The 144,179-nt window shown below is 39.6% G+C and overlaps 2 protein-coding genes and 1 long non-coding RNA gene across 6 annotated transcripts; 1 reads left to right on the forward strand and 2 right to left on the reverse strand.

Annotated features, from left to right (window-relative positions):
* Positions 1 to 14,081: 14,081 nt before the first annotated feature.
* Positions 14,082 to 48,412, reverse strand: BLOC1S5 (biogenesis of lysosomal organelles complex 1 subunit 5). Its single transcript, XM_079147538.1, has 5 exons — positions 48,283 to 48,412; positions 44,269 to 44,351; positions 32,610 to 32,739; positions 23,360 to 23,418; positions 14,082 to 15,607 (listed from the first exon to the last, which is right to left on the reverse strand). Exons 1-5 carry the CDS (start codon positions 48,392 to 48,394, stop codon positions 15,428 to 15,430), a joined length of 564 nt encoding a protein of 187 aa, XP_079003664.1. The 5' UTR covers positions 48,395 to 48,412; the 3' UTR covers positions 14,082 to 15,427.
* A 103-nt stretch (positions 48,413 to 48,515) lies between these two features.
* On the forward strand, positions 48,516 to 51,954 carry LOC306665889. Its single transcript, XR_013765132.1, has 3 exons — positions 48,516 to 48,632; positions 49,767 to 49,846; positions 51,828 to 51,954. It is a non-coding gene; the product is annotated as an uncharacterized lncRNA (long non-coding RNA).
* EEF1E1 (eukaryotic translation elongation factor 1 epsilon 1) lies at positions 51,938 to 76,920 on the reverse strand. 4 transcript variants are annotated; one of them, XM_079147542.1, is made up of 4 exons: positions 76,746 to 76,902; positions 72,742 to 72,942; positions 68,039 to 68,134; positions 51,938 to 52,074 (listed from the first exon to the last, which is right to left on the reverse strand). In XM_079147542.1, the coding sequence occupies exons 1-4, from the start codon at positions 76,830 to 76,832 to the stop codon at positions 52,051 to 52,053; spliced, it is 408 nt and encodes a 135-aa protein (XP_079003668.1). In that variant the 5' UTR covers positions 76,833 to 76,902; the 3' UTR covers positions 51,938 to 52,050. The 4 variants fall into 4 exon arrangements, with proteins under 4 accessions (XP_079003668.1, XP_079003665.1, XP_079003666.1 ...); XM_079147539.1 differs by lacking the exon at positions 51,938 to 52,074 and adding an exon at positions 59,164 to 59,802 and having other exon boundaries at positions 76,746 to 76,903; XM_079147540.1 differs by lacking the exon at positions 51,938 to 52,074 and adding an exon at positions 61,000 to 63,261 and having other exon boundaries at positions 76,746 to 76,920.
* Between the last annotated feature and the right edge of the window lie 67,259 nt (positions 76,921 to 144,179).

Consider the following 144,179-nt stretch of genomic DNA (forward strand, 5'->3'; position numbering starts at 1 on the left):
AACTCGGCCTAGGACTTATGGGAACTGCTATGTTTCTTATATAATAAAAAAGAAGAAATTTTAAATGCAAATTTCATACTACAATTACTCATTTCATTTGAGAAAATGTCAGACAAGTTGATTCTGATGCATCAGAAGACAAAATCAATAGGCCAAGCTTCCTAAAAGGGAGATTATGAATACCTAAATAAACCAGATGGAGAACGGCCTTTGGCAAAGCTTCTGGAGCCAGCCCTAAGGAACCGGCAGGGTCTCACTTTTCTCTTCATCCGGGAGGCGGTCCCTCCCTGTGACACTTAGCTATTATTTTGGTGGTGGGGGAGGCTCTCTCAACACAGAGTCCAACATTCAGATGAAAGATGAAGGGGGCCATCCTCTGAAAGTTTCCAAATAGCTTTACAGTTGGCAGTGAACAGGCCCAACGACCAGGTGACTGTCCCCACAGCTTTTCTCAAGATATTAAGAATGGATGAAATATCGCCTGTGCCAGCGTAACCTTCAGATGGAATTTCAGAAGACAATGTCTAAATATTACCAAACCTCTTCCTGTTTTTCACCATGACTACCATAAAGCTGCCTTGGTGATGTTGATGGTGAGACTGGAGAGAAGACAGCCATGAAGAACATCTACTGATCCACATCCAAGATGAAGGAGCCAGGGCTCCACAGGTTCTCCCACCATGAGGAAACATGCTTTGCTGCAGTGGATATTCATTCTTTCTAGAAAGTATACATTTCTTATCTGGGGAGTCTGAAACAGAAGTCCTGAATTCCCTTTAGGGTTAAAGGAAAACAATGTCATAAAATAAACGACAAGTAATAATGAACCACAAGTAATCCCTGGGAACCTAGACCCTGACCCCACAGGAGCCATAGGCAGTACCTTGTTCACAGACCAGAGTCCTTCTCAGTAACTCCGAGTGGTTAGTAATTTATTATCTCTGGTCACTGGGTCCTAGTGAAGGAAACTGGAATCTCATACCTTCATTCACAACACCGTCTCATGGAATTATTTTTTCCGGATTCCTTGGGAAGTTAAAGTATTTGAGAAGAATATCAGGAACTGTTGTTTCAGCCTGTTTTGTGAGCAGATAATTGCCTTCCAACTCCATTATTTCAGGAAATGATGTGTGCGGCATTGTTCCTAGGTTGGGGGGGCACTGTGCTGTAGCAGGACCCATACATGCATGTTAAAGCAAAACAAAACAAAGCATGCCATCTAAGTCACTTCGCTGAACTCAGACTTTTTGAATCTGGTCTCCAGATAAGAGGCTGGCCCCAGACAACATACCCACATACCAATCACATTCTTTTGAAAGAGTGTAAGCACAATTTGTTTTGAGAAATGAGAAATTATCACCAAAATTACTAAATGTGGCCATGAATAGCTTTGGTCAATTAAATGCTATCAGAATGGGTTCAGCAGAGATCTGGAAAGGCTAAACTTTTCTCCATATTGGGTCCAAATCAAAAGCCAGCCTGGGAACTAGAAGTAAAACTCATTTCATCCTGAGAAGTACCTTTGATTCCATGGAATATATTAGCCGATCTTCCTGAAATGTGACATCATTTGTGGTACCAGCTGGATGGGTGTGCCATCTAAGGATTTACAAAACTAGTACTTCTTTGCCTTTAATGGGTATTTTAAGACCATAGAAAGCAGTCTAATCCAGCTAAGTGCTCCAAGGGGAACCATTACAGACTTCAATTTAAGAAGCTTAAACTTCTTATGATCATAACCTATCAACCTTTTTATGGCTGATCATGCAGAGTTATTCCCCAGTGGACATTTCAAATCAATGATGATGATGTGATGATGATGATGATGAAATTGCTATAAAGCACACATTAAATGCAGTCCTTTCATGTCAGGTTCTTTTAAACATTATATACATTAACTCCTTTAATTCTCAAAACAAATCTGTGAGGTAAGTATTGGTATATTTCTGTCCTTTACAGAGGAGGAAACTGAGGCATAGAGATGTTAAATAAACTGCCCATGGTCACTTAGCTGGCAAGGAGCAGAGCTGGAATTTGAACTCTGGTGACCCTTGCATCCCTTCTGCTATACCACTTCCCATGATTTGAAGACAATTTTATTTGGCTCAGTTATGAGGCAATGGTTAAGTCTTTGGGGTGGGCAGTACTGGGGACTGAACTCAGGGGCGCTTGACCACTGAGCCACATCCCCAGCCCTATTTTGTATTTTATTTAGAGACAGGGTCTCCCTGAGTTGCTTAGTGCCTCTCTTTTGCTGAGGCTGGCTTTGAACTCTTGATCCTCCTGCCTCAGCCTTCTGAGCTGCTGGGATTACAGGCGTGCACCACTGCACCCAGCAACAATGGTTATATCTTGGCAGAGGGATTAATTGGATATTTTGTCAGTGTGAAATGACAAGTACTAACATTTTCTAGTTATGATCTAAATATTTTCAATATCAAGTGTGAAGAAATCCAGGTGAAAAGTGCCAGACTGTAGCATATTCTTCTAACCACACACCCGTCCATCCAATCAGTAAATTCCATATTCCAGACACTGGGAATACAGGATGGATGAGATGAACAAGGTTCCTGTTCTCACAGAGCTTATATTTTAGTGGGGGAACAATAAATAAAAATGGAAAGGCACTATTTAGACTAGGTGACCAGGGCAGGCCTCTCTGAGGAGCTGACGTCTGAAGAGAGCTAGCGGAAGTGAGAGGAGGTCTTGAGAGGAGCTGAGGAAAGAACACAAGAGGCAGAGGCCCCCAGGTGGTCTGAGCCTGGCATGTCTGGAGATCAGCAAGACAGCCAGCACAACTCGAGACTGAGCAAATGCCAAGGCATGGGAGACAAGACATGCGACAGCCAGGACGTCAGAGGCCATGGTGGGGACTGTGGATTTCATTGTGTGGGAAAGTCAGTGGCGTCCTAAGGAAGAAAAGGACATGATGTGGCTGGTGTTTTGTAAGAGACGTGGCTGTTGTGTGAAAATGGTTAGTGGGAGCAAGCGTGAAAGCTGACTGGTCGAGAGGCTAGGCTAGAACTGGAGCAGGGGAGATGGCAGGACTTGGCGGTTTGATCTGGGAAGTATTATGAAGGCAGGGTCAACTTGACCAGCCGATGAGTTGGATATGGAGGGGAAGGTAGACTCAAGCACGATGCTTCCACACTGACCCAAGCAACTGAGTAAACAGTGGTGCTACATACCGAAATGGGGAAAGGCATCAAGAGTTCTGGGTAGATCCTGAAGCTGGAGATGCTGATTAGCTACCTAAGTGAGATGTTAACCAGGCAGCTGAGTGTGCGGAGGGGAAAGTCAGGCTAGACATGTCCACTGGGAGTCGACAGTCTGGGGACCGGCTCTAGGGAATCTAGGGAATGACCTGTAGGGAAGAGCAAAGCCAGAGGCCTGTCCTTGAGCCGAATCGGCCATTGGAGGTTGGAAAGAGGAGGAGCACTCCGAGGCAGAAGGCAAGCCAGGACGTGGCAAAGCCAAGTGAAGACGGCGTTCTCAGAAGAGGGCTAACCAAGGTTGCCAAGAGCTGAGGGGGACACCATGCGAACCAGGACCAAGGCAGCCTTGGATTTGGCTCCAAGGAGGATGCCGGTGACCTCGATAAGAATGGTTTCAGGGAGGGGTGATGTTGAAAGTGGGTTGAAAGGGTGTTAGGGGAGAATACGGAGTCAGGCGAGTTGGGACAGCAGGAAACACTGGCAGCTCTTCCCAGGAATTTTGGCATAAACATGAACAGGTAATGGGGCCCTAACTGCTGGACAGATGTGGAGACTCGGGGGTGCTTCTTGGGCTTGGGTGGCAGTTAGAACACATCTGTGATATGTTAGTGATTTTTTTAATGATTTTTTAAAATTTTTTTTTAGAAATTGATCTCTTCATCTCTTAAAAAAGTGAAAATAAAAAAATTAGTTTGACAACTGTTTAGTATTTATTTTTCTTCTGTAAACATTTAATCTGTGTGCAGAGCAGTATGACTTTTTGAGATACGAGGTAGCATACAAATGGTTGGGCAGACTTGGCTCAGCCAGTCAGCGGGCCACGGCAACCTTGAGTTTCCCACTTACTTTTCAGTGGCTGGGTGGAGTTTTGCTTTCTCCAACACTTAATACGGGAACTTGACCTCTTCTTTACTGAGATCCAGAGCAGTTGCCTCTTGGTAGGTGAGGGAGATGAGTCCACCACGGAGAGCAGTCACGACCTCCCAGGCCCGACACCCACCTACTCCTCAGAGGTCACTCCCAGCCATCACGCCCCGTGACTCCGATGCAGAGGGAAAGCTCCTTTCTTAATTCCCTCTACACAGCTGAGATCATGTTGGAACAGTTAAGCATGGTTTCATTGAGGACTTGGGGGTTACAAAATGGAAACAGTCACAAATAAAACGAGAGAATCTGGTTTACAAAGCATAAATCCCGCCTCCTTGGCTCAGGCACTCCTACGAAGACGACTGGCCGATGGAGTCAACCTCCAGGTGGGAGAGGTCATCCGAAACCCCACCTCAGTGGAAGGAGGAGGAGAGAGAGAAAGAAAGGTGGGGAGACTGAGAGGAGGTGAGCGAGGCAGGTCCTCACACCTACCTGGTCCTCTCTCAGAACTCACCATTTTCTCAGGCCATTTACATTAGTCATGTCTCCTCCGTTCAGGACTCAATATGGTCTTACTCTGTGGCCTTAACAAAACACCTTCATGAAATTCTGGGACAGTAATATGAATACAAGAGACACACGTAGGCACAAGTATCAGACACAGAAGAGAGGAAGGTGTGATGTCATCCTCTCATGGTTGTAGACACTGAGGGACTCAGACCTCCAACAGCCCCTGACCCACTCACATTGCCCCAGGTCTGTAAGGACAGGCACAGTTGTGTAGACAAGGGAAGAGAAGTGAAATTCTTGGGGGCTGCTCTCCTTTATCCAGCCCCAGTGTTAGCCTGTAGGCAGCAATCTCATGCCAACGTGAGCACCTCAGAGTATCAGAGAACCAGGTTGGAATGTTATGGAAGCTCAGCGAATCTGCAAATGGAGGTGCCTTTACCTCGTGATGGGTTTGGAAAACCATCTCTGTCACCTGAGCACACTTAAAAATGTGTGTATTTGTATTGGGGGGAGAAGAGGGGTGCTTCTCATCTACTTTTTAAGAAATCACATCATGAACCTCGTAAACCTCTTCAGCACCACTTAAGGGGGAAGCTGAGCCTTTTTTTGTTCATTTGTTTTAAGAGCTATGGAGAACTTACTGCCTCGAGGCAGTATGGCGGCAACAGGAAGGGAAGAGTACAGTGGGAGGCCGTGCTGGGGCCAAAGAGGACTTGGCCTCAACAGCAGAAGCCTCCCTCGGTGACCAGGACTTAAGAGATTCTGCGTCCCCTGATCCCACCTGACAGGGTGGCTTTCAGAGCTGCAGCAAAAGCCTACTACATCCAGCTCCTATTATGTAAGACTGTGGATAATTTTTTTAAATCATCAAATGTAGTGGCTGATTATGAGCTTATAGCTTTACAGACTGCTACTGGTACTATAATATTTTGAGACATGATTGACTTTGAGGGCCAGCTAAGTGCCTAATCACCATGGACATTATTGTTTCTATTAGGAGACTCAGTCTGAGTTCCAAACAGATGACCTAAGTGAAGTTTTAGAAAAATAAACTATTTATTAATTGGGGGTAACTGTGTTTTTTTCCCAAAGTAGTAAGATTTCAAGTTTCTACTTTTGCTATATATAATTTACCTTAAAAACCTTCCATGGGCTGGGGAGGTAGCCCAGTTTAGGTATAGTGCTTGCCTTGCATGCACAAGGCCCTGGGTTCAATCCCTAGTACTGCAAAACCAAACCAAAATAAAACAAGACAAACAAACAAAAATCCTTCCAGACTTCCAGATGTAGAACTGAAGGAACTGGAATTAAATAAATCCTCAATCATTTGGCTAGGAAGTGGGCAGATCCAGGAATTGGTCACAACTTTCCTACTTTAATAAACTAACCATTATTCTATAGCATAGCCTATCTAGAAAACATTTGGCCCTACGAATCCAGAGCCTTAAATAAACAAACAACAACAACAACAAAACTAAACTTCCATGTATTTAAATCCAGAAATTCCCTTCTGGAGTACTTATGTTGGAGACAATTATATGCTAAGACAATCAGCTAAGAGATGCACTTGGCATAAATCCGATGGCTGAAGTAGAACTTAGGAATAGCATCATACAGCTTTTAAGATGGAAGGTGGTCGTAATGATCACACAGCCAACCTGTTCACTATAGTATAGTAATAGTCATTCAAAATAAAAAACACATTAAAAACAACAGAAAAAAACCTTTCCAGAAATACGCCAGGTGCAATGGAGCAAGCCTGTAATCCCAGCTACTTGGGAGGGTGAGGTAGGAAGGTGGCAAGATTGAGGTCAGCCTAGGCAAACTCAGCAAGACCCTGTCTCAAAAAAAAAAAAAAACAAAAAAAAAACGATGTGGCTCAATAGTAGAGCAGCCTGGTTCGACTCAATTAGTGATCGAAGACTTAACGATTATTTAGAAACCTGACAGTTTAGATAAAAAATAATGAAATACATCTAATCTTTATATATTTCTTCATATTCCACATAAATGTAAATAGCAAGGATAATTCAAATCTTCTTTGACCAAACTCGTGATGGGCCTTATAATGAATGTGGAGAACTTCCCTTTTTAAAAATACACAGTCACACACTAACAAAGAGAAGACGAGAGAAAACCCAAATCACTAAAATTCGGAATGAACAAGGAAATATCACAACAGACAGGATTGAAATACAAAACATAATTAGAAGCTATTTTGAAAATCTATACTCCAACAAAATAGAAAATTTCGAAGACATCAACAGGTTTCTAGAGACATATGAATTGCCTAAACTGAACGAGGAGGACATAAACAATTTAAATAGACCAATTTAAAAAAGAAAAAAAAAATACACAGTCAATGCATGTCCTAAGCATGGGATATTAAAAAAAAAAAAAAAAAAAAAAACCTCATAAAATATTCTTTGTCTTTGAACAATTTAGTCTTCTGGGAAAGGAAATGGGAAATCCTTAAATAGGAGTAGCTGCTTAATAAAACCTCATAGTATTTCCTCACTAATTAGATAAAAGCAAAACATTTCTTTGAAAGACATACAGAAATAGCTTTAATAACTTTCTTGAGTTTCCTAATTTGTAGTGGTAGTGTTCTCAAAAGCAAACATTCAGTCATGGGGGCTAACAATTACAAATATACATAAAAGGAAGATAGGGCAGATTATCTGAATCCAAAGCTGTGCCAGTAATTGTAAGGAATATAAATAGTACATAGACATATCTAAATATGGATGTTAGAATTCCCATAATCTTACATTCTGAACCAAGATCTTCACCTCTAACCCTGCCTGTCTAGGAAATCTATTTTGAGCTACATTCTGAAAAATCCCGAGCGGGCTGGCAAATTCTTTGATCCATGGGTCATTCATCTGAATCCCCAGAGTAACCTTCCTCTAACACTTCTGTGGTGCCTTTACTTTAATAGTCTCATTACCTGAAGGATAAGCACACACTATGGAAGTGGGGAACAATGTGGGAACCGTTCAAGAGATGTCTTTAAAGTCCCTTTAAGAATTTAGAGATGTAAACATGGCTAAGATGCAAGGCTGACTCAACCCGGTGTGCTTTACAGTTTCTGGTCTTATCTACCACTATTTTAGCATCCAAAAAAATCTACGAATTATTTTTTGGATTTGCCAGGAGCATCTCCAGTTGTGTTTTTGACAAATAAGGGCAGAAAATAAGCCCAAGGCACCCTTCAGCCCTAATATCTTCTAGGAGTATGACGTGCCAGGAATAGAGGTGATCCATAAATGCTCACTGAACTAAACCAATTGGGAAATACTCTGCCAGCTCTCCATTACCCAAATCCTAATGAATTCTTTGTTTTTATTACAAACAAATTTCCTAATCATGAGTCACAAAGATGGCTCCTACTGGAATTCACTTATTTTAATCATGTACTGTTCGCTTGGAATAGTATGGTCTTCAATATAGTATTAAAAACTTTTTTGGTCTTGGTTGTCAATTTTATTATGGTATGTGCACAACTGGATTGTAAGGTCTTTTAGGATAGAGTGTCATATTGCCTGGATTTCTTTTAGAACACTGACACAGCACAGTGCTCCAATGAAAAAGGCAATTCTACTTTTCACTCCCATACCAGGTAAGAAAAATTACCTAACAACTAGCTTTATATTTCTATTGCTATTTTCCACCAATTATTCTGTCTTTATGTCTCTACATGCAGATTTAGAATTCTGACTCTATCTTAATTTGGAGGAAAGGAATAAGGGAGTTGTTTTCAGATTCCATATAAAAACATTATTGGAAATATTTCTTGATTCGGTTTTGGTTATCCAAACTGTAACCTTGTGATTTGTGTACTATTCTGTACTTCCATATAAAGTCCAAAAAATTACTTGTGCTTTTAAACTGTTGTTATTCCTAATAAACCCATCACATTAATTACATAACAAAGGAATCTATATGTTTGAAACATGAAGAAAGTCAGGAAAAAATACAATTATCAAAAGCACTTCTAACCATCTGGGGATACTGTGCGTGGTTTCCTAAATTTTGTTATTTTCACTCAGTTATGTAATTTGGATTTTTATACATCTTTGTCCATTAATGTAATATGCCCATCTACACAAAATTGCTTAGAAAGTAGGAGAGAAAAAAAAATGTTATCATAGTGACACCTGCTGGTAAGTATTCAGCTACAAATTTTAGGTTCCAAGTGAAGGGTAAATTCCTTCATGTAAAATTTTTTTCTTAGTAAAATAAACATTGTTTTCTATTTTAATAAATTATTTGATGTGTAATTAATCTTAAAAACAAATTTGTATAGTATACAACTTACCAGATCATTTTTTTCTTTGTGACAATGATCTTACTGAAATTTTATGAATTCTTTTCTTAAAAATAAATACACTTTCAAAAAAGCTAGTTGTTTCTGAAGATATGAAACTTTACAAAAGTGAATTAACTTGAGATTTTCTTTTCAAGCTCGTCACCACTTCTGTTTTAAGAAAAGAATGATATTAAATCTTAACACTTATAGCATCTTTTCTGTAAATGGGCAACTTGGTAAGTATCAAGAGGCAGATTCATGTGGAGCATACTGAAGCCCTCTCTAGCCAACTTACACAATCTTCTCCCACGGTCAAACTTAACACTCTTAGATGGTGCTCTGTAGGGTGACTTTGATTCCTGTCTGGTCTTACCACCTTTTCCTTTTGAAATTTAAGGGGGAAAACGATTACTCCAGGGAACTGAGAAGGCACTACCTTCATTCCCCTCAGTACTGATGGGGCTGCAGAGTGGATCCGCTGGCCATGGGAGACCTTGGTGCTGCCCCACCCTGGATCTCCTGCACACTCCCTTCTCTTGCTGTCAGTAAGCACTGCCCCATGCTACTTCACCTGGGAGTGGTTGGTTCTGAGAATCCTTGAGTCACTCACTGGTCTCTGCAGGGTGGCACTTAACTGCTTTTTCACCCAGCCATTCTTATTATATCTTTCCTTTAAATTGCCAAACCATAATTGCACATATTTATGGTGTTCAATGCAATATTTCAATTCACATTTACCCTGTGGAAAGACCAGATCAGGCTCATTACCATATCCACCACTTCACATTTTATCACATCAGGCTCTGAATAATGAAACAACAGTAAGTACCTTTAATAATTCAGAGTATTTTAGAAAAACAGGATTTCATTTATTGACTTATCAATGTTTGAAGTACAGGAAACTTTCTTTTTAGAAAGTTATGTAACTATAAGGAAAATGTTTTGATCCATCTGTACTATGGATTTTCATGATATCACTTATGAAATTTTAAAAAAGGCATAAAAGTACTGTTTCATCTAGGTTGATGATGTATTGTTGGTAGAGCAAGAGCAGGCCCTAAAAGCAACTCAGTGGTTAAGCAACCTTGGGTTCAATCCTTGGTACCATAACAAATAAATAAAATTTTTAAATGAGCAGAATGAGGAAGAGCAGACAGAAAGTAATTTGATTTCTATTCCCCATTCACTGAATAACTGGGAGCTGTACCAAGTCATAAAATATTAACATTAACATTTTATGAGAGTTGAAATTAGTGAAATAATTATAAAACCTTACTGAAAGATGAAGAGCACACTACTAGAAAATATATTTTCTATAATGGTAGTTTCAAATATTTTGACTGAATTTATGTTTAAAATACTTTTCTGGTATTTTTCATCCTGAGACACAGACTAACAGCCCTAAATGGCAAAAAAGAGCCCCTAGGGTACAATTTTGGGAAAAGGCAGACAGTATGCTAAATTCCAAGCAATAAAACTCTCCACTTTTAATTTGTGTGGCAACCAGAACCCAATACATCTAAATGCTTGTATATCAGAACACAGTTCAGAAAGTAAATGGAAATGTTCACATAGAAAGCCCAGGTATTAAAGGGGCAAAGAGAGGGAGAACATGTGATCTCTGCTTTTCTTCTAAGACATCAGTCCATAGGATTAGGGTCCCACCTACCACCTGATTTAACCTTCATTACCCTCCTTTAAGGTCCTATGTCCAAATACTGTCACAATGGCATTGGCGCTTCAGCTAATGAATTCTGGGGAGTCCACAATTCAATCCATAACGAGCTGAGCTGAGTGAGTAGCAGGACCGGGAGACCAAAAGGGGCACCATCTTCTGCAGATGAGGGAAGAAAACAGCTACACCCACCCTGCTTCTTTACTCAAGCAGAGATACAAAGGGGCACGAGAGAGTCCCCTGGGAAAGCCTTGTCACAGTCACATGCGTTTAGAGCTCAATTCACACACAGCACTCGGGGGCAGGAACTGGAGAGGCAGGGCACCCAAGGAGAAAACTGACTTTGAAGTGGCCGAGGGTTTGCAGTGTCCTGAGAAACACATTGGCGGTACCAGTAAAGGTTCAGAGGACTATGTACTCACAATCAAGAATCATCAGTCACACTAAGAGACTAATCACCAAAGGCTTGTTTCAGCCACAGCAACAAACTACAGTTTCAGACACACACCCACATACGCACACACCCCACACAAATACTGCAATTTAACACACAGAACACAAAGTAAGGATTTAGAATTTTTGAATAAGAAAAAATGGACTAACGAAACTACCCTTAATAAGGAAAGTTTGAAAAAGTATAAAGCAACACTTGTAAAAATGAAAAAAACACAGTAACTATAAAAAAATAGCAAAAGATAAGTTAAATAGGTAAGGGGGTGGAGAGAAGAGGGAGAGAGAAGACAAAAGTGAACTGGACAACAGAGCTAAAGAAATTACCCAGAATTCAAGAAATAGAGAAAAATATGAAACCAAGATTTAGAGATCTGGAGAAGAGAGTGAGAAGGTGAAACAGGAGGCTAATTTGATTTCCTGAAGGACAAAACAGAACACGGGAGATAAAAATTCAAAGAGATAATAGCTAAGAATCTTCCAGAATTCACACAAGGCCCTAATCAAGCATGAATTTGGGATAATGACAAGAAATCGAATAGCTAAACACATTGTAACACAATGACATAAGTCTGGAGAACACCAAAGACAAAAATTTTAAACATGATGTGGGAGAGAAGACAGAGTAGCTACAAGAATATTGATCACACAGAATGCTGTTACTTGAGAAGCAATGGAACAATGGAAGAAAGAAGTGGAGTAATACCTAACAGAGAGAAGACAGCTGTCAACCTAGAAGTATACACCCAGCTAGCTTTTTTGAGAACAAAAAAATGGTAAACTTGTAGGTAAGTCTAAACAAACACTGACTCTACAAAATAATTATATTTGGAGTTAAACCAAGACAGATATAAAATTCTAGACGATCATTTATTTTGAAGTTTAGGGGAGAATATCAGACAGCTCCAATGTCTCTGATGTTTAATAAGAGTAAAAATGCTAACTTTAGATTTTGTTAGATATGCAAGTTAAATTCCCTGATAAGCACTAAAAGATAAAATTTGAATGTTTAACGTCTAAGCTATTAGAAGTTAACATAACAAAAGTCAATCTAAAAGAAGGCAAGAAAACAAGGGCTTTGAAAAAACAGAAAGGGCAGGACAGAAACCACAAAATAAAATGACATAAATAAATCTCTAAAATTGGTAATTTGAACGAATGTAAATAGATTAAACTCGCCAATTAAAAAAGTAATCAAAAAGAAAAGTTTCATTTTTAAGTAGCTTGACTGCAGAGCTGTATTCACTCAATGAAGTGATGGAAAATACTAAGTTTATCACGAGTTTTGGTGTGAGGAAGCTACGACTTGATATTTTAGTGAAATTCCCTGTGACTTCCACAGGGCCCAGTGAGGTAACCTGGAATCTCAGCTACCTCTGAGGGTCACTATAAAGAAGACCTAAGTGTGCCCATGGTGGAGCACCTTATTCAGGAACCTCAGGGTTTATCTCAGAAAAGTACCTTGAAGCTCTCCAGTGCTCTCTGGCACCATCAGTCATGGAACAGCTCAAATTCTACTGGTCAGGGGACCACCATACTGACAAGTATGTAAGGGGCATTCTAATCCAGACACTCTCTCCCCAGGCTTCAGTGTTGCAGAATAAAATGGAAAATGAGAGGGAAAGATACAGAGCCATTTCGTTTTGAAGAGACCTACTTAAAACCTAACAGAAAAGTTCAACCAAAGGATAAAAATCCCATAAATACTAAACTAACTTATATTTTAAAACTCTATAGATTTTAAGGCAATACAAAATGAAGCATCACCAGAAATAGATGCTATGATGTTAAGATTCGATTCTAAACTTGGAAGATAAACAACTCTAAACTTGTATGTACTTAATAACAAAACTTCAAAACGCAAAAAACAAACAATGGAGAGAATTATAAGGGAGAATTTAGTAAATCCGATAGAAAATTCTCACATGTTTTAGAATATGAGAGATCAAGTAGTAGGAAAAAAATAACAGTAAAATATAGCATTTGAGCAATACAAAAAACAAACTTGGTCTAATGGACAAGCAACAACTGGAAAATATGTACACTTTTCAAGAAATATTTATGTAAGTTGAGCACATTCCAGGTCATAAAGCAGTTTCAACAAATTTCAGCATATCAGTCTTCTATGTTCCTATGCTCTAACTATAATTCCATTAAAAGAAGAATCAAAAATAAAACCAGAATTTAAAAATCTATGTTAGGAAATGAAGAGAAAAAGCCTCCTCTAGTCAGAACAGAAATCATAATAAAAATTAAAAAATACTTAGAACTCAAAATAATTCTACAGGGCTTTAAAAATCACACAACATTACTTCATTTGATCTTATCATAATCCTGTGAGCTTCAGAGGACCTCTGTTCAACACAGCAGAAATGTAAATTATGAAATCATTAAAATTAACTTTTACATAAAATAAATACGTAACAAAAGTGGTTTGGAAAACTGGGAAACAGAAGCAAAAGTGTTCACCACTAAAAATATCCAAAGGAGGGTAAACAAACCAGCCCTTTTAGAAGTCAGGTTGGATAGCTAACAAAATTACAAAGGAAGAACTGATGAGTATCTTACTGTTTAAAGCCAAGAAGCCCATGAATTCATTTGGTCTAGAAGCCTCTTAGGTACTTGTGTAAGATATACAAACTTACAAGGTACAGTACTTATTATTCATGTGAGATGAACAAAAACTATCAGAGACGTTTCCTGCGCCAGTTGAGCGACCGCAGAACACATTCCCACTCACACATATAATCCCGAGTTCTTGGCTACGGCATCTGTTCAATGGTGTGTTGGCGATGAATGGCATTCCGTAAAGTGCCTATGATACAAAGGGAATTTTCATTTAAGTCTCCCCTCCCTTTTCATGTGTGGGATATTTTTGGAAGTATTTTTTTTCCCCATCTACTGAAAAGAGAATTAAGAGAATTCCAGCATGCCTTAGTGTCAGCAAGTGCTCTTTTTAGTCCAGGTACCAGAGGATGATTGATGAACCTGTCAAGCCTACAGTAGCAGACAAAGAAAATTGGCAGAAGTTCAGTGTTATTGAAAGAAATCTCAAATACTTATTTCATCTCCTCTATTAACTTTAATCACATTTTCAACATGCAGCCAAGAATGAAGCTTTAACAGTAAGCCATAATTTTACACAGTCAAGCATTGTCAATTTTCTGCAGTCATAACACTGAGATAACATGAGAGTTAGAGATTTTCTTCCTTGTACCTTTCCTTAATAAAAAGCAATCAAAACTACTAGAAAGATCCAGCCATGCCTCAAATTCATTTGCCATAAATCTCTTGAACTTATTGCATTTACTTTTGCTTGGTTTATGGCAAACAGAATCAACTTAGTTCTTCAATCTGATTGTTAAATGCAGAATTTTAAGGATCACAGTGATGACAAAATTGGTACAAGTTTCATCCTAATACACCTGCTTATGAGAACAGACGTGAACATTAAAAAGGATTTACATTTAACACGGATCATTTGCCATGTGGGCAAACACTTCTGATTCATTCAGAGCCAGAATGCTTATATGGTTCCAGAGGGACTCCTTGGCAGATTGTGCTGATTACTCATTAAACAGCTGAAACATGTATAGACGTTATTTATCTTATAAAGCTTACCCACAGAAAAACAGACACAAAAATGAGGTAAATACTATGGGCAAGACTGTGGTTCTTGGAAAGGCTAAAAGCCAAAATATATTTTTGGTAAGCTTTTCCTCCTAAGCATGTTTCGAAAGATAAAAATATTAAGAGCTGGAAGGCCACAAAGCTTAACACACACGTCTTGTCATCCAGGGAAATGCAGGCATTATTCTGCACTGCAAAATCTGTGATCTTTCCCAGCAGGCAGGGCCAGGACCACTGTGGCCATCTTTGTGATAGTGGAGACGATATTTTGATCATTACCTCTCTTAAATGTGATCTTTGTTCCAAGGCCAGCTGTTTGCTTATATCACTCATGGAATGACGCTGTATGCATTCTTATATCTCTCACAGCCAGGGAAGCTGTGATAGGCAGCTATTCTACCTGCCTTGTCAGCCATGGTGATAAACTAACCAACCCTGTGTGAGAATGAGTTCCTTCTAAGAAGTCTGTACTTACTTCTCAGCTAATGATCAGAAAACAAGTCAAATCTGACAATGAGTAAATTCGTCCCATTTTCCTCCTCTTCTTCCCCATTCAAATGATCATATATAGGCACTTAAAACGGGAATGGTGTAGCACTCTTCCTCTACTGAACATTCAATCAGGCTCGAGCTGAAGTTTCCTTTTGGACCTAAGAGTGCCACTGAAAGTATTGCTAAGCTTGAAGCAGAGGCTAAATGTGGGTGGGAGCATTTTGTGGGGGAAGTCAATGTCTTCTCCTTTGTCTGTCAATGTTGTAGTTCAAGTTCTTAAAAAGTTGAAAATTTGGCTAGGTCCTTCTCCATCTCAGCATACTGCTCTTTAAGCCTCTCCATGGCTCTCCTGTGCTCTTCATCCACCTCAGCCTGACGGCGGGGTTGTTCTTTCATGAAATCCTCCCACTGGAGTTGACGCTGCTTCTCACTAGCTAATAAGTGGTCATTATACACCTGAGAAAAGAAAGCATCAAAGTCCCGTAAGATCTCCCTGACAGTTACTTCTATATGCAGAAGAGACAAACATAACTTTATCTCTTGATATTTGGTTATTGTAGCAATCAACTGTAAATCATGATGAAAAAAATCCCATTATCATTTCAACATCCAAGTAGAGGAGATATTAGAAAAACTGAATGCTTTTCTTATTACAAATGAACATGAATACTCACATTTTTGAAAATTCATAGGTGTCTAGTATCCTTAAATGACAAAAATCCAAGTAATTTTTAATACCTCTATTTCTTCTCAAGTTCCAAACTACATATACTTATCAAGTTTAAAGAACATATGTTAAGAGAATATTATAAGAAATTAAAATGTCTCACATAATATATTTTGAGTACATTAGAAAGAATCAGATTATTAGTGGAGGAGAACGAGAAATCTCTTCAGTTCTAGTTCTTTAAGCAAATCAACATCTAAAACATGCAAATGAATGTTTTCTCAAATATTTAAGATTGGACAAGTCAAATATCTAAATTCTTTTTGAGATGATCCGTAACATTTCTATAAAGATAAAAGGGATTTTCTTTGGAGCACCACAACACAAAGGGAATACCACAGCATTGGGAAAAAAAAGCTTGATTTTTTAACCTGAGAGAAAAACTTCAATTGCTATCTTTGAACGCACACAACAAAGAATTAAATAGAAATAGTATGAAAAGTAAATTTCGATCTTTTCTTCAAGTATTCTACATACATGTCATCAGAGGTTTTGATTCATGCCATGTTTTTTTAAACAAACCAAGGGAAACTGTGACAGATGCAAACCATAGAAGCCTCAGTGCATCGGAAGTCACAAGGGACTCCTGTGTATTAATTCTAGAGCTCTAATGAAAAAGGGGTACCTGGTGTGCTCGGAGACAAGGCTGGTGATTCAGATGCTAGAGTCTGAAGTTTGTCTATTAGTCAACTTTTCTTCCCTTGGGATCTGGATAAGTACTAGAGTGTTTGGGGAAAGGGTTAATAGGCTGAGGGAAAGGTAAACAAACATCAGCACACTCCTTTTTAACTTCTTGGCCTTATGAATTTCGACTCCAAAAAAAATGGATAACACATGAAGAGTTTAGTAATTTTTTGGTAGAACTTTTGCCAAAACTATTAACAGTCTCAAAGAAAAGTCAGTCAGATAAAAAACAAAAACAAAAACAAAAACAAAACTTCACTTCATCAAAAATGGTTATCTTGCTTTGACTTACTTTCTTATTTATTTACTTATTTATTTATAGTTCTGGAGATTTAACCCAGGGACACTTAAACACTGAGTTACATACCCAGCCCTTTTTGTTTTTTTATTTTGAGACAGCCTGAGTTGCTGAGACTGGCCTTGAACTTGCAATCCTCCGGTCCCAACCTCCTATGCTGCTGCTGGAATTATTGGCTTGTGACACTATACTTGGCTTAACCTTATTTTTAATAGATGAACATACCAAATATGCACCTTCAGGTGTTATTTTATTTTTTTTACTTCTTTTTATTTGAAAAGACGTCACTGGCTTAGCTGATCTTTAAATCTGGTTGATAAGGCAACAGCCTGAGCTCCCATTCCTATCTGGCAGCACTTTTCATCCAGTGCAGGTCGGTGGAGAAAAATGCAGGCTTCAGAACCAAATAAAACTCACTTCAAGTTCCAGCTCACCCACTGCCAGTTGTATGACAATGCTAAGCAAGTTAAAGTTTAACCTAAAAATGAGAAAAAATATTCCTTTGTTCATAAGTAATATTTATGAAGACTGAAGGTAATATACCTCACATTCCTAGCCCAGTGCCTGAGGTGCTTAAGAAAAGTTAAATATCATTACAGAAATCAAAGGCAATGCATCTATAAGGCAGATCACTCCACTTTTCATCCCCTGGCAGTTAAGTTTTGTTCTTTAATTTCAGTAATTTTAACAATGGATTCTAATAATAAATTAAATATTACAGGTAATGCAAATAAAATGTTTGCCCCTCCCATTTTTCATATTCAATTCATTCATTCCTCCTTGATACAGTCACTGCCAAGGATTCGGCTCCAATGATCAGTGTTTCACTGTGTGTTACAGACGTTATAACTGAAGATATATACACCCACACAGCATGTCCACATCAGGTATATCACTTCTTTCCCTCAAAGTTCAAGGGACAAGTTGAAAGCTGACAACTCCCCAATCCAAATGAAAACCCAGTCTTGCTTTCTTATCCTGATGTTCCTGAGGTCAGTCCATTTGATCTTTCTTTGTCTCCCACCTTTAATAATAGTGATCGCTATGCATTCTTCACAAAAACTAGTGCAGAAAAAATGGGGGGGGGGTTGATTGTATGTTCCCCTATCAACAACGCTGCAGTTTTCACATATGCAAAACTCATCTACCTGGGAAGAACATCCATGAGACTTAGTTGAGAACTACGTGGCAGAGTCTGAGCTTATCAAAAGAAAAAAAAAATAAATAAAAAATAAAAAATGACGTTACAAAGTCATGGGCAAGAACTGCTGTTTTCAGAAGATTCTAAACGTATTTGGTCTATGTGACACACAATTCTAACTAGTTAAATGGGTTTCAGGACTACACCATATTAAAAATCACAAATAAGAAAAAGAGCTGATAAATGAGATGTGAAGAAATGACAGTCATCAGCCTATGGCAAAGGAGAAGACAGACAGAAAAACGTAAAGCACAGTCAGGGGCATCTGGCATAGAAATACAACTCTCTCTGTCTCTCCATGATGTAAAATGTTATTTTCAATAATACTAAATACAGAAAACTAATGGGTAACATTAATAAATTCATAAAGCACAGAAGAATACAGATTTCCATCCAAAACAGTTTAAAAAAGTCCTAAAAGCTCTGTGCTTAAGGAAGATAAAAACTTGGGCTGTGTGGTAAACCTAGCTATGTAATACTACGGAGGCTCTTCAAAACATTAAATATAGAATCACACTTGATCCAGTAATTCCACTTTGGGGTACATACCTAAACGAATAGAGAATGGGGATGTGAACAGATATGTGCACACCCATGCTCACAGCAGTATTATTCGTAACAGCCCAAAGGTGGAGGCAACCCAAGCACCCAGACAGATGGACAGCTGCACAAAATGTGTTGTACACATCTAATGGAAGAGCTCTTCAGACTTAAAATGGAACTTAAGTCTGTCACGTGCTACAAACACAAGATGAGCCTTGAGGACATAATACTAAAGAAATAAACATCACAAAAACTCCGAATACTGTATATGATGCACTTACACGAGGTACCTAGAGTAGCCAAATTCAGAGACAGAAAGTAGAACAGTGATTTGGAGTGCAGGCAAAGGGGAGTGGAGGTAACGTGCTTAATGGGTAGAGTGTCATTTTGCGAGATCAAAGAGTTCTATGGAGAGATGGTAGTGATGTTGCAGCTGCGCAACGGTGTGAATGATTTAAAGTCACTGAAATGTACACTTTAAAAAATGATTAGGAAGGAAAATTGTATGCTATATATATTTTACCACAATAAGAAAATTGAAATAAAGTTTCAGATTAATTCAGTTGCATTCTTAAATGGATACATTTGCTTTCTTTGGAGGATATTTAGAAAATTTTAACTTTAAACGAAAATGAAGAGGAAGTTTATTAGTGAGCTACAACCATGCAGTAGAAGTCATCAGTCATAATGGAGTTACATCTTTCTACTAAGTAACTATACAAATTAAGTCACAACAGAGAAAGAAATAGTAATAATATACTGAGATATCTCTATCTATATTTATCTCCCATAAAAGGTAAACTTAAATAGAAACTAATCCTGAAGCTAAACTATATCCAGAACCAGTTAAATAAGTAAACCCTGGAATACAAAATAGATATATTTTTATACCTACATCAGTGAGCACCCCCTCAATGCGGGGTGCTTCTTTCTCAAGAGATTTTCGGTTATTGTAACAGAGGTCAGGGAGGAGCTACTAGCAGCTTGTGGGTAGAGACAAGGATGCTGTTAAACAGCCCATGGTGCACAGGGCAGCAACCATAAGGAAGACTTTTCTACCTGGTCTAAAATGTCAACAGCATTGAAGGTGAGAAATGCTAGTCTAAAGGACAATTCTGAATAATCCAACTAAGGTTTCTTAGGTCTTTTGGAACATATGTCAGCAATACACATGCTGTTAATTTTACGCATACCTTACACAGGCACAGAAAAAACAATTTTGGTGTGAAATATCAGTACAAGTGACAAAAATTACTTTAAAGAGAATAGCATTATAGGTTACTTTGTATTCTCAATCTCTATGAAGAATATGGCTTTTATGATCTCACCTCCATCATGAAAAAAATTATGAAGAAGCATAACTAAGTCTAATAAATATCTGTAGACAAGATGAAACTGAAACAGTCACATTTACTTCATCACTGTCTCCGGCATGGCTGGATGGGGCTTCAATAGTGGATGCTGTGCACAAACCTAGGTTTAATTTACTAACAGTGTCAACCACCTTTCTCTTGATGGCCTGTTTTTCAGAGCCAGTGAACTTTACAAGCCAACTGCATTTTCACTTCATTACTTAGTGTTAGCACCCAAACTGCAACCTTTGTATTAGTGGCAGTTCTCAAGACATGTTAAATAACCAGGGAATGTGCATTTATTGTTCTTTTGAATGTACTTTTAGATATCAATTGTGGGAAATGTGATTTGGATGAATGACGTTTATCAATTTACTTCCCACAGAATTCCACAAATTGTCTTGGCAAAAAAGAATTAATGATTAATGGCAATAGTCTATTTAATTCCATTACTACTTCCATCTTTCTTTGTTTTGCAAGCCTTTCCAATATACAAAATGTTGCCAACAGGATAAGCGAAGGCAACAATTAACATTAGCTTGTAAAATGCAAGACGAGGTCATTTTTACTTTCTACATATTTGTAATAGGAGAAATTAAGCTTTATGACTACACATACATGGGGAGGGGGGCTATACATGCAGTCTAACCCCTCTGAAAAGTCAGTTTCAGAAAAAGCTAGATATGGCAGTTTAAAAAAAAATCCTAAAGTGCTATACTTCAAATTATTCTACTAATTAGAGAAACACCAAAAAAAAAAAAAAAAAAAAAAAAAGAAATTTTAAGACAAAAGTTCATTGTCCCACCAAGACTGTAAAATTTTTTCATTTTGTGCTGGTCTGTGAAAATGTACCCCTTTAATACCTTTAAGCTGGTTAATTTTACTATCTTGAGAGCAGAACATCGGGGTGGTTCCTTACTAATACAGGTTTCACATAATCTACAGTAACAGTGAAACTCTGCTTTGTGGTATATTCTAAAATATTAATTTTTAGTATTTTACAAAAATTAATATAACAACATTCTCAGATATAATGATAGTAAGAAATACTATCATCATAGTCTTATTTCTTGAGGCCATTTTTGGGGGGGGTCCTCCTTTTCCTTCTCTTCCTCCCTTCTCTCCTCTATACTAAGGACTGAGCTCAGGAACACTTTACCACTGAGATACATCCCCAGTCCTTTCTGTTTTATTTTATTTTGAGACAGGGCTCACTATGTCAAGGCTGATCTTGAACTCCTCAGCCTCCTTCATGCTTGAAGCTCAGGGACTCATCCAAGGGCATACATCTAGCTAGTAAAAAGAACCAATCATCACAAAAGAAAAAGCCAGATATTTTTTATGCAATCTGGTCATTTTTCTTCCTATATAGGTAAAGCTAAGATGTTAAATGTGAATACAACACAAAATGACAAGAGGAACTATTCCAATTATAATTTAAGGGTTCATCCTACTCAAGAATAACAAAAATTTGTTTATCAGAATTATAACTGCTTTGACAGTGTCTCTGAAAGACTGACTCATGTGAATGTGAACTCACCCTCATCTGCTTAAGTCACACAAGCGCCTGTCAGAGAGGCAAATGAGGCACAGAGTGCTTTTTCATTTTGAAAATCAAGAGAAATGTACATGTTAAAATGTATAGCCAATATTCTATGAGAGAGTCATTCTGCTTCCCAGTAACAGAAATGCTCCCAGTCCCTCCAGTTATAGATGCTTAATAGAGGATTTCGGCTCCTCTCACCTCCAAAAACAACCCCTTTGCTGCTCACACACCGGCTCCCTGAGACCACTGCTTTCCTGCATCTTTTGCCCTTGCATATATCACATTCCTTCCCCTGCAAACGAATTCTTATTTACCAATCAAGGTCAGGCTTGAATGTCACCATCTTCCTAATACATTTTTCCTTTTGCAAAACTGCACAAATTTCTTGGCAACTTGATCACAGCTCTAAATATCCTACACTGTATTAGTGTTAGGAGTTTGGAGCACCTCAACTTTTAGCTCCTTGACTGTAGCAATTGTCTTAAACTTAACAAATTAAAAGCTTTCATCCTTGGTGGCACCCAGCAAAGTAGAGGATTAAAAAATCATCTGCTCTCCAGCCTGGCATGACCCACTCAAGGCCCCACATCTGCCTGCACAGTTCTCTGGGCACCATGCTGGCACTATACTCCAATGTGGACAGTCCTGACTATGGCTCTGCGACTTGCTATTTCATCCACGTGCTCAGCAGTGGCCCTGCTTCCTGACCCTGCCTGCTGGGACCCTACTACCCTTGGGCAGCCTTCCCATCTGTCTTCAATGTCGAGTCTTTTCAGTAAGACTTAAATCATCGAAATGTTTAATTTCTAAACTTTACATCTAAAACTGAGTATAGGGTATACAAATTAAAGAACTGGAAAGGTTCATTCCATTATATACTAATACAGTGACAGATCTAAACTTTGTACTATGGATTAACGACATATTCCAAAGAGACAAAGCTAGTAATGACATGCACATGCAAAAAGGCATTGCTTTCAGAATGACTTAGTATTTTCAGCATCTCTTAATGTATCTGTAAGGCATAACTTTATTTAGAGTGATGAACAAGTTACAAAAGAACTTTATGAAAAGTTCCAGTGAAAACACCAAAATTATCACAGAAACTTAAATTCTTATGCTGTTTTTCCACATCTGAATTTAGTTAAGATATAATTCAAATAAGCAAAGCACTGCCCAGCAAGTGATTCACACACTCCTATGACTATTCATTAAATAACCCATCTGCAGGCATGAATGCTTCCTTTTCTAGAAGAAATATACATAATATAGTCTATGCTTAAGGCTCAAAGGAAAGATTTATATTTCCAATCTGGTGGGTATTTTTTGCTTCATGTAAAAGTTCCATTTTTCTCTCTCCTTCATGAGACAAATACTACTTTCAGGGAAAAGATGAAAACGTTGAAAAGATAAAAAAAAGAGATCTGCAATCTGAATTATAAAAATACTGATGGTGTGACCATGTGACCACATCTCCTCAACCCATCTTCAATGAACTAGCCAGTTTTAAATTCCTTAGGTCACTGAATAAAGCAAAATAATTTGGAGAATTTTTTGATCAAAAGCAACTGCCAATAATATGATAATGAACACCCAGAGAGAGGGGTGCTGTAGGGCGCACCTGTAATTACAGTGACCCAGGAGGCCAGGGAAGGAGGATCGCAAGGAAGAAGCTAGCCTCAGCAATTTAGAGAGGTCTGAAGCAATTTAGCAGGACCCTGTTTCAAAATAAAAAAATAAAAAAGGTTGGGTATATAGCTCAGTGGTAGGGTGCCCCTGGATTCCATCAACAGTAGCAAAAAAATTAAAAAATGAAAAGAAACATTCAGGAGTTACATGCTTATTATCTACTTTTACCTTTTTTCGTTCCTGTTCCCTCTGCTGCAGTCTACAGACGGAGTCATTAGCTGTTTGCACTGAAATAAAACAAGACATTGGTTTACAACCAGGAGCCTTTATTCAAGGAAAGACTTACTTGGATTCTGTTATATCTTAAGAAACTATGCAAGAAACTGATCATTTTGGTGGTTGGTGGGTGGCTAGAAGGGAAAACAAGTCTCGCCAATATATTTGAGATGTTGTACAATCATCATTTTTGAGCTTTCAGATGCAAGCCAAAGGGCATAGGAAATACTGACTCAATGATAAGTTGTCAAGAACCACCTCAGAATTCTCTGATGGCAGCATTCTGAGGAATCATGGCTTCACATCTCTCTAACGCATTCACTCCACCCCTTCCTCACCCACACCACTGCTCTCTTGCAGGCAGCACTTCACCTCTCGCTGGCTTCCACAACTTTCTACTTTTCTTCTCACCCCAGCTCTTCTGTCTTCTAATGCATCCTAGTGGCCAGCACAAGTTTAACCCTCTCCAGATCATTTCTATTAAGTCATTTCCATTTCTTAAGAACCTAAACTGCTGGCACAGGATGAGTGTGCCTAAACTGAAAATCCAGAAGGCTCCAAAATTCTGAGCACTAGCCAGGCCTAGTGGCACACACGCCTGTAATCCCAGCAGCTAGGGAGACTGAGGCCCTAACAATTTAGTGATATCCTGCCTCAAAATTAAAATAAATAAGTAAATAAAAAGGGCTGGGGATAAGGCTCAGTGGTTAAGTGACTTTGAGTTCAATCCCTGGTACTAAAAACAAAACAAAACAAAACCCTTCCGAGTACTGACATGATGACACAAGTGGAATATTCTACACTAGACTTCTTGCAAAGGGTCTCAGGCAAAATGCAGGCACACTAAAAATACTGTATAAAATTACCTCAGGCTATGTATATAAGGTGTATATGAATTATAAGTGAATTTCCTCTTTAGACTTAGGTCCTACTCCCAAGAGATCTCATTTCATATGTGCAAATACTCTCAGATCAAAAAAGAAAAAGCCAAAATTCAAAACAATTCTAGTCCCAAGCATTTCAGATACAGGATACTCATGGATTCATTACTATAGTTATTTGAGCATTTACTATGTGCCAAGACCTACACTAAGAAATTCACATGCTTTACTCCACTTAATCGCACTTTTTTCTTAGAAAAGTGACCATCCCATTTTATGAATGACACATTTGAGGCACAGAGAGGTGAAGTTGTCACTTGAAGAGGTCATACAACTAATTAGGGCAGGAAACAGCATTTCAAATCAGATCTTTCTGACTCTTACGACTTGGCTTGACACCCTATTCCTCTTATTATTTCATCAATGAAACCAGTTTCAATTCTGCAGTCACTCAAATTTATTCATTTACTGATCTATTTTATTTCTGCTCACAAGTGTTCTTACTTGATCCAAATGAAGTCATCTGGTATGCAGGCTGAGTCAGTGGTCAGCCCAGTCTCAGCTTGAGTGCTCAGTTGTGGGACGAACCCTGGATGTTTTCTCATTCATTCACTCATTCATTCATCAAAGATTTACTGAGCATTTATCATGTGCCAGGCACTGTTCCTGTGCTGCTCCTACTCTTTTAGACCTTACTTCCTCACTTATAAAATGAGCATGACAATCAATAAAAGAACTTCAGAACTGACACAATAATTACACGATATTCATTAAAAAAACTTAAATATGACCAATACAAACCACTTACAATAGTTCTTTACATACACAGCAAGCAGTCAAGAAACTAATACAATGTAGGATAGTAAAAACTGTGATCAAGTTGCAGAGAAATTTGTATGATTTGTCAGAGAAATAATTTATCAAGAAGAGGGTGACATTCAAGCCTGACCTTGATTGGTAAATAAGAATTCGGTTGCTGGAAGATAAGAAAGATAGTGCAGGGGAAGGACTGTGATATATGCAAGGGCAAAAGATGCAGGAAAGCAGTGGCCTCAGGGAGCCAGTGTGTGAGCATCAAGGGGTTGTTTTTGGAGGTGGAAGAGGAGCTGAAATCCTCTATTAAGCATCTGTTACTGGAGGCCCGGGAGCATTTCTGTTACTGAGAAGCAGAATGACTCTCTGATAGAATACTGGCTATACATTTTAACATATGCATGTAAAATGAGCACAGCAACTAGGACTTTAGGACTGACATGACTGTTACATGAGATAACAGCAGACATTATTCTCACAATAATTCAAATACTACTAATAAAAACCACCCAAAATAGCTCTTTTCACACATCTATTAGTTGTAAAATGTTACCGCTATTATTCTATTTACTGCCCTATCCTTCTTGAAAGTGCTTTCCTTATTTCTTTCCTCTTTTTAAAATGTTTTGTTTCAAAAGCTCAGTTCAAGGTCACTGTCTTCACAAAGCCCTCCTAGATTAGTTTTTCTCTATGAAGATTCTCCCTTATTTGAGATTCCTTCATCAGATACACGTGTATTCTACCACTTCTCTTGCACTTGCTTAAACTGGCGGTTGACCTAATCATTTCACAATCATGCCTTCCTACCCCACCCCAGGCTAGGCCCAACTAGGTCACGAGTTCCGATTTCTCTTTAGAAAATGTTAGGCTTTTCCCTCTGGGAATATGGTAAAAGAGGAGGATTTTGTTTTCAAAAAGTTATGTTTTTATCAGCAACTGTTAATTTTGTAATTATCAAAGATAATATTTAGGGACTGAATGTTAGGTTCCCAATCATTGTTTTTTCCTAAAAGAAAAGATGAAGACAAAAGAAAATAGGAGTTGATTAGATCTGCCTCCTTTCTGCAGCATATTTAGATGACATCATCTTTCCCAGGCAGTGGTTCTATCATTTCCTGTTTTTTTTCTTCCCTTCCTGGCTCTGTGAATATAACTTAAAATTCTGAATTGCTGTCTTTGGTTGGTCTGCCATGTTCAGATCATTCTGAGTGATCTCAGAGTTACAAGACTGTACCACTTACTTTGTCATTTGTTACATCCTTTGGTTATGACACATCTGACAAAGGCATACTTGGTTTCTCAACAGAATTGTCTTTATGTCTGGACAGAACATACATTTTAAGAAATTTCAGCCCCTATGAAATAATACACTTTAACTCAGTCACACAACAGAAAAAGTTTATTTTCTGAATTTTGAAATTTGCTTTTATAAAATCTAAGAGAATCACCTCACTCCACCAAACATCGTCTTCCTTCACAATTACTGACTTCAAAAGGAAAAGGTCCATTTCTGGGAACTTTCCTCTTACTTCCTATCACTTACTGGTTCTAGCTAATTCAGTACAAAGAAACTCCCCCTGCTGTCTCAGTGTTTTAGGAGGCTATACTGACCTAAAGAAAAAAAAAAAGGTCAGGAATTTATCAGGTGCTTTTCTCTTAACCAAAACATTTTTCAAGTCAGCGCCTTGACAGAGTCATTGTGCCACACACACAGCTAGCAATGTCCTGATTCTTACCGCGTAAAGGAGAGATACTCTCATGACAATGATTTTGGTTTGGTGCTAGGAGCAGACGTTGGCTAAATGCTCACTCATTTATCTCAATGAACAAAATCATTGCTGAGTAGCTACAAAGTGCCAGGCACTGTCCTAGGTGATACTGCAGTGAACAAAGTGTCCCTGAGCTCAGGAACTTGCATTTTAGTAGGGGAGATAGGCAATATGCAGGTGAATAATCAGCATGTCACCTGGTGGAGGAGGACATGGACAAAACAGAGCATGGCAGAGAAGCCAGGGAATGCCAAGTGAAAGGGTGGCCAAGAAAGTTCTCACACTGCCACTGGGCAGAGACCTACAGGAAATGAGAGTGCACAGCATCTGAGAGAAGAGTCCCAAGGGAGCAGTGAGTGCAAAGGCGCTGGGGTGGGAGTGTGCTTGGCACATTAGAGAAGATGAAGGAGGCAGTGGCTGGCATGAAGTGAGGGAAAAAGGAAACGGTAGGACAGAAAAAAACAAATAACCAATCAGTAAATGGGCTAAGGAACTGAACAGGCACTTCACAGAAGAAGAAATACAATCAATCAACAAATACACGAAAAAATGTTCACATCTCTAGCAATTAGAGAACTGCAAAACTCCTCTCAAGATTTCATCTCACTCCAATCAGAATGGCAGTCATCAAGAACACAAGCAACAATAAATGTTAGCGAGGATGTGGGGGAAAAGGTACACTCACACATTGCTGGTGAGACTACAAATTGGTGCAACCATTATGGAAAGCAGTATGGAGATTCCTCAGAAAACTTGCAATGGAACCACCATTTGACCCAGCTATCTCACTCACTGGTTTATACCCAAAGAACTTAAAATCAGTATACTACAGTGACACAGTCACATCCAGGTTTATAGCAGCTCAATTCACAATATCTAATCTATGGAATCTCCTAGATGCCTTTCAACTAATAAATGGATAATGGATAAAGAAAATGTGATATGTATATATATATGTATATATATGTGTATATATATATCTATCTGTATATATATACACAATGGAATATTACTCAGCCTTAAAGAAGAATGAAATTATGGCATTTGATGATAAATGGATGGAGCTGGAGAATATCATGCTAAGCGAAATAAGCCAATCCCAAAAAAACAAGGCCGAATGGTTTCTCTGATACGTGCATGCTATTTCACAATAAGAGGGGAACTAGGGAAAAACAGAGGTACTTTGGATTAGGCAGAAGGGAATGAAGGGACAGGAACAGCTAAGGGGGTAGGAATGATAGTATAATGAATCAGACATTATTATCCTATGTACATATATGATTACACAACAGGTGTGATTCGACATCATGTATAACTACAAGTATGAGAAGTTTATACTCCATTTATGTGTGATACATCAAAATGCATTCTACTGTCCTGTGTAACTAATTAGAACAACAACAACAAAAAGTCAGAATGAGGGACATAATATAGTAACTTCCAGATCATTGTGAGGATTTGGGCTTTTAATATATACAAGATGAAGAGATTCTGAAGTCAGTAAAGACAGAACTGAGTTATATAAAGGAGTCATTCAGGCTCCTATGTGAAGGATGGACTATTGGGAGGAAAAAGAAGTAAAGAGATCAGTTATGAAGCTACTAGAATAATCCACATAAGGGAGAAGAGTGGCTTAAACCAGAGTGGGAGCAGTTGGTGAAGTAGTAAGGATGATCAGATTTTAGTTATAGTCTCAAAGTTGAACCAAAATCATTTGAAGTTTCGTTCTAGATATGCTATACTGAGGTGTTTCGTAGATCAGGCAGCTGGATACGGACGTCTGGAATTCAGGGGGATGGCCTAGGCTGAAAACAGAAATGGGGCATGCAGACGACACCAAAAGCTGTGATTCCATTTCTGTGTGAGGTACTGAGGAAGTGTTGGCAGGACGGCAGAAGGGGTACCCCAACGTTGGAGTCAAAGCTCTAAGTGGAACTACAAGGCCGACTAAGGGGGAAGCTGGGTCAGGAGGGAATCCAGAGAGCATGTCCCAGAGGAAAGGAGGACTTTTCTCAGCTGGACAGAACGTGACGGCCTGAAGCTGAACTTCAGCTCTGGAGTCAGCAGAATTCGCTTTGCACAAGAGTTCCTCCAAATATCCTGGGAGAACCAGCAGTGTTAAATCACTACAAATTTCAGTTTCTTCAACTATGAAGTGGGGAAGATGATGAATATTTATTTTACTGGGTTATGGTAGTTATATAAAAAAATAGGTGACAATTCTAACTAGTAAAATGTTATAAGAATTAGCATTTTGAATCAGAGTGAATTCTAAAAGACTTCTAGGTAAAAATGGCAGAGTGAAGTAAAATCTTAGTTCCCCTAAATACTCTGCATAAAAAGTTAAAAAAGGTCAAAAACTCATCACTTAGCAGAAAAAGAGAAATTATGAGTATATACTATAAACACTGAATAGTGGTGGCCAAGAATAGGAACACAGATTTTAGTAAAGAATTGAAAATCCAAATCTGACTTTAACCAACACATCTCCCAAAAGTCAAAGTAAGAAAGAGAAAACAAGTTGCCCAAACTCTTAGAATTCCAATGTACTATAATTTGTTGAAAAATAGATGAGAGAGGGGAGAAAGAAACATAATATGTGAGAGACAGATAAGACAAAGCATTCATTCTGAAAGAAAACCTAATAAAATTCCTCATAGGTCCTTTTCCATACAAATCAACAATATGAGTTTAATGAAAGAGATCAAATTCGATGATAAAACACAGAATGAAATGAAAAGTGAGGCTGCAGAGTTAAGAAAACAAACTGAGAACTATAATATCATTACAGATACAATAAATCGGAAAAGGGAAACTTAGTAGTAAGAGGGTGGGGGAGAGAAGGGAGAGGAGAGGTACACCAGCCCTAACCCTCTCTCCCTGGGGAGGCATGCAATCATCTGCCAACAATGGAAACAATAAGAAGAAACAGAAGCAAGAACAGGACCACTGCACCTTCTAAATGTTTTTTATAATAATTCTCCTTAGAATGATTAGTAACTACAATCTTTTACAGTAAAAAACACTTGTTTTAAGGTACTGCCTTCTGTTTTATTTAAATTTTTGTTGTCAAGTGTAACAAATTAAAAATACTTCAGCGTAAAAATCATACAATCCCATTCTTGCCAAATGTCTTTTCTTCATTTTTTCCTCTCAATCCTTCCCTAGCTACTCATCCAGCGATCACTCCTTCATCCATCCTACTATCTGGGTAAATGTACAGGTATATGGAAAATGATCTGCACCAAAGTTAAAAAGCACAGTTATTTTTAGGAAATTTTTTAATGTGATTTATGGTTTTCTGTTTTGCTTTTGTTTCTTTCCTTCTTTTAAAAAGTTCTTAGTTGGGCATGTAACTCAGGGCAGATCATATGCTTACATATGCTCTGGGTTTAACCCTCAGCACAAAAAAAAAAGTGGGGGGGGCGAGGGGGAGAGAGAGGGAGAGAGAGAAAGAGAGAAGAAAAAAATTATTTCCTCTTTATGTTCTTATCACTTAAAAATAGCCTTTAAAAACAGGAAAAATCACTGCACTTAAAGAGAAGGAGAAGGGGGAGAGAATACTCTCTAACTATGGCCATGTTAGGCTATCTGAGGAACAACCTAGAAGATTTTTGTCCTCCTCATTCTCTAAAATCAAGCACCCTTGATCTCGAAGCAAGATCTTCTGACCTCAAACTTGGTGAACTTTATAAGCCTACTGGCTAATCAGTAAGTGGAACCCAGACACCACTGGTGTATTCAGAATGACAGCAATGGAAAGTCTGAATTTTGATGACAAGTTATCTTATGGGTTGCTTTCTTGGGTTCATCTATGGTAGAATCATTTACTTTTTGTGGTTTTTATGGAACCATGGTGAGTTTAGGCTCTAAAACCTCTGCTCACCCAACCCCAGAACACTCTGTAAACTGGGTGGCTGTGCAGCCCAAAGCAGAAAAAATGCCAAGCTAAGAACCTGCACTAGCTCTCCCCTGGGACACTCCCGGGCTGTGGAGCAGGGGGCTTCCTGCGTACAGTGCCAGGCCAGTGGAGTGTGGTCCATCTGCAGGGTTCTGGGGGCACAACTGACTGAACCCCCTGAGTTCTCAAACGTGTACAGGAAGATACAAACATAGCCACTCTACTAATAAGCCCCAAACAAAACTCAACTTGTCACTAGTCTTGTAATATACTTCATATTCAATATGTAAGCATGATTCTGCAAAACTCCCTGATCGATCAGTAGTGAAAATAAATAAGCTAACATATAATTTAAAATGTCAAGTTTTTAAAAATGAAACTTGCTAGGAATGACAGTCAAGTTCAGACTAATTTTTAAAACTACATCAGCTTTAAAGGCAGATAATTTTCTTCATTATAACTGTTGACAGTCAGCATAATAGGCACAAGAACCATTCTTATGTTGGAGTCCTACTGAAGAAGCTATTCCTGCTGTTAGCGGAAAGACAGCTCCAAAAGCCACTGCCTGGTTTTAATGCCAACAAGACCGAAGCATTTCACAGATGTTAGAACCCCATTAACTTCACATTTTGTGTTTTAACTCATCCATTCAAGAAAACACATTTTCAGTCCAGATCACAAATTGCCAGTTAACAGTTTTCTATTTCACTGGTAAGAATTTACTTTCAAGAGGCTGTCCTTACTCAGAGTTTTAGCCCAAGAAGGCAACCAGTCAAAATAGCTCTGTTCATAGTTTTCTACTGAGTTTCACCCAATTTACTTTTATATACTCAAAGTGTGGAAAAGAAGAGTTATAGGCACATACCAAATGCATTCATACACCCTCTAATTAATAACAATGAATTTTCCTTTTAGCATAATACTGGAATGTTTGTTGGGGTCAGGGTTCTGTACAAACATGTTCATGTTTGAAATAATTTAGAAAAGCCTAGGGTCAATTTTGGACTTCTTGCTATTCCACTCAAACCAAATGTGATCTTGGGGTATTTATCTTTCCAAACTTCTTTTAGCCTAAGAGTACACAAGACCATTAACCTGGACTTATTTCCACACAAAGATATTCACCTCCACTATTTACCAAGGTCTTTGCTGATCTCCTTCACAGACCACTCTATTACAGGTCTGTCTTGTCCCCGCAGCCATCGAAGATACTTTTCCATATTGTACTTCAATATATTTGCCAGTATATCATATCTCAAATGTCCTCAATATAAATCTGAGAAGGCTTAAATTTCTGATATACTGCTAATTTTAAAATCAGTTACTAAAAAAGTTTCTCTCATGTTATGGCTTAATATTAAAAATACTAATAAATATTGTATTGATCAACTATCACTCTACATTAGAATATTTCACTTAATGAAGAGAAGTGATAAAATATAAACATTTATGAATGGATCATTTTTGAAAAACAAAAAACAAAAAAACACACCAAAAAAAGCCCTAAAACCTCTAGTAGTCTGTTTGGAAAAAAATCTCTGCTTCATATTCTAATTTCAGGTCATCACACATCTTCTTATAGGTAACTTTCTTTTTAAAAGGTAAAAATGTTTTGATTTTCTTGCATACTACAAGGACTGCCTCGTGTACCACCAATGCACACATCCTGCTTGAAGATGAACGCTCCTAACGTCAAGGCTACACATCAAGGCGTTGGTCATCAGATGAGGACTTTAATATGTCCTGATTAGGAGTTCCTTCTTTTCCCTTCCCACCATAATATTCAAGAAAATACATTCTGGAACAGCATTAATTTGAAATCAAGATCAAAAGCTTACATCTCTGGAGAACTTCTTTCAAGTTGTCCTGCATCGTTTCTCTGCATTTGGGAAGAGTATGTTCATTTGTTTCATGGATCATATTCTTCAAATTTTCAAGAACTCGCATTTCTCGAAGACCACGTTTTTCCTATTAAAAGGAAGTTAATAACTAGTTCTTATTGTGTCTCACATCTTAGAAATTATTTTCTGAGCTTTCCACCCAGGTTCTGGTTGTTATCTTATTACTTACTACTGAAATTTACAGCCTTCTAATTATTTGTCAATAAATGAGGTCACAACCTGGCGGAATTTTTTTAATTATGAAAATCTCCAAAAGTTGCCACATGAGTAATATTTTTATAGCAATGTTTGAAAATGGGCAAGAGAAATACTAAAAGAACAAGAGGCTTAGAGTACCACACCTTTCACTAGAAATTAGACACTTCTGATTCCACTTTAAATTTCATTTTGTTGTTTCATCTATCATATTGCCTCTATTATATAATATGCACTATGTTTTTTACCATTTCTTTTTTACCCTCAAAATTAAAAAGGGTGGTAAAAGTAATGATAGATACCTCCCCAGACGGAACAGGCCTGAGTCTGCTGACCTTAGAAAGGCCTGCTTGCGAGGCTGGTCTGAGCTGAGGACTGGAATCCTGAACAGTAAACAGTACCCTACACTAGTATAACGTTCTGCAAATTATAAAAACAGCTCACTGTGCCTACACCGTCTGTACAGAGAATGTGGTTAACACTGAACGCCTTCCTTCCAGGGGCATAGGATTCTGGTATATGCTAGACTGGGGACCAGTCCCAGTAGAAATCCTGGACTCCCAGATTCAGGCAAGCTGCCCAGGAAGAATAGAATGCACTCTGCATTGTTGTCACAGCCTGTTGCTGGGAGTCAGCCATATCCTTGTGACTGGGAGAGAAGTCCTGAAGTTTCTGCCTGGTTTCCTCCAATCTTCTCCCAACACCTCTTCCCTTCATGGGCTTTGCTGTGTATCCTTTTGCCATAATAAAGCACAGCCACAAATACAACCGTTGCTGAGTCCCCTGAGTTCTTGTAATGCATCATAGCCTGGGGAGAGTCTTGGGGATCCTGATACATTCCCCTCCAGAAAGTAGAGCTCAACCACCTTCCCCACCCAACTTGAGCACAGGCTGACTTAGTGACATGCTTTGAAAGAACAGATAAGGGAAAGGGGAAATCCTTCACTTTATTTATAGTGAGGAGAAACCTGGCTGATGTGACTTCAACTGAGCCATGAAGGTTCATGTGATCAGTGGAATCATGTTGATAGTATGCAGTCCTATGTGGTGCTATGGGAAGGGAACTTCAATTCTGTGGTTTTCTTCCCTCGATAGCCTAATCACGAGACAAAATCAGACAAACCCAGACTGGAAGGCATTCTATAGGATACCTGGTTAGTACAAGACTGTCAAGGTCAAGAAAAACAAAAAGACTGATGAACAGTCTCAGGCCAAGAAGTCTAGGGAGACATGATAATTAAATGCAAGGTGGTACCCTGGATAAAATACCAGAACAGAAAGAAGGCAGTAATGGAAAAACTCGTGAAATCCAAATACAGTCTGGTGTTTCATTAACAGCGACGTGCCAATGTTGGTTTCTTTAGTTTCTTCAAATGTGGCATGGTAATATAAGACATCAGTAATGGGCAAAACTGGGTGAAGGATAAACTCTGTACTATCTCTGCAAATCCAAAATTAATACAAAAAAAAAAAGTTCATTTAAAAAGGGTGGTAAACTTAACTGTAAGAAAATAGTAAGTTCTATTACTGGGATTATTGTTTTATTTTTAGTCATTCCTATGAAACAGTCATGGTCAGTTTTTTACTTTTTCTAATTTTCCCATAATGAAAAATTAAAAACTAATAAAAGTTGAGAGAGGATAATATAATGAACCCTCAAGTACTTATCAACTAGCTTCAACAATTTTCTACTCATGACTGATTTTTGTCCCCTTTCTAATACTTCACTGATGCCCCCTGGAACATTTTGAAGAAAATCCCAGGTACTGTGTCATTTCACTGTAAATATTTCAACATGTCTTTATAAGATAAAGGTTCCTCTTAGGAAAAGAAATATAAGACACACATCCCCTCTCTCACAGACAGACACACACACACACACTATACTGTACACAAAGTCAACAATTCTTTAATATCATTAAATATCCAAGTATACTCACATTCCCTCAAATGTCCTATAAATGTTCTTCTCATCCCTCCATTTGTTTGAAACAAATCCTAAATTAAGATTCATATATTGCAACTGGTTAACATTTCTTAAGTGCTTTTTAATCTACAGATTTCTTCTCTATCATATTTTTTCCTTGTGGTTTGTTAAAATAAAGTGAGTCATTTGTTCTGCATAATTTCCCATAGTCTGTTTTTTAATGAATGAATCCCTGTGGTTTAATTTAACATACTCCGTTGTCTCTTCCCTTTCCTGTAAATTAATAGTTAGAACTAAAGGTCCAAACAGATTCAGGATTTTGTTTTATTTTTTGTTTGTATGAATTTTTCAGAGGCGGGTTATGCACTCTCAACAGGATGTTGGCATTTGGTCCTCATTTATCAGCAGGGCTACTTCTATGAAAGAGAAACTGCCCTTCCTCCATTATTTAGTTACTCTAAGGAATGTCCACAAATGAAAGGAAAAAACAAAACAAACCAAAAACAAAAAAAATCCCTTGATTCCAACCCCCCACCACCTTCACTTCCAATTTAAAAAATAACAGCTAAGCCCTTAGTATTCTCTAAGGGTGAATAGAAAGAGTTTTTGTTTATATGCATCCTATAGATTTAAAGCTACTTGGGATTTTCCAACCTATTTCAATACTGCTTTGTCTGGTGGAAGTCTCTTCAAATTGGCTCTGGGAGGCTTTATAATTCCAGGGTTCTCTGTCAACTCTTTACTTTCTGGTATAACCTAATGCTCCATACTCATCCTGTACTTCTGCTCCAGAATCAGCAGGTCTCTAACCACCACGCCTGCACCAAGAGTTGGAATTCAGTTTCTGAGCACAAGGGCTGCTCACTGCTACTGGGTTGGTCATTATTTCTAACCTTCCAGTAGACAAGGCTAGGAACTATGAGACAAAGACAAAGACAAAGAAAAAGAAAAAGAAAAAGGAAAGAAAAGAAAAGAAAGAAAAGATGTATCATGTGGTCATATTGATAGTCAAATTAAAGTCAGGACTAAAATATTTTTTTTCCTCCCAGTACTGAGGATTAAACGCAGGGACACTCTACCATGGAGTTACATCCCCAGCCCTTTTTAATTTTTTTTTTGAGATAGGGTCTCCCTAAATGGCCAAGGCTGACCTCAAACTTATGACCAAACTTCCTGCCTCAGCTTCCCAAGTAGCTGGGATTACAGGATGTGGCACAGTACTCCCCAGGACTACAGAATTTTAAATGATTTTCCTTTGTCTCAACTGTTGCTTTCCGGTTTTCAAAACACTAACCCAATTACTCATTTACTTATCATTGATTTGATCAAATAAAAATACTAATACTAGCATTAACAAAATGATTACTGAAAACCACTTAAGATTTCTTAAAATCTTATGTGTTTTGAAAGTATATTACTAAGCCAAGCATGGTGTTGCACACCTGTAATCCCAGAGGCTTAGAAGGCTGAGGCAGGACAATTACAAGTTCAAAGCCAGCCTCAGAAACTTAATAAGCCTTAAGCAACTTAAAGGGGCTCAGGATGTGATTAGGTGCCCCTGAGTTCAATACACAGTACAAGAAAAAAAAAAAAAAAAAAAAAAAAGAAAGAAAGAAAGAGAACTAAAGAATGAAAGAGAGAAGTAAAGAAAGAGTGATAATCAAATCACTGAGTTTTAACATTATTTGGAATAATTTCTGTGTAACTATCATCCAGAAACAGATTTGCTTCTTTACATTTAATTGAATGTTTTGGGACTGCTCCTTAAAATTTAATTTTGTTTAAATTATGTAAAATATTTATATGGCTCCAAAACTACATCTATGAAACAAAACAAATTCAAAGACGCTTAGCTTCTATCTCTATCCTTTCTGCCCTTTGTACTCTTCAGGTAACTATTTTTAAAAACATACCCGACCACTGTTGTTTAAGTGTAAGGCTATACATCCACATACCACGTGTGTGAATGTGTACACACATATATGTAAGTGTATATACACACACACACACATATATATGTATAAAAAGTTCTTTCTTTCTAAAAGAAACTGATGCACAGTTGCTTATCATTTCAAGAGTCAAATTCATAAGCACAGACACACAATGTATACACATGCACTTAATACACCTAACCTACCAACATCCTAGCTTAACACATATGCTTCTGAGTACTGTTTGTTTCCTTTCATGACTGTGTGACTGACTGAGAGCTATGGCTTGCAATACTGGCCACATGGCAAGAGAGGACTGGACCTCATGTCACTAACCTGGGAACGGATCCAATTCAAAATATTTGAAAGATGGTTTCCACTGATTGTGTATCACTTCCATGCCATCATAAAGGTGAAAAATCCTAAACTGAACCGCTTTAAGTGGAGACTGTATTTTTAAAAGTCAGCATCTTTGTTTTCATAAATCTTTTCTTTCTCTAGCCTTTCCTTATCTCTCAGGATCTAATTTGAAATAGTGCCTGTTATGGGTTGGGCTTTAAATGACTTTTCCAAGGCTCATGTGTGGAAGGTCTGATCCCTGCTATTGGAAGGTGGTAGAAACTCTAGGCAATGGCGCCTCACTTGTCACTGGGGGTGTGCTTTTTTTTTTTTTTTTTTTTTTTTTTTTTGCGGTGCTGAGGATCGAACCCAGGGCCTTGTGCTTGCAAGGCAAACACTCTACCAACTGAGCTATCTCCCCAGCCCGGTGGTGGTGGGGGGGGTGCTTTTGAAAGGCATTTTCTCCCAGTCCCTGGTTGTCCCTTTTTCTCTGCTCCCAGGCTGATAGGAGGTGAGGAGCTCTTTATCACCATGTGCTCCCTGCCACCACGTTCTGCCTTACCACTGGCAAAAACATAAGTAAGTGACTGTGAACAAAAACCTCTGAAAGAGTAAGCCAAAATAAATCTTTCCTTTAAGTTGTTTTTCTCAGGTATTTTTTTTTTTCTCACAGCGTTGAGAAGTTGACTAATACAGTGTCTTTTTATTTTCAGTTAATATTCATAAGGCATCAGAAAGGAATCCTACTTTTCACACACCTTTTCATCTCCTTCCATTTGCTGACAGTTATGATGTATCTTCATGGTCAGAACACGGAGTCACTACATGTCACACTGTCCCTCTTATACACTCTTTAGTATTAAATTCTATAGCTCATCATATCTTTAAAGCTTACCAATTGTTTTTGGTTGTCTGAAATTCACTGTGTTGGAAATGATCTTTTGAACAGTATTTCCAGAGTCCTTGCAGGACCTTCACTCTCTTATGTCTGAGAGTCAGTTTGGCTAAATACAAAATCCCCCATTGTTACTCCACCGTCTTTTAGCACAACACATATAAATTTGTTAACAATCTACTTTTCTTCCTCTCATAAGGGATTTAGCCACTTTTTCTGGATGCCCAGAGAATTTTCTTCTATAAAATCCAACAGTTTTATCCGAAAATGTCTCAGTGTTGGTTATACCTAGTTAATCTTCACAGAAAGTAGAGTGCCTTTAACACGATTCCAACTGTACTGTTAATATAGGAAAGTTTTCTTGAATTCTTGTTTTTACATTTGTCCTTTACATTGCTTTGGTTTTCTTCTCCAGGAGCTCATTATCACACATAATCTTGGATGGTCTGAATTTATCATCAAGGAACATTCCTTCCTCTTGAGTCCTCATCTCTTTATCCCTTTCTCTTCAATTTTAAACCTTTCTATTTTCAATTTCACTTAAGGACTAGCATTTTGTTCATTCATTCCTGTCTTCTTTCTTGTTTAGTTTTCAATTCTAAAATACTTCTAAAATTTCTTTTGCCTGAATTCATTCACCTCATGTTTTATTTTCCTGTTCTATTTTATCCAATCATTTCAATAGTTTTTCTGACTTATGTCATCATTCTTTCCTCACTTCCAAAATTTCCTTATGTTCTTCAAGCTCATTTTGAAATATCAGGTTATAGTTTTTTATCTTCCATGGTAATAATTTTTCTTATTTTATTTCCTTGAAGGACACTATTCCGCTCTTTATCTTTTAATAAATTTCTATGGAATTTGACTCCTGTGCAGGTTTAACTGAAGTTAGTTTTCCTCTATTTTTAGAAGGAAGGGGGTCAGTCTAATTTCAAGTCGTACGCCTTACCTCTTAAAAAGCCTCTGTTTTTCAGCTGTTAATAACAACTACACACATTCTTACTGATATGCCTAGATATTCAATAACTATTCAGTAAAGCACTAGGTGAATGGGGTTTGCTAAAAACTACAATGGGACTTGACCAGGACTATCCCATATGCGCTTCACAAATACTCATGGACTAACGTGTCTTTCCTGGGCTCCACATAAGAAAGGCCATGATGTGTCCTCTCCAGTTAGAAAGGTGACGGCACCTCGACTCACAGATTCCACCTGAAAGGAACCTCTGTCCATAATTTTTGTGGGAACCGAGTGGGGAGAGTCAGGAGCAAGACCACCAACTCTCACCCAACACTACAGAAAACGCAAGGAGAGCCCACACGACCAGACTTCAATCATTTAAGTAATGCTGCCACCATGTGGCACTTATTTCCTCCTTCTACAAATAAAATTCTAATACAGAAAAGAGAACTTGCCATATGCATTAAATCTTCTTAAATACAGAAACAACTTTAGTTTTAAATGCTAGTCAACTTTTCTTAAAGTGAACTACATTTAAGTGGCAGAGAGAAGATGAAACCTGCAGGAAGCACTGGCAGCTCCACTTCATCAACGCATCTGGTCCCACCAGGCCACTCTGAGCAAAGGACACTTTTATTAAATACAGGATGTTATTGGTGGGGCCAAAATAGTTTTCAAAAATGTGTAAATAATGCAGATATATATGCAAATCTGAAGCCTCTCAGCTTTTTCCCTTCTAATTTAAGGGGAAATGTGAGAAGATAACAAATAGAAAAGGGACCTGAGCCCTGTATGTAGGAAAATTTTTATGCTACTCTAAGCCTGGGAAAGACCAAATGGGGAAGCAATTACGTAAATAGCCCGGATCAAGAAGAGCACTCAAACACAGCTGATCAGGTACTTCTGAGCCCTTCGAAGACCATTCGTTAATGACAGAGACCCTTCTTCAAGGCAATATAAGATGGGTATGCCTGTCCAGTTAGAAATGTATCTTTAGGTCCTGACAATATGTTTCACACAAATAAATACTCAATACAATTTTTCTGGACTCTATAGAATAGCTTGTGTCCATTACAGACAATGTGAAAGTTTTATTCTTCAGTAAACATCTTCTAAGACAGTGCTTATGCATCAGCTCAGGTAAGCCTTATTTTCCCTTGAGATAATAAAAACTGGACCTAAACTCACTTAAGTTATTGCAAATTCTGAATTAACACATTTTTGTTTGTACTACAATCTTTCTCTTAATAATAGTTTGAAACACCTATAGTTGTCTAACACCCATATACCAGGATTTTTAAAAAATGATATATCATCGAATACTCATAAAAACTAAAAACTTCTGTAGTATCTATTGTTGTTCTCATTTTAATGATGAGGAAATTGAGCCTTGTAAACCAAGTGCCATAACGACTAAGAGGGATACCAGGATTTGGATCCAGACATGTCAAGTTCTAAGAGCTATATTCTTCCTACCCTTCTATAGTGCCTCTTCTTCAAAAAGATTTTGAAGGATTAATAGTGCAGAATGAAGGTGCTGTGGTTTGGGTGTGGAATGTCCCCCAAAGGCTCATACATTGAAGGCTTGGTACCCAATGCAGCAAGATTCAGAGATGGATCTCTGGGGAAATAACTACTAAATTATGAGGGCTCTGACTTCATCAATGGGTTAATGTAGTGACTGATTCATAGCTGATGATCCTTTGGGGAGGTGGTAGAAAATGCAGGAGGTAAAGCCTCGCTGGAGGAATTAGCAGGTTACTGGGGCACGCCCTGAAGTGTGTTTTTTATCCACAGCCTTCCCCCGCCCACCACCACCCCACCCCCTTTCTGCTTCCCAGGGGTCAGAAGGAGAGCAGTTTTACTCTGCCTTACTTCAGGCCCAAAGTAATGGAACCAGTCAACTATGGACTGAAACCTCTGAAATTGTGATTCAAAATAAATCTTTCTTCCGTTAGGTTGTTCTTCTCAGGTATTTTTCACGTGAGGAAAAACTAACATAGCAGATAATGCATCTCTTCTCAAAAACATGCCTATTTTCTCTTGGCAGCTATCTTCCAGCTCAGTTAAACAGGTGTTGGCTTCTACAAAAGCCATCTTGAATGCAACATATTCGAAAGCATAAAAGTAACACTTCTTTCATCTTTATTTTTACAGTCCTATTTTACACTAACATAGATCACCAAAAGAAATATAATGCCACTTGTACCCTAAGGACAACTCAGACACTAATTGATTAGCTCTTCAACTTTTCACTTTTTGCTGTCCAACTCTGGTGAAGGGGTTGGATTACAGAAACCAACCCAATTCCAAAATCCTATTCTTTTAATATAAACTGGATCTTTAGGGTTTTAGTTATAAATATTATTTTAATAAAAACTACTTAGTATTTCAAATTGACCAGAATAACAAAAAGATGACTTATAAGAAAGGGCACACTGAATGTCAAGAAAACCCAAACTTAAATTCAAGCTCTTTTTAAAAATCATATTAAGCACCTAAAATGCACCAGACAATGTTTTAAAAATTTTACACACAAACAAGAATATGAAAGACGCCCCTACTCTCATGGTACCTACATTCTAGAGAGAGAAGATAGGCAATAAATTAGTAAATAAGAATGATAAGTGCTTGTGGCAGACAAAATTTTAAATGGTCCCTAGATCGCCACCCCTAGGCACACACACAGTTAATGAAACTCTAAGTGCTGTGGTGGAGGGATTCTGAGTGTAATTAAGGAATCAAATCAGGTGCTTTAAGAGAGATTACCTTCAGTGAGCCTGCCTTGCCAGGTGAGTTGTTAATAGGGACTGAGCTCTTCCTGGTCAGAAAGATTTGAAGCATGAGAAAAATTTCCTGAGAGACAGACTCTTCACTTCTGGCTTTGCATATGGAAGGGGCCATGTGGCAAGGATCATGAGTGTCCTCTGGAAGCTGAGGAACTGAGTTCCTCTATAATCATGTCAGTCTGCTAGAGAACTCTGAACTCAAAATGAGAATATTGCCTAGCTACTGCCTTGATTTTAGCTTTGTGAGAACCTGAGCTGAGGTCCTAGCCATGCTGTGCCCACATTTCTGACCTAGAGAACTCTAAGCTAATAAATGGGCAATGTTTTAAAAGCTACTAAACTTGGGGTAATTTATAACATGGAATTAAAAAACAAGCATGGTGCTGTACAGATCATCACAGAGGGTGACAGGATGGAATGCCTCAGGGACTGCTGTGAAGTAAGGGACCAAGTGACATTTAACCTGCAATCTAAACAAAAAGGAGCAAGCTGAATAAAAAATGGAGAAGAGCATTGTAGAAAGATAGAATTGTGAGAGCAGAGACAATCATGATGTGTTAAAGAAAGGAAGAACATGTTGTAGAAGCAGAGCTGTGTGCAATAAGGTATGAAAGACAAGCCGGAGTCCATGATCACCCAGGAGTTTTGAGCAGAGCTAAGAAGCTGGACTTACTCCAGGTATGAAGAAAGGTCTTGGGAGTCAGATACAACATCATTTGGCTACTGTGTGGAAAATACCCACTAATGCTGAAAGCAGGAAAACCAGGAAGAAGTCTATGGCAGGTGTCACGGGACAGTTGCTGGTAGGCTGGGTGAGAGCAGGGGTAGAGGTGAGAGGGCTAGACAGGAAGAGTTAAAGTATGTTTTGGAGGTAAATTTGATAGTGTAGTTGCTGAGTCAACTATACTTCCCACATTTAAGAATAACTAAATCCACAATCCCTACCTGAAATATTCAATGTAATTCTTTAAACATATTTATATACCACACTGCAAAGGAATCATAGCAAGTTTCTATAGAAATTTCTATTATATTCTCACTAAGGAATTGATGGTAATCTTTACACAGCATGCAAAGAACAATCTCAAGATAACTTTCTGGAGGTCCTACCTTATTCTTTTCCTGAAATACAATGAAAATAACTGATGGTTATTCCTAGGTGCCACACAATATTCTAAGATACACCCATGCACATACATGTGTACAGAACACACACTCACACAACTTTAATCTTCATGATTTTGTGAAGGAAGGCAAGAAATGCAGTTTTTGAGTTACAGAGTCTGCTGAACTAAGAAATGTTTATCTAATGCTATAGTTCTGTCTTATCTGGAGTGCTCAGTAACACAGGCTTTCTGTAGTTTCAAGGGTTTATTAAAGGGTCTCTTTTAGGCAGGTTTAGATACCCTACTTGAAGTATTATTTGAAAAGAGAACCCCAATTTACACAGAATCACAAAATTAGTGTAATGCCATTTACCATCTACCCAACAGTAGCTTGGGAAGTTACTATTTAACACACAATGAATCAATTATACATGAGCAAAACTAACAAGAACAAGACAGCATGTTGCTGGTACCCAGAATACAAGGTAAACAGTGGGAAGCAGTAAAGCTAGGAGGGTAGGCAGGTCATAATAGGATGCTTGGACTTCACCCTGTAGCTTATCAAAGGCTTTTAAAAAGTAAAATAATGTTACATCACTTTGGTAGCAGGGCAAACACTGGATCTGACTCAGTTGACAAAGCACGCACACCAGTCAGAAGGAACTGGAATTCCTAGATGCAGTAACATCTAGAAGACTTACCCACTAAACATGGGCCTTCAAGGGAATTTTCAATTTCAACTTGAGTGTGTGAGTGGGTGCTGATGCTCCAACTGAGAAAAAAAAAAAAAATCTCTACAAATATTTCTTTCTAGAAAAAAATTATATTTTGGTACTGGAGATGGAACCCAGAGGGGCTTTACTACTGAGATACATCCCAGTCCTTTTTATTTTGAAACAGGGTCTCACTAAGTTGCTTAGGGCCTTGCTAAGTTGCTGAAGCTGCAATTTCCCTGCTTCAGCCCCCAGAGTCACTGGGATTACAGGCGTGTGCCACCATGCCCGGCTACAGAAAAATTTTCACTTTCTATAAAACAAGCTGGAAAATTCAGACTCATCAATCCCTAAAATTTTGTTCTCATTTTGTGGATAAAAAACCTGCATGCAACAGGCATTGAATATTTTAGTATAAGCATCAGAATTTAAACCTGAGTCTCTTGCTGTCTGGTCTTGCACTCATCCAAGTGCAAAAATAAGATTTTGGGGTTAGTTATATAGACCAGTGGTAGAGTACTTGCCTAGCATGCACCAGGCCCTGGGTTCAATCCCCAGCAATTCCTTGTCCCACTAAAATATTTTTACTTCTTTGTATAGAATAATAATAATTTCCACTTTGCATATTTTGTAAACCTTTGAAATATAATCAGATTTTAAAACTAGGGAATTTCACTTCTGTATATTACCATGTTAACAAGTAGGGGAGTATTTTTACAAAATAAGCTTTAGGTACTCACTTCAAATTCTTTTACAAAATAACGAGTTTCACCTTGAATAACTGGTCTGTGATCCAAAAGCCTTGAATGAATTTCTCCAAGATCTAAAAAAGATAAAATGAAATTCTGAGTTAATCAATGCTAAATGGCATAATCTCTAGCTTGTTTTACTCTTGCCCTTTCCCACAAATAAAGGTAGGTTAAAAATCCATTTCTGACCATGTATTAGGAAGAAATCTCATCCACTGCCAGTGGATGTGTAAACTGATACAACTTCTGAGAGCAACTTGGCAATATCTAATAAAATTGAAGACAATTTCATGCCAAGATATACCTCCAAGAAAAAAATCTTGCAAAAATGAATAAGGCATTTGTAATTATTTACTATGCATGGTTGTACTATTAAAAAAATTAAAAAGAGAGCATTCTAAACACATTCACACAGTGGGATACTACAAATGACCAAGTAAAAAATGAATATGAGTTACATCTATCAATATGAACAAATCTCACAGATGTAATGTTGAACAAAAAGCAAGTTTCAGAAGGATTAAATGCACCTACACAAACTTTAAAGATATGTAAAACGATACTTCAGACACAGAAGTAATAAAAATATATTCAGAAGAATGATAAACACCAAATTCAGGATAGTGGTTTACCTTAAGGAGAGAAGTCCATGAATGTAATTAAAGTGAGGTGCACAGCGGGACTTTTAATGATTTAATAAGGTGGGTGGTAAGTGTTCATTATAAGTATCTTTACTTTTTGTTAGGTCTGAAAAAGTTGTAGTTAAGAAAAAAGTTATGAATTTTCAGAGTTTTTGGTGAGTCTACTCATTCTTCTTAGTAACAAATAGTTTAAGATATTAAGATACAAGATTCCTGGAGAAACCGAATATCCAAATAAAAATATGTATCATTCATATCATTTATCAGATTAATTAGTATAACTCTCACCTCAACCATTTGAAATCTCTAGTAATTTTCCGAAATATTCAATAGGTTATCCTGCTGTGCTATAGGATGCTAGAAGTTAGTCCTAAAATCCAGTTGCATTCCTATACTTATTAATCATTCTCTATTTTGGGAGGCCATTTTAAACAGAGAAAGCACCTATAAAAAGTCTCGAATTGTGAAAAATAAGGCACAAGACTGAAAGTGGAAAAAGACACTTGCTTACAATACTACAGCTGAGACAAAAAGTAGAGCATCACTTTGTTTGACCTCAGCTGGGAAATGTGCAAATCAGGTGACTGGAACTCGGACATTGCAAATGACCATGAAATCACCACCAATATTGATTTCGGGTTCCAAGTTTGTTTCGGCAATTAACTGAATTCTATGAGGATGGTTGTAACTACCTAAGTGCTATATTTAAAAAACAAATCCAACCACATGGTTGTTTAATATTGCTCCACAGTTTCCTGCTATTCAAGAAAAATTTCATTTTCCTTAAAAATGCAAGAAATCCTCTGTGGTCTGATTTCCCCTAGCCTCACCCCTCACACTGAAGCAGTATCTGTAGCTTCCCAAACCCACTATCCTGTTTTGGAACTCCATGCATGGCTCATGTTGTTCCAAACTGTCCCCAGGACTCATCCTCTTTTTTCTCAACTCCCAGCATTGTGTTCTCTAAGACTCAGACCACACATTTTCCAGAAGCCTCCCCTGTTTCCCAGTCCTCTCCTCCTACTCCCAACCATTTGCTGGCCTCTCTCACAGACCCAGAACACAAGTACTGAAATATCTATTTACACATTCACTGGAATGCAGCAGTTAACATTCAACATATACCTGATAATCTTTTTTTTTTTTTGGTGGTGCTGGGGATGGAACCCAGGGCCTTGTGCTTGCAAGGCAAGCACTCTACTGAGTTATCTCCCCAGCCCCTGATAGTCTTAAAATAAGATGGACTAGAAATTATTTTCAAAATGAAAGACTGACTGGTCTCATAAGAGAAATGAAGCGGGGTGGGGGTAACTCAGTGATGAAGGGCTTGCCTAGTATATTCGAGGTCCAGAGGTCTACACCCATCACTGCAAAAATCAAGGTGTGGGGGGCTTTCCTGGAATTCTTTTTTTCTTCCCTCTCAACTTTAATATTTCCTCTCTTATCCCCCAACTTTATTTGGGTATAAGTTGACAACAAAAATCATATATATTTAAGGTGTAACAAAGTGATGATTTGATAGACATACATTGTGAAATGATTACCACACTTAAGCTAATTAACACATTCACTGTTTCACATGTATAATTACCATTTTCCTCCTGTGGAGAGAACACTTAAGATCTGCTGTCTTAGAACATAATATAGGACTGAATTATCTTTCCTAAAAAACAAAAAAACAAACAAAAAACAAAAACTGCTAGGGGCTCTGGCCCATGCCTATAATCCCAGTGTCTTGTGAGGCTGAGTCAGGAGGATTACAATTCAAAAAAAGCCTTGGCAACTTAGCCAAACCCTCACTTAAAATAAAAAACAAAAAGGGCGGGGGGTGGGGGGATGCGGCTCAGTGGTTAAGCAACTCTGGGTTCAACTCCCAGTAACAAAAATAAATAAATAGATACAAATAATATAAAAAAGTGCTACCTCAAAATTTTAAAAATTCTGTACTGTACATCAAAGCACACAATCAACAGAATGAAAAGCAACCCACAAATTGGGAGAAAATATATGCAAACTGCTTTTCAAGGGAGTTAAGACCCAGAACATGTAAAGAACTACAACTCAACAACAATAACAAAACTAACAATTAAAAATGAGTAAAGGACTTGAATAGACATTTCTCTAAAGAAGATATATAAATGGCCAACAAGTACATGAAAAGATGTCTATCATTACTAAATATTAGGGAAATGCAAATTGAAACCACAGTGAAACACCATCTTATAACCATCAGACTGGCTACTACCAAAGACAGAGTAACAAGTGTTGTTAAGGATGTGGAGAAATTGGAAACCTTGTACTGGTGAAGAGGTAAAATACGTGGAACACAGTATGTCAGTTCCTCAAAAAATTGATAAGAGAATTACTGTAAGATCCAGAGAGACCATTTTTGGGTATAAACTCAAAGTAGTGAAAGCAGAGCCTCGAAAAGATATATGTACATTCAAGTCCATGGCAGCATTACTCGAAATCACAAAGGACTAATATTCAGCCTTAAAAAGAAAATTATGATACGTGCTACAACATGGAGGAACACTGAGGGTATTATAATGAAGTACAAATACCTTATGATTCCACTCATATGAGTTAGACAAATTCACAGAAAGTACTAGAATGGTGGTTGATAGGTGCTGGGAGAGGAGAGGAGGAGATGGAAATTACTATGAAATAGATGCTGTGTCAGTTTTACCAGGCGACAACAGTTCTCTGGATGTACAGTGGTAGCACAATGTGAATGAAGTTACTGAATTATACACTTTAAAACTGTGAGGATGATAAAATTCATTTTTTATTTTACCAATAACCATAAAACAATTGCAAGTCGTATTTCACTAAGACTGTACGTAAATGTCATTTGACCTGAATCCCTGTGCAACACTGCCTCAGGACGCTTCTGCTGGTGTCATTTACTCCTGGCCTGACCCAGGACCAGACAGGGTCGGAGAGCGAGGTTCGGCAATGACCCGAAGTTACACAACTCCTAAGTGACCGCCTGGGGACGCAAACTCTTCCCAAGTGCGGCGCCCATTGCGTTACAGGTCGGTCGCATAGGCTCTCCGACATAACTGCCCTTCTTTGGGTTGCTGAGCTTGGGGAGAAGGCAGTGGGCAGGCCTGATGGTTGAGGGCTTCGGCGGAAGAAAGCCAGGAGCAACAGCAAGTGGGTTGGCAGGATCCCGGAAAGCGGCTGGCGCGGAGAAACAGGCGGGGACCAACCACTGCTCACTCCCGCCCACCCCGCTCAAACGCACGCGCGCCCGCCCGGAGCTGGGTTCTGCCTGGGGCGCGGCCCGGGTCAGAGGGCGCAGCCTGCAAGGTGGGCTGCACTGGGATATATCAGGGTAGACAGCCCTGCCACTCCGTACCCTTGATAATGAGGTGTGCTGAGCCCGCAGTCCCCAGCGAGTCCCTCTTCTTGACGCCGCCGACCGGGGCGACCTCACCACCCACAGGGGCCTCTGTCCCTCCGCCACTCATTCCGACTGGCTCCGCCCACCTGGCTGCGCCTGCGCAAACCCGTGCGGTCCGATTTTTGAAGAGCGCGCACGTTTTGCGTCATCCAAAGGCGTCGGAGTTGAGTTTACTCAGTGGGCGGTACCGGAAAGGGACCTGGAAGCGAAGCCAAGTGTGTGAACTGGCAGTAACCGGTGCCGCCATGCTGGATTAGGGGATATGCTTCCGGAATAGAAGGTGCCTAAAGTTTGAGCGGAACTGGGTCATCCCTCTTTAAACACCAGTGTGTCAGGGAGAGGGTGGAGTGCAGTTGCGGTGTAATTCTAATAGTGGTATAAATCTGGCATCTATATTATTATCTACCACCAATATTTTAGAAAACATTTCGGCCTGCACTGTCATATCTGGTCATCATAGGCACTGAGGGAAACAATTTCTAACAAATGAAATAACGGGGTTAGAGGTTAAGTAACTTGCACAAGTTAATTATCAGACTCACTTATGCCCATGCGGGAAAAAAAAAAAAAATTATCTTCTCCGGACTTTGTATTTACAAAATTTCAACCATTTTTAAAATTCGTATAATTATGGAAGGAACTGGTTTGCTCGGCTGCCGTGAGTTGATGTAGTGAAGAGAGAACCACAGGATTGCCATGTACCTAATTGCTGCCATTTGATAAACTCCATAACGTTCATCTTTGGAAAAAAAAAAAAAAAAAAGTCTTCATGCTTTCCCAAGAACATTGTGCAACTTCCCAGGAGCTTCTTTACCTCCTGTGTTATCCAGTGGTTCTAAGAATCATCTCTCTCTTCCTCTTTCTCCCATCTTCCTAAATAGTCCTGAAGGTCAACAAATATCTCACAGTCTAGTGCTGAAGAAGGGACATAAACCAACATTTACAATACAGGTCCCGATAGCACGGAGGAAGGTGCCGCACACATGCAGGACACCTGGGGTGAGGGGTTAGAAAAAGCTTCTCAGAGGAGGCAAAATTGGTTCCCAGGCATTAACGGGAGGCTTCAGGGGTTGGGTGGGATGGGTAGGTGAAGAAGGAACTTGGGGTTTCCAAGTAGAGGACATTATAAGCCCAAACAGAAAAAACACAAAGCAGATGAATTAATAAACAAAATCTTAGTTAATTGCAAATAATTGGGTCTGACTTCTGAATTTTCTTTTATTTCCCTAGCTTTATTATCAATCTCTAAAGAGCATAATTCTTTTTAATGTCATTTGGTATTCTCCCCACTTGTAGGCACTTTCCTTAGTCAAGCTTTTTTTCTGTTCCTACAAATTTTTTAAAAATCTTTTTCTTTTTTTGGTATTGGGGATTGAACCCATGGGTGCTTTACCACGGAGTCACTTCCCCAACCCTTTCTGATTTTTATTTTGAGACAGGGTCTTGCTGAGTTGCTGAGGTTGGCTTTTGAACTCAGGATCTTCCTGCCTCCACCCCAGGAGCTGCTGAGGTTACAGATGTGCTGTTCCTGCAAATCTAAATGACCTCTAAGCCTGTCTTCTTAGTGTCTTTGAACTACTGAAAAACCTGAGGTTTACTATTGCACAGTGAGGATGAATGCTCCTCCTGTGTTACTGTGGCTGTTTAAAAAAAGCAGATTTCACTTCCAAAATTTGCCAATTGATTGTGTTATAAGTGATAAAAGAAATTCTGGCTGTATTAGGTAAGACTTGAGAATCAGTCAGAATTTAATTCAAGCTCTAGCTCACCACTTAGCCACAGTTTCTTTTCTGTAAAATGGCAACAAAATATTCATCTTGTCAGGTTGTTGTGATGATTTAATAGCTGTAAAGCAATTAGTAAAATTCCTGGAACATAGTAAATACCCCCAAAATATTTTAGTGCTCCAATTTAAAAAAAAAAAAAAAATTTACTTGTTCTTTTTAGTTATACATGACAGTAGAATGTATTTTGACATATCCTACATACATGGAGTATAACTTCCATTCTTGTGGTTGTACACAATGTGGAGTTCCAATGGACATAAATTCATATATGAACATAGGAAAGTTATGTCCAATTCATTCCACTGTATTTCCAATTCCCTTCTCTCCTCCCTTCCCTTCATTCCTTTGTCTAATCCAGTGAACCTTTATTTCTGCCCCCTCCCTTATTGTCAGTCAGCATCCAAATATTAGAGGGAACATTCAGCCTTTGGTTTTTTGGGATTGGTTTATTTCACTTAGCATGGTAGTCTCCAGTTCCAATCGTTCACCAGCAAATACCACAATTTCATTCTTCTTTATGGCTGAGTAATATTCTATTGTGTATATGTACCACATTTTCTTTAATCATTCCTGTGTTGAAGGGCACCTAGGTTGGTTCCATAGCTTAGCTATTGTGAACTGCTGCTACAATTCTTCTAATCAAATTTTAACACCCACCACTAAAATGTCTTCTACTTGCTTAGCACTTGGAAATTTATAAAATGGTATCACACATCATATACCATATACCTCCTAATCCTTTCATTAAACTAATTGAGGATTTGAAAAGGATCAGTTTCAGAACCCCCTCTGAAACCCAAATCCATGTCTCTTATATGTCATTTTTTACAGAAGCTATTGCATATCTTCCTGTAGATTTTAAATTGCCTCCAGATGACTTATAATACCCAACACAATGAAATCACTGTAAAAATAATTGTTATTCTGTATCATTTAGGGAATAGGGACAAGGGAAAAAATCTTCATGTGTTCAGCACAGACACAATCATCATAGGCCTACCGGCCTTGTGGCTTGCTTTGACCAACAAAGCACAGTAGAAAAAATGCCGTGCCAGTTCTCGAAGTTCCCCAGCAGCTTTCTGTTTTAGCTTTCTGGCCAGGAAGTTCAGGCTTTCCCATGGAGAAGCACAGGAAGTGATGTTAGCATGTGGAGAAGTCCTGGTAGTTGAGCATCAGAGGGGGGGCGGGGGAGAAGGCGCTGCATGAGATAGGAATGAGGAACCTTGGCCCAGATATATGAAGGAGACTTTCCTCAATCTGTCAATGCAGACATCAGCCAGCTGAATGCAGTCACATAAGCCACCTGTGGTCCCAGAAATGTGCAGGTCAGCCCCGGTCATGGGAGAAATAAAAATGTTTGCTGGTTTCATTCATTGTTATGCCTATGCTCCTCTGGAACATTTTCTGTTGGCATTACTTTTTAATCTCCCTTTTTCTAACCTTTTTTGGAAGAGGGTTAGAAAATTGAAAATGCAAAACTGCTGAAAGCAAGGGAGGGGAAAAGATCAGAGGGTCTCTTGGGGGTACGATACTATCAATTGCTAGGTATTAGTTCCCTGAAGTTTAGGAAATACATGTGACACACTGGGCAGGAACGTCACTTTGGTGTGGAGCAGTGCACTGTGAATCAGCGTCAGTGGTCTTTTCAGGGGCAGCAAGTTTAGAGTCCAGGACTGAATCTTCCTGTACCAAATTCTGCTATTCCCCCTAGAGATGCTTCTGGTGAATGACATCATCTGGAGAACATGTGGTGTCTTTCTGCTAGAGCTACTGCAGAGAAACTGCTCCGGTGACAAGAGCCACCCCACGGGAAGGCAGAATGCTTCAGCTGTGCAAAAAGACAAAAGCACGAGTCCTTGGATGCAGGCAGCCAGCCCCTATGTCCACTCTGTCCTATGCTGTGACAGGTGCAGCACAGTGGTTCTCAGTGTGGACATCATACTGGCAGCATTAGAATCACCTGGGAATTTGTTAGAAATGCAAAATATCAGGTCCTCTGCCCCACATACCTGAATCAGAAATTTAAATCAGAGGTCAGAAACCTATTTGAAGAAGCCCCAGGTGATGTCCACACTGCTAAAGGCTGAGAACCCCTGCTTGAGCACAGTGTTACCTATTCCCTGGACGTCAGGTAGTGACAGTTGACTACCATCATTCCCCTTATCCACAGTTTAGCTCACTACTGTTTCAGTTACCTGAGGGTGACTGCACCTGAAAATAGTAAATGGAAAATTCCAGAAATAACCACATCCTAACTTTTAAACTTTTTCATTACAGGGTATTATCACAGTGGTTCTATTTTATTATCAGTTACTGTAATCTCTTATTGTGCCTGGTTTATAAATAAAACTTTACCATAGTTACATATGTTTAGGAGAAAACATGGTCTGAGTAGGGTTTGGTACTGCCATAGCTGGACCTGGAATGTCCCCCAAAGGTCCATGAGTTACAGGCTTGTTCCCCAGAGTGGTGCTACCAGAGGTGATAGAATCTCTAAGGGGGGGGGGGGAGGGACCAGTGGGAGGTCTTAGGTCATTGTGGTGTGCCCTTGAAGGGGATCGTGGGATGCTGGTCTTTCATTCTTTTGCTTCCCATTTGCCATAAGGTGAACAGCTTGCTCCTCTGCATGTTCCTCACCATGATATGCTGTGTCACCACAGACCCAAAAAGGAATGGGTCTGCTGGACTATGTACTGAAAACTCCAAAATCCTAAAACAAAATAACCTTTCCTCCTTTTAAGTCGATTATCTCAGGTATTTTATTATAGTAACAAAAAGTTGATTAATACAATTACCATACATGGTTTTAGGCATCCATTGAAAGTCTTACAACATATCTTCCTTGTGTAAGTGTGGCTACTGTGTAGAGTCTTTTATTCAAATGACATGGCTCTAGTCCAATAAGGAAAACAGTCAGGAACTGGAAATCTGATGAGGCTAGTCTGAAAGTTAAAAATCCCTAAGGACCTTTAAGACAAGGTATGTATGTGATACAGAAAGTGAGGGAAAAAATGGGGTGGTAGAGAAGGGATAATTTAGATTATGCAAACAGACTAGTCCATGGACTACTCCAAAGGAGCTTTGGAATTTGTAATCAGGTGGTTGGACGTTTTTCTTCTTGGTCAAAGCAAGCCTGTGGCCTTATTGTTTAGAGCTATGCCTTGTCAAATTAGTTGTATGGCTACAGTATCTCAAGCTTAACTTGGACAGACAGGTCTGCCAGGCACAAATTTCTCAAGCAGATGATGTGAGGGAGGGCAAAAATTATCCACAGCAAGACTGTGAGGACAGATGACACTCAGCAGGAACGGCAGGCCAAATCTGCAGGATCCATAATACAATTGGTGAGCCCTAGGGACCAGACCTCATTGAAGTGGAAGAGACAGCACGAAAGAGCCACCAAATTAACTCACCGGGCTGGAAAAGATGCAAAGCTCTCATTCCCCCAACAAAGAAGCAAAAGTTCAAAAAATTAAAAGATTCTAAAGGAATCATGATAATGGAAACAGAGATCCTAGGGACATAAAAGCAAAAATGGCCAACATCTCAAATTCTCCTGACTTCCTATCTACCTTCTTTTGGCCCCTCTCCTGTATGTGAAAGATGAGTTTTGCGAGATTAGGTAGCAGTTGGAATTAGTTTTATTCACCAGCAGTGTTGGGAATAAAGGCAGAGCCTGCAGGAATGTGGGCTTCGTAACAAGTAATCATTATTGCAAAATCAAATTCCCCATCTCATCTCTGATATGCCTGTATGTAACCCTAGAGCTGGGCTTCTCGGTGTTATAAATCCAGCATACAAGACATGGAACTGTGGGATATGGAGCCCCTTGTGTATCTAAAAGCTCTGCCCAGCAAGAGAGATATATGATGGTAACTTTCTCCCCATTGCTTTTGCAATAAAAATTCACCCAGAGCTCCAGGAAGAGTTAGGAATGTAATTCAGCTTCAATAAATCAAGACTAAAATTAAGATGGCCAGATATGTAGCAGCCTGCTCAGGTGTATGGAGAATTTGAAATTTAGTGCCCTGGTAATGGGTAGCAGCAGATTATCTAATTATGGAGAAAAAGAAGAAATATTGCTCTCTGGGGTAAAAAGCTAACTGCTCTAATCCATTAAACCACCACATCTCTGCCAAAGCTAGATTAATATTAAAGTTCATGTAACATCTGACTTTTTTTTTTTTTTAAAGAAATGAAATCAAATGTTAGGGAAAAAATACAAATGAAAAAGCTATAGTTCACAATCATTCTAATTCTACTACCTGTCAAATCGCTGTGTATTTTATCTTTGGGTGTGATGTACGTGTACCTGATTAAAATGGAGTTCTAGTCTTTCCTAACAATATATCTGCTTAAATTTTTATCAACATATCTTGAAGCTATTCTGGACAGACTTTGAGCGGGGCTCTCATGAATTAGATATACTTTTAAGGGACACAGAGCATGATGTGCTGGCAGTGGGCGATCTTTTCCATTCATTCCACCACCATTCCTGCCTTTTGTCCCTGTAAGAAACCTGAGGTGACCGTTACTGACCCTGGTGAACCATGATTATGGGTGTAAATGGCTGAAGTCAATGGAAGACCAATGTTTAAAATGAGAAAGTAAAAATCAGAGTAAAAATGAGAAATTCCATATATGATATTCCTTCCCCAATCCAAGGTTTTACTTTCTGCAGTTCTGGTTACATACAGTCAACTATAGGTAATATTAAATGGAAAATCCCAGAAATAAACAATTCATGAGTTCAATTGTACAAGTTCTGAGTAGCATAACACCTTGCCCTGGACATGAATCGTCCCGTCGTCATGGATGCATGCTACATCTGCTACCTGTCCATCGGCTACTTAGTAGATGTTTTGGTTAACAGATTAACCCTTATAGTATCAAAATACTGTTATAACTATTCTACTTATTAGTTATTGCTAATCTCTTATTGTGCTTAACTTATAATTAAGCTTTTATCATAGGTACGTATGCAGAGAACTAAATTAGCATGTAGGGTTTGGTACTATTTGCCATTTCAGGAATCGACTGAGGGTCTGAGTGCATATTCCCCTGCAGATAAGGGGAAACTACTGTTATCTGTTAAAATCTTCAGTGAAATAATATTAGTATTAAATTGGATGGGGTTGGGGTGTTTAACGGGGAAGTTACATCATAGATGAATGATTTTCTTGAAATTATGTCACCCATACTGGGACAGCACACACTGAGATTTACAGTCACAGAACCCACAACATACTTCATGATATTCTGGATGCTTTGGGTATTACTGAGCCTATAGACAAATGGCTTTTTATTAATGCTCCCAGTTCCATTATTCCTATTTTTTAAAGTTAGTATTTACCTAACTAGTAAATAAACATATAGATCTGAAGAATGATCCTTTCCTATTTGGAATTTTTAATGTTTCTGAAATTTGCGTGTGGAATAGGGACATGGAACTAATCAAGGCAACAAATCAACTCCAGTGAACAATATGGTGACCAGTGATCTTCCAACCCTGAAATCATACAATTTCATTTCAGCCCCTGAGGTGTTGATGAGGATGTCTCTGCCTTGTAGCTGGAGTTAGTCTCTGGTCGCCTACCACCAAAATCAGTATGAGATTAAAAACTAATGTGAAGTGCCCAGTAAAGACCCAGAACACAGTAGACACTCAATAAATGATATCCAATTATATTTATTTATTCATTTTCAAAGAATGCTGGAGGCTGGCAGCAACCAAAGAAAAGCTTCATGAACCCTGCCTAGGAATCTGTCCACAGATCACTGGATCATAAACTTCAGGAGGGTGAGGATGTAACTGTGTTGTCGCCAGGCCTAGCAGAATGTCTGGGACATAGTAGGTGCACAGTAAGTATTGAATCGTCAGCGCTGCAGGCTTATGGGAATTACAGAAAGAAAACGGTTGGAAAGGGGCATTTTCAGAAGGAATAGCATGCACAGATGAGCACTTTCTCTTTTAGATGAATCACACTGATCTTTTAGAAATAAAATAAGAAAAATGAAATGGACTTCTAACAGCTTCAAAGAAATGAGGATCAGATTTTTAAAGTGGCAAGTAATATGAATTCATGTCTTACTAAAACAACAAGATTGTCTGCCATTGTGTGTCCTGAGAGGGGCTCACTATTCAGCAAAGTGGCATCTCAGAGTTGGCAGGTAAGAAGACTGAAGAGTTTGACTTTAATAAAATTGTAGGTTATGATTTTACAGTCTGTCCTTCACCTATGACTTTCTGTGTGCTCCACACCAGGCTAGGTGATTTTTATAATTTCCATGCGAATGAAAGAAATCAGTCATCTTTACCCATTTCACATGAGGGTTTCATGGGCAGTTAATTATCCAGTGTCTCATAACTGACATATGGAGAGGGTGGTGTGTTTGATACCACTTCCCCTCCCGCCAATTGCTTTATTGAGCTATACTTTCCATAGCACAGCATTTACTATTTAACATACATAGCCAGGCACAGTGATGTGTGCCTGTAATCCCAGGGACTTGGGAGGCTGAGGCAAGAGGATTGCAAGCTTGAGGCCAGCCTCAGTAACTTAGCGAGGCCCTGTGCAACTTACTGAGACCCTACCTCAAAATAAAAAGTAAAAATGGCTGGAGATGTGGCTCAGTGGTTCGATTTCTGGTACTTTAAAAAAAAAAAAAAAAAAAAAGGGGCATTACAGATCCTCATGACAATTTTGCATATTGCAGGTTCCTGAATCTAGCTTTTGAATCATGAGAATCCAATTGTGTTCAGTGAAAAGTTATATCCCAGTTCTTTGCACACTGGTGATCCAATTTACAAGCTTCTTTTAAAATTGACCATTTGGCATTCAGAAGGTATTTTCTGATTGAAGCGCTACTCACCATGACAGAGGCAGCTAACTGCCTCAAGTGCCCTTTTTTCCTTCTTCCTCACTGGCAGACAATTTTTCATTCTAGTTGGCAATGTGCCCACTAAAGAACTATTAGTGGTATCTCTCTATTTTTAGTGCCAACAGATACAGATGACAGGGCTCCCAGTTAAGTCCTTCAACGGACTGACTTCACTGGCAGAGGTCCCGTTGGCTTTTCTTTTTCCCCCTTCAGATCTTAACCAGACTTGATATCTGCAGCTATATCTGCAGATCAATATCGGATCGTAAGTTGAACTTAAGGATGGAAACTGCCTGTTAAGTATGGAGCAGAGACAGGAGGTGGGTGCTTTACACCTAATATAGACCACCTCCCACTTTCTTTCACATGAGATTAAAAAAAAAAAAACCCTCTTTGATGTTATTTGGTCTTTCTGCTATATACAGCTGTAGCCTAATTGTAATTTACACTTTTCTGGTCAGCTCAAAATGGACCTAGACTAGTACTGAGCACCTACTGTGGGGTGCCAGTCATTGTTTTCAGGGATTGATATGCAAGGGAAAGGGCAGTTTGGGGAAGAGAAAGAACAAAGAACTGTAAGAGGAGTTCAGTGCCAGAACTGGGGGTTACAGGAGGTGGGTCGCAGGACAGGCTTGACTTCCAGAAGGACTGAGTGAAAAGGAGAGGGCACTTTGGGCAGAGAAGTACCAGATGGAAAATACCCATGGTGCACAGTCGCAATCCCACAAGGAAGTGAGTAATAGTTTCCACTGGGACGCTGACAGCATCATCCAGCCCTGGGCTACAGAGGCCGGCCAGGTCTTTATCTTTCTGCCATCCCCTCATCCTCTAGGATCCAAAGTACTGGTGGGAGGCCCTGGCACACAGCAGTAGCATGTTTATATCTGCTGAATCTATGCTGTGCTCTTTAACAAAGAACCGAGTAGCAGATGTAAGGATTCCGAGGGCTAAGACTCACAGGTTGACCAGGGAAGAGGGCAGAGGGCACAATGGTTGGGACAGCAAGGCTAGGTGGTCCTTCTAGCACCAACCCTATTGCCCTGCTTCATTCCTCCTGTTCTCCAGGGGGACAGGAGTGAAACGCTGGAGGAAGGGTCATTGGTAGCAGTGAAACGTGTGGCATACTGGTGGCAGATCGAGCGAGGGTGACGACTTGCACCCAAGGTACATCAGCTGGGCCTGCGCCTACAGTGCCCTTTGTAGCTTGATTAGCTTGAGCCCCTCTAGTCTCTGCATGTGCAAACACCAAGTCTACACTCTCTAACCTGAAGGCCATTTTATAACATTAAAAATGCTCCTGAGAGCAATGAACTATGGAATTCAATCCCATCAAACTGTCTTGATCTATTGTTAAGATACTCATATACCTAGCCTGTCAGATCTCTTGACTTGAGGACATGAAGGGTAAAAATGGGGGTTCCCTGCAAGTCCTCATTTCCTTATAAACAAACAAACAATGACGACAAAAAAAGTCCCATCTGCATGAAGATGAGAAAGGAAACTAAGATTTCCTTATAGCCATGGGCTCTATCTTAAGTTTGTTCTGTACAGTGGTCTTTTCCTCTGCCTAAGTTACAGTTATCTTTATTTTTACATGTTTATCTTTACAAACTAAGAAAATAGGGTTCAATGCTTCACTTAAAATCATACAGTTAGAATCTGATAAAAATAGGACTCAACCAAAGTGCTGTACATTTTCTAAGTACCTGCTCTTCCCATTGGAACTCTGAATTGTAGACGGGTCAGGCCCAGTGCCAGCACCAAAACACTACTCAGCATTAACCAGAAAAGGGCCCAAAGACTCTGCTTTTCTTATTTGAAAAGATAAAGAGTTTTCTCTGGAAAGACTGCTATTTACTCGCCAGTAAGAGTCATAAAACTCATAGACCTGTTAGAACATCTCTTCTTCACACAGTGCTTTGACAACGGTTTTTATTCTGAGAGTTGGCTTTCAGTTTAGAAAAGTCTAGTAATTCCAAGTCCAAAATCAGTGGGATCATAAGAATTTCCCATCTCTTTTAGCTATGGCATATTCTAGTAAGTTCAACAACAAAACAGAATCATTAACTCAAGAAAAATGTATCCTATTCCACTTCCCTTAAGGCAGCTCAGTAGTTAGTTTCACCCCAATGACTACGGACTACAGGAAAGAAACGAACAAACAAAATGGGAGTTTTTCAGCCACATTTACCAGCTCACATAAATATGTAAAACAAATACATCTGCCTTTCCTTTCTGTATCCTTGGTATAAGTCATCACAGTTTTTAATAAACAAACTACAGTAAATATCCATAGGAAAAAGAATTTTAAAATACGAAAGAGGTTAATAAATAGTCAAATACAAACATTCAAAGTACTACTTTTTTTTTTTAAAGATTAAGTCACTGATTTGCAACTTTTATTAAAATAAATTTAATCCTTTAAAAACCAGGTAATTTATAACTTGATTTCATCTTTTTTTGATAGCAGTTGAATTTTACATCAAAATTTGCAAAACTTCAACTAAAGAACAAATAAAACATTCAGACAGGTTTATACTTAAAAAAAATTCTGCCAACTTCAACCAATAAACAATGACAGTGTATCAATTTACGTTACTACTATGGTCCAGAACGCACTTTCCCTTTAAGACATTTTAATCACGGTGTGTGGCAGGGATAACTTCTAGTGGGAGTTAGTGTACAGTCTGTTCTTGATGAAGACAACACTAGACAGATGTTGCCTGATGCCTGGATAATGCTGAATGTGACAAAACCAGCGAGACACATTGAGATATTTCTCCTTTTCTTGAACTGTCAGGTCAACCTAAGTAGAAATTAAAAACACACATACATAATACAGACATGAGCACAGCTATCAATATCAGGAAATACTTGATAGAAAATGTGGAAAAAAATACGTCACAACAAACCCAACAGTACTCAAAAGCTAACATATTTAGTCACTTGGGAAAGCTATCCACTTGTTAAGTGTGTTTATGTTCAGTTCAATACCAGATGTGCTTTCTAATGAAATAGCAAATGCTCCACAAATGTGAAATTTACATAAATCCAGGGCTGGGAGGTCCCCAAAATATTTTTATTTTATTGGAAAAGAAGATGGGATAGGGAAGAGAATAGCTTCTAAAATGCTAAGACATGGGTCTTTCTCCAATATTTTTTTAGCAAAACTCAAAAGGAAGAAAGATTTACAAAGATTAACATGCTTAACAAGGAAATCCTGTGGTAAAGAAAACAAATATGTGTCCACACACATCCAAACGGCTGGAGTGTATACCTAGACTATTACTGCCTGTTTGCTCCGCTGAGGGGAAGCCTCACTCAAGACACTGACCTACTTAACTTCAAGGGATTATTTCTTAATATAAGAAGGAAGGACTCTTTCTAGTATCATATGACTCAGAGAAAGACACTGAATAAAAACATAAGAACAAGATGCCTTCTGAATTCTGTCTGCAATCAAGCTGGACTCCTGTGGATGTAGCAGTTCACAGTTCACTCTCAGGGACGTGGCTACAGAAAGATGCCATGAAAACTGCAGGTGCCTGTCATCCCACTGGACTCAAAATTCAAAGTAGCTGACACTGAGACTCTTTCCAAGGCAAAATTTTCAAGAGTTATCAGGTAAAAAGAAAGCTGGTCGGGTGGTAAGTGACAGTCATGATCCCATGCACTGGTGGTGTAGTTCCTTGTCCTGATTCAACACTTACCTAACCTAACAGGTAATCCCCATAGCACAAAGAAAAGGAACAAACAAAAAACTTAGTCACCTCAAGAGGGGTCAAACCCGTCAGAGGTTGTACTGTTTGGAGATACTTTGAGTAAGATGGGAATCCTGTGGCTTTTCACAATTTAGCATACACTTGTGCTGCAACTAAATGTTTTGCTAAGTGACTGGACCGACATAATTGGAGGACAAATCACTTTACTATGCAAAACTTATTACAGAATGCAAAATAATATTAACTAAAAAGATAGTATTTTTTCAATTAATGTGTAACTGAACTCATTTGTTGGCTCAGTTTACTTAGAGTAAGTTTCAGGTTTCAGCAATACACACTGAAGTCCTGCACACAAGCTGCTGTAGCAAATTATAAAAATCTGGTCATCTTGCTTGAGGGGGCCTAAGACTATGCGAGGAAATGGAAATGTTACTGTACATGTTTCATCTCCAATAGTAGTGAGTCCATGACCCAGAAACAAAAAACTAACATATGAGTCAGGAAGTCTGGTCAAGGATTTTTTTTTAACATAAAATTTAATTTTTATTAAAATGGAATTCATGGTTTCACATATTCCTGTTAGGTTCAAACCAAAAGATACACCCTTACATAGAAGGCACTTAAACATTCACGTGAAGAACAAACTGAGTATTAGTTCATATTTTGAAATATTTAAAAAAAATATTTTGTAACAGAGCTAAATTTTGAGTCTTTTTCTAAAGCTTTACCACATGTAAATTTCATCAGACTTCAAAGAAACTATAAGGGCATTTTTTTTTTAAATGCCGTGTTCTAGTCCCAGCACCACAAAAATAAATAAAAGAATAAATAAAAAGCTTCATCAGTAGAAAATATAGCTGCAAATCTAAATCTAACAGGATATGGGCCTGAGTTTTCTTACAAGAAACTGAATGAATGAGTCAGGCATAGTGGTGCAAGCCTCGTGGTATAACCCCAGCTACTCAGGGGACAGAGGCAGGATTGTGAGTTTGAGGCCAGCCCAGGGAACACAGCAAGACTCCATTTCAGTGGTGGTGGTGTGGGGGGCCTGAAGGCTCAATCCACAGCACCAAAGAATGTGAGGGGGAGGGGAATGAACAAATAGAATTTAAAATCAACTTTAGCAAACTCTCTAGCTGACAGTCCAAACAAACAGAAGTAACAACTCTTACTCCACCTCCACTTCGGATCAGCCGCCTGAAATCTGACTTCTTAGAATTTAGTTTGAAACTTTTTCATTTTAAAGTCTCCACTTAGTCATTTTGTGGGATAGTATTGTTTAGTATTCTGTATACCAAAGTACACAGAGAGTAAAGCATTTCCAATAATTGTTTTCTGTATGTTCAAACTGTACACCACATTTTGAAACAAATGAAAAGGGCAATGTACAGTGAACATTTATATTTCAGAACACAGAAAACTGACATATGTTGCTACTAGACCTATGATTTAAAACAATAAGAACAACATTCAACGCAAAGCAAAATAAATATTCCCCAACTTAAAAATTTCGTATTCAGAGTCTCTAATATAAGGACTATAAACACACCCAAATAAAATTATTTTTATTCCAAGACCTTGTAAAGCTTCTAATATTTTCCAATCGACTTTAGCAATTTCAATTACATGATCTAGTGTACAATACTTTTACTTGATCTACTTTAAGGAGTGTAAATTTACTCATTTTCCCTCACGAAATTTTGCCAGAGATACACAGAGCTTTTCTGAAAGGATCAGGGACCACTTTAACCTTCTTTTAAACTTTGGAACTTGTCCCTGCTAGTCTGAGAAAATGACTGACCTCAATCATTTACTTCTGCTTTTTGGGCAGACATTTTACACATGTAATTACTGCAAACAAACAGACTTTCCTCTTATCAAATCTACCCTTTTTTGGAACATTTTTGTGGACTCCTTGGGCTGCCTCACATCAGTTCAGTTTTCTGTCACCCCTTTCTAGCTGGCTAACATTTTTTTCCTTTCTTACAACAGGAAACACCATGAAATTGTTCTAGTTACCATTTCCTGCTTCTTGCTGGTCTACATGCCAGTGTGTTGCTAGCTGTGCCTGGCTCTTTCTCCCTGCTCATTCCTCTTTGTTTACACTGGCACTCTATAATTACTTTAAATCTTAAAGCCAAACAGATAATATTCTGAACAGCTAATTTTCCACGAAGACACGTAGGAACGCTTGAAGCAACCCTTTCCAGATCAGCGTGCAAGACGGGTCTGCTCCCCTCCAACTGGGACCAGGAGGCCTTTGGGACATTCTTAAGGCCAGTGTTCCTGGATTGTTTTGTAGTTATTTCTTTTACTTTTACTTTTCTTCTAAAAGAACCACATACTCTGCTGGTGTTCCAAACTTCAGAACAAACATGCTTCAGCTGATAACAATCTTATAGTCGAGCAGCACATAGCATTACAAAGGATTTCAATCATCTTAGTAACAAACAGTCTGTCCACAGGGACTACTATCTACTAGTGAAATCACTTGAAGAAAAGCATTGAGTCACTGGTGTTATCAACAGCCATACTAACGGGCACTGAAACAAAGAAAGCACAACATAATACTCCTCAAAGGGATTAAGACAGATCAGATCTTGGAGTATCTCAGCCAACCAAGACTGGGCTCACAATGAAACAAAATACAGCGGTATCACTGATGACTGCTGTTTTGTACACCATGCTGATTAAATAATAAGTATTTAACAATGTGAAACAATAAGTGAAGGAATGCAGAGGGCAAAAATATATATACTGCCAAAGCAAACAAAGCAGAAGAACCTGATGAACATGAGCAGGTGGCCAATCTGGACTTCTACCTCTCTGAATTTAATACCTAGAAATCACTTTTTTCTCACCTGTGTGTATTTATGCCCAATTTAACAAGAATATTATTCAACACCACACTGCAATCCTGTGGTGTAGGTTTTAGTCTGTGAGGCCTGTTCCTTAAGAAGGTCTTTAGATCTTGGAGTACATTGCTGCACTTGGACTGGGGTGGGAGAGATGCTGTGACTCAAGATTTGAACCCAAGGAGATGGTCAGCAGAATGACTTAGGTAGTACTCCACTCAAGTCACTCTGAAAGGGGCACATAACCTCTTTAATCATAAATCCTAGTCACCATATATAAAAAGGAGGTGCATACCAAAACAGGAAATATAAAACGGTTAAAATATAGTTAAGGTAACTCTAAAGCCAACATGGGGAACTGAAGAAAACACTCCTAATCTGTCTGAAAACCAAATGCCCTCCAGGGCACACAGACTCATAATTAAGTAACTTTGCAGCTGGGCCTAAGAACATTTTGCATTCTGAAATTCTGACTGTGTTCGCTCCACTGGTAAAGGCCATGCAAGCCGCTGCCCTTTCAGAGTCCTTCCTTTCCCGACCACATGACCTGCGCAAGCTGGTAGGGAGGAAACACAAATATGATACTTGGTTTGTGAGAGTGACACTTCATTGCCATCTTTTCATTTTTTAATTACATGAGAAATGTTCTCCTCCTCAATGACAGCTAGATGCTGCAGGAAGCCAGAGCCTGCGCGCTGGCATTCATGACTGCTGGCAGTCATGGCGCATTTCTCCTAAGATTGAGCTTTGAAGTAAAAAATGCCAAAACGTGCCACAGTTAAATGTGTGTTCGAAAAACACCAACGAGCCCGTGGATGTCCCAGATACAAACTGTTCTCGTACCCACTGTGAGGTGACCATAGTCAGTAGCTCCCCAAGCTGGAAGGCTATAGGTTTGCCGCCAGGAGAGAGATGCTTAGATACCTTAACAGCAAATCCTCTTTACCTTGGAGGGTTTTTTTCGTTTTGAAATGAGGTAAGTGGTGCCACGTCATCATTCTAAATTCAAAAAGCTAATAAAATATATTGAACCTAGAACGGAATAAAGAGAGGCTGGTGTGATCGATGTATTTCAGCTCCAATTACACTTTCTTCACATTCAAATAAAATTGATTTAATGATACTGAAGAACATAACTGAAGATTACGTTTCACTACAGATATACAATCTAGAATACTTTACAAATAGGTACAGAATGCTAAATATTGCTGATCTCAACAAGCACACAACTATACAAGGAACTGGGCCAAGAGCCAGGAGGGGCACAAAGAGAAATGACATGATCCTCCCTGGTCTCCTATTTTAAATTGAGCCATATTCCTTATAAGTACGGGGGCTGTTCATCCCATCCACTCCTTCTAGTGACTGCAAGGCTGCACAGTGACTGGTAGGCTTTCTTTCATAGCCCAGGTGTTTGGATAAAAATCATACGGTCATGCTACTTATAAGCAATATTCACTGTCCAACTTACAAGCTTTCTAAAACAATGAAAATTCCCTTGGATAGCCATGGTCATTCAAACTCTGTAAATCTATTATGGTTCTTCACCCTACTTTGTCTCTTTAAACAATCAAATTATATTCTGACTAGAAGTTATTGCTGATTTCATTTTCTCTAATTGTTTTCATGTAAAAGTCTTATTTTTTAATAATTAGTAATGCCTTGAAAATTGAGATTACAGGTCTTTTATATTCCTCTCTAGTGGGCACACAGGTTTTCAAGAACTAATTTAAGTACACTAACAACTACATGGAGTTTTTGTGCTAAATTAAGAATCAAATTAGGCTATTAAAATAATAATGTAATAGGAATAAACACAATCACTTAGGGATGTTTGAGGGACAATTTTTAATAAGGTGAAGTAAATCCAAATTATGGGATTATAGTTTGAGTGGGAAGACTAAGGATACAGTAGTCTACTGGTATCTTCAGGGGACTGGGTCCAGGACGCCCACCCCCATGGATACCGAAATCCAGAGGCGCATAGATCCTACACACATTCTCCTATGTCCTTTAAATCGCTTCTAGATTAGTTATGCACTCAATACAATGTAGACGCTACATAAATGGTGATACTAGACTGTTTAGGGAATGAAGACCAGAAAAAGACTGTACATATTTGGTACAGATGTTGTTTTTTAAAAGAGCCTTTCACTCTGCAGACATGAAACCTGCAGATGTAGGGGCTGAATATAACTGTATCAGACATTATTATGATATCTTATAGTTTACAAAGTATTTCCCCACACACTAACAAGACCCTTGATTCAGGAGACTAAGGTTTGTCCTGGCCCTTCAAAAAATGAGTTCTGTGCCTTTGACAAATCACTCAAAATTCCTAAGCGCTAGTTTCCTTCTCTGTAAAACAATACTAATCTTATCTCCCTCATAGTTATGACCTACGCTGTAAAAAATAAAAAACTCCTTGCAAAGTATATAGACACATGTGAAAAATTTATTTAGTCAGTGTTTATGGAGGGCTGACTATATAACATGTGCCAGGAATTACATAAGACGGTAGTGCTGTAAATATGAATCGCTACAGTCTCTGACTCAAGCAGCTTATAACTTTTCAAAGCATTACAGCACAGGTGAGACAAACTAGAAGTGGAGTCATCCATGAAGTACAAACAGAAACAGAAGAAGGAATTCAGTGTGCTTCAGAAGCCTGTGAGGGCTTCAAACAGGAATCAGTGCTGGAGCTGAGAGACACTTGGGAGGAAGAGAAGGGCTGGGACCAGGTTCAAGGACACAGTATGACGAGCCTGCTAGGCAGCAGGCTCCAAGGAGACCTTCTGTCGAGGAGAATGACAAGAATGAGGCTAGCAAGGCAGGCAGGAGTCCAGGGGCCTTCCATGTTACCAAATTTTACTGTTGTCAAAGAAATTAATTATTTGGGGAAAGAAACAAGTCATGAGAAAGACTGCTCCATCCGTCTCCTCTCTTATTTTACATCTTCTCTACGTGAACTAGAGAGGAGACTGGTACCCAGACAAGGGCCATGTCACCTGGGATCACAGGAACAGTCACACGTAAGGGGAGGTTTCCAGGTGGTAGAAAAACATCAGAATCTGATTGATTGGGTGCATGAGGTGCAGAATACAGGAAAATGTATGGTTTTTTTTTCATAGGGAAAAAATGGGCCCTGGAATAAAAAGGAGTTGTGAGAAGTTTCTAAGCAGACAGATGTATAAAAGCACAAACTCAGAAGACAAACTGCCTGGGTTCTGGACCTGATTCTGCAAATTACTTGGGTGATCTCAAAGAAGACACTTGTCCTTCCTAAGCCTCAGCTGTCTTATCTATAAATTGGAACTGATAACCATAGTGCCTACCTCATAGGGCTGTTTTAAAGAGTTTAAAAAAAAAGAAAAAAACCAATATTTATAAAGTATGAAGAACAGTGCCAAGAAAATAGTGCACCATAATTACATGTTATATGTAAAATTACATGTTATATGTAATTTTTAGATGACAGACAATTTAAAAAATAAAGATATAGATAAAGGGCAAAATTGAAGGTATGAAAAAGAAAAGAAACAGAATTTGGAACAAGATCCACCAAGTAGGCAGGAGAGGAAAAGGAAGTTTAGCTCAGAATGGATTAGCTGGAAAAAAAGCAAGACAATCCTTTTTGAAATCAGAAATAGGAAACAAATAGATAAAGATGTGCAAACAGGCAACCTGGAAGATCAGGGTACTCAAACAGAGCTTCCATGTTGTGGAGGAGGAAGGCTCTATGTTAACTGCTGAAAACAATGGTTAGGAGAAGAGGAACAAGGCTTGGGAAAAGTGATAAAGGTCTGAAAGGCTCCCGAGGAGGAAGGAGAGCCAGCCAGTATGCGAGCTCAACTGCATTACACAGTCAAACATTTTACTGGCAGAAACTCTGTAGTCCTGTGATTTCTCCCAGAGAGCTCAGCTTGGATCCAGAAACAGACCTGCATCTGGACTGATCAAGAGCTGGGGATTCACCAGGAGAGCATGGTGACTATACAGGATAATGACGGAAACGAAGATGGTAATAAGAAGATGCAGCTGAAGTTAATAAGGGTGTCTAGTCTGGATGGGAAAGAAAGCATGTAGATTTAGAAAAAGAGGAGTTGACTGCATCAGATAGGTTTAGGGATTAAAAAAGCTAGAATAAAAGGTTGCGTGGAAGAGGGCTACTGGAACTAAGACCTGGAGTGGAGTGGGCTGAAGACCAGAAAAGGGTGGCTAAAGAAACAGTCGTCGAAGAAATACCAAAGCAAAGGTTGAGAAGCCAGCATATCAAGGAACAGGATGTAAGCAGGCTAAATGGATATGTGGAAGGAACTTTTGCACAAGGCACCTTGTATAAAAAAAACTCCTTTCATTTTTATTTGATAAATTGAAAATACAAATCTGATTTAAATTTATGACAAATCTTAAAAATTATTCTGGACATTACAGAAAATAAGCCAGAAAGTAGTCAGATACTCACTATAAAGCGATGAAGTCCATAGTACAGTAGGATATCTGCTAAGGTAAAGTTATATCCTGTAAGGTAGACTTTATCTTCAAGGTACAAATTAAGATCCTAGAAAAAAAAAAACAATAAAATATCAATCAACAGTATTAACTTGAAAACATTTAGAAGGCTATCAGAAATTAAATAATGATATTTAATAAATTCACTCATTCATTTTTGCCTTGGTGGGGAAGGAACTCCGGGTCTTGCACATGCTAAGCAAGTGCTCTGCCACTGAATCCCCAGTCTAATAAATTAATCTTTGACATTAATAGACAAAAATTCGCTCAAACTCACAAATTAGACTCCAATCACATCATCTAAAAAAACACAATGAACATTATTGGTCTCATTTTATTTTAAAGAAATAAAACATTAGAAAAGATATTTGAAGTGTCATCTATGAGCATTTCAGAGTCTAGAATTTGTTTTGGGAACAATCTGTAAATCATGCTCATGACAAATTTACTTTTTTCCATTAAAACATAAAAGGCACCTAATCAATTTCCACCTTTTTTGCTGGGCACAGTGGCTTAAGATTACAACCTCAATAATTAGGGAGACTAAAGTAAGGGGTCCAAAAAATTTGAGTTCAGCCTGGGCAACTTAACGAGACCTGACTCAACATAAAAAATCAGAGCCGAGGATGGTCAGGCATGGTGGCAACCACAGGGCAATCCAGCAACTTGGGAGGCTGAGCAAGGAAGATCCCAGGTTCAAGGTCAACCCCAGCAATTTAGTGAGACCCTCAGTAGCCTAGCAAGATCCTGTCTCAAAATAAAAAATCTGAAAAAGAACTGGGAATATAGCTCAGTGATGAAGTTCAATCCCAAGTTTAATGAAAAGCAAGAGCGGGAGATGTAGTTCAAAAAAAAAAAAAAAGTTGAGAATTCTAAGTTACTGGGTTTTGCAGTACATTTGGATATGTGTATGAATATTTTATGCATACATTTAAACAACTTTAACTGGAAATACAATACACATAACACAAAATTTACCATCTTAACTACTTTTGAGTATACACTTCAGTAAGGTTTGCAGTTGTTCACATTGCTACACAACCAATCTCTAAACTTTTTCACCTTGCAAAACTAGAACTCTATGCCCATTTATCAATTCCCATTTCCCTTCCCCAGAAGCCTGACAACGACCATTCAACTGTTTCTATGACTGACTATTCCAGGTACCTCTTAAGTGGAGTCATGGAGTAATTAAACTTCTGTGACTGGCTAATTTCACTCGCACAGTGTCAAAGTTCATCCATGTTGTAACATATGTCAGAACTGCCTTCCTTTTTAAAGGCTGTACATATACACCATATTTTGTTTGTCCATTCATCTGTCAATAGACACATGGGTTATCCACCCTGCCTTGGCTGTAGTGAATAATGCTGCTAAGAATGCAAGTGTATAAATATCAATTCAAGACAATGCTGAATTCTTCTGGGTATAAACCAAGAAGTGGGACTGCTGGATCACACAGCAACTCTATGAATGTCCTGAGGAAGTGTCGCCCTGTTTTTTGTTAACAGTTGCATTATTTTACATTCTTAACAACAATGTACAAGTTACAATTTTCCACATCTTTGCCAACCCTTGTTATCTTCTGGGTTTTTTTGTGGGATTTATTTTTGGGGGTGGCAGCCATCCTAGAGTGCAAGACAGTATCTCATTTTGAGTCTGATAATAATTTCAGCATCTTTTCAAAAACTTATTTGCAATTAGTGTATCTTATTTGGAAATGTTTACTAAAGTCTTTTGCCCTTTTTTTTTTTTTTTTTTTTTTGCGGTGCTGGGGATTGAACCCAGGGCCTTGTGCTTGCAAGGCAAGTACTCTACCACCTGAGCTATCTCCCCAGCCCTCTTTTGCCCATTTTAAAATCAAGTTATTAGAGTTTCTTTTTTTTTTGTATTCTGGATATTCACAACTTATAAGATATATTAACCACTTATCATATATATATATATATATATATATATATATATATGTATATTTTCTCCCAGTGAGGTTAACTTTTTAACCTTCTGGATATACAGAAAGTTAGACTGAGAATTAAAAACTATTTTTGTGCCTAAAAACAGAATTCATAACTATATTTTAGCCCGTAAGACTTTTTAAAATGTAGTTTTCATAAACTATGAATGGGAAATATTTTCCTGATTAGTGATATAAAATGTTTCTTACCAAAAGAAAGAATTTCACACTCAAAATATTCAGAAGAGAAATGTGTGACATTTCGTTTTTAAAAACAAGTCTTTCTGATACTATTGCCAAACTTGCTAAAATATTTCCCTCTAGAGATTCACCTGATTTTTCTTTTTCTTCCCACCTATTATTAAACTTTTTAATATTATATGATAGAAAAGTTAGAAAAGTTACAACAACTACATATATCACTCATCTGGAGTCAAACAATGTTAGTATTTTGCAATGCTTTTAAAACAATTATATGTTGCCTTACTTATAAGGCATTTAATCTTAAGAACTGTGCTTCTGGCATCAAAATGGAACTTTGACAATTAAGAATTAAATCCTTTCTTAATATTTTAAGAGCAAAAGACTTAAACATAAATAATAAGAAAGACAGCCCATAAACATGGTTGAATACACACAAGTAAACTTTTATTTCATCGAAGAGGCCACTATCATATACTAACACATCACAAGATTACACTGTTTTGGAGTCCAAATGAGCAATGTAGCCTTAAAAGGGTTGTTTTGTTGTTGTTGTTTTTGTTTTTGTTTTTAAAGCAAATGGTGTGGGGAAAACTGGATATTCATATGTAGAAGAAAGAGAATAGACCCTTAACTCTTATCCTGTACAAAAAGCAAGTCAAAATGGATTAAAAAACCTAGAAATTAGACCAGAAATGATGCAACTCATAGGAGAAAATATAGGGTCAACACTCCAATATACAGGCACAGGCAACAACTTTCTCGGTAGGAACCCCTAAAGCCCAGAAAACAATGCCAAGAGTTAATAAATGGGATGGCATCGAATTATAAAGCTTTTGTATAGCAAAGTAAACAATTTAGAATGTGAGGAGAGAACCTACAGAATAGAATAATATTGTTGCTAGCTGACAGAAGAGTACTATCTAGAATATATAAAGAACTCAAAAAACTTAAAACCAAAATAAAACCCAATTAATAAAGAGCAAATGAATTAAACAGACACTTCTCAAAAGAAGAAATACAAATGGTCAACAAATATAAAAAAATGTTCAGCATCATTAGCAACTAGAGAAAGGCAAATCAAACCTACATTATTTACATCACAGCAATCAGAATGGCAATTATCAAGAATATAAACAATAAAAAATGCTGGAGAGTATTACACTGTTGGTAGGATTTTAAATTAGTACAACCACTATGGAAATCAGTATGGAGTTTCCTCAAAAAACTAGATATGGAGTCATACTACAGTGATACATGCACACCCACATTTATAAAAGCACAATTCACAATAGCTAAACTGGAACCAGCTTAGGTATCCATCAATGGATGAATGGATAAAGAAAATGTGGTGTATACACAATGGAGTTTTATTCAGTCATAAAGAAAAATGAAATTATGCCATTTGCAAAAAAAAAAGGATGTAATTTGAGACCATTAAGTTAAGTGAAATAAACTCAGATGGTCAAGGGTTATATGTTTTCTCTCATGTGGAAGTTAGGAAAAAGGAAAAGAAAGGTGGAGGGAGGTATCTCATGAAAATCAAAGGAAGATCAGTGATGCAAAGGGACCAAGAAGTGGGAGATACGGAGGGAGGGGGGAAGTGCTGGGGAGTGATATTGGCCAAATTATATATTGTTATATTGTGTGCACGTATGAATATGTAACAACAAATCCCACCATTATGTACAAGTACAATGCACCAATAAAAAAAAAGATGGAAAAAATAATAGCAAACTGGGGGGTGGGGGTGGGGTGGAAAGCATAGTTTTTTGTCTAGCAACTTCCCTTGTAAGAATTGAGCGTATGAAACAAATGGGAACATGTTCAATTATCTAGCAACAAGCTGGTAACTAGCCGGGGGCAGATGATTTAAACCGTAGTACAACTATGTGGGGAAGACATAGGTTATCAAAAGGAAAGTGAACACACTGACATGAAATGATGTTCCCAACACACTGACAGCGAACAAAAACCACAGCAGGTTGCTGTGTCCACTTTAAATAAAACCCGCACATGTACGCACAGGAAGACTACAAAAGGAGTTTAACAGAGATCTGATGCTGAATGCAAGCACTAATAGTTCACTCTAGATCATGGGAGGATGACTGTTTAAATGTCTTACATTTGCTTACTTATATTTCCTAAATTTCTGTAACAATATCGACTGCCTTTAAGATAATACTGTCTTGAAACAGCACAGTAGCAAACAAAACAAAAAAGAACAATTCTTTCCTCTCTGTGCTCCTACGGTGAAAAAATTCACACTGTAGTCCATTCATCTCCCCCACCAGAGACAGAACAGCCTGTTCCAGGCAGAGGTCCTAACAGACACAAGCTACCTTGAGGGCAAAAGGTAATAGGCGAAGGCAGCCAAGAGCTATAGGTCTGCCTACCTTGAGTAAAAGACAGCAGGTAAAAGCAGCCTGTTCCCAGGTCTGACACCCATGGGGAAAGATTTCAGCTTACTAGAGACCACATGTTCCAACAAATCACAATACCTTCAACAGGGTGTGGATATCCTCTTTATTGGAGTGTCCATCTACTCGAGTGACCCTGTATTCCAGCCACTGCTGAACAGTTGCTTTTTCTTCCGCAGTACTTCCCAGCAAATACTCCTTGTTGGCTTCTTTGACTAGATGAGTTGCTATCGTAGTCAATCCTGTTAGGCTTGGACCATTGTTTGTTTGAAGAACTGGAATCTTAAAAAAGAAAATTCTTCAGATAAATTTTAAAAACTAAAGGCCATCATGACTATAAGTTCTAAGTAATCACTATACATGCAACTATTTTTCCAATAGTCTTTAAGTTTTGAAAATCAAAATTACCTATAATGATAAATCAAATAGTACTAATCTAGGCAGACTAGATTAAACAGCAGTAACAAAAATCTCAGCTCTTAGCTTGGCACAATATAAGCTCATTTCTGACCTAAGAAAGTCTACTGAGGTTTGAAGTGACTAGAGTTTAGCCCAACAATTTTGGCTTCTTCCATCTGTGGCAACTCTCTCATGAAGTATGTCTATAATCACCACAGTGGGGGAATAGATCACAGTGATATTTGCATCAGCAAAGCAAATGTTTCCAACTGGAAGTGACGTCTGTTACTTCATGACACAACTCACAGCTAGAACTAGTCCGATGACAAACTGCTCACCACCCTCCCCACCCCCACCCCCATCACGAAAGAGCAAGGAGTCAGACTGTGGGCAAATGCAACCCTCCCAGGTGTCAGAAGAGAAAGTGACATATACTTAGGAAGCTCTATCATGGATGCTGTCACTGATCTTACCTAAAATCAATTCTGGGATAAAAGAAACAGATTTCTTGGAGCTACACAGCTCTGCAGTTGAGTGCTTACCTACCATGTACAACGTCTAAGGTTTGATCCCTAGCACTGAAGGAGGGGGGAAAAAAAAAAGAAATAAAAATTTTTCCCCCTCTAAAAGAATGTAAATTTCATGAGAATGAAGAATATCTGAATATTTTATGTGTACTAATTTCTCACATGACTATCTGCATGTTGTCTATTTTACACTTCAAATTTGAAAATTAAACCTCCAAGAATGTGGCTTTATAATGAGATGACAAATGATAACTATAATACAAAGTTAAAAAGGTGAATGTACTTAAATCTGACTTTTTATTCCTTGTATTACAGTAACAATACAAAAGATGGGTTTTGGAATAGCTTATAAAAATTTGCCAATTAATTCAAATTTTCTTGAAGCACAACTAAGGACAAAGCATTAAATTTAAAAGAAAATGGAAAGAATTATCCAACAGGGAGACTGACCAAAACCAAAAAGTATACAATCTAAACAACCTAGCCAAATAAAAAAATATTTTCATGGGACAGAATGCTGCTCTTTTAAGCCACAGAACAGCATCTTGTACTGTATAGTGATTTATGCTTTGCAGGGCACTTTTATATTCACAGCTATGTAAACAGAAACTCTGTGAAGTACACAGGAAGATTAACATTTTACAGATAGAGATGCGGAAGTTTCCTCCTAAAAGGAAAAGTGGGTAACTAAAGGTACTTTTCACTTCCCATTCACTATGAGTATTTTGAATTCTCACTTTTTGCCAGTTAGGCTTGGTCCACTGTTTGAAAACATACATTGAAAGAAAACAATATGGAAGCCTCTGCAGGTGCTGATAAACTATTCCTTGACCAGATGGTTACCTGGGGGCATTCGCTTTGTAGTAACTCTTCAAGATCTGTGCACTCTTCTGAATGTACTTCAGGGAGAAAAAAAGTAACTCGCAATTGGGAATGATGTGTGTGCCAGGCAGGGTGTGGGGGGGTATTATATCTAAAGAAAACTATTTGTGGGGCTGGGGTCTAGCTCAGTGCTAAGGTGCTTGCCTAGTGCACTCAAGGTTCTGGGTTCACTCCCCAGCACAAAACAAAGCAAAACAATTTGCAAAAATAAACCACTCACAACCCCACCATGCTAACCCCAAAAATTCCATTACCTTTTTATCTAATCATTAGATCTTCTAAGATAAGGTAATTAATCTCTCACTTAAAGAACAAGAAAAAAGGCCACCTGGTTTATAATGGCAGAGTCAGGATTTGAATAAAGTAGTACTATCTCAAAAGTCTATTCTCTTTTCTTTATACAGCTTAAATATACAACTGCTAGTCTTCTGTAGTTGCAAACATGGAACACATACTACTTTCACATCAATCTTACAGTTTATAATCTTCAAAGCAATTACTTTTAATGGCGGCATAAGTAATACTCCAATGTGGTGATGTACAATTTTTTTTTTTGGCGGGGGTGAGCAGTGGTGGGGATAGAATTCAAGGTCTCACACATTCAAGACTAGCACTCTACCACTTAGCTACATCCCTAGCCCTGAAGTACCATAATTTAATGAACCATTCTTCTACACTTAATATCTAGGCTGCTTTCAATTTTTATTATTTTTGGTTATGTGGCAGAGCCTTAATTCTGGCTTATTTGCTGTCAGTTGTTTACTCAAAAAATTGCTGAAACTTATCTGCTATCCCAGGCCTTTCCCTATACACAGAAACTTTTAATAGCTACCTAATGCTAAAATGTTTTAATCAAAATAAAATTTAAAAACACTCTGAACTAGAAAGCCCTCACATGTAGGTCCCAAACTGACTTTGGGTTTACCTTTCATTGCATAAAATCCCCATACTAATTTTACTTATTGCCTCAAACATCCCAATCTTTTATAATTTATTGCTTTCACACATCCTTCAAAGCCTAATCCCTAAAGGCCAGCTTTTCTGGGAAGAGTATAAACCCACGTTCAAGTCAGAATTAACTTCATCTTTCACATTTCTCACTGTTTTCTTCCATTAGTACATATTCGGTTGTGCTTTAAATTAATTGCTGTTGGCTGCTTCTCACACTAGGTAAAAAAGGTTTAAGAGTTCCCAATGTTTCTGAAAAAATATAAACCAAACTTGAGAAAGGTGGCTGACGGGAAGTTATCAATACCGGTAGGAGGAAAAAGAAAAAAACAGGACATCTTAGGGCTAATGCCTAGACTACTCTGCCACCAATCAGAGGGCCGATCTTAGGCAAGTCACAACCTCTCCAGGCTTCAAGTTATTTTAGATGTAAAAACGACAATACTACTACTTTTGAGACAAGATTTTAACATGGATCAAAGAAAGAAAAAAGTTAAGGCCAAAACACACTTGTCTGGAAAATCCTCAAAGTGACCAGAAACGAATACATTAGTGTTTCTATAGCCGTTTCTTCCCGTAAGACATTCGCTCCATGGCAAACAACGACCTTTATAAAACGCAAATGTTCCTTAATACCCTGGGAAATCTGGGTCTTTACGCTTCATTAGTCAGTCTCTCGCCCTGTAGCTCTCCCTCATTCTTTGCACAATGCACACTGAACCTGGGATCACAGACATCCAAAATGCCTTCCCTGAATCCTCCAGATTGAGCCCCAGCACGTGTTCCCTTAGCTATACACGCTTCAAAGTAGTACTTTCTGCTAGTATAATTTAAATCACTGCCGTGTTTGTCCACCCAGCCCAAAGGCAAGCTTCCTGAGGACGGGAGGCGTGTCCCCTTTATTCAACGCAGTATTCCCCAGGCCCAGCACAGTACCACCCGGGCCCCACTTGCGCTGCGTAATGGATGGATTCGTTGCGTCATTGAACCAAAGATGCAATCTTGGTAAAAGCAGTCGGTGAAGGCGAACGCGCGGTCTCCAGCTTGCACTATCTAAGGGTTCTTTGAGCCCTCCCGCAAATGGTTTCGTTTTCGCTAAACGGGAGGCTGAGAATTTCCGTGGAGGCAAAGCTCAGGCCGAGCCCGTCCTGAGCGGGTTCTCCTTCCTCCCTCCAGGACCTGGCGAGGACCAGCCGAACCCGCGTCTCAAACGCGGACACGTGGGGAGCCGCGGAGCTGCATCCTCACCCCGGCCGGCTCGGGCCTGCCAGGCTCAGCAAGCCCCGCCCCAGCCCGCTCCTTCCCCTCCGCGCCGCCTCCGCCTCTCACCTGCCGCTCGCCCTGGGCACTGTACTTATTTCCCTTACTCAGCCCCAAGGACTTCTCTAGCAGCTTCAATTCCGCGGCCGCCGCCATCTTCCGGCCGCAGCTCCTCCGAGGATGGGACCAGGGGAGCAAAGGCCTCCTGCATTGGCGGAGAGGGAAGGCCGACCGCCGCAAGCGTCACCGGCGATTGGCTGAAAGCAGGGCAGCGTTGGGCGTGCCCGCGCGCAAGAGGCGTGGCCAAACGGGGGCGGGGTCTAGAGAGGGATGTGGGACAGGTGGAGAGGTGATGCCAAGTCTCCTTAGGGGCCCTTCGCCTGCAGGCAGAGCGAGCAGCAGAACCGAGCTTGGGTTGCTGCCGTCGTCTGGCTTTGCCAGCTTTTGAAGGGCTGCCTGCTGGCCTGGCTACCAGAGTTAACTAGTTACTTCATTTGACAGGCTGAGACTTTGTTTATAATGAGAGCAGAATATGCCTTTACTCCATGTACAGAGAAACAACATGTATCCCATTTGTTTACAAAAAAACAAAAACAAAAACAAAAAAACAGAAATATACTGTAGTTTGGCTCAGAAGTCTATGAATTTGAACAGATTGAATAATAGTTCACAGTCCATTAAGAGTCTCTAACATACAACATGATTCATGGGAATTTTAATTGTGATGTAAGGGTGATGGAAAACCTGAAAATCCTTAATCGCACCTGTACAGATCCTTTTTCCTGAAAAAGTCACGTTTACAGCTTTCAGGGATTAAGGCCTGATATAGATAGGGCCCATGGTCAGCCTTTCAGACTTTCATTTCCAGAACATGTGGAACATTCATGAAATTGTATTTTAGGACTCAAAGAAAACAAATTCTAACGAACCAAAAATAAGATTTATTAGAAACCAATAATAAAATAAAAATGTTAAAGACTTTTGAAAACTAGAAGTATAAAAACATTCTAGTAGAAAACTCTGGTCACAGAGAAAATCCAGGGTGAAAATGTGCAGATTCTGTTTAGTAATGAGAAGAAAACTTATACTATGAAATATTCATATTAATAAAAATGAAAACAAAGTTAAATTCTAGATAAGGAATTAAAAATAAGACAAAAAAGCAGAAGAAAAGAAGTAATAAAGATAAGAGAACTGTATAAGAAAACTAAAAGTGGAGAAGAATTAATAAATTCGAAATTAACACACCAATTGCTAATATAAGAAAAAATAAAAAAGGGAGAAATGCATAAATACACAAAATTAGAAGTGACAAGGAAATGTGAGCATGGCAAAGGAAACTAAAAGAAAATGATGAGACCTACTTTTCAGAAGTTATGTAAATAAATGTGTAAACTTGGATGAAGCATTTCAGAACAATTTTTCAGAATAATTTTTTACAAAAATGCAACCTAATAGAACTGACATTGATGGGACAGAAATTTAAATATATCAATTACTATGGTAGAAATAAAAGAAGTAAAAGAAATTTCTCATAAAAAGTACCAACTCCAGATGTTTTCGCAAGAGTAGTGTATCTTGCCTGGTGTGTGCTCCATGCCTGTAATCCCAGAGGATTGGGAGGCTAATGAAGGAGGATCACAAGTTCAAAGCCAATCTAAACACTTTAGCGAGACCCTATCTCAAAATAAAAAATATGAAGGGTTGGGGATAAATTCCTGGGTTAAATCCCCAGTACTGGGCGGGGGTTGGGGCGAACATATCAAATCATTTTAATGCTTATAAGCCTATTACAGAGCATAGAAGAAAAAAATTTGGAGATTTATTTTACAGAGCAGAAACACTGAACCCCATACCTGTTAAAGATTTCTATGAATGAGAAAATTAAAGAACAATTTCAGTTAAAATCATAATTTTTTAAAAAAAATTATAAAACAAATAGTGCAGCATCATTGAGTGAAATTTATTTCAAGAATATAATAGGGTACAGTATTAGGAAATCTATTAATGTAACTTGTTAATAGAGCTAAGGAGAAAAGTAATAGAATCATTTCTACAGACTCGGAAGTCATTTGACATCATTTACTGTTCAGTCATGTTAAGAATATGCAATAAAAAAGCAAAAGTAGTAGTTTATTTTTTTTAAATGAGAAAATTTAGAGGTTTTTAGTGAGACTCTGTCTCAAAGTAAAAAATAAAAATAAAAGAGCTAGGAATGTAGCTCAACAGTAGAATATTTGACTACTATTTGCCAGACCCTGGGTTCAATTACCTGTACCTCCCCCAAAAAAGTCATATGTAAAGTTTAAATGGTAGGTGAAGTGGTAACACAATTTATAAAAATTGAATATCCTTAATGTATGAAAAAATTCTGAAGAAAAGATCTAGACCAATTGTACAGAAAAATAGAATATGGACAGAAATTTCACAAAATGTTACGCAACTGTCCCATTAAAGATATAAAAAGATGCTCAAATTTACTCATAATTAAAGGAATGCAAATTACAACCACACCTGCATTTGCCCATTTGTCATCTATCAGACTGGCAACCATCCAGAGGTATAACAACACACTCAGGTAGATTACTGTGAAGAAATAGGTACTTGCTTATATTTCAGGTGAGGGTCAAATGATACAATCCATCCCATGCAATATTGGCAAAAATACCAAAAAAGAAATAGGTGTGCATAAGGTTATTGAATGCTATTCTGTTGGTGATAATAATAATGGCAAACAGATATTCTTACATAATGAATTGGTAAACATTCACACCATAGAGTATTCTATGTGACTTTAAAAAGGAGTAGGAACCTCTTTATGAAGTTGTGTGGAATGATCTTGAGGATATGTTAAGAGAAAAAAGCAACTCAGAGAAAGTGTTTATGGCATGCTATATCATTCATCTAATAAATTTGGGGTGGTAAAATATAAACACATTTTTGCTTTCATTTTAAAAATAAATTCTATACCAAAAAAGTAAAAAAAGAATACCTGTGAGGAAGGGAATAGTATGTAGGAAGCAGAAATAGAAACCAGACCTTTTTTTTTGTTATCCTGGTTGTGTATAAATATAAGGCTAGGACAGACATGACCAGTAAAGTCCTTCCTATTTCCCTACCCACTTGGCTCCCTCTGATACCCCCTATCCAGTCCAATCTATTTCTGTTATTTCCCTCTCCAACCTCCCCTGTTTTGGGTTTGTATCCACAAATCAGAGAGAACATTTGTCCTTTAAAACCAGACTTTTTTTTTTTCTTTAGTTGTAGATGCACACAATACCTTTTATTTTATTTATTTTTATGTGGTGCTGAAGATGGAACCCAGTGCCTCACACATGCTAGGCAAGTGCTCTACCACTCCAGCCCCGAAATCAGACTTTTTAAACTACATCTTTTTCTATAGATTTGACTTTGGGAACCAGATAGACATTTTTAAAAATAATTATAAAAATATTTAAAAAGAGATACCTAGACAAAAGGAAAACAAAAATGTATTGTATATCAAATTGGTGGCATGACTACACAGTGCAGAAGTCTTTTGTGTCTTTATAACACAACAATTTAATTTTACATTTTTTGTGAGATATACACGGAGGACATAAGTTGTGAAAAAGTTTTCGGGGTTTTGGTAGTGGTATTTGGTGAATATGTTGGCAGTGTCAGGTGTTGGTATTGTTATTTCAACACATGTGCGTGTATGTGGGACAAAACGAGGAGTTATGGAGTATTGCTGAAACTTGGAGCTTTGGTGTTGCAGAAAGGAAGTAGATACAACTTAGGTAAAGCTAAATCAAAACTCTTCAGTCCTGAATTTGAATTGAAGTAGCCATCTGAGTTCATGATTTTATCTTAAGAAAAATAAAAAACATGTCCTTCCTGTTTATTTAAAAGGCCTCAAAACAGGGACCATTCAATAGCAATGAACACCCCTAAGCACGCAGGTTCTAGTGTCAAGACACTATTTCTCACAAAAAGGAAAATGCCTGGAAAACTGAAAACGGTTTGGAGATTGGCCAGTTCCAAACTTGAGCAGGAAATGTCCGCATTGAGCCTGGACCATCTTGTGGAGCAGGAAATGAAGAAATTATTATTATTATTATTATTATTATTATTATTATTTGGGTGCTGGGGATCGAACCCAGGGCCTTGTGCTTACAAGGCAAGCACTCTACTGACTGAGCTACCTCCCCAGCCCCAAGAACTTATTTAAGAGTAATGATGGATGTCAAAGGATAGAATAAGATCATTTCAGGGTCAGTAAGAGTAATTACAATGAATTGAAACACTTAAAATATGTTTAATTCTATCAGTTTGTAATGATACTGGAAAACGAAAATAAAAACAAAATTGAAACAACCTGTACTGGTCAGCATTTGAAGATGAGATCTAATTAGAGGTCTAATTTATTATGAAAAGTTAGAGATCTAATTAGAGGTCTAATTTATTATGAAAAGTTAGAGATCTAATTTATTATTTTGAAAAATGATAGCAAAAAACAAAGAGATCAATATTTTTCTTAATTATTCTATACAAACTGTATTTCAGGGAAATCAGGCACTGATGAAGGACTTCCCTTTCTTCATAGATGTGTGCCAACTAATAAATGAAGGCAGCATAATAGGATATCTTTGTTTTGCAACCTCCAGTGAAATAGTGGATCTAGGTAATGATCGCGGAGAGCTGTTCATTGCCCATGAAATAGGCTTGACAGATGAATCTGATTTTGATCAAGCCTTCTGATCTGACAGCAAACTTCCAGTGGATCGCAGTGGGAAAGAAGACCATGTGTCGTGTCCACAGAGATGCAAAAGCAAATTCTAGACCACGAAAAATGCTGTTTGACACATTGAGGTAGGAGTTTAGGGACATCAGGATGGCAGAGGCAGGATACAAGAAAAATGCGACTGGAGGACAAGAGAGGGAGATGAGTTACCCTGTCCCTGTTAACAGTGGTTGTCATTACCACGATGACTCCACCACTGAGGCTTATTGCCCATGGCAATCTCGCCACAGGCTCTATATTTTAATTAGGTAAAAATAAAGTAACTAATGGAAAGACATGGGCAGAGCCCTCAATCAGGTCCATGAGGAGAGGGGAAGGTGGCACAGCTCTGCAGCCTAGTCCAGACGTCAGGGCTTGAGCCTCTCTCTCTAGCTGGGCCCACTGAACTCTACTTTATGAAGGGTTACTTTTACTTTAATAAATCTATCTGTTGCTGTTAGGGGACAGACCAATGAGGGTGGTAGGAACAGGAGGTTAAGAAAATAATTCTATAACATGGACCCACTGTGCTGACCTCAGATTGCTTTCTTTTCCAAGAAACAATATACCTGAAACTCTTCCTGGTTTAGATGGACAGGCTATGTCACATTCCTCAGCAAACTACCTGTTATCTGCAGGAGAAATGCAGGCCTGGGATAATGTCAATGGGAGGACCCTGTCAGGGTTGTTGGCGCAAATATCCACAAGAGACACATCTGAGTTCAAGCAAAGGTTTATTGACAGAGAGTCTGCCAGGCTTCCCTTCTGCAAGGCGTAGCAGCCTGCTGGGAAAAACTTCTTAACCATATAGTCATGAACAATGGAGTCGTTAAAAAATAACCTCTCGGGCCCTGTGATTGTTATTTGGTATGCTTGTCATGGTTTTGGTAGTTAGGGACTCTTTGGGGGTGGGATTAATGGGAAGGTCATGCCTGGGTGGGCAGGTTCTGATTTTCAAAATGGAGTTACTTTGGCCTCAGGACCTAACAAAACCCAGGTTACCTGAAGGGGGAGACTTTTGAGACCCTTTTCATAGACCGGATTCTGAAACTCAGGGAGATAAGGACAGTTCCTCCTATCCATAAAATCTGTAAGAATGTGTGGTTAAGAATCCAGTTAAAACTGGTCAGCATGGGCCAAGGTGACCTAGGATCACCTTGAAACTCCGAACTTGAAAGTCTGATATCATCTTGTGTCAGTCAAAAGTCAAGAGGTGGACCGGGTTGGGACTGGAAACTTTTCTATGATCCCCCATAAAACTGGAGTGCAGGAAAAGCATGCTGTCCTCCTCTCTGAGAGTACCCACTCTCTCCCTTGAAAATATCCCCATCCCTTTTTTTTTTATCCCTCGATACACTCATTCCCGTTACTCTGAGAGGCTTTTCTGAAATCTTTCTGACTTGATTGCAAGAATTGGGGTTTGGAGGGGACGTCTTCACACTGTCTCAGTTGCTCAGAAGGCCCCACCTTTGTAACATTGCCTGCTATTTCCACATGTCTTGATCAATTCTTTGTTTGGTTGTCAAGAACCTGGACCCCAACTGGACACCCCAATGGTATCAACATGATCTGGTTGTGTCCACAAATAAATTCCGAAAAGAAAATGAAGGAAGAAAAGGAGGGAAAGAAGGAGGGAAAAAAACAGATGTAGGTGAAACATATAAAGGTAAAGAATTATAAAGGACATAGCAACCAACTGCAATGTATGTAACTTATTTCCAATTTCATTCTAACAAACTATTAAAAAAATAAAAGTTGGTAGTCATGTTTTAGTCAGTTTTCCCTCACTATAATGAAACATCCAAGACAATTAACTTATAAAGAGAAAAGCTTTATTTTGGCTCACAGTTTTGGAAGTTTCAGTCCATAATGGAAAGGCCTCATTTGCTTTGGACCTCTGGTGAGGCAGCACATCATGCAGGGAGTATGTAGCAGAGAAAATCATTTACCTCACAAACCAGGAAGCAGAAGCAACAGGAAGAGGAAGAAACTGGGGTACTTCCCACAATCCTCTTCAAGGGTATACCCTCAGGGATCTAAGAACCTCCACTGGGACCTACCTAAAGTTTTCATAACTCCTAATAGCACTGCCCTGGGGACTAGACCTTTAACACATGGACTTTTGGGAGATAATCGACATCTAAACCATAGCACCAGGGTTTGCAAATATCAACTATACTCCATTTTATTTATCAGTGATATTAAATCACATGCTCAAATTCATAAGCAGATAACCATGTGCATGAATCACCTGGAAAGTTTTTAAAAAATGCGGATGCCATGTCATATTGGAGATTCATATTTATTTTATGTAGTGTGGGGCCAAGTATTGGTTATTAGGCAAAAATTCCCAGCTGCTTCTAATGTGCAACCAGATTTCAAAGGCTCTGATAGATGGAGCATCCTGAATTCAGTTTCCTGGTTTTCAAACCCAGAGTTCTAATTTTCTACTATCTCCTTCCCGTGTTGGGATCTCCTTTCTCTGACGGTGAGATGATGTGTGATCCACTGTGCATAACACTGGGTATAAGAAAGGAAAAGAGCTTATATTTTATTTCAAAGAATCAATACTTGTAATTTCGGGGTGATCTGCATGTTTGATTTTGGAGATGTCTGTATCAAGACAGCCTTACTCAGAAGAAAAACAATTTGAGGAATTGAATTTGTCAAAAAGGAAGCTGCTCAGGTCTCCTGATAGCACGAAGTTTAAAAATCCACGGTACCTTAGGATACAAATTAAAAGTCAGATGAAATTAGTGTGGCAAGGGAACATGGACTGGATGGCCTTCCTTTCTGGAGCAGACCTGACGGTTTTCTCCATGTCACACTAGCGTCTGTTAAAATGAGCTGCACATGCCAGCAGCTGTTCCTGTATCGAGTCGCTCTGAGTGGTTCTATCAACTGAAAATGCTCTGTTTTAGGAGCGTTTATCATTCCACTTCAGAGTATGTTGGGGTTTTAAACTTGGGTTTAAGTGACAGCGAATGTGTGGTAAACAGGGTGCTGGCCTGGGTGCTGTGTGTGCTTTGTCTCTCTTGTCACAGACACCTCTCACGGCTATATGTGCCTTGTACTTTGCCCACCTGTTCACTAAGTTGTTTCTATGCACCTGGCCTGTTTGGGTTTGTGTGTGATATCTGCCCCTAAAGCTCACGTGTGAGACAATGCAAGAAGGTTCAGAAAAGAAATGATCGGATTACAAGGGCCTTAACCCAATCAGTGAATTAATCGCCTATGAAGGATTAATTGAGTGGTAACTGAAGGCAGGTGGGCTGTGGCTGGAGGAGGTGGGGCATTGGGGGGTATGTGGCTTTGGGGTACGTATTTGTATCTTGAGAGTGGAGACTCTCTCTCTCTCTCTCTCTGCTTTCTGATCACCATGTGAGCTGATTTCCTCCATCACACTCTCCCACCTTGATGTTCTGCCTCACCCCGAGCCCCAAGGAACGGAGTCAGCCTTTTATGGACTGAGACCTCTGAAACCATGAGCCCTCAAATAATCTTTTTCTCCTCTACAGTTTTTCTGGTCTAATCTTTTAGTCACAGCAGCGAGAAAACTGACTAAAACAAGGCCCTAAACTAAACTCAGGGGACACATGGAATAATCCTCCATTAATCTTAGGGTGACTTCAGGGAAAACTGGATCTGTGCCTGGACCTACACTACCTTCTGGCCACTACTGACCTTCTGCAGAATGGGATGGAACCCAAGAGCTCATGTGTGAGGGGCAGGCATTCTCCTAATGGACTTGAAAATTATTCTTGGAATCTTTTGTTCATTCTACTTTCCTTTTAGAACTTCAGTTTATTCTGCACTTTCTCTCTTTAACAATATTCACGTGTGTTACAGATACGGCTGTCTCTATAACAAGTGATTCCACAGTCTTAGAAGCTTAGCATATAAAGTTTACATCTCCCTTGTGCCACTGGTCAGTGTGAATCTCTCATACTCACTGAGGAACCCAGGTTTTATAGCTCCATTATCCTGTAAGTCCCCTCTGTCATCTGAACTGTAGATGTCAAAGAGGGAGGGCATGGAAGGGCCATGCCAAGTGTTAAGGGCCAAGTCTGAAAATGTTGTGTGTCCTTCTGTCCACATCCCATGGGCCAGAACTTTGTCCAAAAGCCACACCTGGGTGGAAGGAGACCAAGAAATGTCTGACTGCTGCTATTTTATTCTGCATCTGCCTCCAGTTCCATTCTCTGCTCCTTTCAGCTCTGTCAGTGCCTCAGAAGATCTACCCTGTGGATGACATCACCCAGGTCTCCTACCTTCTGGCTTCCAGATATGTTGAGTGTGGGAGGCACAGGCAGCAGACTGGGAGCTACGGTTAGGAGCATTTATACCTTGCTCCCTCCCTACATTTGGCCATGCATTCGTCTGTGATATTTGACAACCAAAAGCATTTAGACCTCCTGGCCTGAAATCATAGGATTTTTAGCAACAGCACATTTTACTCAGCAATCTGGAGAAAGGTTCAAGGGTAAAACATGTCCTTGGTGTTACCCTTCAGATGATGATGAATCACACAAAATACATCCGGTGCTTTATGAAGGGACCCCCTCCCCAACAGCTCCTGAGCTTTTTTTTTTCTTTTTCCCCAGGATAGGATGGAATCCAGGACCTCATGCAAGTACTCTATCACTGGGTTACATCCCCAGCTCTTTCTATTTTTTATTTTGAGACAAGGTCTTGCTAAGTTGCCCTGGCTAGCCCTGAACTTGCAGTCATTCTGCCTCTGCTTCTTGAGTAACTAGGATTGTAGGCATGTGCCACCATACCTAGCTGGCTAACTCCTTAGCTCTTCATGCACCAGGGGTTTGAACCCGACAGTTCTATCCCAGGCACGGGAACCCTTCTCCAGTCAGACCCCCTACCTCAGGCACTATGAAGGCCAAACCCAGTCTCTACTCTTTGTTCTTTCCAGTTAGAAAGGCTTTCCTCTGCCCCTCCTTCCCTAGAAGTCCCATGTGTGTAAGTAATAGACTTGCTTTAAAATTATTTTGGTATTTGAATACTATAGTTTGAATATGTCCCCCCACAGTTTATGAGTTGGAAACTTGGTCCCCAATGTAGCAATATTGAAAAGTGAAATCTCTGAGAGGAGATTGGGTCATGAGGACTCTGCCCTCACAATGCATGAATCTATTCATGGATCAAGGGAGTGAGTTGGTTATCTTGAGAGTGAGTCTGTAATAAAAGCCAGCTGGACCATCTCTCAGGAGCCTTCTTGTCATGTGATGTCCTGCATTGTCTCGGGATCCTACAGAGCATCCCTACTAGCAAGAAGGCCCGCATCAGATGCCAATGTCATGCCCTTAGACTTCCCAGCCTCAGAACTGTGAGCTAAATAGACCTCATTCTTTACAAATTACCCAATCTCTGGCATCCTGTTATAGCACAGAAAATGAACTAAGACAATGAAGAATTGTCATCGGCATCCATGTATAGCCTGTTGATTGGGAGGAGTCCATCTCTTATTTGTAAGATGACCACAAAACAAGCCATGTTATCTGATAAGAGTTGGTAATCTAGGGATGTTACTGGCTTTCTGTTCTTGCTCATACCTAAGTAGCTCTTATGGTTTAGATTTGCAATGTCTCCCAAAGTCTTAAGTGTTCAGAGGTAGGGCTTTTGGGAAGTAATTGAATCATGAAGGCTCTTATCCCATCAGGAAATTAATCAGGAAATTAATCCATTGATGGCTGCATGGGCAACTACTTGGAGATGGAATTTATTTGGAGGAAGCAGAGCATATTCTGTGGAAGTGTCCCCCCACCCTGGCTCCTTCCTCTTTCTTTGCTTTCGAGATACCATGAACTGCACAGCTTCCCTCAGTCATGCCCTCCCACCATGTTGTTTCTGCCTTGGAACCAGCTGGTGGTGGATTGAATCCTCTGAAACCATAATCCCAAATGCTTTTTTCCTCCTCTAACTTGTTCTTGTCAGGTATCTTGGTCACAGCATTGCAGAGCACAGTATCTTGACATTCCGTGTTCATTTTCTGAATCCCTTTCATGCCTCTGTATATAGTCCTTCCATTAAAGTTTCTTGAAGATTCTGTTCCTGCAAGGATTTTGATTGCACCAGAAGAAGATGAAACAGGTTTGGTGAGCATTTATTAGCTTGTCTCATCATGGTCAGTGCCAACCTTTAAATTTTATCCTTCACTTTCAGCAGATATGGATATATATGTTTCACATCATTTAGTGTGTGTGTGTGTGTGTGTGTGTGTGTGTATATGCATGAGTATAAATTTAGTGGAGAAGGGTCTTTATCAAACAGTTGATGCTAAAGTGTCATTTTGCTTTAAAACATTTTTGAGATTAGGATGGTATTTGGACATATATAGAGATAGAGGCTACTCATGTGTGATTGGACTTTAGGTAACAGGAAACAGATTTTAATAAGTCTCAGTGTAGAGCCTGTATGAGTCAGCTTTGAGTTATTGCAATGATTCAACAGAGGGGGAACAGAGGGGGGAGAGAGAGGAAGGGAGGGAGGGAGGGAGAGAGAGCGAGCGCACTTGCATGGCCTGGGGTTCCATAACCCACTTTGGGGGCACACCCCCAGTGACCTACATTAGAACCCACCTCCTAAAGGTCCCATCACCTCTCAATAGTATCACTTAGAACTAAACTTTTAACACATGGGTGTTTGTGGGGATGCTATCCATTTTCAAATCACAGCAGGATCCAAAGTGATCCTTAGTGTGGACACCTGTAACAATCAGCCCGCAAACGAGACACACCCCTTCTACTCTGCTGTGACATGCATAGCTGTCTGTACCCTAAAATCTGCTGATGCTGGGAAGGAGCTGGGTTCCATCAAGGGGGCATAGACTGAAGAAAGCTGTGTTCCCACAGCACTGCTTGGAATTCCGTAAATGACCTCCCCGCTTCTATCTTACTTGGTTACTGCATGAAGTTAGGCAACTGAAACTCTGTACAGATCCTTTATTTGATTTCATATCAAGCATTCTCTACATTGAGAGGCATTTTTCAAATTCCCATAAGGTTTGTGGACAAGAATCTCTGAGGAGGTTTTGCCATCTCTGTTCCTGATTTGTGTGCTCTTGCTGGCTTGCGGCTCTTTCCAGATTCTCTGATGTTAAATTAATAACAACTGATGCAGAGCTGACAGGTAGGTGAAGATGGAGAGTATCATGACATTAAAAAAATCTCAATCTATTATGGAGCACGGAGTGCAACACTTTGTCAGGTTTTGCCTTTAGGTATCTTAATTTTACTTAAATATTTTGCTCACATCTTTTTAACCCAGAGGGGGAAAACATAGCCCTTAGCGTCTTTCTAGCTGACTTTGTACCATGTGTTAGTGTGATACAGAATATCAGACTTCGCCGGTTACTTGGGATTATTTGAAAAGGCAGTGGATAACTTAAAAAGGATAACAATAATACTTTTGGGGTGTAGAAATGGTCTCAATCTCACTTGAAGTCATAAGGGGGCATAGTTTGGATCAATATAAACATTATTTTCTCATAGGCAGAGACAGCTATGGCTGCCTCAAAATTAGCATGCTCTTTGTAAGTATTTTAGCAATTGTAAATCATCTGCCAAGAATTCCTTAGCAAGTACTCAAAATATTAGAAGAATACTTTGGCAGTTGTTTTACCTGCATGCATTCAATCTAGTTTATATATTACATTTCAATGTAATATTTCTTTTAAAATATTTACTATGGAAAAAATTTAAAAGTACAAAGTTGAGTGAATAATTTAATGAACCTGAGTTTCAACAATTATAAAATTTCTTTTGAAAAGAGGTGCTACTAATAAAAATAGCTTAAAAATTACTGGATTAGATGATGTCTGAAGACCCCACAATTCAATATTATAGGCAACATAAGGGTCAGCTTCCCCAAGAACCATTTTTTTCTTTTTAAATGACAAATAATAATTTTACTTACTTGTGGGGTATAGTGTGATAATTCAATATATGCATACATGAATAATGATCAGATCAAGGTAATTAGCATTTCTATCTCTGTATACGTTTATCATTTCTTAGTGTTTGGGGACTTCAAACTCCTTTCTTCTAGGTCTCCATAAAATATTAGGTGCTGTAAACTATAGTTCACTTACCGAGTGATAGAATACTAGAACTTACTCCTCCTATCTAATTGTACTTTGGTACCTGTCATCCCATTATTTCCTACCCATTCCCTGCCTTCTGCTCCAGTTCCTGGCACAATATACTACTCGCTGCTTGTATGTGTTCAACTCTAAGCTTTCACATCTTAGTGAGATCAGACTGCATTTGCCTATCTGTGACTGGATTATTTCACTTAACATGATATCCTCGGGGCTCCCTTGTGGTGCTACAAATGGCAGGATTTCATTTTTTGTGGCTGAATAGTATTCCATTACATTTTCTTTACCCACTCGTCTGCCAATGGACACTAAAGTGCCATTTTCTTAAAGTAAGTTGAAAGAAGTTCTTATTCATGCACCTCCTGAAGTGCCATCTTCTTCTTTGGTCTTCTTCATCCCCACTCTCAGCTTTGCTGGCGACAGCTACTTGTTTGTCGGTTACTCTTTGGTAGTTCTGGATAAAATTCCTGAATAAATATTGCCCGCTTCCTGTGTTGCCTGTGAAGGGGAAAATGGGGCAGGTTCCACCTGCCTTTTCTGTTCTCACCCTTTGATTTCTTCTGCACCATCAGACTTTATCAGTGGATCAAAGCAACTATAAAGAATGTCAACAAAGGCTGTTTCAAATTTAACTCTCTTTGTTTCAAGAACTAGTCCCCATTCAAGAAGCTATGCTTCCCAAGGGATCTTCTCACGGACATTCCAGGTCCTGATCTCATTTCTTGTGTGCACAGATTGACAATTTCACAAAGGTGCTCTTTATTTTTCTAACTCCCATGACATGCTATATCCATTGACCTTTCAGAAAACACAATGGTACACTCACTGGGATTGGTCTCTCTCTTCCCATTTCTGCCAGCCTGAATCCTCCAGTCTGGAAAACCCCTCTGTGGAGAAGGGTTTCAGAATGATAGTAGTTTTGGTCTTGTATTGCCAATGCTGTGGAAGATATGGACATTCCAAGTCCAATTCAAGGGAGATACGGACATTCCAAGTCCAATTCAAGGAAGATACAGACATTCCATGTCCAATTCAAGGAAGATATGAACATTCCAAGTCCAATGCTCTCCAGGGTGGCCACTACCCCCTGCATTCTCTATTTTGTTCAGTGAGCAACTTTTAAATCAAACACACCCATTTCCTAAGGACAAACTTCAATTTTTGGCTCAGGCTGTATTGTTGAAACCAAAAGTCACAAAATTGTAGTCAGTAAGCCAGACTCAATCTGTAGATGTGTTTTGTTTAGCCAGTATGATGCTGGCCTACACAGTTAAGAAAATTTGCATTTGCTGCCAACCTTTAAAATCAGGAGAGTCAACATAGAACCCCAGATATCTAATTTTCATTGAGGAGTAGGAAAATGTGGCAAATACTTAGGTCCAAGTGTAGGCACTGAGTAGCTCTCCTTTGAAGCTCATCCTTTCTTTGGCTTGATACAGACCTCTTCCATTTTCTAGTATCCTGGGCACTAGTTACTCTTTATTTTCTTACATTAGCCTATTTCTACTATTTCTATTTCTTATCTGGCCTCTTTAGCCATTTGAATTTGTGTCTATAGATGAAAAACCCACAAAGAGCAGTATTTTCCTGCCCATCCTGTTAACACTCAATGCAATTCTCTTTATTGTACAAAGAAGTGTTCCATTTTTTATAACCTCCCATGCATTCAAATTTCTTTTTCCCTATCCTACAGGAATTTTGCAAAAGGTTCAATCCTGAGCAAACATCTCTTCACGATTCACCTCTGTAAATCCCTGAATGAATGGCAAGTTTTGAAATGACTTCATGAGTTTCATACTACGGTGCATTCTCAGCCTCACAATCTGGGGGAAGGGTATATAGGGAAAGAAGTGATTTCATTTTTCAGCAGTTTGTGACTTAAAACCTTGATTAAATATTATATCACCTCTATTCATTAATGGAAACCCTGAAATAGAACAAACTAATATTTTCATTTAATTTCCTCTTAAAAGGATAAGTTCTTCTATGTGTAGCATGATTTTGGCTTCTAGATAGAGACAATTAACAAGCAAACAGTAAATACTTTATATGATGTCAATGGTTATAAGTGCTATGAAGAAAATAAAGTAGAAATTTATCTGGAAGTGGATCTAGGAACAACTTCTCTAAGGAGATGATATTTGGAATGAGATGTGAATGATGGGAAAGAGCCAGCTCGGAAGTGTTTTCTCTGGTATAAGATGCACAACATCCTGAAGTGAAACAGGGCTTCATGAAATAGTTTGAAGAGCAAGATGAGATGAGGTCAGAGTGACATGTAAGCACCAGGATGTCACAGGTGCCTTTGGGTTTTATTTCAGACACACTGGAGAGTCTTCAGAATCTTCACCTTCAAAGGTCACTTTGGCAGCCCTTTGAAGAGAGGATGGTAGAGCATAATGACAGGCAATTATAGAACCAGTTTCTCAGGTGGACTCATGACTGTCCAAAACGAGGACCGTATTTCCCAGGCTCCTGTGTGTCTAAGTGAGGTCATGGGGCTAAGGTCAGCTTAGTGGGATTTGGGCTAAAATGTCATGTGAAGTAACTCTCCTCTCTTTGATTTTTTTTCCTTCTGCTGACTGGAATGCAGATGTAATGGCTTAAACTGGAACAGCCATGTTGGACCACAAGTAGGGATGCTGCCCAGATTCATGGCAAGAAAACAAGAGAAACTTAAGTCATGGGCAGTTATAGATTTGTCTTATCAGCTTCAGATACCTCTATTCAATAGAGAAATAAAATTTTGGTTTGTTTAAGTCATTAATTTTTGTGTTTGATTATTTTTCTGTCACATATATAACCAAGCCTAGTCCTATTTATTTATTTGAATGTCTCTTGCCTGTCTGGCAAATTCTTATTCATTTAAAAAAATGATTTTGGTTGTTGATGGTTCTTTGTTTTACTCATTTATTTATATGCAATGCTGAGGATCAAACCTAGTGCCTCACACCTGCTAAGCAAACACTTTACCACTGAGCCACAAACCCAGCCCCTCTTATTCATTCTTTAATACTTAAATATAAACCTCATGTAATTATGTCTTCTCCATAATAGATTCATTTGTGCTCCTATTTCTTATCTAGAGTGTAGTATGAAGACATCTTTTCTAGAATGACTTATATTATGTCATATTAATGGCTTATATATTATGACTGCTCTACCTGCTAGTGAACTATATATATATATATATATATATTTTTTTTTTTTTTGGCATATTTCCAGTCTTATCACAGCACCAGCTAAATGTCAGACAATCAAAATTGCCTTGGACTTTCAGTTCTTTATTTGGTCCCTTTTACATTTCAAGTGATGGTCATGGTTATGTGTTACAACTTCTTCTCTTTTCTGGTGAGGATTACTGGAGTCATCTTAAAGCTTTATGCATGAGAACGGAGTTGCAGCTTTCATATAGATCAATGACATTTTGAAAAATGTACTTCTAAAATTACCCCGTCTTGGAGGTCTCATGGTGACATTTCTATCATATTCTATTTATCAAGGCCATCCGATTCAAGGGTAAGTGACACAGACACTTCCTCTTCAAGGGATCATGGCAAGGTTCTGGAAGGGCACAAAGGACTAAAACTATTGTCACATGCATTTTTGGAACATGCAGTCTGCTACAGGACACCGCTGGCTGTATTTCCCTCTCATATGTAAAACTTCATCTAAAACTTCATCTCCTGTGACCAGCTCCAACTCAATCTCCAGTCTTTCATCATTTAAAACTGATCCAGGTTGGGAGAGCAGCTCAGGTGTACAGCACTTGCCTTGGGTATACAAAGTCCTGGGTTTGATTTGACCCCTGGGGAAAAAGAAAAAAGTCAGGTCAAGGTGAGGATGAGTTTTCAAAGTTCATTTGAGAACAAGTCTTCCACGACTTTCTTGTGATGGGAAGACTGTAAATAAGTGATGAGTCATCTGGACTCTGCTTCGCCAACACGCCATGGTGGAAAAGACATGGCATGTCCACTGCAGACACCCCTATTCCAAAAGAGCAAAGGGACTCCTTTAAGAGGAATATATAAATTTAGAGGTTTTATGTTAATAGCAGCAAGTAATTAAAACCTAATCCCTCCCCTCACACCCTCCCCCAAGAATGAAGTTTGGATTAGCTTGGGTGAAACTTTGTGAGAAAAATGTGGAGTTTAGGGAAGGAAACGTCCTTGGTGGTTTATTGGTGAGGGCATACTTTAGATCTAGGATGTCTCCTGTGTTGAAAGCTTGGTTCCTGAGGCAGAAATGTTGAGAGGTGGGGCTTTGGGGAAGTGGTTTGTTTGCTCTTGAGAGCTCATCTCATCAATGGATCAATCCATTGGTAGGTTCAGAATTGAATAGGCTATTGGGAGGTGATGGAAGTGTAAGAGGTGGGGTCAAGTTGAAGGGAGAGGGTCCTTGGGGGCATACCCTTGAGGTAGTATCTTGTCTTCAGTCCAGCCCCTTTCTCTGTCTACTATGAGGAGAACAGCTCTGTTCTGCCACACTGTGGCCCAGAAGCAAGGGATCCACTAAACCGTGGACTAAAACCTCTGAAACCATGAGCCAAAATAAACTTTTCCTCCTCTAAGTTGATTTTTTTGTCAGGTATTTTTTCACAATGAAGAAAAGCTGACTAACACAGGTGAAGAACAGAACTAAGCCAGGCATGGTGGTGTATGCCTGTAATCCCAGAGACTCTGGAAGCTGAAGTAGGAGGATTGCAAGTCTAAGACCAGCAGGAGCAACTGAGTGAGGCCATAAGACTTAATGAGACCCTGTCTTAAAATAAGACATTAAAAATAATTCTGAGGAGCATGGCTCAGTGCTTAAGTGACCCTGGGTTCAATCCCTGGTACAAAAGGGGAAAAAAAAAATAGAACAAAAGTAAACTTCAGTCATTAAGTGGCTTTCAAGCCCTTTCACCAGGGAATTAAGGTCTTAACCACATTCTCCCGAAAATAACTGTTGGACTTGAAGATACAGATGCTTCTCAACTTACGAGGGGGCTAAATCCCAATAAACCAATCCATTGAAAATACTACAATTTGAAAATGCATTAACATGAAGACCATTCTCAATTAGCACACAGTGCACAGCTGAGTGTTAATTGTGTCCCCCTCATGATCCCAGGGCTGACTGGGAACTGCAGCTCACTGCTGCTGCCCAGCATTGTGAGAGGACTGGACAGCAGATCTCTCCAGAAGAGAGCCACATTCAAAATTCCAAGTGTGGTTTCTACTGACTGCATCTCCCTTTCCCACATCATAAAGTCAATAAATCCTACACTGAACCATGGTCAAGCAGATACTCTAACACCTGTGGGCTCAAGCTCACTTTCATGTGGATGCACAGGTGGGAGAAGAGGCATTGCTTCTCTCCTCTCTCCAGCAGCGGACACAGTCACCTGGAAGACTTTCTCTGGTGGGTGAATGGACAGAAGGAAACTTTTGCAGTTGGGATGGTAAGGAGACTTGAACTGGTTAGATGGATGGGGATGACCTGGACATTGTGGGAAGGATTATGAGGCTTCTTTGGGCTTATTAGGAAGACGGGAACAATGTTTGTCATGGGCAGGAGGATGATGTGGCATCTTTGTGACCAAGACTCATGAAGAACACACTATGTGATATACATGTTCTTTACCTGAATTGTGATGATTTCTTGATTGCTACATATCAAATTGTACAATATAAATTGTATAGCTTTTATATCAGTCATATCAATAGAACTGTTTCTTAAGAGTAAAAAGAAAGGATAAAGACACAGCAGTTATGGGCACAAACAACAAGTTGAAATCCAGCCTGTGTTGCCTGGTCCTTGATCAGGGCTCAGTTCCAATGCCTGGGAATAATTTGCTGCGGTCCTTAGCTCCATCTTCTGAAATATCCTTCTTTTCCCTTGAAAATGTGGCCCTGTTTGGAACTGAGTAATTTTTTTCACCCTGTTTCCTACCTATAGGAATATAAGAGTTCAAATTTGAAAGTTTATTTCATTTTGTACTGTCTATAGCTTTCATTTAAGCTAGAACATGCAACTTGCATGTTAAAGGCAAGCCCATGCGCACACGTGTGTGTGAAATGATTTGTAATTCAGTCCATTAGAAAAAGACATACCCCAAACTCTTCAATGAACTTTCCTGTAGCTAAGACTCACTGTATGGCAGCAAGGGACAGTGACATCAAGACTAATCTTAGAGACTTCTATTTTTCTTTCTGTTTGAAAGGGGCAGTGCCTTCTGAGATCTTAGCAAAAGGTTTTATTGTCACACCCTTGGCTTCACCTTTAGGACATCCTTTCCTGATACTGGGCTGGATTCTGTTTGCTATCTGAAAAGTCTTGGAGTGAGAAATAGACTATTTTTAAGTTTAGCAAGACCTGGCTCCTTCCCAGTAACTCTTCTTCCTCTAGTTTATTAAAGTGTATTTCTCTACTCACATTTTACTATAAGCAGCAAAGAGACCAGTAGCACTATCCACGCTTTGCTTGGAAATCTTTGAGGGATTTCCCTTTCCAAGATCTACTTTCTCTTTCCCTGTTTCCATAGGCAACGGTGTTACTAATTCTTTGCTATTGCAGAACAAGTTCCCCTTAGCTTCTGGTAACCTTTATTTCACTTTGCTTTGAGTCCTCTTCAGGGACCTTCTCGGGGGGTTTCCTCAAGATTCTGCTGGTAGTTTTTTCAGATCCTTGAAACTTCCAACCATTCAATCCTAAAGCCCTATTTTGGTGGCATGTGGTGTAGAATTTTGCAAGAGCAGAACCCCCTTCCAGGTACCAAAATCTGGTTGTTGTTTATCGACACAGTATCACACCTATTAAATAGGACTATTTGATGTGGAATTCAATTTTTGATTCTTTTATTTATTTATTGCCCTTTCCCATTTTAATTGATAGGCATAGGTAGTTGTGATTATTTTCCTTTGTGCTCGGATGAAATCTAGTGGGGACTCTTAAAGGCTTATGCATGAGAAGAGGGTAATTTTAAGAGCAGATCAACAACATTTATAAGTATTATCTTTTGAAGTTACTTGAGCATTCACAATTTAAGACACTATACTTTGTTCTTACTTTTGGGGGCATTCTTGGGAACCAGTGAATAACATAAAATAATAACAAAAATCAAAATCACTTGAGATCCGAAATTCTTTTCTTTTTTTTGTGGAGTGTGGGGGAAGTTGTTGGAAAAGATAAATCTTCCATTCATATTTGTTTAGAATTCTTTTGCCAGTCAGGAAAAGTTAATGTATTCTAATCATCAAATCATTGCTTATACATTTATTCTTTAATCAATCAGTGGGAATTTTTTTTTTTTTTGGTACCCCGTGGATTGAACCCCAGTTGCACTTAATCACTGAGCCACATCCCCAGCCCTTTTTTGTACTTAAGTTAGATACAGGGTCTCACTGAGTTGCTTAAGGCCTCACTAAATTGCTGAGGCTGACTTTGAACTCATGAGCCTTCTGCCTCAGCCTCCTGAGCTGCTGGGATTACAGGTGTGCACCACTCTGCCGGCTGGGTTTTCTTTTTAAACTATATTCAATGGTAAGAATGATGGGTTCATAAAAGTGTCTAGGAGTTTCCATTTCTCACCTTAGGTCAGCTGTCTGCCCCGGTTTAATCCCCTCCATGGGAGCTGGACATAGCTTCTCTGCGTTTTCAGGGTTTTGTTCTATTTTGCCAGTGTGACTTCCTTTGTGCCTCTGTGTATGAAGAGATTTCAGGGACATGATTCAAATTAAGAGCAGGGGAAGAACAGGAGCATGAGTACTTCCCACAGACAGACCAGAGCTGGCCATGGTGCCATGGTGGGTACACGGTGATGCACTCCCACTCAGTCCCTGCAACTGCTCCCTCCCATGTCCTCACCTACAAGCCCTGCCATGTATACTTTCCAGAAAAAATCCACTTATCACCTTTGAGGTTCAAAAGAAGATGATGAATACATGCAATCACACAACTACTATTTTTTGGTCACAAATAAATAATTTACAAAGATTTTTTTTTTTTTTTTTTTAAATATTTTAAGGGGGCTAATAGCTGACGCTGTCCAGCGGAGTCAATTTGGCACAGGAGACAAACGGGTAGCAAGACTCTTGAATTTGAAGGAGTTTATTGATGACTCAGGAACCCAGAACCTGGAACACCCGGTGTGGTGCTAGAAGAGAGCCGGCTTATATTCCCTCCAGGAGGCGAAGGGAAGGGCCCACGCTAGTTAAGCCAAGATCAGGCGAGGAGCTAGCTGTCCAATCACGTAAAGGTCAAACGAAACAGGCTGGAGCAGGTGCACTCGGGAATACATGTGCACCGTTGTGTGCGTGGACTTATTTGAATATGGCCAATGATAAAGCACTTGGGTGTGTCTATGTTAACCGACTTCCTCACCAGTAATGTGATCAAAACAACTCTGGCTAGTTGCCAGGTGCCATTGGCGTAGTCCACATGGCATAGCCCCCAACAAATAGCACCTTTTTTTTTTTTTTAAAGAAAGAGAAATGGCACATTTAAAAAAGGTTTTATTGCCAAATAACTTGCATACGGAAAAGTGCGCCAGTTGCAAAGGTTCAGCTCCGTGAAATTTCACAAATAGAACACACCTGTGTTAACAGCGTAAAGCAACGTCTCCGGCACCCTTTGGTAATGCTTTCAGTTACTCATCCTAAAAGTAACCACCACCTTCCTTCAAACACCATATGTTAGTTTTGCCTTTGCTGAAACTTTATATAAACATAATCATATGGTATCTTTTCTTAAAGCTTTATTGAGGCATAATGACATACAATAAATTGCATAATTTAGAGGATGCAATTTGATGAGTTTTGACATAAGAATACACCCATGAAACCATCACCACAATCAAGATAATGAACATATCCATCACCCCTAAAGTTCCCTTATCTCCCCTCTTCCCGCTCCCACCTCTTCTCTCCCCAGGCCACCACTGGTCTGCTTTCTGTCACTATAAATTAGTGTGCATTTTCTAGATGTCTGTGGAATTACTCTTGTTTTGGTCTTTCACTCCTCATAATAATTTAAAGATTTAACCATACTGTTCTATGTATCATTAACTTGTTCCTTTTTATTGCAGAGTGTGGATTCAACACATTGTTTTTCCCTCTACTTAGCTGCTAGTAGGTGATTTTTGGAATCTGGCTGTTTTGTTTAACATTACTCCTTTTATTTATTAGGAATGCAGCTTGGGAGCCACTTATCTGCATTTCTGTACTTTAGTTATTTTTTTAATCTGTAAAATGGAATATTTCTTTTTCTTTTTGGCGGTGCTGGAGATTGGGCCCTCCAATCTCGGAGGCAGGGCCCTGTGCTTGCAAGGCAAGCACTCTACCAACTGAGCTATATCCCCAGCCCAAATGGGATATTTCTAAAATACAATCCCCTCGTAGGTTAGTCATGAGGACCAAAGGAGTTAATAATGCAGTCATCCCTCCGTGTTGAAGAACTCCCCATGGACACCAAAATCCGAGGTGTTCAAGTCCCTTTTATTAAATGGTATAGCATGTGCCTATAATGTCCACATATCCTTGTGTGTAGTTCAAATCATCTTTAGATTGCTTATAATACCTAAGGCCACGAAAATGCTGCATAAATATTTGTTATTCTGTATTGTTGTTTTATTTTGGAGTATTTCCAATTTATGGTTGATTGAATCCATGGATGTGGATCTCTTGAACATGGAGGACAAACTGTGTGTGTGTATGTGTGTGTGTGTGTGTGTGTGTGTGTGTGTTTAATTTATATAGTGCTATGCAAATGTTAGCAATGTTTAGTAGAATGAATCTGCCCAGACAGCCCCACTGTGGCTGAGCACCCATGTGGATCTGCTGGTGCCTTCAGAGGTACAAGGTGGATCTGTAAGGAGGTTTGATGGAGTTGAGGTTTCATCCAGCATCTTGCTTGCCAAAGGACTGGCTCTATGAGAAGTAAAGTCAGTCTACAGAATTCTCCTTTTGTAGTATTTGTTCTCCCCACCCATCCATCATTTTGTATAGCCTTCCTCTTCTTTTTATTCCAGTTGGTCAATGTATTTGTGATCCTGATGCTGAAAACAACGGCAGTGAGTTGGGTCCCCTGCTATCAGAACCAAGCCATGCGGATTTCCAGTTTTTCATTTTGTTTTGAATGTATTCTTTCACAGGTTCATCTGTCCATCCACAAACATTAATGGAACACCTTCTATGTGCTAGGCAACTGCTATGCACAGGATATATTGGGGGAACTCCAGACTTTCTGAAAGTGATATTGGATTAATCCATAGGAAATGATCCTAAGCATTGAGAATTCTGGCATTTCATTAGGCTACTACAAGAGATATTTCCCTTTTCAGGGACTATTTTGAAACATTTATATGGTAGCACATAAAGACTTATCTACTTATTTGAAAGACATAGTATTACAAATACTACAGGCATTTAAAGAGAGCAGGAAGTTGGATATTTAGAGAGCCAAGAAGTTAGGCAGTGAAAGGGGAATGGGTATTGTGAATGCAGGAATTTGGTGTAAGAATTTTGTATCCTAAACTTTGCCACCAGCACCTTGGTACCTGCCTTGTCTGAAACCAGCCGGTCATTGTGCACTGTGACTCTTCAGCACAAACAGAGGGGAAGCTAATGATTCAATCCTTCAATCATGGCCACAGGACTGAGGGCGATATTGCTGCAGGTGGAGGCAATGATCAGGTACTGCCCTGACCATCTGGACGAGTGTCAATGGCACCACTGTGCTGATTATATTTTCAAAAAGTTATTGGAAGAATGTAAGGATTGTATAAAATGCCATCGTGTGGCTTTTCTCACTTGATATTTCTGATCAAAGACAAATATCCAAGAGGTTTCATCTGCCTTTTGTAATCCCATCCCTACCTCCTTCATGCCAAATGCTCCCATGGCTGCTCAGTATGCAGCTGGCCTTCCACCCAGGTGCTCTGTAGTTGCTCATTAAAATTGGCCTCATTCCCACCTTCAAGCTTCCACTCATTCACTCTCCCCCTTGGTTAGATCATTTTCTTTAAATCTCTTGCTCATAATTCTCTGGTTCTATTTCAAACCCAACTGTTCAATGAAGCATTCCATGATTGCTCCAGTTCTTTAATAGTATCTAACTTCCCCCCTTCAATTTTTAGACTACTGTGTACATGAACTTGATTGTACAATGTGGCCATTCATCAAAGACTGCTCTGCTGACTAGTTGTAGGGGCCGCTGTGGTTCCTAAATTGGAAGTTCCTGGAAGACTTCCTTTCCCATCCCTGCATACGCCTGAGCACCTTGTATTTAGCATCTAATGATAGCACTTGAGTATACAGTGTTGCCGGTATGGGTCTCAGTTTTTTGGAGTCTGAGGCATATGCAGTTTGAGGCACCCTCTTTACAGAAAAGACTGCAAGATTCTGGGTACAACATCAGGAGAAGAGTGAATCTTCCTGGAAAGGCATCCCTTGGGCCCTTTTTGGGGAAAAGACCTGTGCGCATGGTGGGGTGGAGGGCTCTGGAGATCCAGCAGCTCTGAAACTAATGGAAAAATCTAGACATTGACCTTCTCACCTATCCTCTCCATCTGTCTCATGGAAATCAAACTTCCAGACAGTTCTGTCTCTCACAGCTGCACCTTCCCTTCATTGTTAGACTGGCGAGGACTTCTGCTAACTTAGCCCTTCTGATGGGTCTGGGTGTGCAGTTGCTAGGGAGAGAAAGAGCTGACATTTAAGCATCAACAATGTGGTTGATTTTGAGAGAGGGAGGAGGAGCCTATAAAAGCCAAAGTATCCATGCACTTCTGTGTCTTTTATGTATTTATTATAAACATATGGGCCTATTTATGCCTCACACTGTACATGTTATTTGAATCAGAACAGGCACAGTCAGGAAAGCTGGCTGGCATACAGGGCTGCGTGTATGTCATTCTGAGCACAGTGTGCCCAGATGAGCCATTTCCTCCCCACTGAGGGTGTTGTTTGGGATCTGACCAGCTGATGTCACTATGGGACCATGAATGCAGGTATATCCAGGGATCTTGGTTCAGGAAAACTTTGGATTGGCATTGTAGCCCTGGGAAAGATAACCTCCCTTCCACCTACCCCGTCTCTGCGTAGTTTATAAAATCGAAAATTAGCTGATGGATTTAATTTTGATGGAGAATTACCTATAGGCAAGAGGACTATCAAACCTATACTGTTAGGAGAGGGAGGCTGAGGTAATGAATCTATGATCTACACTTAGCAATTGGGGACTCTCAGGCTAATCCATTGGTTTCTTTCCCCTACACTATAAACTTCCGTTTCCAGTTTTTTAGGTATGGTGAACCAGAACTCTCTGTAAAGGGGCTGATGAACCAAGTGGTATGTTTTTCAGGGTCTTTCTTCTTCACTATCTGCCCTTCAACCATTTGGACCATCAGAGAATCCCAGATGGATTTTGAATTCTGAATCCATCTCTTGGACACAAATTTGTAGCAATTGTGGAGGTTTGGTAGAGGAAGTTTGAGATAGGAGCTAAGGAGAGTTTTGGATTAGTTACAGGTGGAAGCATTTCTCCTGTAAATCATGTGCATCTTTTACAAGACACAGGAGATCAGAAAAACCTTTGAGTTCAAAATTGCATTAAGAGGCATGCTGACTCAGGGTTACTAACTGCATACCCCTGTTGTAGTCACCTGGGGCTGTCATAACAAAGTGCTGAACCTGGGGCAAGGGACACTTCAACTGTGGACATTGATCTCCTCATGGTTCCATAGTCTGTAAGTCCAAGGTCAAGGTGTGGGCAGTGTTGTGTCTTCTGAGGCCTCTCTTCTTGGCTTGTACATGGCTGTCTTCTCCCTGTGTCCTCACGTGGTCTTCCCTCTGTGTGTGTCTCAATCTCCTCTTCTTATAAGGATACCAGTTAGATTGGATTAGGGTCCACCCAATACCCTCGTTTTAACTGGATTTCCTCTTTAAAATCCATATCTCCAAATAACTGAATTACTAGTATTAGGACTTCAACATATGAATTTTGGGGAATACAGTTCCAGCCTACCTCCATCACGTGACTATATAGAAGTTGACATGTACGGCTGCAATATGTCCTTCAATTTCCTTAACTTCTGCTGCTTTGAGTAGCAAAGTACAGACAGAGCCAGCAGTCTATGATCCCTTTTTCAGGACCATGAGGATTTCTTCTCAATGCCCAGAACCTCTGAAAGAACCCAGGAGAACCGAGGGACCTGCTTACACACACACGAGTTGGGTCGGGCTTGTGGTTCGTAACGAGCTTGTGATTGATCCCCAAGTGTCAGCCTGGTCTCCTACTCCTGATTGTTACATGGGCATTTGAAAGAACCTCTTATACCAACATGCTCAAAACATTAATTTTCAATACAAATATAATCAAATGGATACTGTTTTTTTTTCTATGCAGTGTGGAGAACTTTCATATTTTACTACATAAAAGTAAAGCATCATGCATCAAAATAATACACAAATAATATGCATTTGTTATTAAATCACAAGGAAAAATGTTCATGTTAGAAAATTTAGAGAGTAAAGGTAAAAAAGGAAAAAAAGTCAGATGTAACTCAATATAGGGTTTTTGGTCTTTTCCTTATTTCTCTCAGGGTATAAGCGTATTTTACAAAACAAACAACAAATAAAACAAAACAAAAAACAAAGACCGTAGTATAAATACTGCTTTTCTTTTCTTTTCTTTTTTATTTTCTTTTTTGGTGCTGGGATTATACCCAGTGTGTCATCCATGTTAAACACATGCTCTGCCATGAACTATAGATGTAGCCCCTAAATACTGCTTTTTAACAAAGAAAAAAAATTTTAACTGAAAAGAAAAAAGTCTCTCCAATTAGCAACTTAATGGAATGTATGAATTGGTTGATTCAGTCATCTATTCAATACACGTTGATGGCCTAGCGCCATCCTGGGGTTGGATGTGGCAGTGAATAAAATAGACCAAGTCCTCGCACCCACATTCTAGACGGGGGACAGATAGCAGATAGCAACTCAGTGCACACTGCATTTCATTGGTTCCAATGTGTATTTGTTTTTTAAACAGCTCTGATATTGGAATGCATCTTACAGCCACTGAAGGCCTATAGCATTACAACCTGAAAACGAGGGAAATGAACAACTTCCAAATGGGCATCAGGAACTTAGGAGAAAATCCCAGTGAAGACAGAGAATTCTCTATGATCAGTGGTTGTAGGTGGGATGGCAGCAGCCTTTTCCTGGAAGCTGGGTCTAGTAGGCCTACATGTATCATGCAGGAGAATTTATGTTCTATTAAAGATTTAAGAAAAGTTGAGAGATCAATGACCTTAAGTTACCAAAAATGACATTGTGTGCCAAAATGTGAACAGAAAACAGCTCTGAGCTGAAAGATAACTCAGGAAGATGAGACTCTGTGGGAAAAAAAAAAAAATTAGCACTATCTTAACTGATTCATTTCATGTCTTAAAAATGTGTGCATAAAGGTGATGCATGATATGATTTATACCTAATTAAGTTGAAAAAGTTCTTTTAGTGAATATGCAATGCTTGTCTAAATAAAGAAGCACGTTCAAATAGTGGTTTTCTCCTCAGTGGACAAAAAATAGTGATACACGTCAAAAAGTGATACACATCTCTCAGGAAATATACTGAGAGATGATGATTAGTGACTCAAATAAATTAGAGGTGAACTTGGGGGCACCCAGGTAGACAGAAGTGGTTTGCAGGATTGTGGGGCATGACCTTGGGTCTACTGGCAGAACCAGAAGCACTTGTATTTTTGTCCTGGTTCTCCTGCCAAGTTTCTGCACGAGTTTATGGGAATTCCTCAACTAAGCCTGAGTTTCCAAATGATAGCAGCCCCTCTTGCTTGTCAGGGGCTCAGTGATGGTCCTATGGTATTCGTTCACGTGGCCAATGATATTCGTTCATTGAGTAATTGAACCTGGAGGTCTGTGCTTGGCACTGAGTAGAGCATCCGTCCTTTGCAGGATGACATTTGATGGTATACTGCTCCAATGCCTGACCTACCTGTCTAGTTCCTTCTACTTTCTCTGCCCAACTAATAAAAAAATAATATACAATGTGGCAAACATGTGTCAGCACTTTAAATCAATCTTTTATTCCATATTTGAAAGATATAAATGGACACCATTAAATGGACTGTAGATGCCTCTTGATAAAACTATCTGGAAATTGTTTAATTATTTCAATATTAGGACTGGGCTTCGATCGAACTGTGAATCAAGAGAAGTTGACCTTTAGGAGTTCAAATATCATTTTGAGTAAATTTTCCCTTAGTGCTATAGACATCACCTTTCAGGGGTCTAGCGAGTGTCTTTGATTCCCCACCCCATCTTTTTGCCTGCCTTACCTCTGCTACACATTTGTGCTTTCAAAATTTACTTTTAGGAGCTAATATATATGAAGTGGTAAGTGACTTATAAAAGTTTAAGTTGTACTCCTTCATAAATGCTTTGCATTTTAAGTGGGATCAATTCCTTGAGTAAATCAATGATTTTTTTTTTTTTATAGTGGGTTTTAGATCATAAGCATTAAATAAAGAACTTGATCTCTGCCTCCCTGTCTGCCCCTCCCAGGAGCATGTGGGACAACGTAAACCATCCCAATTATGATCACTTAGAGTTCCAGTCAGGTTGTTCTGCTTATCAGGAAATTTTGTTGCTCTTGTCCTATTTATTTCTTATTATAATCTTTTTTTTAATCAAATATCTTCTCAAAATCAAATACATTTTCAAGGAAAACCTGTTACCTAATTCATTCTCTCTCTCTCTCTCTCTCTCTCTCTCTCTCTCTCTCTCTCTCTCTCTCTCTCTCTCTCTCCCCCTCTCTTTAGCCAGGGATTGAACCCAGGGCTGCTTAATCAGTGAGCCACATCCCCAGCCCTTTTTATATTTTATTTTGAGACAGGGTCTCACTAAATTGCTTAGAATCTCCCTAAATTGCTGAGGCTGCCTTTGAACTCGTGATTCTCTTGTCTCAACCTCCTGAGCTTCTGGGATTATAAGTGTTCACCACCACACCCAGCTGTTCCCTAATTCTCTTAACTCTAGACTCCAGGAGAGTTATATTCAATGTTTAATTTCTTTGAACGACTTTATAATTTAAATTTTAAAATGTGTTAGATGGCAAAGTGTTGGAATATGACTTGCACTTTAAAAAACCTAAAAACAATATAGATACAAATAACATGTCATTTGTACTCCCTATTCTAGTATCTGATGATTCATTTTATTTAAAGAAAAAATGTGATTCTTTTTTGTTATCAGGGATTGAACCCAAGGGTGCTTAACCACAGAGCAACATCCTTAACCCCTTTTATGTTTTATTTTGAGATAGGGTCTTGCTAAATTGCTTAGGGCCTCACTTAAGTTGCTGGTGAAAAATGTGATTTCTTAATTTAACTGGAAGAGGGGCTTGTGTTGTTGTTTAAAAGAATTTCTCTCTCTTTTTGCCATGAATACCAGTTTATGGAATTCTAGTCAAGGGCAGAACCCACCATACTAAGAGCAGTGCAGGTGTTTATGATAGCCTAGATGAGGTTCATATTATCTGTGCAACTGTATTTTTACTAGCATTAGCCAAATTTGATGTGAGGTTTTGGGAAAGAATGTTCTCAACAGCAAAATATGACCAAATAGAATCACTTTGCTGTTAGCTGAAGTTTAATCAATAAAACAATCAGCATTGAATTTGCTCTACTATTCTGTGTTGGCAGGTGTTTGTCTTCTCTCTCTGGTTCTGCATCTTGGTACTCAGGGAACAGAAGTCCATGGTACGTGACTGTCATTGCTCTTGGGAGACTCAACAGTGCATGGAGAAGGGCCTCAGTTTTAGTTCTAATTCTGGGGACATGTAGCCAAACTCTGCTCTGGCTTTATGGGTGTCAATGAAGAGCAACAGTTGGGAAAAATTGTCCATCTTTGCTGATCTCGCAGGTGAAGAGCAACGCAGGAGGGCAGAAGGGAACCAAAGACTGTTCTTCTGATGGAAACACGGGCCTTTTTCAACAACCTGAACAATGCAGTGCAATGCAGTTGGAAGAAGCCGGTGAGTTAAGAGGTAAAACTCACCTCCATTGTCTTCAAAGTAAATCTTTCTTCTCTAGACTCCCATGGGGAAAAGAAGGGGCAAGGGGACTTCAGATTCCTTAAATGTTCACTATCCCTTGGGCACTTCTTTCAATGACAGTTATCATTCCTCTCACTTTACAACTGAGAAAACACAGGGCTCAACATGGTTAAGCCACATGCCCAAGGTCACATAGGTATTGCTACAGTTTGGATCTGGAATGTTCCCCAAAGGTCCATGTGTTAGAGGCTTGATCCCCCCAGTGGTGCTACTAGGAGGTAGTGAAAGTTTCAAGAGGTGGGACCTAGTGGGAGAAGTTAAGTCACTGGGGATATGCCCTTGAAGGGGATATTGGAACTCAGGCCCCTCCATATTCCTTCTTTGCTTCCCAGTTACCATAAGGTGAACAGGCCTCCTCTGCCCTGTGCTCTCTCCATAATATGCTTTACTACAGGCCCAAAAGCAATGTGGCCAAGCAATCATGAACTGTGGAACCTCTGAAACTATGAGCCAAAATAAACCTTTCCTCCTTTTAAGTTGTTTATCTCAGGTATTTTGTTATAGCAATGGAAAGCTGACTAACACAGATATCAAGAGAAGAGTTCAACTTTTGAGTCCTAAAATCATAACTTACATTTTAATCTTTTAAAGGAAATGATACTATTTATTTGTATAGATAACATTTTATGTTTACAGAAGTTTAAATCTTGTATTATAGATTTTTTTTAAACTACATGTCTTAAAGGAAGAAGTTCCTGTTGCAAAGTTTTGGAAAAATGGAACATGCATAGGCTCTGTAGTTGCACATAATGGCTGAAGGTCCACTGCTGTGGCATGACCTATGTGATGTTTTTTCCTTCAAGCTCTTCATTTATCACATGAGAATGCTTGCACTGAGAAGTTACAGACCCTCCATAAATACCATCCATTGCATAATTCTAAATACATCACATGAATGGATCATAATGAAGAAATATTATATAAAGGATATTGACTGTTTCTTAAAAGTATTATTTAATTATTCTCCTAACATCTATAATGTTCATACATAATAATTTGAGCAGAGGTTTTGATAATTTGCTGCATTGGTAAAAAATGGGTCTAATTTAATACACTCTAATGTAGGGGCGCAAGAAATACTGAAATTTCCCTCATTGTTTTAAACCTGAACATGTACTATGCTTGAATGTTCATTCTCCTTGATTTCAGAAGGACTTAAATTTGACAACTAAAGGTAATATTTTATTTTTCTTTAAAAAAATAAATTGGGTCAATTGATAAACTTCAAATTCTCTCTTTCCCCCCCTACTCCTCCTTCCTGTGACATGACAAAAGGGAAAGCTCATGGGTCTCTTGGGAACTGAGATGTCCTGGTGTTCCTGGTTGCTTTGTATCCAGCACAGGGAAGTGCTGAGTGAGGTAAGGTCTGCTTGGGTGCTAGGCATCCTTCCAGTGCCTCCTGGGGATTCCCTGGACTCTAAAATCTCTTTGGTCTGCCCCCAGACCTCCTCAGTTCATTGGTTTCCTCACTGTCATCTAAGAGTCTATTGAAGAAGTCAGATAATTCAACAGGAAGTGAGCATAAAGTCTAAGAGGAGCTGCAACAGAGGCATGCCAGGTATCCTGCATCATTTCTATGAAAATGGAAGCTCTGGAAACAGTAATTGACTTGCTATTGCTGGGAACTCAGCGACTTGTGGGTGAAAGCTCATGCTTCCCAGGCGTCCGTGTACCAACCAGGGGAGCTGAGCCCAGACTCTGGTTCCCAAGGAGGGTTTTCTATGAAGTTGCTCTTAAGTGGCAGCTTGAAGGACATGAAGGAAGCAACTTTCTGGATCAAAGGCAGTGGATTTCTTAAGAATTGGGAATGCAATGGTGGAATGGATATACCCATAGAGAATATAGTAGTCACCTTTTATTCACAGGGGATACATCAGATGCCTGAAATTGTGACTATTATTGGTCCCTGTATATACTACTTTTTCCTATTCATACATACCTGCAATAAAGGTCTTTTTTTTTTTTTTTTACATTTTTTTTTTTTTTTTAGCTGTAGATGGACACAATACCTGTATTTATTTTTATATGTTGCTGGGGATTGAACTCAGGGCCTCATGTGTGCTAGGCAAGCACTGTACCATTGAGTCAAATTTCCAGCCTGTGATAAAGTTTAATTTGTAAATTAGGCATAGAAGAGAGATAAACAACTATCATAAATAAGAAAATAGAACAATTAAAACATTGTTCTGTAGCAAATTTTATGTGAATGTCTTTCTGTTCTAGAGATCTTAGCAACCTCAGCATATGTTTTTTCTTTCTTTATTACATTGAGAACTTTCGCCTTTTCACATAAAGGAAGAACTTTATGGTTTTCTCTTTGGAATACCCAAGTTGCCAGCATCACTGTTCTTGTGCTTTGGGGCCAGTATTTAAGTTCAATAAGGGCTACTTGAAAACACAAGCACTGCAATCCCCCCACCGTTGATCTGGTAGCAGAGATGGCTACTAAGTGACTGACGGGTGGATAGCTTATACAGTGTGGATACACTGGATGAAAGGATGATTTAGGTGCCAGGTAGGATGGAGTGGGATGGTGGGAGATTTCATCATGCACAATTTAAAATTTATAAACTATTATTTATTTTTTGGGTAGCAGGGATTGAGCTCAGGGGCACTTGGCTGCTGAGTCACATCCCCAACCCTATTTTCTATTTTATTTAGAGACAGGGTTTCACTGAGCTGCTGAGTGCCTCACTTTTGCTGAGGCTGACTTTGAACTCTCTATCCTCCTGCCTCAGCCTCCTTAGCTTCTGGGATTACAGGGGTGTGCCTCCGTTCCCAGCTGAACTATTTAATTCTGTTAAATAGTTTTCATTTAATATTTTCAGACAGTGGTTGGTCATGGGTAACTAAAACTTTGGGAAGCAAAACCACAGAGAAATTGGGATTAGCATGTGAGATGGACCTGATGGTCGGTTTTTATTTTCTTTTGAGTAGCTGAAAGGTGGGGATAAGGTTAAGATGTATATGGGTGAAACTGGAAGCATCAAAAGAGAGTGCTGGAGAATAAGAGTGGGACCAGGTCAAGAGGGCTATAGTGACCACAGTAACCATGGCCACCACAGCCAGTCAGTGCTCGGAGTTGGAAGTGTTTGTCAGTGCTCTGTAGAGGACCAGAAATAATAGAATGTGTATGTAATTATAAGAGAGGGTTGATTAGATTGGCTTGCATGATCGGAGGCTGGATCGTTCCACAGTGGCCATCTGCAGGTTGGAGAACCAGCTTCAAGAAGCCAGAAGCCTCTGAATGAGAGGGGTCAATGATGCAGCTCCAGTCTGGGGCCGAAAGCCCGGAAGCTCCCTGGAGAGTTGCTGATGTGAGTCCTCCTTCCAAGGCTAAAGAAGTTGGAGCCCGATGTCTGCAGACATCAGCAGCATCAAAAAGCCACACCCGCTCAAGAACAATTGACTTGCAGGGTGTGGGAGACCCCCTTCCTCTTTTCATTTCATCCTGGTGGTCCCAGCCTATTGGGTGGTGCCACCCACATTCAGAGTGGGCAGATCTCCCCACTGAGTTTGCAGACATACATGCCCATGGCCTCTGGAAACACCCTCACAGACACACCCAGAAGTGTGCGTTACCAATTTTCTGGGTGTCTCTTAACCCAGTCAAGTTGACATCCAAGATTAAAAGTCAGAGCAAGTCTTGGAAGATTTGGAAGGTTTGCTCTGTGGGCAGATGATCAGGTAGTACTGAAGAGGTGGGGCAGGGGGTCTTTTGCAGTAGTCCAGAAATTTGCTAGAAGAAAGATATGGATTCTACTCCTTCCACCATTTGTCTCCCTTCCCTCCATAAAAGTTCCCTGGAGAAAAGAGCCGTGGCTTTGTCTGGGTATGTGTGTTGCTTTCTACAACATTCGTTTGCATAGCAGCCTCTTTGAACTCCACACTTATAGAGTCAGCAAGGCTGAAGAGCTTTGGATGGTTTCTTTAGAAGCAAGGGGTACAAAAATCAGCTGGTTCTGTTACTTGAATAAATAATAAAAGAATCCTTTGAGACTTTTTGGGATATCTACCTTCATCCAGTTAGCAATTTTTCTATTTTTGTCCCCTATCAGTTTGGTACAGGGAAAAGCACACACAATTTAGTGTTAGAATAGACGTGGGGGGGAAATTCCTTGCTTTTTTGAGGTCTAGTTCCTCAGTTGACATAAGGTAAGTTGTCTCTCAGTGTTTTTCTGAGGGTTAAATGAGCTAATATGTGAAAAGAGTTAGCATCATAGCAAATATATGGTAATCACCCAATAAATATCACTTCCTTTTGTTTCTTCTCTGACATGCTCTTTCCTTCAGGAACACCTTGCATCCACCTGATAGTCAATGAGATGGAATGAATGAGGATGGAAAAAGAGAGAAGGAGGAGAAAAAGGGGAAGAGAAAAAAGAGTCAAGAAATGGCATCGATATAACATGAATATTAGTTTGAATACACAGTGTTAGTTAAAACGATGGTTTAATATTATGCTAAACAAAGAAATTAATTCAAAATCTAAAAAGAATCGGTAGTACCACATTTATCTAACACCCACTAAGTACCAGGTACAGGGATTCAAAGGCGCTCGCCCTCTAGGAGTTTAATTTCATGTGAGAAAATAGGCACAAAAAATATCTCTAACAAGATAGACCAAATTCTGTAACAAAGAAGAGGCTGCACATTGGTGGTTGGGTGTCCTTGTCATTATAATAGAGGGAAGACTTTGATTGAGCTCCACAAGCTCTTTAGTCTCCAACACATTACAGAGAGTTCTTCACAGTGTGTTTACCTGGGAAAATTCCTTGTCATTGGCTGGATGGTTGGAATAATTTGTTGCTCAGACAAAGAATGACAATTTGGTTTCTGTAAAAATTATCTGACAGGGAGGCAGAATGCTTTTACATTGGGGTAACCTATAGATCCTCAGTTTCCTCAAGGGTTAAAAATGTTATCGTTTGTTGTATTTTATAGCAAATCCAAAGAATGCATAAAAGACCCAAATGAAGCATCTCACCATTTGGTCTTCTAAAATAAGTTGGCATATCCAAGGAGAAGGTAGAGGTTGAAAGAGTCCCTGCCTCGCACAACTTTAAGCAGATCCGACAGTTTCTTATCTAAAGAGTGTGCTCCTCCGTTGACATGAGAAGTTTTGATGACACACGGCCCTAATTATCTTCCACTCTCTGAAAGAGCAGGATCCACAATGCGATTCCGGGTGACGTGTTTGTGCCTTTCTTGCTCTTATCAGTCTCCACTAACTGGTCATCCTCAAATCAACCTGTAAACACAAACTCCCAAACCATTTAATGAGACCCTTATCTACGGCCAGCTTTGAGGCCTCTACTGATCTCTCTCCCATTCTTCTCTCTGATGAACCACATCAAATAATGCTTCCATTAAAATAAAGGCATCTTTGTTAGAGATGTCAGATTTAGGGATGCCTGGCCTCTGGAGTCGGCTAAGGCATCGCTCCTTTGCTCCGACAAGGTCAGGGGCTCACTGGAGCGATTAGAGCAATTATTCAGAGCTACCTGTCAGGGGTAATCAGCTCTGGCTCGACTGAGGGGAAGAGGTGACCTAGACCTGCCTTTTCAGACCAAGCATTGTTCATGGGTGGCATCTGTGCCCTCAGCATCTCCGTAGATGTGCTCAAGTTTCAAACATCTGCTGGCAAAACTTAACTTTCTTACATTTATTTTTCTGTTCTCTTTTAATGGGCTTCCTACTTGGGGAAGGTTGTCCGAGTCTTGTTATGATTTATTTCTTCTGCAACTTCTCTTGTGTCCCACCTGACATATTTTATTGTCGAATTCCCTTGTGATAAAGCAAGAGTTCTGAGTTACAGAAAACTTCTTTTCTTCCGTCCTATCAAGTCATCCTGAGGAGCAGATAAAAACCTTTTAGTGAAACTCGATATTACTGAAGAAGGAAAGAAATTCCGAAGCCATAGAGAAATGTCTTGTACCGGATGCAGAAGTCATTCAAGAGTCAGGGTGTATCATTAATCGCTGTGAGTCTTGTCGCCACCTAATCAACATCTTCATCGGCGACATCCTTAATTTCATTACCATTGGGTACCGTGTGTATGCTGAGTAGCATTTGGAATGCCTTAAAAATGGAATTAAATTGATACAGTCCTGCCTTTTGAGTCATGCAATTTGAGGCGAGTGAGATTCAAGCATTCAGTAAAAGTAATAGATTAAAATTTGACTAGAGAACAAACAAGATCTCAAATTGCAAAAATAATTAAAACTCCATCTTTATATCAACACTTTTTTTTTTTTCTCTAAGTTTGAGAACTGATGGAAAGCTACAAATGTTGTGTACTTCATCAGAACAGGGCCAGGAGAATGTTGTTATTGCTCCTCTAATTTCTGAGGGACAGAATTAAGGGAGGTGGGACACTATTTTATTCACTTTGGAAAAAGGAATCAGATGGGTCTACCAATGGAACGTTTCAAGTACACTGGCACCTTTATTAAAATTCATTATCTTAATCAAAAACTATTCCCCTATGTAAATGTCTGATTACACAAAGGGTATGCCTCTACTTCATGTACAGAGAAACAAGATGTATCCCATTTGTTTACAATAAAAATAAATTTTAAAAAATTCATTATCTTGGTAATTTTTGTGAAAGTGAAATCAGTTTCATTGGCTGATCCTCCACAAGAGCAATGGCAAGATTGGGACGGTGTCTCTGATGATCAGCAGAACTTGACACACGACTTGATACCTGATATTTGACTTTATCTAGATCCAGGAAAATTGTCTCTTGATTTCTATGTACCATAAAAACCACCTCACTCTAGAGCTCTGCCCATACTTTTCTCCTTTGTCATCTGGAAACATCATCTAAAAGTTTCTTCTGACTTTTCACAAATCAACATATTTCCAAGCAGATTTGGAAGCAAGATCCCTTGCCAAGTTTAGATGCAGAAAAATAATAGTTATTCATGAGAAGTGTTGCTCTCTCTGTTCTTGCTATGAATGCCTTTTGGGATCATCATTATTTACTAAATGCTGCTTTCCCATTCTGGTTTGGTTTGAGTTGAACCTCCATTAGGAGATTTTTTTTTTTCAAGCTAAAGTTGTTGCAGGTGATATTTGGGGATTGGAGGGTGATACGATTCCACTGAATTCTCATAGCATTTATTGCCTTACGAAGCAGATGTTACCATGTATTATTATTGTTATTATTATTATTATCAGCATAAATTCACCAGACACTAGCATCATGGTTTTTGGAAATTCCATCCACCAGTGTTGTAAGCCACAGAAACCTCTTTTCTTTTTACATTACTCATTTTCAAGTGTTTTGTTATAGCAACACAGAATAGACAAAGGGGATCCTCTGCAACCACTTCTCACCCATTGTATTTTACCCACACAATACCTGGAAACATCCCCCTTCACAGCTTACTGAGGGAGAAAGATATTTTATTCATTAAGAGACAGAAAATATAAATCAAACATGAGTGACTGAGGCAATGCCAGTAATCTTGCAGGTGGTGTGACTGTTCAGTGTGATATTTCAAAACCTCCTCCAAAGAGAAAGTCAAGATGATGAAGTCAGTCAGGCTTACACCAAACTGGGGCCTGGAGAATGGCAGCCTTTTCATTGTGACATGTTTTTATGTTGGATTTTTATGTGTGAATTTTTATGTGTGATATTTATGTGGCATCTATTTAGAATTATAATCCAGGAGCTCTGGCATGCAGGTTTTTGTATTTCTGAAAGCTCTTTGGGGTTTTGAGTTTTCTACAACATTTGCCTGAGCTGAGGATTCTCACACAGAAAGAATAAAAAATTTAAAAAGCAATTATAAAGAGTGTGAAATTTAAAGATGCCAAAGACAGTGTAATAGTCAGGGCTCTCCCGGGAAATAGAACGAACCGTGTGTGTGTGTGTGTGTGTGTGTGTGTGTGTGTGTGTGTGTGTATGCTATGCATGCACATGTTTGTGTCAATTTGTGATAAGGAATCAGCTCCCAGTATCATGGACAAGTTCCAGGATCTGCAGTCATTGTGCTGGAGACCCAGGAGGGCTGGGGCTGTGGTTCTAATCTGAGACCAAAGCCAAGGACCAGGAAGAGCTGTTTTTCTACTTGTGTCCAAAGACAGGAAAAAGGCAGTGTCCTAATGAAGGCTGCCAGGCAAGAGCAATTCCCTCTTACTTGGTGAAGATCAGCATTTTTGTTCTATTCAAGTCTTCAACTGATTGGAGGGCAATCTAAACAGACTAAACAACGAACCCAGTCAGCCAACTCAAATGTTAATCTCATTCAGAAGCATCCTCTCAGAAACATGTAGAATAATAATGTTTGACCAAATATCTAATGCTCCATGGCCCGGTCAAGCTGACATGGGAAAGTCACTGTGACAGACATCTACTGACCAAGTACTAAACTGGGAGGCAGGAGGTCTGTGAGGTGAGGTGTTTAAAAGGCCAAAGAGGCAAATTCCTGGAGTGAGCTGTCATCTCCTTGCCGTTTCATCTGTGCTTTTGTGGGTAGGTAGGCTGCACATCACTTAGATAATGTCCAGTTGTCCAGTCGCATGCTGGGCCTCTGGTCAGACAGTTTAACATACTGATTTGCAAAATGAAATTTTTGTCCCCTGTCCATGTGGCCTATAGGTAGGTGTCTGTTGAGGACCACGTGCTGACCTGCAATCAGGCATCCTTGCTTTTAACTTGGATTCAGTCACTCATTTGCTGTGAATCCTTGCAAATTATTTGAGCCTCTCTTTTCTTATTTGCAAAGTTCCCAGATTCAGCACAACCTGCATAATCTCAAAGGTATCTTCCTAACTCTAAATCTTAAATTAACAGATGATGTGGACACTTCACAGAAAACCGAATGAAATCCTTCCTGTTGAATCCCCAGTCTACTCATGGACCTAAACACACAAAATAGTCTAAGAAGAGCTTTTGCTTCTCAGGGCCATTTATTTTTTAGTTTTTATTTTATTTTTTGATACTTAGAAATGATGAGTTTCTTACTTTCTCATTTGGAATAAATTTTCTTCCAAGTAATTGCTTCAAACCTTTATTACTTTCCCTGATCATCTGTCTAAAATATGCCATAAAGAGCTTTGAAAGTAAGTTTCTTTCTTTCCATAGGAATAAAAATGCATTTGTGGAAACACCTGACATCTTATGAGATAATAGTTGTTAGCTTCTAACTTGTAAGTTCTTGATTTCATAGCTCCAGGTAAAAACCAAGCTTGTTATTTCATCAGTCAGTTTTGAAGCCAATGCTGATGTGTACCAGGAAGACATTCTAGAAGGCTGATTGACATTGTGAATACTGTTTTATGAAAACTCATGAATTATAGTTGGAGCTAGAGGATGCAGGATGGAAGACACATTTCCTATTGCTGTTTTCTTCTGTAGAGAAGGCAAATAATCTACTGCTTAGAGATAAGTTGGCTAACTTCATAATTTCACCCTTGAACCTCAGTCTCCATATCTTTCAGCACCACACAGGATGTCGTGACAGAGGTGAAAGCTATTGATCAAGCTCCTTGTGGAACCGCCCACACATTCTTCACAGAATCACGCTGACAAAGTGACACACTATATGTTTTCACAATGACATAGAGATTGAATATGGAAAAGTTAAATATAAATCTTCGTGGAAGTTTCAGTAATTTTTAATAATTTGTTCTTTTGTGGCATGCATGTGTGAATGATATATTTGTCCTAAAGCAATGTGAATTCATTTCCCCACATCTGTAATATCTGCAGTAAGCTAAATTAAAAATGCATTTGTACTTGTACAGTTAAATGATCATATTTAATGAAATGTCAGAGATGAATCTTAGCAAATAGTCAGGAAATTATTTTAGAGAGTACGGCATTTCATTACTAGCAGACAGGGCAAAGCAAAGTGATTAAACAAATGGTTTACTGCTCTAAGGTGTTGGCTGCCCAAGAAGAATTCAGAGCCAGTGTGTGGGGTTGATAGAAAAATGCTGCATTTTCTGTCTTTGCCTTCTCTCCTCTCTGGCTCTTCTCTACCTGCATAGACTCTTGAGTCTAACAGTAGCACATGTTAGGAGAGTTGGAGACTTTCTCCATGCAATAAGGGAACTATGCCAGTAGGAAATAGATATGATGAATGGGCATCCTTCTCCATGAGTTCCATGACCAGATTTGTATAAGTCCATTTTCCATTACTATAACAAAGTGCATGAAGATGGATAACTTATGAAGATAAGAGGCTTGTTTAGCTATTGCTTTTGTAAACCTGAAAGTCTAAGATCAGGTAGCCTCTTTTGTTCAATCTCTGGTGATAGCCTCATGGAGGACACCATCATTTCCAACTGAATCTGGGTGTAAGCAAAAGTGAAACTGGGAAGAGGTGGGAATTTAGTAACTGTGCTGTGGCTTAGAACAGGGTAAAAGAAGATGGGCAATGATATAGGTAGTGATAAGAAGTGGAGAAAGAGAAGGGGAATCAAGTAAATAGCAGGGAGACTGATGGGAGAGTACTGGTCAACTGAAAGGGTAGAGTGCGACCTTTATTTGTCTCTAGTACAGGGCCTCATCCATACAAATCCCACAGATATAATTCAATGTGCCATGTTTTTCCATTCAAAAGAAGGAATAAGAATTTTCAAGTATTTTGTTTGTGATTTGGGTTAAATTATGTCCCCTAAAAACATGTGTTGAAGTCCTAGCTCCTTGTACCTTAGAATGCACCCTTATTTGTAGATGGGATTGTTGCAGAGGAAACTAGTGAAGAAGAGACCATACTGGGCAGAGTGAGATCTTCAGGCAGCGTCTTTTATAGTAAGGTGAAGGTGCACAGGGAGAAGGCTCATGACAGGCAGTGATGGGAAGGATGTGGCTTCAAGCCAATGGTCCCCAGGAGTAACAGTCACACTGGACACTGGAAAGAGTCAGGGAAGGATTCCTCCCTAGAATCTCAGAGAGAGCATGGCCCTGCTGACGGCAGGTTCTCGGGCCCTTCCAGAACTGTGAGAGTAAAGTTTCACTCTTTGAAGCCACCCGGTTTGGGGTTCTTTGCTATGGCAACCCTCGGATTGTAACATGGTCGGTAAAACACGACTTGAAATGGCTGAATTGATAAGCCATACTTATCAATCGATTGAAATTTTTTCTTCAGGAAATTACATTATTTTCCATTTAAATTTTTTATACTGTCATCTGGAACTTGGGTGAGACAAAATTAAAAGGGCTGCCAAAAAGTTCAGTAATTAAGATAAATATCATTTTAGGGCAATATTTTTAAAAAAATAAAATTAAGGCAAAAATAATCAATGATAATGAAAATATGAACCTTTTGCATGTAGGACGGGTGTTAGGAATTTTTGCTCTCGTCTTCATGTGGCATGGCTCTGCATTGTCAATATCCATGTAACACAAGTAAGTTTACAAATGCTTATAACGAAGGACTTAGATGTAAGCATGTATATTTAATATAGATATATGCTATTTTTCAATTTGATCTCAGGCAGACCCCCAGAAAAAATGGCATGGTAACAACAAACTGATGAAATTAATTCCTTTTCAACATGTGAGAGCTTGGTCTATACCTAGACCATGAAAAGACCAGATCGGTGACATCGGGTTACAAGGGAAGCCCAGTTAAGCACTGTTCATATATGAAATCTGCATAAAAAAGACATGCTGCCACAATCCCAGTGGTGAAGGGAATTAGATTCTTTGGCCTTTACCACATGACAGTAAATGACAGCATAATAAATAAAGCAAAAATGATTTCTGACTTATACTTTTCACATCATATCCCGGAGGCACTTTGCTATGGGTACAAGTATATTAAATGTAGGTCTGATTATTTCCTAGGGAGAGCTGACAAGAGGCATATTCTGCAACAGGGAACTGCTGGCCTATGTTTGGTGCCTAATATTTATGGGTGCATACTTCTAAAGCTGGGGCAAGATCAGTAGTGGAATTAGGAGAGACCAAGTGTGGACGATCTCATCATGCATGTAATTCAGATGGGCTTTGTTTCAGTGCTTAAAAATATTGGTGAGTATTGGTTCAACACTTGAAGGTGGCTATTCTATTATCTCTCATCCTCTGAAAGGACAAATACCACTCCAGTGGCCAATGGACAGGACTCAGATGTGGATTTTATGATCAAGAGGAAGTGAATAAATCTTTATGGAAATAATTAAATGACACATGGAGATCAGTGTTGCTGGGAAAATGTTAATAATTCCTTTTTTGGTGTATAATTCTATGAATTTTAACACATATGCAGATTCACATACACATTGCCACAATCATGGAAAAAGAACTCACATGCTTTAAAATTTGATTCTATCTTTTCTTTGCAGAGTTTCCTGTTGATAATGATGTTTCAGGGCTTACTTTTTACTCAATTCTTGTGCTTTAAGATATGGTTCCATCTAGCGAATATCCCGAAAATTCATTTTGCTTTTAATAATTCCAAGATATCTAGCTCCCAGGTTTTGAAATCTCTGAACTTCAGTTTAATGGTTTAATAAAAGATGTTTGATGAAAGGAGGAAACCATGGAGGTGGGGCTATTGTTGGAATAGAATGAGATACTGAACCACACTCATCCAGGAACAGTATAAACCACTGAGACAGTGTATGCATTCGGCTTGTAAGATGTATTTAAGGTTATAACACAAAATTTACTTCAACAATCATATTTTTGATATCCAGTATTTTTGACAATGTAAAAGGGTTCAGATATTCTGGATTCACTTATCTTTCATGGATTTTTTGTTCTAGCTATTTTCAAGCAGACAGTTCAGTGGCATAAAGCATATTTGCATTATGGTTCACCTTCTTCCATCTTCTGAACTCTTTGTTTTCCAAACTGAAACACTGTACCCATAGAACCTCGTTCCACTCTCTCCCCAGACCTTGGCCACCACTGTTCTACATTCTGTCTCTGAATTTGACTGTTTTGGGTACCTCGCATAAGTAGAATTATACAGTATTTGTCCTTTCGTGACAGTCTGTTTCATTCTGCATAACCTCCTTAGACATGTGCAGCTTGCTGTGTAGCAGGGTTTCCTTCCTTTTTAACACTGAATCATATCCTATTGTGTGTATAGTCCCATTTTAGCTTATCCTGCCTTTTGTCTGTCAATAGACACTTGAGTGGCTTCAAACTTTTGCCTACTGTGAATAATGTTGCTAAGAATATGGATGTACAAATATTTCTTTGAGTCCATATTTTCAATTCTTTCAGGGTATATTACCCAGAAATGGTATTTCTGGATCATGGTAATTCAATTTTTAATTTTTGAAGAACCATTGAGTGCGTTTTTCAAAAATATTTTTTTAGATGTTGATTGACCTTTATTTTATTCATTTATTTATATGAGGTGCTGAGAATCGAACCCAGTGCCTCACACATGCTAGGCAAGCACTCTACCACTGAGCCTCACACAACCTCAGCACCTGTTGAGTCTATTTAAGTAGTTGTTTTAAAGTTTTCTCCTAGCAAGTCTGATATCTGTTTCTTCAGTGGTGGCATCAGGTGATTTATTTTGTTCCATTGAATGGGTCATGCTTTTCTGTTTCTTTGTAATCCTCATAATTATTTGTTGAAAGTTAGGCATTTAAAAAATAAAGAGTCACCTTTCTTGGTTGTTGCAGACGCCACCAATTAGTGTGGTGTGTCCTGAACCTTGGGGTCAGCCAATGGTGAAGGCTTAGTCTTCTGAAATCTGTTCTAGGTGTGTATAAGTGTGTGTGTGTGCACACGTGTGCTAGTGTGTGTGTGCATGTGTGTGTGTGTATGTGTACACATGTGTGCGTGTGCATGCTTAAATTTCCTCCATCTGCACAGCCACCTTTAAATATTTTCAGTTGCTAGAGTCTCACCCCAGCTCTTCCTTGGGATGTTCTGTCATGTTCCTCTTCTGGCACATTCAGATGTGCCCAGGTCTGCAGCAGCCCTGCAGCTCTCAAACTGTCTTCCATTGTTTCTGCCAGTCTGAGATCTGCAATATGCTGCCTGTCTCTCTATGAACACTGATCAAGCTGAGACCATCCTTTAGGTAGACCACAGATAGCTGAGAATGCTGCGAGTAACTTCTGCTCTGCTCCTTGTGGCCCAGGGTTGCTATCAAGAGGCAAAGGAGCAAGCAAGAGTAAAATGCCACCATGGTGGCCTTCTCTTGTCTGTATTTGACAAGGGATGCTTCATTAGGTTTTTAAAGATGCATGCAATATTTAATTGACACATAGTGTTCATACGTATTTCATTCATACGCTGTAGTGTAACATTTCAATACATGTATACATGGTGTAAAGATCAGATCAGGGTAATTGACAGATCAGGGTAATTGACCTCAGATATTTATCATTTCTTTGTGTTGGCATCATTCCAATTTTCTCTATTAACTATTTTGAAATATTCAATTAACTACTGTCAACCATAGTTATCCTACTGTGCCATAGACATTAGAAGTTCTTCTTCTTCAACTACAGCCCTGTGCCCATTTACCATCCTCTATTCATCTATCCCTTCCCTCCGCCCTTCCCAGTCCCTGATACCCACTAATCTAGTCTCTATTTCTTTAAGGCCAACCTTAGTAGCTTACACAAATGAGTGAAAGCATGTGATACTTCTTTTTCTGTGACTTATTTCACTCAAAACATTACCCTTCAGTTCCTTCCATATTGCTGCAAATAACATTCTTTTTTTGTAGATGAGTAATATTCCATTTATGTATGAACCACATTTTCTCTATCCATTCATATGTTGATGGATAACTAGTCTGATTAAATGAAGTTTTTCTTGCTTGAACATTTGCTTGGTTGCTTAGATCTTTGACGGTTTCCCAGAGTTCTTATAAAGTCATTTTAAGTTAGTTTCTATTTGTTGTAAATATGTGTATTTCTGTGGAAGTCTGGAGCTCCTTAGTCTGAAATCTTGCTGATGTTATTCTCTCTTTTCATAATTTAATAAGAGCGAATGACAAGGACCAGGTGACAGAATTCATTTAATAAAGGTGAGTAGTCTAATCCTGTGGTCTCTTGTGTCTAGTAATCCCATCAAGTGGATGTCACAGAAAACACTTTATTACCAAAGAGAGATTGGGGGCATTCTAAAAGCTGGAGAATAGCATTGATAAACTGATATTGGCCATTAAATCTCTCAGAGATTTGTCAATAAATACACCACTCTCATTCAAAACACCATATCTTGAAAGAAAAAAAAAAAGATCAGGTTTCTCTAAATTCTTATAAAATGGAAAATGCCAAGCTCTGGATTTTAAGGGAGGCACTAGCAGTGTAAGGATGTGTTAGAAGTTGCAGACCAAGGCAGGGTGAGATTTCAGGCTGGCAACATTTCCATGACCAGGCAGCGACAACCTTCCCACCTACAGGGTGCGTGGGTCACGGCTATTTGCGAAGAAGCCCATGGTTCTGTGATTCTCTATCCCAGGGCTGTTTCTAACCCCCGAACAAAGAGGTGGCCAGAGTTCATGGTGCACTAGGTTTGGTTTCTGAATTCTAAGACCTTAATAGAATGGCAAAGGTGAAGTATCTCAAGGCACAGCAAAGCAAGGGGCATGATTGACCTTACACACGATGGGCTGACTTATCACTGATCCCTGGTGGGAGTTTGCCTCTGATGCTCCCGAGGATACTGAGCGGGGAGAGTTTGTTCCCCTGACGTGAGATGGTTGGAAATGCCTTTCCACTGTGATGGTTGGAACTGGCTAATGGGCTCGGTGTCTTGATTTTTGGATGCTTTCAGGGAAGAGTGCTGTTTTCCACTCACAGTTTTTAAAAAAATTCACATTAATTAGATTTTTTTTTTTAAAAGTGCTAAAGATGCTTTTTAAAGTTAAAACAAAATTTCAAGGATTCATAGAGATGAATTTTCAAGAACTGGATAAATTAGTTGTGTTTCTTGTGTCATTTATACGACCCCGAACAAATGAAAGGAAAAATTTGGTCAATTCACCAGTGTACACAAAGACAGGTGACATTTTTGACACATTTCCCACCATCGAATTAATGAAATAACTGATTACTTTGATTTCTCATACACAAAGCCCCAGAGCTGTCAAATGTTGGAAAGTAGCACAGTTAAATTCATTTGCTTTTTAGAGGAAATGAAATGCGGGCAAGAACTGTTTGGAATATTGAAGGCAGACATTGAAAATCTTCTTAAAGTTGACTGGTAAATACATGCATTTTCTTTCATTTACATATATAAAATAAAATGGAAGACAGACTCTCCGGTTTAGTGGAGAGGATTAATCTACATTTCTTGTTTGTTAATCGAGACTAAGTATTTCATATGAAAATTTCTTTCAATGCATATACTTTGTTATTGATTCATTCATTCGGAAAATGTTTTTCAAGTCTTTGAGATGTGCCAGCCCTGTGAGACACTACAGAAGAAGATGCACTTGGAGACCATACCCTTGTTACCGCAAGCTTGGTCCTTGTCCCCAGTGCCAATCCAAGAATGAGGAAACTATTTTGTGAAAATGGAAAAAGAAGGTTCGTCGCTTTGCTAGCAAAGGAGAAACATGGGCCTCCTATCCTAAAGGCTGTGATTCTGCCCCTTAGCAGGAACAAGGGGCTTTTTATTAAAGAGGTGACTGAAAGGCTACATTCCATGTGTTCTCTGTTGGAGTTGTAACTCACTTGTTAATTTGGGAGATAGTCATTTCTGAGATCTTCTGGTACCATCCTCAAAGTCTGGATTACTTTGTTCCTTTGATGGGTGTGTGCTCAGGGACAGATTATCTCTGTCCAGGATGGGAAAGAAAGGTAACCCTGTTTCCCCTGAGATCAGGGGGAGGGAGAGATTAGGGAGGAGCAGAGAGAGAAGGAAAGAAGAAGAGAAAGAAACTCGTCCAGTTGAAAAATAAGTGGTGGCAGAGCAGCAAGGATTATATTCAAAGCATAAAGTGGACCACTGTTACACCCTTAGGGAATTCACTCTGTTGGAGAAATGCACAGTAGTGATTGTAAACCGTGTGAAGGATTTAAGAAGGCCAAAGACAAAGGTCTAGGAAGCTCAGAGAGGTAGAGATAGAGGAGATAGAGATGGAGATGGAGATGCAGATGGAATGGGAGATGCAGATGGTGGGCGTGGGGAGCAGAGAGGGAGAGAGGTAGGAAGGAGGAGGAGGACTGTTTCTGCTGGGGGTTATTTTTGGAAAATATGGCATTTAACTTGAGTCTTGTAGAATAATTTGGAGATGCAGGGATGGGTAAAGGCACCTCTGGCAGAAAGCACAGTGTGAAGGAAGCCCAGGAGAGATGATGTGGGCTTCCCGGGGAGCCCTTATCTTGAGTGGACTATGGAATGGGAGGGGGAGGTTTGGAGTAGGCTGGACAGGAAAGAAAGCAGTAGAAGGCATTGAGGGTCACCCTGCACCAGGCATTGACTGCTGCTCTTGAAGATGTCATGGTTTTCAATCCCTAAGACAGCTTCCTCAGAGAGCTGTTGTTTCAACTTTGTTATTATTCGTTCTCTAAAGTGTAGAGAAATTAAGGGACTTGCTAGATATTACCACTTATTAAGTAGCAGAGCGAGAATTTAAACCCAGGTTCAATCGACCCTTAAGCCCAACTTTTTCCAGTCTGCCAAGCTGCCTTGAAGGAAATAGTTGTCAGGAAACTGGTGGCCATGTGCTGGGTAGGCTGGAGGAAATATGATTTATCAGTTTTATACTCACTGAAGCAGTGCACCGATTTATGTCTGAAGAAAGTTTAACTTAATAATACACCTTTTCTGTTCTAGATGGTACTGGGCTTCAGTGAATCCTGGGTAGCTGAGGAAAAGCTGGCACTTAGAAAATTGTGAAACTTTCTTAACTGCACCAACAATTACTGTGGTGAGCACATTAACAGACAGTAACTCAATGAATAATTGTAAGAACTGGAAGCTTGGTGTTAATTTCACAGAAAGTAGAAACTGAGGCTTTAGTGAAGTCAAGTCACCTGGTCAAGTGACACAGAGTTCATCGGGGCAGATGGTCTTCAAATCTAAACCTGCTTTCCTAACTTTGCCTTCTCTTTCTCTTGCTATTGGCATAAAAAGAATTTTGATTTAAAAAATGGCTCCAGGGTCATGGGGGGCATAGCTCAGCGGTGGAGTATATGCTTGGCATGTGTGAGGCCCTGTACAAAATCAATCTATCGATCAATCAATCAGTCAGTCAGTAGGGTTCCACACTATTCGGTTACTTATGAAGGCAGCTTTGTCCCGGACCACAGGTGTCCCCGTGAATGTCCCTGTCCCACCTACTCCATTAAAGTTCCTTGACTCTTTCCAGCCATCTCTGCTCCTCTGTCTTCTTCACTGAGGGCTTCTCACGTCATCTTTTATGACCACCCTCACGTCCGCAGATGACTTTCGCAGTGTCGTGAGGATGAGGTGAGCAGTTCCTCAGGGTGCCACAGCCTTGACGGAGGCATGGCTTGTCTCTGCAAGGCCTGAGAGTCTCTAGAGAATTTCAATTTGCTGTGCCTTGCTGGGGATCCAGGGGGTCATGGCTGGTGAGAGGCTTTGAACTTCACCAGCTTCTGCTTTGTGCAGACATTTGCAGTTTGAAAATATCCCTCCCTCCCTTCCTCCTTCTTTTCTAAAAAACGAAGTGAAAAGAGCACACAGGACACAAATGCAGTGACTCATTGCTGGCACCATTCTTCCTATTTACCCTTCTTTTTCTTGTTTCTTTTCCCTAACATCGAGTGTTTACTGTCTTCTCAATTCAATCGGGTTTGGTGTATTTATTGAGTGACTGCTATGTTCAAAGTAAAATGCTAAGGGTTCTAACACTAATGCATGGTCTTCATGTGAAGAAGGAAAGAGGATGAGGACTAAGTGAATGAAGGAGACCTGGGGTGTCTTGCCGCCTGATTTTTCCCATACGTGTGGATTATTCGGATGACATCCACAACAGTCCTCGTGGAAAGTCGAAGAGCCAAAGAAGGTCAGTTCTTTTAACACGGTAGCTTCTTGACAATTCGTAGCACTAATTACTGCTATAAGCAGCACAATGCGTTTGTTATAAGCACCTATCATTCTGTTTATCATGCTCTAATTAAATTATATCCTCTATGGATATACTTTATATCCTATATGGATAGCTTACAATTGCTGAAGGTCCATGGGTAGAAACAGCAGTAAGTAGCATGTCCTTTGGTGACTGATGTGTGGACATCTTTAGACACAGTGCTTCACTTTGCCAGAGTGGGAAAGAATATAGACAGAATTGAAAATTATGTTGTCATTAAGTGAGCCATCTTTTCTCATTCTTGCCAAATTCCTTTTTTATTTTTATTTGTTTACTTTTTGTAGTGGTAGGTATGAATCCCAGGGCTTTCTGCAAGCGAGGCAAGTGCTCTGCCATTGAGCTACATCCTCAGATCTTGAAAGTCCTTTTTTAGTTTTGGCTGGCTCTAGTGAGTTAGGGAGAAGTCTGAAATAGTGATTTTCTGAACATTAAGTTTGAAAAAGCATCGCTATTATTATAAATTTATATTAAAAATTAAACAAAATACCTACTGCACAGAAAATTAAGCTGCTTACATTTCCTGATCAGGAGGACCATTTTTATTGGTGGGAGTGACTGAGTGAGTGTGGACAGTCCCTAGGACTGAAGCACATTGTGGGTAGTGGTTAGGTTTGTCATAGAAAGCCGTGGATTTTTAAAAATGCTGGTGTACTCTGGACTAAAATTGAACTCCAGTGTGAGACTTTTGTGTAGACTGGGCGGGGGCAGAGCTGGTTGTGGCATTGGTGAAAACTCCCAGCACTTTGGCTCATTTAGATTAATGCCTGTATTAGGTTCCTGCAGCTGCTGTAACAAAGTACCAACACCTGGGGCACTTAACAGAAATTTTACTTTTTCTCAGTGCTGGAAGCAGGGGCCTGTAATCTGAGCATTTCCAGGGCTGAGGCTCCAGGGGAGAATCTTTCCTATGTCTTTTGACTCCACACATCCCTTGATTTGTGGTCCCATTTTTCTCCTCTTCAATCTGTCTTCAATCTCTCTCTGCTTCTTACACAGACATTTGTCATCAGATTGGGGGACCACCCAGATACTCTAGGATATCCTCATCAGCTTGAAGTCCTTACCTTCATTACATAGGCAAAGATTCTTTCATCCAAATAAGTTGCACATTTGTAGGATCTAGTGCTAAGGATGTGGGCATATCATTTTGGGAGATTCTATTCAACCTCCACTGAGATTTTCAAAGTTTTTCTTGAATCACAGAAGAAATACATTTCTTTTTTTTTTTTTTATTGTAAACAAATGGGATACATGTTGTTTCTCTGTTTGTACATGGCATAAAGGCATACCATTTGTGTAATCATAAATTTACATAGAGCAATGTTGTTTGATTCATTCTGTTATTTTTTCCCTTCCCCCCACCCCTCCCACCCCTCTTTACCCTCTATACAGTAGTTCCTTCCTCCATACTTGCCCCCCTCCCTAACCCTAACTCTAACCCTTCCCTCCCCCCCATTATGTGTCATCCTCCACTTATTAGCGATATCATTCGTAGCACAACTTAGGCCCATTGTTTACAAGGAGATAAGGAATTTCAGGAAACAGCTCTTTTCCCATGAAGGAAGAAGCACTCTGTTTTATTCCATTTCATACCATTGCATTGAATTCCCACAAAGCCCTGTTTGCTGACTCCCTAAACTGATGTCATAATCCATTAATGGTGTGGCCAACTGCTATTCAAGATCTCAGATGATCCTGGGATGTATCAGAACGTCCGAATTCTCTTGACTTCCTTGACTTGGATTCCTTAGGGCTGGCTGTGCTGAATTGTCTTTGAAGGAGTGGGTGGGGAGGTAAATGGTATGCTCAGAATACTGCATGATTTGATGACCTCTTAATTATACTTATATGCAAATCAGCAATATTTACTGACATCTTTTCACATGTCAGGCATTGTATTAGATGTGAACCAAAACAGGGAAAAAAATTACACAAACCCACCCTCTGACATTCCCTAAATTCTCTGTGTTGTACCACACACATTACTTTAAGTGTACATTCTTAATCAGCAATTTCTCTGCCAAGGCAAATAGCTATAAAGATACACTTATTAAATTTTCATATTTTCTTAAGTACTCAAAATACAGTGTCTCATTGAAGCACCTAAATTCATGCTTCATAAATTGTTTTAAGAGGATTTGCAAGCAATTAGAGGAAAGCCATTTCAGAGAAGATGATAATCTGAATTTCTCATAATTGTGTGGACATTTGGAACACCTAGTAAGAAGGACTATAAATATAAAAACAGAGACAAAAAAAAATTCTGCTTCCATTTCAAGCAGGTGACGTAAGAGAACTAAAATCCATGATTAAGAAAAATGAAATTGTATAAATTATAGCAGAAATGCCTGTCATCGCCAGTATTAGCTGCTAAAATGCCTCCAGGGGGTTAGATTAGAAAAAGAAAATTACTTATCTGTAATTCTTATTCTCTTTAGGTAGCAATTATAATAGATATACACTCTTGGGTGCAAGTCATTGGTGTGAGAACCAGGAGTAGACTCAAGTCAGCTAAAGAATTATAACCCTCAAGGAAGGGGTGCCCTGGGACATCAAGGGCAAAACGTATATGGAATGTCATTGCCCCCTGCATTTCATTCCTCTCTGACCATCAAGAAGAGCAGGCGAATTTGGTCCCTTGGAAGAAAAGAACGACTGAGTGGATCTATGATTATTATCATCGTATATTAAATGTGTAAAGGTCTAGCCCCAGGCAAAATGTGTGAATTGGGTCTACTCATTTTCTCTGTGCCTCTGTACCTACTTCAGGAATCCAATACCCATGTACTTGCCGTCTCCCTCTTTCTGCTCTTAGGAAATACCTCATTAAACTTATTTACATCAAAGCCAGGACATTCACAGCGGGAAGAACCTTGGAGAAGGAACAAGGAAGCAGCAGGGGCCTGGTACTGGTTTGGTCACCAACTGATACCAGGTAAGCCATGTCACCTGTGTTGAAGTCCAACTAGGAGTGTGATTTCTAGGAACATGAAAAAGAGAGATTTTAGACTGAATTGCCAGGATAAAACTGTCACCCTAGATGATGGTCTTTTAAACTTGCAAAATCAATTAACACTTTAACTCATAGAAATGAAGACTCACAGCCCCCATGGGGACATAGGGAAATGTTTGGGGTGCTGTGTTGGTTTGAGTGGAACCTCTGGGATCTGAAAAATGTCTTTCATCTTTAGGGGAGTGCATCTGGGGGTTCACATGGCTCTGTGGTTTGGATAGGTTTGAACCTTGGCACCCTGTGTAGTGGTACAGAGAGGTGGATCTTAGCAGGAGGTGATTGGGTCATGAATTAATGCCTTTCTTGTGAGATTGATTTCTTTAAACTGGATTAGGTTTGGTGGGAGCCTGTTAGGTCTCACAGGACTGAATTAATGACCTGGAGCCTAGTTTATTATAAACTGGGTCAGCTTTCCCTCTCCCTCTCACACACATGTGTTCCTTTCACGTGTGTGTGAAAGGGGAAACACCCTCTCTGCTTCCCCATCATGAGTTGACACAGATCATGAGTTCACCAGAATCCAACCAGAGGCAGCTGTCTCATTGTGTATAATAGGCTAGACCCAAACAACAACAAAACAAAAGAAAGCAACTTTTTTTCTTTACAACTTATTCAGCCTCAGGTACTGTATTATAGCAACACAAAACAGACTAAGAACTATGAGTAGCAGACTCATGTGAACCCATCACCTGCTCTGGCCATAGTCTTGACTGTATTCCAACCAATTCTCCTATTCAGGCCTCCCTGAGGGACCCTTTCAACCTAAAGTGCCTCATATGGGAACAAGAGTTTCTTTCCAATGAGGTATTAATGCATTTGGTATGGTCGGGTCTAGCCTGAGCCTGAGCTCATTTCAACATTGCTGTATGGTCCAAGACCTGTGAGCCTGTCTGGAGGCCAGAGGAGTTTCTTTATTGAACTAGGGAAGTTTTGCTTTTTTTTTTTTTTTTACATTTGTCAACAAACACTGCTAATAGATAGGATACAATGGAAAATGAGACAAAAGGTTTATTGATGATGGGTTGGGGACTTTTCTAAATTGGGCCGTGCCTAGACAGTGGACACGTGTGTGATTTTGGAAAGCTTTGAAATAATTATTTAATGTTAAAAATTTGCCCTGAGGAGTGAGCATCCAGAACCACCCACAACTGCTGGGAGCAACAACCCTTGACCTCATTCTCCAAGGGTGAGGCCACAGGAAGCCATGAGATGCAGTTGGGGGTGGGACACCAGGCAGTACACCAGACCAGAGTCCACCAGAAGTTCCTGTGACGTAATTAACCAGCTCTACTTGCATTTTTTCCTACCATTTAAAACATGTTTTTTTCTATGACCTGGGACTGGTTTCTTAGTGACCTTGATCCTATGTCCTTGACTGACTGATTGGCAGACTGTGGTGCTGGGAATGGAACCCAGAGCAAGCGCTCTACCACTGAACTGCACCCCAGCCCTCCTATGCGTCCTTTTTATCTGGGAAGAAAGGAATTAGGGGCTGGGGTTGTGGCTCAGTGGTAGCCCACTTGCCTAGCATGTGTGAGGCATGGGGTTCGATCCTCAGCACCGCATATAAATAAATAAAATAAAGATCCATTGACAACTAAAAGAATATTTAAAGAAAGAAAGGAATTAAGTTGCTGTGCTGTAATCTATTCTCTCTTCTCAGTACCGGGGTATGGGGACAGAGGAATGTCCTCCAGAAAGAGAAAAGTCTGGTTTCCAAACTTCTTTTCTCAAAAAGTTGGTAATTACAGATCTCCTGGGAAGGTGTGGGAAGGTGAGTCCTTATCTATGGAATGTACTTAGCAGGATGTATCTGATGGTCTGGGATCGCCTATCTTTAAATAATATGAAACACACACATTATGGGAGCATAGCTTCCTGTAATATCCCGCACAAATTATCCATGTAAAAACGAGTATCTTGATTAGGAGGTGGAATTCTTTTGTGAGTTTTGTGGACCCTGCAGATCGCTAAGCGATGTCACATGTTAATTTAAGCTGGAGAACTTCTGGTGTGATGAGAAGGACCTGGGGAGCCTGTATCATGGTTCTGGACCTTTCCCTCCTTCACCTCTGCCTCTTGGTCACTGTGGCTTCAGAATGGCCACTCAAGCTTGATACTAACCTCTGATTCATTTGAGGCTGATTTGATAATCTTATCCTTCCTGTTGCCTCACACTGCAGATTGTTTCTTTAGTGGCAGCGACTTTCCTTAACTTTTTCCAAGTTGAATTTAATATATTGTTTCATTCACTCTCTCACTCACTCAACATTTTTATTGAAAACCTACTGCATGCCAAACCCTTTTCCAAGTGTGGGGAGTACAGCAGTGAGCGAAGAGGACAAAAATTCCTGCCCAGGTAGAGCTTACCTTCCAATGCATGGAGGGGCGGCAGGCTATGAACCTAGGGCTGGTGAGGGCTCATAGGACATGAAGGATTTGGGGGCCACGGGAAAGGCTTAGGGCTGTCCTCCAAATGGCATGAGAAGCTCCCAGGACACTTTTGAGCAAAAGTTTGACATGATTCAACTTGAGTTTTTTAAGGATTATTCGATGACTTCATTTTTATCTAGAAGTCTCCTGAAAAACCTCTGTAGGACACACGGATGATCATCCAGGAGGGAGCCCTGTCCTACTTCAGGGTCAGGGTTTTATAAAACTTCCTAGGGGACAGGGGGCAAGAAGTTTTGATGCACGATTCATAAAATGATTCTGATCATCATTTAAAAAAAACTTTGCAATTTTGAAATACAGGGCAGGGATCTAAGAAAGCATATAAGATAAAAGCACAGGTTAGTGAATTATTATAAAGCAAATACTCAGTAACTACACTGGGGTCAAGAAATTGAGCATTGTGAGTCAAGGGGTTTGTTTCTGAGGGGGAGAGCTTCCCGGTCAGACCAGCACTGACCTGCTCACCCTTCTATTATTTAAAGATGAAAAAATGCTGTGATTGTTGGTCCTTCTCAGATAATTGTGGCAGCAAACAAAGCAATTCACCTCTACAAACTGGGAAAAATGAAGACAAGAACTCTCTACTGAAATTATTTTCAACCTTTCCCCAAACAACAATATTTCAGACACTTTGAAAAAAATTGGTGTCTCAGCATATGAGACTCCATTTTAATTGTTTATATTGGACAAAACCAAGTAAATAAAAAATACCTCACATTTCAAGTAGAAGGTCACCGATTTCTCTGAAAATCTTCTTGAAATAATGAATATTTCTAAAGTCCAAAAGATAAATAATCTTCACAAAAAGAAAATAAACAATCTTCACAAAAAGAAAAGATAAGGGCATTATTGGATGGTATCATTAGTAGAATATCAACAAAAGATGTTTTATAAAACGTTAGAAATATTAATAGAAATTTTTGGTTTTAAAAAACACATTGTTTTTTTTTTACCTGATTATGAAATTAATTGATATGTCTATTATAGAAAATAATTTTTCTTTTTATGAGACTAGGGATTGAACTGAGGGCCTGGTGTATGCTAGGCAAGTGCTCTACCACTGAGCTATACTTCCAGCCCTACAAAAAAATTTAAATCATAGAATGAGATAAAAAAAACCCCTCCAAATCCTTCCTTTTTTTTTTTTTTTTTACTGATACTACTACTGTTACTATTTTTGTTGTTGTCTTCTATTTGTATTCAAACATTTTATTTTTATGTAATTGAAATAAAAATTGCCAACACTTAAAAAAAATCGAGCATTTTCATAGCCCTGAGATTCCTGCATGTCTCTTTTCAACCATCCCGCACCCCTGTTCTCCAAAGGGAATTGCTTTCCATACTTTCATGGCGGCCACTTGGTTTGCTAACATTATCCTTTTACAAGCTGTGCGTGGAATATGTCTCTCTCTCTCTCTCTCTTTTTTTCTCATTGTGTTGGGTGTCTGGCTTCTCTCCCTGAATCTCATATCTGTGTGACTCATCTAGGCTGTGGTTGGTTGTGGCTCCTTTTCATTACTATGTAGGCCATCGTATGAACATCTCTCAATCTTTCTCCTGTTCTTCTGTTGATGAGCATGTGGGTTGTTCCCTGCTATCAGTGTTTTCACCAAGTCCACGTGCAGGCCTATCTGTCTAGCCTAGGACTAGAACCACATAGTTTTAGGGTGTCTGTTTGCTCCTCTTTAATAGGTGATGTCAGATTATTATCAGCAGTAGCAGCAGACTATGTCTGTCAGAAGACAGTATCAATTTTGCTCTTTCTAGAAGTGTATGGGAATTACTCATGATATAGACTCCTGTTTATATGAAGTCATGTTGTTACTTTTTAAGATATTCTGGTGGGCACAGAGTAATATCTCAAAGTGGTTTGAATTTATATTTCTTTTCTTACAAATGAGGGGAACGTGTTTTCATAGGTATTTTGATATTTCAGAGTCTCTTTGGTGAAGTCCTTGTTGAAGTCTTCTCATTTTCTATTAGGTGGTCTGACTTTTTCTTACTATTAGGAGTTCATATATTCATAAATATATAAGTACATATATTCAGGATATGAATAAGATATCAGATTTCTTTCTTCACTCTCTGGCTTTACCCATTCACTTTCTTGTTGATGTCTTTTGGAGATCAGATATGCTTAATTTTAATGCAGTCCTATTTATCAATCTTTTATTTTTTTATGGTTGTGCTTTTGATGTCCTGCTTAAAAAAGTCTTCCCCTCCCTTCGTTCCTCCCTTCTCCTTCCTCCTTCTCCTCCCCTGTCCTCTCTTCCTTCCTCCCTCCATTTCTCTTTGGATAACTTTCCCTTCTTGCTCTGCAGCACCATCTCTAACATAAAGCCAGTGTCCACAGGTGTGCCAGGACATTCTTCAGACCCATTCCATACCTGTTCCCTCAGTTCTTCCTTGGAGAGAAAGAGCTTTACCTGGAAGGATTTATGATGAAAGTACATCTGAGGATGAGCTGCTTGAGAACAGGGGCTGCATCTCTTCTACTTTTACTCCCCCAGTGCCCAGGATGGTGCTCAATAGATGCTTATTTATTGAAGAGTTCATAGATCATATTTTCACAGCAACATTGAGTCAAATGAGAAGTTAAAGCTTTACCCCAATTAAAGAAAGTCTGGAAAATCTACTGTCAATCATCTATCTATCCCTCTTAACAGTTTCCTTTATTAGCTAAAATACAAAAGCCCAACGGTGGTTCTCAACCTTGGCTGACGCTTGGAATCACAGAAATCCAGAATTCTAAGAGTCTGTCCCACTGGTCTGGGATTGGGGTCTGGGCAACAAGATTTTTCAAACCTCTCCAGGTGATTCTAATGGGTGTAGGATAACCAGAAAAAGGAAATAGAGTACAGGGTTACTATTGTTGGTGTCAGATAAGAGACAGGGTTTCTAAGTCTGCATTTTAGATAAACAATAAATAAATTGTTTTGGTATAAGTGTTTCCCAAATAGGGCATGAGATGTAGTTTTGCTACTTCAAATTTAGCTGGGTGGCTGTATTTTTATTTGCTGAGCCAGCAACACTTGCTACTATAAAATCACTCCTCGCAGCTAACCTTGTTAGGACCACTACCTCCCAGGGACTCCCGTCCCTAGCACTTCATGGCTGGCACAATGTGCTCCTGCTGGCGGGCTTTTCCTGGGGCCTCCAGCTGTCTGTGCAGCTCTGCTTCATGAAACAAATCTGGAACACCTGGTGCCATTAGCAGACCCTCCCTCACCTTCGGAGGGTGTCAGATTTAGGCCAGAACATTTAGGAATAAGCAATTGAAACTTTCTTTGGAAATTTTCACAGAAATGCAGGATTGCGTAAACCACAACAGTGGATACATGACACAATTAAAACCCAAGCAGAGACCTGCGAGCCCCTTCTTTTCCATTTTCCTAGCCAGACTACACGGAGTAGTTTAACCCACAGAGCGATTTGTCGATAGAACAGTACCCAAGGTGGCTGATTTGCAAAAACAGGACAGAATCTCTCCATTCCCTTGAATACCTTCCCTACAGCTGTTGTCTTCACCTTTCACTTCCCTTTGGCAATTGTTACTCTTGAGTTCCTTGGAAAGTTCTAGAAAGAAAAGGACTCTCCTTCCTTTTATTCTTGAGTTTCTTGGAAAGTTCTAGAAAGAAAAGACCTCTCATTCCCAGGCTTGGGCTGTCCCTGTTATATGACAAGGAGGTTTAGCACCTGTCACATTTGTAGTTCTGTAGTTTTGCTTCCACATTGTCGGTCTTGGGAAATGGTTTCATTGCTAGTTTTTCAGAGATTCCTGACTGCTAAGTGCTGAAAGCCCATCTGCTCTTGTCCTTGAGACTACGTACAATGTCTTGGAGCCACAAGAAGGTTCATACGTGAGTAAGTCTGACAGTTAGGGTTCAGGCAGCATCATTAAATAAAGGCACCTTTCTGGCACATTGTCACTTTCTTATAGCTTTGCATTTGATCTTAACAACAACTCTGACAGGTAAGTAAGACAGACATTATTTTCACTGGTTTACAGAGAAGAAATATGTTTGGCACAGTTAAATGACTGCAGAAAAATACATTTAGTAAATGACAGAAGTCAGAACCCAGGACTTCTGACTTTTACTATTGTGCCTTTTCTAGTACTATTATACCCCAAGAGTTCTCTCTGAATGTGCAGGATCCTAACCACCCCTCAGACTTCTTGTTAAAAATGTACAGATTCCTCAATCCTGTTCCTCTTCATTCTAATGTTGTGGTTGGGAGTGGGACCAAAGAATGTGTAGTTTAAGATCAGCCTCACACAATGAGCAGAAACTTAGTATGCAATGTCTCATTGAAATTCTTCCAAGTCCGTGGACTCCCAGCCATGTTAGAGAACAACACAGATACAGGATGTGGAATGATTTGCTACATCTTTCCTAAGTGTCATTGTTATTTATAGTTTATTTAAAAAAATTATGTTGGTTTCCTTCATAAGTACCACCAGAGTGGCCAAGTGGAAGTAGAAAATTGGGTTAATTATTTACTGCTTGCTTCCACCATTCTTGCTGTCAGTGGGGACTGATGTCTTTTAGATTTTGTCCACTTTAATCCAGGTATATAGTGGGTGTTTCCTGAATATCTGTAATATACCAGGCACCATGCTAAGACTGGAGTCAGCAAGGACAGTCCTCACCTTTGTGAAGTTCACAGTCTATTTGGCAGACAGATGAGATATTTAGATTATTATAAATGTCATCTGTGATATAATAAGAGTATGGAATACTGTTATGAGAATACAGAAGAGGGAGAATTCTTCTGGGGGTAAGACAGATCCTAGGAGGAGAGGCCTAGGGATTTACTGGATGTCCATAAGTCTTCATCCTTTGATTTGTATTGTTTTGACAAATTCAAGGCCACTTGACTCTTCCTGCAGGATATTAGGATGACATCCTAAAATAAGACACCAGACCTGTCTCAAAAAATACATTATCTGACAGGGGTAAGAACATTTCTAAATCAGTATCCCCCACAATGCTGAGTCAAACACAAGTTTTGAAGATCTCACTTGGCAATAAACTCAGAAGGCTTGCTACCAGCCGACTGGGTTTCCCACATACATCGTTCCAAGGGAAATTCTGGAAATCAAAGCCAGCTGTGTTAGTTTGTCTTCTGTCACTGTGACAGATGCCAAAGAAGAACAACTGAGAGGAGGACAGATCTACTTTAGCTCACGGTTACAGAGGTCTCAGTCGGAGGTTGGCTGACTCTATTCATTTGTGCCTAAGGTGAGGCACATGATTGATGGCAGGAGCATGCGGGGGAGAAGGTTGCTCCATTCACAGTAGCCTGGAAGCAGAGGGGGTGGACTGGGGATCTCCTTCCAGGATAGACCCCCCAGTGACCTGTTTCTTTCAACCTGGTCCCACCTCCCAGTAGTCCGCTGAGCCTTCAATAGATTAATCCACGGATGAGATGAGAGCCCTCATGATTCAATCACTTCCTCAAAGCCTCACCTCTGATTGCATGAGACTTTGGAGGACATTCCAGAACCAAACCAATGTCAGGCGAGCCAGCTGGACTCTGAGCTTGTGTCACACCGCACTGACCTCCTGGGAGGAGAATGGCAATCATTAGGCGGGGAGCTGATGGTTCATAACCCACGTTCTTGATGTTGAAGGAAGATTGCACACATACCCGCAGCTCTGGTTTCAGGTGTGTGGATGTCAGGTGGTCGATGACATCTTCAGTGACCTCCTCATGTGTTCTTAGAGCTCTCCCTCTTTCTGCCCAGCTCAGCACGATCCATGGGTAATAACGCCCAACTGGTAACTTGGTAAAGGGTGTCGAGGTAGCTCAGCAGGTAGCATGGGGCTACTCTTGGCCTCACTTAAGTTAATCCTTGTAGACAGTGAAAACTGTCTTATTTAATACAATTCTAAATCCTTTTCTATCACTCTCCTTCTCTCCTCTCTCCTGCTCTTCTCCCCCACCCGATGCCTAAACCATTTTTTAACCCTTTCTTTGAGAGAAGCCACTATAAATAAACCCAGAGTGGTGGCAGGCTGAGGTCACAGAAGCCATCCTTGGAGAGTGCTGCTGGCTTTCTGGAGGCAGATGGACAACCTGTTTCATGCCCATTATCCTGACCTCAGGCAAGGCTTTTGTTTTCACTGTGGTTTGGGGCCTGGGAAGTGGGGTTTCTTTGGAGGCTAACTGGATGGAGAGGCTGGTATCTGTCCAACCCTGAGGTGAGGCAGGGTTCCAGAGCAGGAAAGAAGAAAGGATCAGTGGAGTTCTGAGGGAGAGGTGGGATTCCAAGACAAGAACATCGAACATGCTTTCCTCTCTGAAATTGCAACTCTTTTCCATCAGTGGAGATGGATTTGATTGAAAATGTAACTTCCTATTTTGGAAGCATTCCTCAAAAATATTAAAGCCTTTAAAATCTGGGCTCCATAGGAGGAAGAATGATGAACTCATGTGGTTGGGCACCTGATGGAATCCAGAGCAACTGAATTCTGATCTCAGATGCCTGAATGAAGATGAGAAAATCAAAGTAGAGAAAGGAGTAGTGTTAGCTTTTTGTTGCGACCAAAATATCTGACACAATCAACTTGGAGGAAGAAAATTTTATTTTAGTTCATGACTTTAGAGGGTTCAGTGCATGGTCAGCTGGATTCATTGCTTTGGGCCCCAGGTGAGGCAGAACATCATGGTGCAGGGCAGGACATGGTGGAGTGGTGGAGGAGAGATGCTCAACTCATGGCTGCCAGGATGGGAGGGGAGAGAGGGGGGATAGAAAAGAGGGAGGGAGGAAGTGGCCAGGGATAAGGTATGTCTCCAAGGTCACATTCCCAGTGACCTACTTTCTCTATCACGACCCACTTGCCTATAGTTTCTACCTCCTCCCCAAAGTACATTCAAATTATTAATCCATTAAATGGATTAATCCACTGATAAGGTTAAAATCCTCATGATCCAATCACTTCCCCAAAGTTCCTGCTCTGGACATTGCTGCATTGAGGTCCAAGTCTTCAACATGAACGGTCTGGGGACATTCCTGATCCAAACAGTAATAGAAGCAAATATGTATTGACTTCCTTTTCAGGAATTTCACCTATTTGTCTCGTTTAGTTGTGCAACAATGGCCTTCTGAGTTGGGGTTATTGTCCTCATGTTACAGAGAGGAGAGGCAAGGCTCAGGGAACTGAGGAAGTAGAGCACAGAGCCAGTGAAGGGCAGAGTTGAGATTCAAACTAAATCCATGGGGTTGAGAAAAGAGGTTGGTATCTTGCTGACTTTGGAAATGTATATGAGTTTTCTACCAATAAGAGAAAATGCTACATCCTGGAATCCAACTACAACATCAGTAGGTGTGCATGAATAGAAATGGCACCTGGAAACAGAGACACAGAAGGACGTGATGAAAGGACTATGGACTAAGCTATTCTTAAAATTTGCTAATCTTCCTCCCTTCTTTCTTTTTTTCCTTCTTTCTTTCCTTCTTCCCTTCTACTCTTTTCTACTCTTGCCCTCCTTCCTTCTTGCCTTCAACTCTCCCTGACTTTCTCTCTCTCTCTCTCTTCCCTCTGCTTCCTCTGTATCCTTCCCCAGACTTAGAGATAGGATGAATCATAATAGTTCCCACCCTTGAGAAGTTTCAGTCCATCGGAGGAGATGGCCATAGAAACAATGATGTCCTGTGGCAAGTTTGGTTATAGAGCCTCATATTCCATTCTGCAAATCAAGAAGAGGGAGCAGGTGATTTTTCTTGGGTGAGTTAGGATAGGATAAAGAGAGGAGGCCGAATGTCATCTGGGCCTTGAACATGTGGGTACACATTTACTCAGGGCTGGGAAAAGGCATCCTAGAGGGGAAAAAAAAGCTCACTTTAAGTTTAAGGCACAGGTAGAACCAGGATAGCTGGACTTCAAAGGTGGTGTGAAGGCTGAGGCTGGCATTCAACCTTCTCTTCAGGAAGGGCTGGAGGGGATTTTTTTTTTTCTTTCCTTCTCCTCCTCCTCTTTCTCCTCCTTCTTCCTCTTCTCTTGTAAGAAATGGAGCTTGATATGACTCCTGGAGTCTGGGTGGAATTTTGAGCAGTCACACTAGGCAGGCGTCCCTGATGTTAATGCTGTGAGATTGACTCGTTCACTCTGCTCTCTTGGCTTAGCCACATTTTCCACATTACGGTGTATAAGTCACTCACCCCACGGGGTCCTCTGATGAAATTCCAAGGCCATGTGGCAGTCCTCTGTTTCTTCTTGCAGTGGGTACCAGACTGTTTCTCAGGAAGTTTAATCTCTTCATTTGGTAAAATTGCCCTTGAAGGAATGCCTGGAGTTATTGGAGAATTGTCTTGCTCTGTGGAAATAAAGACCAGCCAAATGTGGAAGGGTGATGGCCATTCATTCAAAGCTTGCCAGAGCAAGGACTGAGCCCCAGCACATGGTCTGGGCAGAGACTGAAAGGCAGGGCAGAGGAGAGGGGAGTCTTTACAAAGAGAAGGCCCTGAAGGCCATTGGTGTGGCAGTGCCCAAGAGGAGGTGGGGCCTCCTAGGAGGGATTAGGGTGGCCATTTGGTTTTCTCTGGTTGATTCTAGTGGAATCAGAGACAAAAATCAGAGAAACTGTCAATTGTTAAGTCCTGGCCATTTGGGACTAGTTTTATAAGGTTATTATCTGACTCTCTGGACTGTCACTGGAGCGTGTCTGTCTTTAGCAAGTCCACGCTGTATAGCCAGGCTGGCTTCCTGGACTGGCTCCTGTTGGCAATATGTTGGTTTCCTGAGTTAGTTGTGTAGATTGTGGGCCAGAGATCTATTTTTACACATGGTCTGGTCATTGGTACAGTCTTTCATATACTTGAAAGAAAGACTAGCTTCTGGATTTCGGGTGGACCAAAGTCTGTTTGGCAAGCACATAGCATAAGGGGCAGAGAGGGTGCAGGACGAACTGAACCCAGATTGGGAAGGTCCAAGGCCAAGTTGTGTTGGGTGTTCCTAGCAGCACTGGGCAGTGGTGGCTGGCATGGGGTCAGAGGCTGCTCCTGGAGGACGCAGGTCCTTCAGGAAGGGACACTTCTTTACCTTTTTTTTAAAGTTTGGGATATCATTGGGATTGCTCTGGAGATGCCCTATCTGGAAAACTGGCTTCTCTATTTCCTTTGATAGCTTGACCTCTCTGAAATTCAAGCTAGGGGCCCGATGTGGTATTATTGCTATAGAAAATAAAGACCCTGAGAAGCAAAGACACTTTGTTTGATGAGTCATCCTGACAGATGAGCTTCCTTGCATAGCTGCAAACTGCTTTAATAGAAAAGTAACTTTCCTCTTTTCTACTCCCCATCTCTCCATTCAGAATGATTTAATTGCAAAGGGGATTTCCTCCCCCCTTTAAATAGTATCAGGTGTCTCACTCAGGTGGTTAGGTATAAGAGTCAAAATATTTTTATAGCAGCTATAAACAGCTTTACAATACACTTACTGTTTATGAGGAAGCCTGACACATTGGGGAGTTTTCATGGCTGTGATTGGCATACAGCAGAGAGCCCGGAATTTCTTACAGAGTTTTGTTAAAATGCGTTAATCCTGGTCACAAAGCCAAGTATAAAATTTTAGTGGCTTTTGAAACTGTCGCCCTTTTTTTTATGTCCCCTGTCTGAAAGCACCCTGGAAACCAAAGGGATCCAGCAGAGCTAAACATATTTGCTTCTCTGAACTGTTTTTATGAGGCCACATTCTCTTGCAGGCAGAGAGAAGAGAAGAAGAATGAAACTTCAAATACCACCTTCTCAATAATTAGTGGAGTAAAAGAAAGCAGTCTTAACTCATGTTTTGGGTAACTTTTTCCTGTTAGTTGAAGGTCTCCCCACCCCAAGTCAAATGGTGTCTTTTTACAAAGAAAAATGTGACCATTGGGAAGAAAAATTAAATTAATTGAAGATAAGGATGCCTATTTTTTTCACAGGCAAGAGTGAAGATAGGTTGAAATGGAGCACAGGATGAACTTCTTTGACTGGATTGGAAAGTAAGTTTAAATGATTAGCATCCTCTTTAACAGCCCATAGCAAATAACATGGTTTAATGACCCTAATGACATAAATCCTTGTGCATTAACAATTGCTAGAAAATTATGAAGAGGTTCTTATTAAATGGACATCCACAATCAATACTGAGAGATGATTACAATTCAACAGTTCTTTGAAAAGAATCTGTGAAGGATGCTACATTTTTTCCCCTTATCTATGCAAAGGCCAGGGTGTACATCCTGCTTGATTGCTGAAGATACCGTGTACAGAAATCGCAAATTCCATTTTCTATCCTGTGTTCGCAAGGAAAAGCATTCCTGTGGGTTCACCTCTGAGCATCTCCATGACACCAAATACAGAGATCGTTAGGGAAGGAAAGGTGAATGAGAAATTTTAATGGGTCCAAAAGGCAAGTGATGTTTCTTCTCTGTTCATTTTGCATTAGCAGTTGACTTTGTTTCTAAAATCAGGAAAGCAGTATCTCCTTCCAATCCGAAATTAGAAAAGTGAAAATATTTTTTTAAACCCCTCCAATTGGTAGGCTGTGCCCCTAATTTACTGTGGTCTCAGTGAAGTGGAATAATCCACCTGTCTCCTTGCTGGTGTGAAATGCTGATCCGCTGGGAGTGCCTTGTTAGTCATTCATTCAGGAACCCTGCTGAGCACCTGCAGCCCTGTGCCAGGGACATGCACCTTAGCGGAGAGCAGTAGAACCCCGCCCCACCCTCACGGCCCCCACACATGAAGGAGTTTCAGAAACAGTCACTATTCATTGCTATAAACTCCACCTTGGCAGGAATTTCACCTAAACATAAAAGGCTCATAACCTCTATTTCTTTAAAATTTTGATATGCATCATTATTTAGTTTTAAAATTGTACAGATTTCAGAGAGCCATGTGTTGCGGAAGTGAATTCAGCACCCGGCTGCTGCTGCTGCTGAAGTCTTTGTGGCCAGTGTTGCTTCCACCCATCCTCAAGCGCGGGGGTGTCTTTGCAAACTTCTTTGAGAGTCTTTTGGGCAGAAAGAAATGTGCATCCTCATGGTGGGCTGCCTGGCGAAGACCGTGGTTCTGTACAAACAGACACTAAGGGGCTGGGGAGATAGCTCAGTTGGTAAAGTGCTTCCCTCAAACACAAGGCCCTGGGTTCGATCCCCAGCACCACACACACACACACACCAAAAAAACAAAACAAAAACCAAACAAACAAAAAAAACCCAAACTGACGCTGAGTGAAATCGTGACCACCATTCCCACAGAAGAGTTCAACGTGGATACCCTCGAGTACACGGTGTCTGCGCCGTATACCAGGACAGATTGTAGCGTCTGTGGTGCCACCACTTCAAGAGCACGCAAGGCTTGATCTTTGGGGTGGACAGCAATGAGAGCTTGTGAAGGAGACCCATTAGAACTGTGGAAAGATGCTGGCCACGGGTGAGCTCCTGGATGCCATCCTTCCAACTAGCAGGACCTCCCCCTAGCCAAGAGGGTGCTGGAGGTCACAGACCTGCTGGAGTTATGCTTTCTACACCACGGGAACTGGTGTATTCAGATGTCCAGTGCCACCAGCAGGAACCAGCTCTATGAAGGACTGGATTGACTGGCTGTTCAATCAGCTCTGGAACACATGCCCATTTTTCTCTTGCCTTTGGCTTTCCTTTTCTGTGGGGAACATGCAATCCTGTGGTCCTGAGTGTTGGAGTCCTTTCCACGGGTTGATGGATGCACATCACACTGTCAGGTTGCAGATAATTTTTATTTAATGTAAATACTTTCTGTTTCCACCGAAATAGTTTTTGGTACTCGTATGCAGTATGACTCAGCTTTTATGTTGTAAAATGGACAATGAGTCTACTGTTCAGTGTTGAAAAGGGATTTAGGCATGTGGGCACTGGCCTCCAAGAGATGCTGGCTTTTACATTGGTGATGAGATACATTTGGTGGCTGGTTTTAAACCTGAACTCAGTGCATTCTTTTAAAAAGTTAAAAGTACAAGACAAGAATGCTTGAACAGGCAGAAGGCAGGCTATGCCTACAGCAGGTTTTGCAGTAATGGCTTGAACGCTAGTCCATTGGATGGGTGGTTTCTCCATATCTCTGAGACAAACCGTCCTCTACTCTGCATGGCCGTGATAGAGGTCCTTGGACTGGCTTGCCTTTGGGTCATGGGCATTCAGTGGTGCTGTGCTTGTCCTGTGTGCACATGCCACCTAGGGGACAGGCTGGGGGCCACCTGGGGATGTAGGGCTCTGGCCTTGCCCTTGGTCTGTGTGTGTCTGGAGCGCTAGCTGGTTGCCCTTGTGCAGGGCTCAGACCCATTTTCAAGAGGTTTGTGTTTTACCCACAGAGCAGGTGTGAGCTGGGGGTGGGATTGGTGTGTGCTGAGCCTGTGGCCCCTGGAGCATCCCAGCTGCATTCAGGAGTAGCTTGTCCTTCCTCAGCCTGGAAGCCTGCGATTTTCCATAAAGAAAGATGATCTCTACTCTTTTATATTTTTTATTTTGATAAAATACTGAAAAATCTGGAGCTCCGGAGCTGTTAAATGTGAGAAAAATCTGAAACTTGGTTTATTTGTTGTATTGGAACTCTACTATGTTCAGTGCACAATTAGTAATCAATTGTTTTGCATACTCATTTCCATTTTCATCTCCATGAACCAGCACTGTGATTAGAGGTGCTAGAATAAAGTCTGTATTAAAAACCGTACAAATTCCATAAAGTTTGAATTAGAAATTGAAATCATATAAATGCCATGTATGTCAATGTGTTTTAATCTCATTTTTTTCTTTTTCTTTCTGCTCAACTCCCACATACTCTCTGATCTTGTTCTCCCATATCATATTCCAAACAATATTTACAACCCAGACTGTATCTTTGTTTTCTCAATGCTTCAATAATCGTATACAATCATACATTTACATATGTTTATATAGAAACATATAATCTAGGTAGTCTGATCACTGGGTTATATGAGAATAGGATTATAGGGACATAGAATATAGTATGCTTTGATCTGATTTTAGGAGTTGAATGAGGAAATTTATCCATACAC

Source organism: Sciurus vulgaris (genome assembly GCF_902686455.1).
Source record: "Sciurus vulgaris genome assembly, chromosome: 7".
NCBI classification, from domain to species: Eukaryota; Metazoa; Chordata; class Mammalia; order Rodentia; family Sciuridae; genus Sciurus; species Sciurus vulgaris.

Excerpts from the sequence above, each read along its gene's own strand:
- BLOC1S5 (XM_079147538.1), bottom strand. The coding sequence starts at position 48,394 with ATGAGTGGCGGAGGGACAGAGGCCCCTGTGGGTGGTGAGGTCGCCCCG. Across the intron at positions 44,352-48,282 it reads AGCACACCTCATTATCAAGG|ATCTTGGAGAAATTCATTCA; the intron begins GTACGGAGTGGC and ends TATCTTTTTTAG. Across the intron at positions 15,608-23,359 it reads GGGAACAGGAACGAAAAAAG|GTGTATAATGACCACTTATT; the intron begins GTAAAAGTAGAT and ends TTCTTTTCTCAG.
- EEF1E1 (XM_079147539.1), bottom strand. The coding sequence starts at position 76,832 with ATGGCGGCGGCCGCGGAATTGAAGCTGCTAGAGAAGTCCTTGGGGCTG. Across the intron at positions 72,943-76,745 it reads GTGCCCAGGGCGAGCGGCAG|ATTCCAGTTCTTCAAACAAA; the intron begins GTGAGAGGCGGA and ends TTCTTTTTTAAG. Across the intron at positions 68,135-72,741 it reads ATATCCACACCCTGTTGAAG|GATCTTAATTTGTACCTTGA; the intron begins GTATTGTGATTT and ends TTTTTTTTCTAG.